Source organism: Erpetoichthys calabaricus, chromosome 12 (assembly GCF_900747795.2).
Source record: "Erpetoichthys calabaricus chromosome 12, fErpCal1.3, whole genome shotgun sequence".
Classification (NCBI taxonomy): Eukaryota; Metazoa; Chordata; class Cladistia; order Polypteriformes; family Polypteridae; genus Erpetoichthys; species Erpetoichthys calabaricus.
Window position 1 is genome coordinate 139,322,593 of NC_041405.2, and position 144,179 is coordinate 139,466,771.

General features: G+C 42.4%; 1 protein-coding gene across 10 annotated transcripts; it reads left to right on the top strand.

Annotated features, from left to right (window-relative positions):
• The first annotated feature begins 2,088 nt into the window (after positions 1-2,088).
• Positions 2,089-120,703, top strand: shc2 (SHC (Src homology 2 domain containing) transforming protein 2). Of its 10 annotated transcripts, none has more exons than XM_051935273.1 (16): positions 2,396-2,563; positions 2,662-3,039; positions 26,052-26,126; positions 38,570-38,818; positions 68,708-68,778; positions 80,710-80,770; positions 81,624-81,743; positions 82,920-82,973; positions 83,058-83,109; positions 84,025-84,151; positions 86,259-86,433; positions 90,658-90,748; positions 99,052-99,201; positions 107,039-107,355; positions 113,377-113,513; positions 119,994-120,703. In XM_051935273.1, exons 3-15 carry the CDS (start codon positions 26,097-26,099, stop codon positions 113,503-113,505), a joined length of 1,626 nt encoding a protein of 541 aa, XP_051791233.1. In that variant the 5' UTR covers positions 2,396-2,563; positions 2,662-3,039; positions 26,052-26,096; the 3' UTR covers positions 113,506-113,513; positions 119,994-120,703. The 10 variants fall into 10 exon arrangements, with proteins under 10 accessions (XP_051791238.1, XP_051791242.1, XP_051791233.1 ...); XM_051935276.1 differs by having other exon boundaries at positions 26,052-26,090; XM_051935278.1 differs by lacking the exons at positions 2,396-2,563; positions 2,662-3,039 and adding an exon at positions 2,089-2,273 and having other exon boundaries at positions 26,052-26,090.
• The last annotated feature ends 23,476 nt before the right edge of the window (positions 120,704-144,179 follow it).

Consider the following 144,179-nt stretch of genomic DNA (forward strand, 5'->3'; position numbering starts at 1 on the left):
AGTCAGTCTCTCATTCTGAGAGAAAGCCAGAAGTGTGTCGGAATTTTCAGCAGGCTCAGGTGCGTCATAAACGTCGTCACAGAGAGGGACATTCCGCTTGTTAGCAATATTGTGCAGGACAATGCAGGCAGTTATTGTGTTACACAGACCTTGTGGTTCCACTTGCAAGTTGTTAAGGCATGCAAATCACTTCTTCAGAACTCCATTTAAATGTTCATCTTGTTCTGCAATGGGCACTGTTGAAGCATGCCTGGTCAGTTGTGTTTGGTGTACGAAAAGGGGTCATCAGCAGCCATGGCAGGAGTGGATATGTGCTCTCTCCTAATATTATGCCTTCTGGTCAGTACATTTGGAACTCTCTGTATAAAATGCTATCCCTCGGGATTCATACATCATGGACAGACCCAGGCCAGTTCACGCCCCAGTGTGTGATCGTGAGGTCCGCATCACCCACAAGTGGTATGTTTATGCCATGTCTCCCATTTCTGTTGATGTACTCCCATACTTTCTCATGGGGTGCTTGTATACTGACACGAATGCAGTCAATAACCGTAGTAGTGTCGGGCCTGTTCCGCAAAAATAACAACTTGCACTTGGTGTGGGAAATCTGGTCATCCCTTCAAAATGAAATAAACTGATTGTGTAGGCTGTCCAATGTGATTAACACAGCTTTCACCACAACACTCAAATATTTGTCCACTCCTATACTGTCACCAACAACTTGGCAGAAGGATGCGGATGCATAAAAGTGTAGAGCAAAGAAGATCTGCTCTTGCATAGACAGACTAGGACTCCTTCGGGTTCTGCATTGAGGTTCTGGCCTGACAACGCCTGCAATGTACTTAACATCATCTTTCCCAAACTGAAACTGGGCATAAAGTTCTTTAGTGGTGTAATGCTCCAGTCGTTTTGTACGGTCCACATACACTCTTTGACTATATTCTCTCCTGCCAAAATGGTAATGGCGATGGACACGCCAACTTCTTTGAGAAAGGCTGAATAAGATGGCTGTGGTGATCGGTTCCATGCCCATTAAACATCAATTAGCTGATGTGTTCCAGCTTGTTTTCTGTTAAATCAATCATGCACATGGCCTATAAACTCTGTTCACTGCACCAAACAGGTGGAGCCATAGACTCAAAAGGGCCTAATTTCACAGTAGTAGAAACAAATGCACTGCTGGAAGGTGTTGGGTGTCATTATGCCTTAACAGTAGGACGTTTTAATTCGAATAAGGGAGGTTCAGCTGACCATGAGGAGGAAAAAAGACATTTGGCTTAAAATTACTAAGAATGTGAAAGTCCACAGGGTCTGGCCAGAAGAGGACCATTGGTCAAATAAAATATAGATGGAAGAAACTGAAGTCCAAAGCATCCATGGACCATGCAGAACAAGCCCTTTAGAAGAGGTGAATACACTGATTTGGTTATTGACATTATTGGAGGGGAAAACTCATGAGCTCTACATGGGATTCATGGTGTTGCAGGGGATGGTTGAAGAGGAAAGCAAGCCAGTTCCTCCTAATGCAGAGGAAACAACCATTCTTGATCTCAGCTCTGTTAGTGTGGAAGAAGGTGGATCTTCACTGGCAGAGAGCTCAAAAAAGAGGCCTGAAGCGTTCTTTGCTAAACAATGAAGATGATGATGCCTTTAGGGCACTTCTTAAATGAGAAACAGAAAGAGCAAAACACACAGATTTGTCTGGAAGAGGAACAAATTACTTTGAGCCAACTACAGCAAACCAAAGCCAAACTTCAGATCCTTCTCCTAAAAGCACACCTTCAAACTTCTGGTTATTCCAATTTTTTTTTTTAATTTTCAGCTGCTGGACATTTAAAAACTGAATTTGAAACACATGGTCAAAATGGCCACAATATATTATAATACATATTTGCTTTTTACTTATTTTTTGTGAGTCGGAAGATGTCTGACTGTTTACAACACATTGAAAACAAGAAGGGTGCTTATATTGTTTTCTGTGCTGTTTGAATGACCCCCATACTGGCTATTCTGCCTGTTTTTGATTACCTAGTAGCCTTCAGTTTGATACGCAGTCCCGTTTAGTGCACTGGTAATAGGGATTTGGTAATCGTGAAAAGTTTTGTATCAGGATCAGAGCGATTCAATCTAGTTTTGCTTTGAAAAACCGGGACAAAAGTAAGATGAATGGGTGACAAATAAAGGGATTTCAAAATCTGGATCATTTTGATCAGGACTAAACCTTTTGAACTACTGGCCCCAGGGTAGGCTGGTTTGGAAGATGGCAGAATGAGGTAACTATTTTTGAAAAGTCTTTACAATAAGCCAGGCATTTTTTTGGTACCGTTACAGCTCCGTCTTCTTAAAATAAGACCCAGCTTCCCGTATGAAGCCACCGACGAAGCTGATAAACATTTCCATAATGCTTGTGTGGAGTAGAAGTAGCTTTACCCTCCAGTCAAACCGTGCCAACGACCTAAACCTGCCCATCCGGGCCCCCTCTGCTTTCACTAGCTTTTAAAAAACGCCACGCTGACAGAGCCGAGCAGGACTGGTGGGACGGGGCGGAGGTGAAGTTGATTAGGTATAGTAGTAGCCTTGTACATTTAACAGCGTTAACTCTGCTCTCTTTTGTCAAGTTTTGAAATCTTCCCCATCCTGTTCTTTTTTTTGTTCCTTCAGCGAGTAATACGGTGCATTTCATCATTGGTGTAAATCTGCACACTGGGCACATGCGGTTGAGAGGCGGAAGGCTTGTCTGCACAGTAAACACAGACCGCAAATAAAAAAGAAAGAAAGAAAAGAAAAAGCATCGACAAGATCTGTTTTTATATAAGAGAGTTTGATGTATGTCAGCGCTCCAAGGCGTATGTACCGTATGTGTGTAAGACTCTTCCGTAGTTTATTTGTGAATCTGAAGCGGCACCCGGCCCGACTGACTCTCGTCTTCCTGCGCACTTCGCGATAAGTCGAACTCACCGAAGGCTCAGGTTCGCTTCGCCCAGGTGTGGGACCCCGGTTTCTATGAGGCACCGTCTAGGACATTAGTCATTCTTAAAGGTACGTGCAGTGTATCCTGTAATGACACGTTGGTATCTTATACTGAAATGTAAGCACTTAATACATTCAGTATTGAAAGTCCAATACCGAAACACGTGCTAAAAGAGTAAAACACACGCTCAGTATTCTAAAAAGCATAAACTGTATGCTTAAATAAATACATTCAATAGTGATATACATACACAGTATGATGAAACACATGTTGTGTTTGCTAAAATGCATAAATTGTATATTTAAACACATACAATCGATAGTGACATACATATACAGTATGGTGAAACACATATACGGTATGCTAAAACACATGCTTAGTATTCTGAAATAAATAAACTATATACTTGAGCATGTACATGCATTAGTGAAAAACATAAATGGTATGGTGAAACATACAGTTTGCAAAAATACATAAACTGTATACTTAAATACATTATTTTCAATAATGAAACACATCCACGATATGTGCTCAGTATTGTAAAATGCATAAACTGTATACTTAAATAAATACATTCAGTAGTGAAATACAAACACAGTATGGTGAAACACATGCCGAGTTTGCTAAAATACATAAACTGTATACTTCAACACATGCAATAGTGAAATACTTACAGAGTATGGTGAAACACATATACGGTATGCTGAAACACATACTCAGTATTCTAAAATACATAAACTATATACTTGAGCATATACATTCAATAGTGAAAAACATACACAGTATGGTGAAACACATATATGGTATTCTGAAACACATGCTTAGTATTCTAAAATACATAAACTATATATTTGAGCATGTACATGCAATAGTGAAAAACATACACTCAGTTTGCTAAAATGCGTAAACTGTATACTTAAACACATACATTCCATAGTGAAATACATACACAATATGTGCTCAGTATTATAAAATGCATAAAATGTATACTTAAATACATTCAGTAGTGAAACACATATACGGTATGCTGAAACACATGTTTAGTATTTTAAAATACATAAACTATATACTTGAGCATGTACGTGCAATAGTGAAAAACATACACGGTAAGGTGAAACATACACTCAGTTTGCTAAAATACATAAACTGTATACTTAAACACATACATTTGATAGTGAAATACATACAGAGTATGGTGAAACACATATACGGTATGCTGAAACACACGTTTAGTATTTTAAAATACATAAACTATATACTTGAACATGTACGTGCAATAGTAAAAAACATACACAGTATGGTGAAACCTACACTCAGTTTGCTAAAATACATAAACTGTAAACTTCAACACATTCTTTTCAATAAGGAAACACATCCACGATACAGTATGTGCACAGTATTCTAAAAAACTGTATACTTAAACACATACATGGATAGCGAAACACATACATTGTCTTCTGAAATGGATACATTCGATATTTAAAACACATACACTGCATTGTGAAACATGCTGTACAGTAAAGTACATACACTCAAATGTAAAACACTGCATACATTATATTCGGAAACACATTCTATAGTGAAATGTATACACTATATTTTGAACTGCATTCTGTACATGCTGTCTACTAATGCACATATTCTGTATTTAAATGCCTACACATTATACTGTCACTCTTTACGAGATTTACTGATTCTGATATTTCGAAATGAGACTTAAGATGTGAATCAACTTTGTTACGGCTGCTGCCTAACACCAGATGATGATTTCCAAAATTGTTGAAAAAGCAGTTCCTCAGTTTATTTTATGTTTGTTGGTTTGTTTTTCTTCTTATTTGGAAATGTACTCTTCACTTTGCTTCGCTGGCTTTAATAGAGGTTATTTATTTATTAAAGTTTCAAATTCTTTTGCGTAAGAGGAAACCATAGTTTACTAAAGCAGTATTTGGCTGTGGAAGTTGGTCTTTTTTGGTGGAAATGTTGTGAAATTGTTGTACACTGTACTGTGAAAGGTGCTTCTGTATATGAAGTAAAGTTTTATCGATTGTTGTATATAAAAGAGCTGTATGGCCCCTAAGTAGCTAAGGGGTCAAACTGTAAGCCACAAACTGGCGAGTTATGTGTCATATTCGTTGTAAGTCACTGAAGTTGCCCGAGCACCAGTCATACAAATACCAAAGGAGTTACACCTTTCTGTATCTGTAAAACTGCTTGGAGTGGTCTTACTTAAGGCAAGGCACTCTGTACAATAATGATTCATTGGCGGGCCCTTCGCAACACTCCAATTGACCTTGGTAAAAAGACCAATAGATTACTTATTAACTGGAGGTGATGGAATGTATTGACCATGAATTATAGCAAGTAGTGCCATCTTACATTGGCAAAAGTCCTGGCTTGTAAACTATAGAGTGAAAGTTCAGGCCTCACTAGTGACCCACTTAAGTCAATGGCACATTATACAAATTTTAGTCGTGAGGGTTGTCAGGACTACATTTCCCGGTCCGGTCACTTCACCATGTCAGTTTAAATGATTGAAAAATAGCATGACATATCTAAATTACAAACTGTGTGCCAACCTTCCAGCACAATTACAATGAGTAATGTTTTCTGACAGAGCTGGCATTGTGCAAAGGGTTCACAGCTACACCGAGTTTTCTTTTTTTTTTCTATTTTCCATTCTGCCATGGCACATAAAACATGAGACATCAGATAGACACGCTTCTCTTCTGATTGTGGGGGCCAAAGCTCCCAGTGATCCTTATTCCTCATCACTGCATTCCATGGTACTTTGGTATCAACATTCATTGGTTGTCAGCTCTTGTGCGCATTTAGCCCACCACTACATTACAAACAAGAAAGGCATTCCCATAATGCCGTACTTTTGAACTGAAAATTCCCCTTTTGTCTCATTCATTGGTCAGGAGTCCTTTGTTCATTTCAGCAGCGCAGTAATCTGTGAATGTGTTTTTACAGAAGTACAGTATGTGTTTAACAACTATTTAGCAAAAAGGCTGCATTTTGCACGTTTTGAGCATAGGACTAGATAACTGACATGTGGATTATGCTACATGAGCAACGTGGGATTTTTTTTTTCTTTTTTCCGTTTGTCGTTGTTTGCTGTTGTCCACCATTGGGTTCTATTATATCATTAACTTTTTTCTTTCCCTTCTGCGTGAAGACATGAGATATAAAATGTTTCTTTTCCATCATTACAAATCACATTGGGTAAGTTACTCCAGGTAGTTTATAGTGGCGGTCGAGAAAACATTTTGTTTTAATAGTTTCATTGAGAAAAGACATCATAAAAGTTTTTTGATAAAATGTGACCTTATGGTGACCAATGCTGGACAACGTCAAATGATGTGAAAAACACCCATGGAAAAAAGAAGTAAAAAAAAAAAAACCACGTTACTAATGTTGCATAATCCACACACCAGTTATGAAGTCTTAGTGAAGAAATGAAGGGGGGGATTTTGCCTAAACATTAAACTATGAACTCCTTGTGTTAACAAAGAATCTTGAACCCCTCTCAAAGCTACCAGGCAAGAAAAATCTTTCAGCTTACTTCTCAGGTGTTTGTAATTTGGTGGTGAGAGCTTACCTGTCACTTCACACAACAGTGAAAAAATCCCTTTTGAAATTGAAGCCATTCTTTGAGGCGCTCATTAGTGAAATTCTCTACAGTTTACATACATGACGGAAATGTCGTTGTTGACAAATCACTAATGCTTTGGAAAGGCGGTTTGGCAATGAAGTGATGCGAACTGCATACAATTACAGAGCAGGCTGAATTTCTACTGAACAATATGTTAAGTTTATTGGAAGCTCAATAAAAGTGCCTAGAATCTCCACACTACAGCTAAGCCTGCAGACATTTTTATTTTTATATCATTTTTCAAAATTTAAAATTTTTGTTTTAATGTTTTTCTGTTATGCTAAGAGGGTATGAGGATGGACCAGGAGTCAAAAACAATGAAAAAGTTGTAACTGGAAGAAAAGAAATCAAAGTACCAAAACCTGAAATGTAATACTAAATTGTAGTCAAAAGCTGAAAGTGAAAAACAGATCAGTGAACCAGAGCAGATAGATAGATAGATAGATAGATAGATAGATAGATAGATAGATAGATAGATAGATAGATACTTTATTAATCCCAAAGGGAAATTCACATATTCAAATTCATAACTTTTATGGACAGAATTTCTAGGCGCAGCCAGGGCGTTGAGGGGGTCCGGTTTGGTGGACTCAGGATTGGGTCACTGCTTTTTGCAGATGATGTTGTCCTGTTTGCTTCATCAGGCCGTGATCTTCAGCTCTCTCTGGATCGGTTCGTAGCTGAGTGTGAAGTGGCTGGAATGGGAATCAGCACCTCCAAATCCGAGACCATGGTCCTCAGCCGGAAAAGGGTGGAGTGCCCTCTCAGGGTTGGGAGCGAGATCCTGCCTCAAGTGGAGGAGTTCAAGTATCCTGGGGTCTTGTTCACGAGTGAGGGAAGAATGGAGCGTGAGATCGACAGGCGGATCGGTGCGGCGTCCGCAGTGATGCGGTCTCTGCATCGGTCTGTCGTGGTGAAAAAGGAGCTGAGCCGTAAGGCGAAGCTCTCAATTTACCAGTCGATCTATGTTCCTACCCTCACTTATGGTCATGAGCTATGGATAGTGACCGAAAGAACGAGATCGCGAATACAAGCGGCTGAAATGAGTTTCCTCCGCAGGGTGTCTGGGCTCTCCCTTAAAGATAGGGTGAGAAGCTCAGTCATCCGGGAGGGGCTCAGAGTAGAGCCGCTGCTCCTCCGCATCGAGAGGAGTCAGATGAGGTGGCTCGGGCATCTGATCAGGATGCCTCCTGGACGCCTCCCTGGTGAGGTGTTCCGGGCACGTCCAACCGGGAGGAGGCCCAGGGGAAGACCCAGGACATGCTGGAGGGACTATGTCTCCCGGCTGACCAGGGAACGCCTCGGGATTCTCCCGGAAGAGCTAGAAGAAGTGGCCGGGGAGAGGGAAGTCTGGGCATCTCTGCTCAAGCTGCTACCCCTGCGACCCGACCTCGGATAAGCGGAAGAGAATCGATGGATGGATGGAAATTCACATACTCCAGCAGCAGCATACTGATACAAAAAACAATATTAAATTAAAGAGTAATAAAAATGCAGGTAAAAACAGACAATAACTTTGAATAATGTTAACGTTTACTCCCACGGGTGGAATTGAAGAGTCGCATAGTTTGGGGGAGGAACGATCTCCTCAGTCTGTCAGTGGAGCAGGACAGTGACAGCAGTCTGTCGCTGAAGCTGCTCCTCTGTCTGGAGATGATACTGTTTAGTGGATGCAGTGGATTCTCCACAATTGATAGGAGCCTGCTGAGCGCCCGTCACTCTGCCACGGATATCAAACTGTCCAGCTCCATGCCTACAATAGAGCCTGCCTTCCTCACCAGTTTGTCCAGGCGTGAGGCGTCCTTCTTCTTAATGCTGCCTCCCCAGCACACCACCGCGTAGAAGGGGGCGCTCGCCACAACCGTCTGCAGCATCTTATTGCAGATGTTGAAGGACGCCAGCCTTCTAAGAAAGTATAGTTGGCTCTGTCCTCTCTTGCACAGAGCATCAGTATTGACAGTCCAGTCCAATTTATCATCCAGCTGCACTCCCAGATAGATAGATAGATAGATAGATAGATAGATAGATAGATAGATAGATAGATAGATAGATAGATAGATAGATAGATAGATAGATAGATAGATAGATAGATAGAAAAGGCACTATATGTGATAGATAGATAGATAGATAGATAGATAGATAGATAGATAGATAGATAGATAGATAGATAGATAGATAGATAGATAGATAGATAGATAGATAGATAGATAGAACTTTATTGGTTCCCAGGGGGAAATTTGGCTTTTTACAGAAGCTCTTTAAATAAATTCATACATAAAGGGGTAGATAAGTAAGTAAGTAAATACATCAGTATACATCCACACTTTGATCTGAACACACACCAGAATGACTATAAAGCAACAAAATTCAAAACAAAAGAAATCTTCTGACTTGGCAGTCCCAGTTCCAGTGACGCATTGAGCAGGCGTGTTGCTGTTGGTTTAAAGGAGCCCCCAGTTGTGTTTCTTTACACGCTTCTGCTGAATGATTCAATGGCTGCAAGTCCACAGTGTTGGTGTGTCAGAGAGAGGATATGCAGCATTATTCATAATGGCACTCAGTTTTGTTTTCATTCTATCCTTTGTCATAACATCCAGGGGGTCCAGAGTGTGTCTCATAACCAAGCTTGCCCTTTTAATTACTGTAGCTTGTTAATTTGTTGGGTCAATCTTGAAGTGATGTTACCAGACAAGTACATCACAGTGTAGAAAATCATACTGACCATCACAGAGTTGTAGAAGATGTGATGGATGTTACTACCCCACTGAAGGAACTGAATCTCCTAAGGAAGAAGAGCCTGCTCTTCCCTTTCTTATATAGTTCCTCTGTGTTCTGAGACCAGTCCAACCTGTCATTAATCTGGACCCCCCAAGTAGTTAGTACTGCTGGCTTTCCCACAGTGCCTTGGTTTCTTCCACATCTCAAAAACATGCATTTTAGATGGACTGGTAACCCTAAGGTATCCTTTATGAGAAGGACCTAGGAGTCATAGTGGAACTGACCCTATCAATTTCCAAACAGTGTTAGCCATTAAGAAGATTAACAGAACGTTCGTTTAAAGAGCATGATGTGTGTCGAGTACGAGTCAAAGGAAGTTATGCTCAAATTTTATAACACGCTAAAGAGACCTCACCTGGAGTGCTATGTACAGTTTTGGTCTTCAGGATACAAAGAAGACATATCAGTGCCAGAGAAGGTCCAGAGGAGCTTAAGAGGAGACATGATTGAAGTATTATACATTATGGAGAGAGCTGGTGCCAGGTTGTTACTTTAAAGTGAGGTCATCATGAACACAGGAAGACAGTTGAAAACTTGTTAAATGTAAATTTTGCACAAATGTTTGAAGTTTTTCTTCACACTATAAGAGCTACAAGAACATAAGAAATTTGATAAACGAGAGGAGACCAATCTCTTAAAGGTTGTCAAGGTTTCTGCTTCCACTCCCTGTCTCTCCCACAACCCTCTACGTAAGGAGGAGCTTCCTGGCTTCAGTCCTATATGCAGTTCCCCTTAATTTCTAAATGAAATTCCCTTAATGTCCATATAGACACACAGAATAAGTTACGATATCAAGTAGTGTGGTGGACAGTAGAACTTTATGGACATTCAAACCTTGACTTGATGTTACTTTGGAGGAACCCGGTGGGTGGAATTGGTAATCTTGTTGGGCCTGTTCTCATCACAAGTTTTTCTAATGTTCTGAATAGCCCGAGGTATGTTGGAGTGTGGATGTGCCCTACAATGAACTTGTACCCCATTCACTGTTGACTCCCCTCTTATATCTGATGTCATCAGGACAGACTGTGGCGTCCAGCATCCCTGCTACTGTGGGTTTAGAAAATGGATGGATGGATAAAGTTATAGCACCTTCCAGAAACTTCTCTAATGGGTGCTTTTGGACAGTTATTAGAGCATTTAGTCAAGTTAATAATTTCCTGTCAATAGCACTGACAGTAGTTGTTTTGTAAGGGGTGGACTGACCTTATTTGCTAGTAAATCATTTAGGAATGTGAAAATTGAGCCCAAAGTGCAATAACGTTGTGTACTGTATCTTGTAAAAAAAAGGATCAGTGGAATGACTGTGGATTTCGCTTGAGGCCAAAATTGAGATGTGATGGTCAGTGTGCCCTGTGAAGCAGATCTTATTTTGCAGTACATTTTTATGGCCTTAGCTGTATTTTTATCCATTTGATGGTATTTTATTACAATATGGGCTGCCTAAGTGTATCAATTAGTGAGCTACTGCCTATCACAAGACCTTAATAAAAGCCTGGTTTGGTCTTAGTAAAGTGCTGATGATTATGGGAGTCTGCAGGGGAAAGTGTAGATGGCAAGGAAGATACTTCCCCTCCTCACCAACAATAACAAAGCAATATATATAACCTGCATATTTATATATACAGTATATATATTTTATTTTGCATTGCTGTTTGAACACTAATAGAATTACTGTGGCAAAACTAATTATTTTGTGTTTTCAGCTTTCCTGCTATTTTGCAAACATTTCAACCTTTGCAGTTATATATCTATATTATGAAAGCCTGTGTTGATTTATTTGGGTGGACTTCACAACTTTGGAAAATGGCCTTATAACTCTTTTCAGACTGATGTGCTGCAACAACTGCTTCTCTAGGATTTCTGCTGATGTATTTTGTCCTTTGCGTCCTTTAGCCAGATTTGTGAAGTTTTTCAGAGTAGGAAAGCAGTCGCACATAAAGATCATTGCCTCAAGTGTGGATGAGCATACATATGTGAATCACAAGCGATAGCACACTATCAACACTCTGGTGGTCATGGTTGCAGACTGTATTGTAGTAGCCAACAAGTTACCATGAGGGGCTGAGTGGGTGACTGGCTGCAAAACGGCCAACAGGTGTACTGAGCTCTGTATTCCATAAACCCTTAGGTAAGACTTTATAAGCCTCGGAAGGTTCAAGAAGGCAGATGAGACTTGTGAATTGTTAAATAAATGTGTCTGTTATCGGAGAGAGAGAGGTTAGGAGGACATGCTAATATAGCACATTGCTGCATCCACCACACAACAAACCAACTCAGGAACCCAGAGTGCAGTCATGCAGTGGGTGACACCTCAGCACCACACTAGTTCAGATGGAGTGGAACAGTGTGAGGTTTTTTTATGGTGGCTGGAGTGCCAATTCTGCCACCAACCCCCCTGGTCTTTCCCTGCAGGTTGGAGTGCCTACTTGCAGGGCTGGATGCAGATTAACGTCATACCCAGGACAGAGCAATTGCAGTTTAAGGGCCTTGCTCAGGGCCCAACAAAGTAGAGTCATTTTTGTCGTTTACGGGATTTGAACTGGCAACCTTCCGATTGCCAGTGCAGATCCCTTGCCTCAGAGCCACTACTCCGCCTAGTTATCAGGCTTAACTCTTATTTTGGTGTGTGTGTCTTGATCTTTCTGTCTTGGTGTACGTCATTAAGTGGCAACAATTAATTATGTGTAGCTTAGCGCAATATTCTACCTCATTATGTTTTTCTTCTTCTTCTCCTACTTTTTTGAATATTACTATTATTATTATTACCTTCTTTGTGGTGAAGTCTTAGGGTTAGTATAAGAAAACTACAAAACACCATCATGATTTCCAAGGAAACTACGAAACACATTTATGAGTGCCATTTTGTGGCTCAGTGTGCGTAAAATCATGACATCATACATTCCCAGATGTGAACTGCTACTCCTCACTGGGATGGGGTGTAGGACGCTTCATCACTACTTCTCATGACCTAGTATGGGGTGGGATAAATTATTAATCTAGTCAGACTTTGAGTGCAATTCCTTGGAGTCACTCGGGGATGCATTGAGAACTGTATAGTGTGTCTGACTTATAACTTAATAATTATAATGTAATGTATAAAATCAATACAAATTAAAGGTCAGATAGATAGATAGATAGATAGATAGATAGATAGATAGATAGATAGATATGAAAGGGACTAAATGATAGATATATACATAGACAGATAGATATGAAAGGCACTATATAATAGATAGATGAAAGGCACTATATAATAGATAGATAGATAGATAGATAGATAGATAGATAGATAGATAGATAGATAGATAGATAGATATGAAAGGCACTATATAATAGATAGATAGATAGATAGATAGATAGATAGATAGATAGATAGATAGATAGATAGATAGATAGATAGATAGATAGATATGAAAGGCACTATATAATGGATAAATAGAAAGGTCATTGGTTACAAAAAAAGTATTTAAGTATGTCATTTAATTACTTATTATAAAATATAATGTGTTACCAACACATTAAGACCAGTGTCCTCCCTTTGGGTTGTTTTTTCTTTTGTATGAAAAACCGCACATTTCACTGGCCAGAATTTTTTACAAAATCCTAAACCCATCCTAAGCCCATTCATGAACCTTTCTAAAACTGACCAGAAACCCAGCCAAATTTGATTTCAAAATATTTATAACAAATAACTAGATTAAATATAAAGTGACATTTTATGTATAAGTTTGTTTTCCTAGATTAACACAGCACACTCTTTTCTGCCACCGTGATTGCTTCTTTTATCACCCCAAGTGCTACTGTGATACTCACTGGCTCCCTGTGGCAATTAAATTGACCCCGTAGCGCATGCAGGATTAAATTTCTACTTATAAGTTTTGTTCAGTTCTTTTCATTTGATTGCCCGCTACGCACAGTCTTTTTGGTGTGTCAGGAATAAGCTTCTGTAGTAACACAGTAAACAGTGTGGAATACTGTGGGCATACAGCTCCCCAAACCTGGACACAGACAGGCACAGAGACACAAGTCCAAGGCAACACACATTTATTTCTCATGGGGCAGCTCATTCCCTGCTCCCCACTACAGAGCACAGTACAAAAGCACTAGCAGTAATGCTCAGTCCCTTCTTCTTTCTTCTTCTTCTACTTCTTCTTCTTCTTTCTCTGCAACCTCCACTCCTGTCCCACCAAGCTTTGTACTCCACCTCCTAACTCTGGCTCCTCGAATGGAGTGAGGCAGCAGCTTCTTTTATTCTACTCCTGGGAGTGCTCCAGGTGGCTCATTAGAATTACCTGGAATCACTCCCAGGTGTGATGGAATTCCATTATAGGGCTCTACAGCAACCCCCGACAAGGCCGGATCAAACTCCAAGTCCTGACATGCCCTGCGGGAATCCGTGGTGCCACAGCCGCCAGGAGGGCTGCCCTCTGACGTCGCAGGGAAGGTATTGCCTTGCTGATGCTCTCTCTCTTGGTCCTTCCATACAATTGGAGTCCCTGCCAGGTAATGGCTGTGGCAGCCCGTCACAACAGAAAACTGTGTTTTTAATGCAATGACTTTTGCTTCAATAAAAGTAGTAATGCAGTAGGTTACTCATTAATTTAAAAAGTAATCTAACTATGTAATATACGTTACGTTTAACCTGCTACTATCAAAACTGTACATTTACATTTATGTTTATTTGCTTGGCAGATGCTTTTGTCCAAAATGATTAGAAAAGCGGTCAACATAATACATAATGCAAATTGTAGCATCACAGTCTTTTACTAAATCCTGCCTTTTAGAAGTGTTAGGTGATCAGTGTCACCCGTAAGCAGTACTGGACAGAGAGTTGTGCCCAGTTGGGTGATTCATATGCATACTGACAAGTTCTTGGGATTGTCTACTATAAGGCTCACCCTTATTCTGATCCCATGTTAACTCTTGTCACAGATATGTTAGCTGTACTGAATGCAGTGTAGATGGTATGGTGTGCGTGTCAAGCCACTAAAATTTCAAATTTAAACCATCCTGCAATGTTGCCAACCACAGAAATGTTATTTTTAAAAGCAGATTTTAGATATATTTGTCCTTTTCTAGCAGTGTTGACAGTCTGTTCACTCTCTGTATCTTGCACAGAAGAGATCTTTCACAAGGTACACACTTGGCACAACTAAACCTTCTGCTAGCTTTTGTGTTGAAAGAGCACCTAGTTGATTAATTTTGAACAGAATTCATGTGATCAGTGATTAAATGCAATGCCGTGGTGTATCTGTTGTGACAACCGCAGTGAGAAAAGGGTCACGTCTAAAAAGTGATTAGTCAGGAGAAATTAACTGGGGCCAATATATGGAAGTATGTGAGATATGGGCATTGTTGCTGGTTTATTCAATTGCTTCCTGTAAAAATTTGCCAGACATTGAAATAATTTAGAAAATCCCATCATCACTAAAAGGCTTACCCTCTAACATTTAATCAAGATGAATTCCATTTTGGTTCAGACTGCCGTTTCCTTTATGTCCTCGAGTGCTTTTCCATCACAAACCTTTCACAGCCGATACTTCCTGTTCTGTACCTCTCCAACAGTTCTTCTCCAGTCCTCAACTTTCAATCCATTTCTCCCTTTTCTTTAGCCACTGCCATGTGTTTGAGATGCCTCCATCTCTGGCTTTATATCCTTTCCTTCTGCCACTCACAAAATAGCCTGAAAATAAGGAGTCTGCTCAAATGAGCCCCAAAGAGAGTGAGGTGTCCATTAGTCTGTCATTTTTGTTTTTATGACTAGAACTCCACTCATGGAACTGGCACTTGGTGCATTCAGAGGTAAGGCAGACTGTGGAAAAACTGCTAAAAATCCACTAGGGAGAATGGCTGAAGACCGGAAGAGAGGTGTGCTCATCCCAGCATACCAAGGAAAGAGTGATCCTTTGGAGTGTGGGTCATACTGAGCGAGTAAGCTTTTGGAGCAGGTGATGACGATTGGTTGAAAGAGTCCTAGTTCATCAGGGGTCGGTCAGATGAAGCTTCTGATTCATGCCTGGGAACGGAACAACCAAGGGTGGTGCCACCATTAAGGCATTCACCTAAGGTGCAAATCATACTGTAAGGGAGGGGGGGCAGCTGCATGAGTTAGCTAACAGTCAGTTGGCACACTAATAAGCTTGGCCCAACAATGGGAACAACAGATGCAGTCTTTGTTTTAAGCAAACACAAATCATCAGGTACAAGGAATAAAGTTGCTTTATGAATTTGTTAATCTGGCGAAGGTTTTTAAAAAGGTGCCATGTGACGTGGTGAGGTGGACATTGAGAAAGGTGTGAAAATGATTAGTATCTGCAGTGATGACAATGTGTGAAGAACTTCTGAAGCTCAGGCTGCACTAGGGATCTGTTCTGAGTCTGTTACTTTTAGAACATAAGAATGTAAGAAATATGACAAATGAAAGGAGACCATTCAGACAATCAAGCCGGTTTGTTCACATAATAGCTAAGATGCCTCAATATCTCATCCAGATTCTTCTTAACGCTTGTCAAGGTTTCTGCTTCAACTCCATGACTGTGTAGTTTGTTCCAGGGCCCCACAACTCTTTGTGTAAAAAAGTGTTTCTTGGTTTCAGTCTTAAGTGCACTTCCCCTTAATTTCCACTGATGTCCTTGAGTACGAGATTCACCCTTAAACTGAAAGAATTTTGCCAGATCTACAGTACTTTATCAATGCCTCTGAGCATTTTAAATACCTGGATTAGGTCCCCACACAATCTCCTCTGTTTGAGACTAAACAGGTTGAATTCTGTGAGTCTGTCGCAGTAGGACGTGTCCTCAAGTCCTGAGATGCACTTATTTGCTCTCCTCTGCACAGCTTCAAGTGCTGCTATATCCTTCTTGTAATGTGCTGACCCGAACTTCACACAACACTCTAGATGTGGTCTCACTTGTGCATCATATAATTTGAGCATAACGTCCCTTGACTTAAATTCAGCAGGTTTTTATGATATAACCTAACATTTTATTTGCCTTTTTAATTATCGATGAAAATGGTGCATCAACATGAACCCCTAAATCCTCTTCAGAGGTTTCTTCCTGTATGACAGAGTCTCCCATCTTGTATTTATCATTGATGTTCCCTTTGCCCACGTGTAGCACTTTTCACTTTTCTATATTAAACTGCATTTTCTAGGTGTTTGGCCAGTTCTGAAACTTGTCCAGGTCTTTTTGGATTCTTTTTGCTGTCTCCTTGGTGTCATCTGTAAATATGACAAGTTTACTAACTTTACCAGAATCAGTGTCATTAATATAAAGCAGAAAAAGTAATGGACCAAGGAAAGACCCCTGAGGGGCTCCACTGATGACCTCACTCCATTCTCCTCTCATCTGTACTCTTTGTCTCCTGCTGGTTAACCAACTTGAGATCCAGTTTTGCGGGTTACCTCTAATGCCTACAGCTTCTAGTTTCAGAATTAATCTTTGGTGTGGGATGATGGTATCAAAGGCTTTTTGAAAGACTAGATAAATTATGTCATACGTTTTTTTTTTTTGTCAACTATTCAGGTTGCTTCTTCTTCATTTTGAGTTGTGAATATGAACTAAAAAAGATAAATTAATAAATATGGAATAAATACAAAAACCTATTAGTATGTTTAGTTTTTCATCACTTGTCAGACTCTCTACCTTTGTTTGTATCGCTTCGTTGTTAAATGATGTTTTTAAAGCAAAAGTGATTGGTCAGCAACAATATGCTGATCTTGTATGATGACCTAGTCAGTCTCTCGATCAGTGCCGCTTTATTTTCAAAAACCGGGAGTGTTCGCCCCTCGACTTTCTTGTATACTCAGATATGGGGATGGATATTTGAGGAGTAAACCGCAAGACAATGATTATATTTTTAAATTATCAACATTAAGGAACCATCAACAACAAATCAAATGAATAATATATTGAGCAGTTATTATAAAAGTAAAGTTGAATAAATCGGACTCTGCAGCCGTATAAATAAAAAAAAAAAATCGAGTATGTGTTCAGGTAAAGTACCACTTCCGGGTGATCGATTTGCCCCAAAAGTTAATACAGATCTACAATTGCGGCGTAACAACCATATGCCGAATTTCATCCATTTATCTAGTTGCGTTTTTGAGTTATCGTATTTACACACAAACAGCCACACACACGCATACACACGCGTGCACACACACAATTCCAAAAAACAGTATTGTTGGACACTGGATAGTCTATAACGTCAAGATTCATCAAAATATCGAGGTCGAATTTTTTCATGATTACTATACTTTCGTATATGAGAAAGTAAAAACGATTTCTCCTGTGTGAAGTGGCAGGTGAATTACTGTCAACAAAAACCAGACACCTGAGAATATAAACTGAAACGTTACTCACTCATGATTTTTCTGTCCATATGGTAAACGTTTTGATGACCAGCACATTCTGATTTCAGCCGTTTGAATTACATCTTGACAAGCACAAGGAAAGGTGGCACGCAAATCGCTTTCTATTTCCCATGCACTTATTTCTTTACGCACCTGCACTCAGCTTGCTCTGTTACCGCAAATGCTATGTGAACAGCCGCCCTCAGTCACCAGCCGCCTTTCACTGGATGAAAATGTGCGGGTGGCTCGTGGTGGATGACTTTCTGTGTTAGACTTAAAACTTACAATGGTTAAAGACTAACGGCAAGAATATTCATTCAAAAACGAAAACTAAAAATATTTGAGTAAATTACTATTTTAGTTCAGTTAGTCTTTCCAGCAACTTTAATAGTTTCGTTTAGTTTTTCATTTCAGTTTTGTTAATTATTTTATTTCAGTTTACGAAAATGTTTTTTTAGTAACAGTTTCAGTTTTGATTTTAGTTTTCGTTAACTATAATAACCTTGGTAAGGAGACCTGGGTTCGCTTCCAGGGTCCTCCCTGCGTGGAGTTTGCATGTTTCCTCGTGTCTGTATGGGTTTCTTACCACAGTCCAAAGACATGCAGGTTAGGTGCATTGGCGATCCTAAATTGTCCCTAGTGTGTGTGCGTGTGTGTGTGTGTGTGTGTGTGTGTGTGTGTGTGTGTGTGTGTGTGTGCTATGCGGTGGGCTGGGGCTTGCCTGGGATTTCTTCCTGTGTTGGCTGGGATTGGCTCCAGCAGACCCCCCGTGACCCTGTGTTAGGATATAGCAGGTTGGATAATGACTGGCTGACATTCCACTTGTTTCTCTCTTTATAAATCCATCCATCCATCTTTATAAATGCCTGGGTGAAATATGTGTTCAATTCATTTTCTATTTCCTTCTCATTTATGTCCCTAAGGTTTCTTAGATTCTTTTTTATTGTCTTTTTACTAGAGGAGTACTGTGTAGATATGTGATGTGATAGAGAAGGTGACCAGCAAAGTGTGTGAAGGATCACCATGAGAGCTCTTTTATGCAGATGATTTCATATGAATGGCAGAAAGTACAGTGGATTTGAAGGACATGATACTGAAATGGAATGCTATTTTGAAAGTGAAATGCCTCAATGGCAAAGTAGGAATGGCCAAGATGATGGCTGGAGGTGAAGGGTAATTGACATGGAAGAGAGTCGTGCATGAAGTGTGGTGGAGGTTTTCTGAGAAACTTCATCCAATGCATAGGCTGTCAGAATTGGGTGGATAAAGGAAGTAGTGGGCTGAAGGGTAGTCTGCATGTGGCAAGTGTGACCTTTGTAGTAAGTGTGTGAGAGGGGAGCAGAATACTGATATAGTAGAGGTAAACTTAGGCATCAGCAATGGAGGTGTACTGGAGAAAACAGAGGAGCTCTACTGCATAGATTGCCATGTTAAGTGCAGAAGGAGGTTTGGGCAAATCAGTGATCGCCCAGGTGAGAAGTGCATTTAAGAAATTCCACAAGATGGCCCCATCCTGACTTCTATAGGAGCCTCTATGGCATTTAAAGAAACATTTATGACAGATCTGTAATGAGTGGTGTCAAGTTTGGATTACGAAGGCCTTGGGCCCTTTGGTGTTGAAGCTCAAAAGGAACCCCTCACCTCACTACCCCTACCAGGCACAATGCACACATTGTGAACATCCATCCATCCATCCATTTTCCAACCCGCTGAATCCAAACACAGGGTCACGGGGGTCTGCTGGAGCCAGTCCCAGCCAACACAGGGCACAAGGCAGGAACCAATCCCGGGCAGGGTGCCAACCCACCGCAGGACACACAGAAACACACCCACACACCACCCACACAAGGGCCAATTTAGAATCGCCAATCCACCTAACCTGCATGTCTTTGGACTGTGGGAGGAAACCGGAGCGCCCGGAGGAAACCCACGCAGACACGGGGAGAACATGCAAACTCCATGCAGGGAGGACCCGGGAAGCAAACACGGGTCTCCTAACTGTGAGGCAGCTGCGCCACCGTGCCGCCCATTGTGAACATCACATGGTGAATAATAAATCAGTTACTGGCATTAAAATAGAAAAAAATCTCCAAAGGTTTATGTTACGTCAGCTTCACCTTCATTTTTTGTTCATTTTTAGAATAAATGTAAAAACGAATTGATGAGTGCAACATCACATCTGTAGGAAACCAGCTTTCTTCTGACAGTGCAGTCATCGAACATCAGTTCAGTATTTTTTAATGGCTTATGCCACTTTGTGACAAAAAGGTGAAATGAAACTGAGCATTTTGGGTTCTCATATTTGCAAATAAAGACCTTACAGAGGAATTCTTTTGTTTGGGGTTCACTTTGTTTGGTACATTGTGTCTCCTGCTGCAGTCTCCTTCTCTTCTATGTTGTTGACTGCCGATAGCTGCTAAAGCTGCTAGAAGCGGAGACATTAGCTGCTTCCTCACTATTTGTATGGTCTGTCTCGTTAGTCTTACTTGTGGTGTTTATGGTTCGTTCAAAACTTCATTTAAGGTTTTCGTTTTTTTTTTTTTTTGGAAATGTCAGTTATATTGGCGATTCTAAATTGGCCCTAGTGTGTGCTTGGTGTGTGGGTGTGTTTGTGTGTGTCCTGCGGTGGGTTGGCACCCTGCCTGGGATTGGTTCCTGCCTTGTGCCCTGTGTTGGCTGGGATTGGCTCCAGTAGACCCCCGTGACCCTGTGTTCGGATTCAGCGGGTTGGAAAATGGATGGATGGATGTCAGTTATAATTCTCAGTGTCTTCTGCTTCTCCCTCTTTAATTATTGTTGTTGCTACACCACTGGGCTTTTGTGTTGAATGGCCATCTGTTTTGTCTTTTCATCTTTTGCAGCACAGTAACATGATTTCATAAAAGTGACCTATGAGACACCTGCTCTGATTGTGCCCTACCCGCACAATTCTTTTTCTTTTAAAAGATTTAATTGAACAGGTTTATAATCGGAGGATCATAATGGTGTAGGGGTTTGTGCTAGACAGTGGGTTGCTTTGAGTTTCTGTCAGTGAAAGCCCAGACCTTTCATATTATTATTTTTTTTTCCTTGTATATATGGTAAGGCCCCTTAATGAGCAGGGCCACAGGGTCTGCACCAAAGTCACCCTGGTGGCAGATCCAGCCATGAGAAGTGCATTTTGGGGGAGTAAGACATGGTGGAAGATAGTGGAATACGAACCATGTGAGTGTGTGGGGTGTCATGGGGTGAGAGAAATGTAAATGCTGTTGTCTGGAGAAGAAATAGACATATGTAGCGAAAGGCGCAGAAGATGATGGGATAAAAAGGCCAACCAGGATGGAGGTGGAGAGGATGAGACTGAAGAAGACATGGTTGGAGGTATCAAAAGAGTCCAAGGACCAAAAGAATTGAGAGGCACCTAGCTAAATCAATTAAGCCTGGGAAATGTCTGTGAAACTGGTGATGATGATTACGACATATCCATCCATCCATTCATCCGTCCATCCATCCATTTTTTAAACTCACTTACCCAGGTCAGGGTCACAGAGCAGCTGGAGCCTATCCCAGCAATCATTGAGCACAAGGCAGCACAATCCCTGGATAGTGCACCAATCCATCACAGGGAAAACACACAAGCAGAATAAATGGCCAATTTAGCATTACTAATCCACCTAACCTGCATGTCTTTGGACTATGAGAGGAAACTGGAGCACCAGAGAAAAACCTTGCGGACACGGGGAGAACTCCACACAGAGAGCACCTGGGAATCAAATTCTAGTCTCATTATTGTGAAGCATCTGTGCTAATACTGCACCACCGTGCCACATATCTACTATTATAGTAAAACACTAAGGTCTGTGTGCCCAGTCAGAGAAATTTGATTGGTCAGTTTGGCTTTGGTGGCGTGACAAAGAGGAAGTGTGAGTGTGAGATGCCAGAGGAGGAGTAAAGGCGCACACTGAGAGACTCGCTTTCAAAGATGGCAAGTATAAAAGCAGACAAGAGGGGAGAAAGGCATCTCATAAATAATGACAGAATCTGACAGAAGCAGTCTTTACGAGAATACGTTCAAGAGAGCACCGGAGAACAGAAGTTCAGACACACATGAATACAAAAGAAAGGAGCCGTAGGTACACGTAGTATGTGTATATATACTGTATATATACAGTGCATCCGGAAAGTATTCACAGCGCATCGCTTTTTCCATTTTTTTAATGTTACAGCATTATTCCAAAATGGATTAAATTAATTTTTTTCCTCAGAATTCTACACACAACACCCCATAATGACAACGTGAAGAAAGTTTACTTGAGATGTTTGAAAATTTATTAAAAATAAAAAAATTGAGAAAGCACATGTACATAAATATTCACAGCCTTTGCCATGAAGCTCAAAACTGAGCTCAGGTGCATCCTGTTTCCCCTGATCATCCTTGAGATGTTTCTGCAGCTTAATTGGAGTCCACCTGTGGTAAATTCAGTTGATTGGACATGATTTGGAAAGGCACACACCTGTCTATATAAGGTCCCACAGTTGACAGTTCATGTCAGAGCACAAAACAAGCATGAAGTCAAAGGAATTGTCTGTAGACCTCCGAGACAGGATTGTCTTGAGGCACAAATCTGGGGAAGGTTACAGAAAAATTTCTGCTGCTTTGAAGGTCCCAATGAGCACAGTGGCCTCCATCATCCGTAAGTGGAAGAAGTTCAAAACCACCAGGACTCTTCCTAGAGCTGGCCGGCCATCTAAACTGAGCGATCGGGGGAGAAGGGCCTTAGTCAGGGAGGTGACCAAGAACCCGATGGTCACTCTTTCAGAGCTCCAGATGTCCTCTGTGGAGAGAGGAGAATCTTCCAGAAGGACAACCATCTCTGCAGCAATCCACCAATCAGGCCTGTATGGTAGAGTGGCCAGACGGAAGCCACTCCTTAGTAAAAGGCACATGGCAGCCCACCTGGAGTTTGCCAAAAGGCACCTGAAGGACTCTCAGACCATGAGAAAGAAAATTCTCTGGTCTGATGAGAAAAAAATTGAACTCTTTGGTGTGAATGCCAGGCGTCATGTTTGGAGGAAACCAGGAACCATCCCTACAGTGAAGCATGGTAGTGGCAGCATCATGCTGTGGGGATGTTTTTCAGCGGCAGGGACTGGGAGACTACTCAGGATAAAGGGAAAGATGACTGCAGCAATGTACAGAGACATCCTGGATGAAAACCTGCTCCAGAGCGCTCTTGACCTCAGACTGGGCGACGGTTCATCTTTCAGCAGGACAACGACCCTAAGCACACAGCCAAGATATCAAAGGAGAGGCTTCAGGACAACTCTGTGAATGTCCTTGAGTGGCCCAGCCAGAGCCCAGACTTGAATCTGATTGAACATCTCTGGAGAGATCTTAAAATGGCTGTGCACTGACACTTCCCATCCAACCTGATGGAGCTTGAGAGGTGCTGCAAAGAGGAATGGGCGAAACTGGCCAAGGATAGGTGTGCCAAGCTTGTGCCATCATATTCAACAAGACTTGAGGCTGGAATTGCTGCCAAAGGTGCATCGACAAAGTATTGAGCAAAGGCTGTGAATACTTATGTACATGGGATTTCTCAGTTTTTTTATTTTTAATAAATTTGCAAAAACCTCAAGTGAACTTTTTTCATGTTGTCATTATGGGGTGTTGTGTGTAGAATTCTGAGGAAAAAAATGAATTTAATCCATTTTGGAATAAGGCTGTAACATAACAAAATGTGGAAAAAGTGATGCGCTGTGAATACTTTCCGGATGCACTGTATATATATATATATATATATATATATATATATATATATATATATATATATATATATATATTGTGAAAGGTGCCTTATAGCGCCCGACCCGGCACAGACTGAGACAGAGGCACGTACTTAAATAAAACACACTTTATTATTTCTTCAGCCGTGGGGCACGCCTTCCCCGTGTCCCACAGGCCCAACACAGTCCCAAATACACTCACAATTACTCTCTCTCTTTTCCCTTTACCACCACTTCTCCTAAGGCTTAGTCCTCCTCCTCCCGACTCTGGCTCTCTCGAGTGGTGGTGGCTGGCCTTTTTTATACCCCACCCGGAAGCATTCCAGGTGCTTGATTACCTGATCCTAATTAAACTTCCGGGTGGGGCTGACGAGTCGACCAGCTGGGCTGCAGATGTCGTGCAGCTCCCCCTAGCGGCCATCCGAGCCCCCAACCAGGCTGTGAGGACTCCATCTCCCATGAAGCCCTGCGCCAGGTTGGGGAATCATCGTCCACCAGGGAGGCTGCCACCAAGCGTCCCGGGGGAGGTATTGAGCTGCCCATGGTGGCTCCCCCGGAACAGATGCAGCAGGGGCGTCCCTGCTGGGCATGGGACCCGGCTGTCCTTCACAATATATATATATATATATATAGTGAAAGATAGCCTGGCAACAGACAGACACGGACTCCAGAAGTCCCAAAAACATGCACTATTTATTAGAACAGTTGCACACACACTATACCACCACAAATCACAAGGCTCAGTTCTGTCCTCTTTTCTCTTCAGCCGCCTCCACTCCTCACTCGCAAGCTCTGTCCTCTTCCAGTGCTGTCCTCCAGGACTCTGGAATAAACCAGGCGCCCCCTGGAGGGACCCCCACTGGGTTGGAATCTAGGGGGGCTGCCCTCTTGCATCCAGGGGGAGGTATTGTCCTTCTGTGTTCCAGGCGTCCCAGTGGGGCAAGATCCTTGGCCGTCTGCCACTATATATATATATTCACATCATTCGTAGTCTGAATCACAATCTGATTGTATGGGTGGTTACCTACCAGGTAACGCTTGTGGTTGGTCAGCAAGTCGGCTAACATTCGCCACGATGCCCTCAGTTGTGAGAAGCAGATCATAGAATGGTTGTGAATGTAATTACCCCGATCTACATGCTGTCAAATAAACGAACCACACGCCGTGGCGCACTGTTAGGGGCTTCGCCTCTAGCGCAGACATCCGAGGTTCGATTCCCGACAGGGAGTGCAGTGAGTGTGTACGCCTGATGAGCCCAGAATTAGGGCGAAACATGTGTCATGTACTCTTTGCATTATTTGACAGTAAACTATTTCAACCATATATATATATATATATATATATATATATATATATATATATAGTAGAAGAAGCCCGGACACAGAGACACACAGAAGTTCAAACACATGCTATTTATTTTTCTCTGCACAACACACACAGTGCACAAACCCTAATAAACTCAGTCCATATCTCTTTCTATCCTTCTCTTTTCTTCTCTTTTGCCACATCCACTCCTCTCCCGCAAGCTCTGTCCTCTGCCATCCGACTCCAGCTGCTCAAGTAGAGTTAGGCGGGCTCCTTTATACTGCACCCAAAAGTGCTCCAGGTGCTTTCCAATCAACTTCTGGTAGCACTTCTGGGTGTGGCGGAAGTGCTACATGTGAAACCAGCTCCACTTCTGGCGGAAGTGCTGCATGCCAAGGCTCCGGTGCTGTTCATGCGACCCCTGTTGGTGGCCACGGGCCCCAGCAGGGTTGAGTTTCTAAAGCTCCAAGCCTGTGGCCCCAGTGCGACCCAGAGGGGCTGTCTTCTTGTGTCCTGTGGGAGGTACTGCTGATGACATGTTCTCTGCCCTGGTCCTCTCCTCACAAGGGTGTCCCAACTGGGCAAGGACTCTGGCTGTCTGTCACAATATATATATAGGAGGAGAAAAGAGGCAGTATAGGGTGAAGTGATAGTGTCCCCACTGAGATGCCCATTTACTAGTGACAAATGCTAATTTGAAAAAAGAAACAAAAGCAAAAAAGATGAAGACACAATTTTCACTGGCCGTTACTGATCATCTTAAATGTGCCTCCTGCGGCAGTCTGGATCTGACAGCTGCGGCCCTTGAAATGAATGTTGAATTATGTGGTTTTTTTTTGGTATCATGGCAACCAAAAGGGGTGGGGCTTGTCTTCAGAGGGCTCCTCCTCCAGTCTAGAGCTAGAAGTAGAAGAGAGGTTAGTAGCTGTGTCTCACCCTCATCTGTCCCCCAGTTTACCTCATGAGCTAAGCCTTCCACACTCTCTTGTAGTGTGTACATGGGCTTGATAATATTTATACAATATATATATATATATATATATATATATATATATATATATATATATATATATATATATATATATATATATATATATAAACTATATGTACTATATATATTAAACATGACAACAGTCTGACAGTGTAGGTTTATGATTTACTGTGTATTGCCTTTGACTTTTCATTGAATCTTGTTTAGTTCTTGTATATTCTCTTCACAGATTGGATGCTGTTGGTCCTCCCTGAATTTTGATTTAAAGGTTAGAATGTTTCACCTCATAGGGAGAAAAATCAAGGTGGTTTAATTCTCTAGAAGGGGCTATGACTGCGCCTGCATGATGCCTGGACTGTTGAAAGTTCAAACCCTCTGGGACATGTGGCTGGACTTTAATCTGTAAATTCTTCTTGCTTGTTCAATCAATAAAATAATCAATAGCCATGTGTCTTCAGTCAATCATACTGCTTTTAATTAATCTGTCGTAATATAACATTCTCAGACTCGATTCAGTCTATTCTTATTTTAAACAGAATGCTAGATATAGTATATAAAATGCATTAGATATATGAAATAGTAGGCTGGTGTCACACATTTGTTGATTCCTGCTTTGTTCCCAGCAGCAGTCTGATAGATGCTGCCCCCACCACCCCCCACCTCACAGGATTTACACAGGTTTGAATATGTTAGGTAATGCCGTGTTATCTTTCATAGTACCCATGTTCAATAATTGTTTCCAAACCAGTAAAATTACTAGTAGGCACTATTGTTGAAGAAGGCATCCTGGGCAGGACTATCTTGCTGCCAGAACTGGATTTAAAGTACAAAATATGTACTGTATACCTAAATCTCTTAATCGTTGCTCTTTTACCTCCAAACAGGACTAGATACGACTCTCCCAAACAGAATACACAGACGGAAAAGAACAATGATGATTTTAGCTGAAATACACACTCTAAAGGATAAATAACTAGATGTGTACCTAGAGCAACTGAGCTGTACTCCTTCTATACTTAACCCTCACCCAAACCCTAAACTTAACCATAACACACCAGCAGCCATAGAAACTCAGACCCCTAAACTTAAAAACAACCCTCCGGAATCAAACCCTAACCCTAAAATTAATATCCAAAACCCTGAGGTTAACCCAAACCCTAAAGCACCAGACACAACTAAACCTAATAAATTTTCAACACAAGTGTTAGAACACTCAGAGGAAGAAGACATTTTTGCCCCCCCCCAACCCCCCATCCCCCACCCCCCCCCGCCCGAGCCCGATCCAAAATAGACTAACCAGACATATAAACAGTTATTCGAAAAACGTAGACTGGTGTTTAGTCCCCAAAAACACACACATTGTAATAGGAAGCTCAAACCTTTTTAGGATCCCAGAATACCAACATAACAGTATTCAAGTAGGCAGTTATCCACGGGAATTCTGAAAAAACTGGCACCAAATATGGAAATGGACTCCAACATTCAGTACTCAGATGCAGCTTCTCTTATTTCAGGTGCTTTCTACTTCAGCAGTGTACCGTTCACTGCTTGATAGCAGGTCTTCCTGAAGCGCCCTCTAGTGTCTGGCAGCACTGTGTTATTTCTTATTCAGTTTTATTCTCTGTATTACTTTTTCACTTTAATTATTGCATTGTGATTTACAGTTTTTTTACAATTGTTTTCAGACTTGTCTCAACACCATGTCCCCTTTTTCAAATGAGCACATGCACCACATCCATAGACTATGTGAACTAAACTGCATATACGTTTGCAGTGCTTTCATACAAAGTGCACTCAATCAGCACTTCTTCCAAAATACCTCTCTTAGTCAATGTATAACCCCAAAAACATTCTGTCCAACTACAGCAAACTTTTTAGACATTTAGATACTCTGTTCAAAACAGTTAACTTTCAGTTCAAAATTTAGATCACTAGAGATGGAAATATGCCGCATTTTAACAGAAATGAAACTCTACGTACAGTTGAGATAGACAAATTATTCAGATCTTAGCAAACATTTCAGTTTTCTAGTTTGCAGTGTTGTTACCATCTATACATAAATGGTCATATTTGCATTGAAATGTGCAAATTCATCTTTGTGGACAAGGCCGGTTTCAGTCTGGCCATAAGACACAGAAGTCAACTGTAGACGTTCCAGGCCAGAGGTGGGCTAACATCACCATGTGTGTGCCAATATCTGGTGGTGGACTACAGCTGCATAAGCCCACCATTGACTGGTACAATACAGCACGCCTTATTGCTTTTCTTCATGAACTGTATGAAAGGCTTTCAGCAGAAGGAGAACAAGAGAGGCAAAGTTTACCAATCTTTGTGATTGTGTGGCACTATGTGGCCTTTCATTATTCTCGCCAGGTCACAGAGTGTCTTACACGCCAGTGCTTCGCAGATGAAAACAGGACCTATGAGTTCTAGAATACCAACAAAGTAATTTATGGTCCTTCTTGACATAATGTAGCTCCAGTCTGGACTGCAGATGGTGCAACACTCCTCACAGACAAGCAACAGACCTTGAATAGTTGAGCAGAACACTTTTGAAAATTGTTGAACTAAATGAACCCAACCTTCAGTCATTTGAGAAGATCCCCAAACTCCACCAGGTCCCAGAACTAAATGAAGGCCCTTAAGAACAAGAAAGCTGCTGGTGAAGACACTATACCTGCTGAAATATATAAATATGGGGCACTTAATCTCCTTGTCAAATTGACTAATTTCTTCACTCTGTGCTGGAAACTTACCGGTTCATGGAAACGTGCTACCATCTTCGCCATCTACAAAACAAAATGGGGACCGATCGGACTGTGGCAACAGCCATGGTATTTCACTGGTGGATTTTGCTGGGAAAACCCTCGGCCATGTCCTGCTCCTCCAGCTACCTTATCACATTGCAGACAGAGTACTTCCGGAGTTGCAAGCTGGCTTTTGTCCTCAACGCTGCACAATTGTCATGTTGTTCGTTATCCGTCAACTCCTAGAGAAGGCTTGGGAACACCAGGGAGACGTCAGCTTTGCCTTCATCGACCTGCAGAAAGCATTTGACACCATTAACCGTGAGATGCTTTGGGAAGTACTCAGTAAGTTTGGATGCCCCCAAAATTCCTCACTATGCTCTGTCTCTTCCATGATCAAATGAGGGCAAAGGTTCTTGTTGGTGGGGAAACATCTGCTCCCTTCAAAACCACTGTTGGTGTCAAGCAAGGCTGTGTCCAGGCTCCAGTGCTTTTCAACATTTATCTTGTCGCCGTCACTCTTTTCTCCGGAAGTACGCTGAACACCAATGATGGAGTGTGGATCTGGTACCAAATGGATGGCAATTTGTTCAACCTCTGAAGATTGTCAGCCCACTCAAAATCCTCCTTGAAGAGCTCCAGTGTGCTGACAATGTTGAAAGCCTTCAGAGGACTGTTGAGTCCTTACACTCAGCCTATTCTTAGATGGGGCAGGAAATCAGTACCTCCAAGACATTGACCATTTAGACTGCCTTCCAGCACACAGATGCTCCAGTGGACATCAAGACTGGCAACAAGACACAATCCTTCCCCTACCTTGGAAGCATAATATCTAGTGATGCCTCTGTGACTAATGGAGATTGGGAATCACCCCCAACTAGCCTACTCCACATTCGACTGCCTAGACAAGCAGGTCTTCTGTAACTGAAATCTCCGCCTGCCAACCAAAGTATGTATATCAACACTCCTTTATGGAAGCGAGTCCTGGACTCCCTACCACAAGCAAATCCGCACACTGGAAGCATTCCACATCCACTGCCTCTAGAAGATCTTGGGAATCACTTGGGAGGACAGGGCTCCACACACTAATATTCTGGAACGCTGCTCATCAGCTAGTATACATGGATGAGTCTCGGCTCTCCGGGATGGTCCTGTATGGTGAACTCTCTGAAGGATCCCTACCTCAAGGTGGACCAAAAAAACACTGGAAGGACTATTTGAAATGTTCTCTCAAGGCCTGGTCCATTCCACGTATGCAGCTTGAGACACTTGCAGTGAGCCACACATTTTGGAGATGGACAATAATATGAAGGAGTTCATCACTTTGAACAACAACAGACACATCAACAAGAAAAGAAGAAAATGACAAGTCATCAACATCGAAACCAACCCACTGTGCTCATCTTGCCCCCGGGTCTGCCTTTCCCAAACTGGCTTGCTCTCTCACCAGCACACACATAGGAGATTGACATGGAAGTGACAGTGATGGGCAAATGGATAGACAGTGTTATCGTCGGATTGACACCCAACCATGACAGTGAGTGACATAGTAGTCATATCAGAAGGAGCAGATGCTGTAGTTATGACAGCAAGAGTCACTTTTGGGTGAAGCATGAAGTGTTTTGGTGGTTGAAGTGTGTTTTACATCAAGGGTTAACTGATGTGCTCCAGAGGCACACTGTCATGATTTGCTATGATTTTGGGTCCTCAAAAGTCGCCATCATTAGGGCAGCTTCCAGCGTTCCTAGGGGCGTGGCCTCTGAGGTCGGGACCCATGCGTAATCGACGCGACAGGATAAAAGGACGGCTATGAGTGCAAATCCTTATCTGATCTGTGGATACCAAATCTCTGAAGTATTCAAAGTTTATCTTTGTGCTCTCTTCCTGTGTATACTTTCAGTTTTGATCCTCTTGTTCTTTCGACTATGATTATTGTCTCTCACATTGGGCTTCGGTTTCATTTCGCTTTATACTGTTTTTGTTTAGTTTTTTATGTGCATCTCCTGTTTTTTGCTGAAAAGTTTATCTGCACCACAACAGGGCTTCCCACTCCCCTGCAACCCTGTGGGTGTCCAAATGAGAGCTCAACAGGAGGGATTCTGCCTCCCGGCATAGTGGGGGACTCATGTTACCACCTTGAGGAAGGGGAAACACACTGCACTGCAGACATTAATGCTGAGGCCTACACTCATTAGTTAGATTTCAAACCGCCTCAGACAAGCAGCACAGCTAATTCTGTTTTAAGAGGATAAAGAAGATAAATGCAAACCTGCCCTGTGCATTTCTAACAGTAGGAACTTCCGACCTTTCACCCTCAGAGCCTCATCTCATTCTGGGTGACCTTTGCAATGATGCAGTAGAAGGTGAGAGGCTTAGGTCTCCCAGATCCCTGAAGGTTCTATAAAGTTCACTCCTTTTGCTTGTGTGCACTGCAGTCTGTGGACTTAAAGCCATCAAACAAGTTCCATAACCTGAATGCTCAAGACCTTTGGGGTGACAGTTTCAACCCCTCAAGCCATCTGTTTCTCAGAATGGTTTTACTAGGACTTCTCAAGTCCAGCTGGGACACGGCATATGCAGAAAGAGGACCGGATCAATGTTAAAGTGGTGAAGGCCAATGACAGAGAAACAGAAGGAGAGAGTGGATCCCGATGCTGCAGCCGTGATTGCATTTTGGAATTGCTAATGCCTCCCCAAGAGACCTGAGAGAAGAGTTGTTTTTTCAGGCTGGCTGTTTGTCTCTTACAGGCCTGCGAGAAAGCATCGCCCATGGCAGTAATTGAATTCGCTTAGAGGTTGCGTCGTTATGGGGGGGTGGGCAGACGATGCACAAAAACACAACAGCACTGATTTCATCTTCCCTCCTTGAATTATTCAGGCTGTTTTCAAAAGCTTTCACAGGCGTTGAAATGTATAATGCAGTTGGGGGCTGAGCAAGTATTCAGGCTGCACCAGCACGTTGTCTCAAATTGTCATTTATGTCAGTCGTTGTTGACATTTTAAAAAAAACAAAAACAAAACATGTCACTGTAACAAAGAAATTAGTGTTATCTTCATACATTCGTTCGTCCAGTGCACTTTGGGTAGTCTGGTGCTTCGGTAAATATGCTGACAGCCCTGGTGGTCTCTGACCTCAACACAACCCACAGTTAAATATCCAGCTGTTACTGGTTGCTCTGTAATGGCACTGGGTCACATCAACACAACGAAGATAGACCAGGAGAGTCCAGTAAAGATGGGCTAGGGAAGTTACAGCTGGATGTTGTGCAGTTAAACATGGTGTGGGATGCTAAAACGTGAGGGGGCACAAACCATTGAAGGGTCATAAAGCCATATTGGAGTTCTCTCCATTGTGGAAAGTTACTCCTGGGTGTCATTGAATGAAAATAGTGATGGGGGTGGGAATTCATATCTTGATGTGGTTCACTAATGTATGGGCAGGAAAGATGACCAAGCATAGGCTGTAAAGAAGAAGGTCACATCTTCATGTTATCTGACAAAAGCTTAGAATGGAGGTATCAGATCTAGTGGCATAGAGATGCTAAAGGGAAACAAATAGGGTTTTTATAGGGGTCTACCCAGAAACAGTTGCATCTAGATGCCATCCAATGAAACTAGTGCTGGGGACACCACATCTTCATTTTTGTCCATTAAAGCAGGTTTTGAGGGATAGAAATGACGTATGATGAAAGGTTAGGTTCAAGGCATTGACCACATTTAACGATGAATGCAAAAAAGTAAAGCAAAAAGGAAAAAATTGTCAGGACTAACGTGGTCTGAGTATATCTTCTACCCATACTATTGTGCTTCAAAGCAGTTCAATAATCCATTAGGGGCACCGTTTATGACAGTTAAGGGGCACGCACTCTGTAATGTCTGCATTATGTACACAGGTTGGACGCCAATTATGTACATGAAGGGACACATGCTCCAGACACCAAGGGGACGCCTCCCATTTCATCGAAGTCAAAATCTAATACTAACTAACCGCTATAGACACTTAGGGGCACTGTGCCCCCTTACCACCTAGGTCTCCAATTAGGCCTCGACCGGCACTGCTTCTGAGGCATGAGTTCTGTCACCATCAGCCACGGGTTCAGAAGTGAATGCTGACTTCCAGTCTGTCTGCTTCTTATACTGGTTGTGGGGCGGAAGTGATGTCAGAGCTCTTCCAGGAATTTGTCCTCTATTCAATGCCTAAAGAAGGAAAGGGTGTCACAAACCATGCCACCCAACCCGCTGTTACCCCAATACCTGCCTAATTAGAGTGTTCAGGATGCTCCCTTGCCATTCATGTCTTACAGTGGGTAGGATGGGTGGCCATGTCTGCACGCTGTCTGTCAAAAGCTTAGACTGGAGAAGTGAAATATCTGACGGCACTGTCCAGTAAATTTTTGTTATAGGGGACACTAACTAAGAAAGCAGGATGCACCTATGTGCATGCCATGAGGTCGCAATTTTTGATTGGGGTGCCATCATGGGATGAGGAAATCAAGTGGAGAAGCAATCCAGTGAAGCTTTGTTGGGAGGTTGTGTGCTGGAGCTTTTGCGCAGGATGGCACGGTTTAACAAAGTGTGAGTAGGGCACTCCATGGAGTGTCATGAGGACATATCTGGGTGCTGTCCAGAAAGCCACGGGCTAAAGAAGTTCATGATGAATGTTGTCCAATGAGGTTTTTGTTGGGACGGTGAAGTGTGGGCAACGTGTACACAGTTGGGAGCTGTCTAGGCAGGTGTAGACAGGAATGGTCATTTCTAGACACCATCCTGTGTAGTTTACATAAGAAATGTTGGACTCAAAACTATTGTGATTATATGTGAACAGGAGAAGGCACATTTTCATGCTGTTGCTTAGAAAATGTAGAAAGGAGAGAAAACAAGGTTGGCAGCATGTGCCGATAGTGCATTGTCGCACCCATCACACAATGAACCACCTGGATTGGGACCCGAGTGCAGCGGGTAACACCTCAGCACTACACTGGAATGGTGTGAAACAAGATGACCAGTAAAGCTGTGCATAACTGGAAATTGCCCTTGTGCAGATGGTGGCCTGTCCTATCAAGGATTAAGTGCAATTTGTCCATCCACAAGAGGCAGAAGAAGTTGCTGTTCCCCTGGGGACAGTTTGATTAGTGGTGAGGGTGGAGCTGATGGGGGGGCTTTATACTAGAAACACATGGAGAACGTGTGGCGACTGTAGCAGTGGTGGTGACAACTGCCTGATGGCAGGCGATTATAAAATGCTGGCTCATCAATTCTTTTGAGGCACCAATTACACAAAGTGCATGGCTGGGGGTGGTGGAGTGGGGGGTTGCTGAACACTCACATCCACACCCTGTCCAGTCGGAGTGTCACGTTAGGTTAGGACAGGAAAGGAGGAGATGGAGAACTGAGCTGAGAGAACCTTCACCCCGAGACTATAACCAACCAATTAATCAGTCTTTATTTTATACAGTACTGTAGCACCACCACAAGGGTTATTGTATACCGTTTAGCCCCCAGCACTGACCTTTCATCTTTTGAGCATTACTGACTTTGCCCTTTTACCCTGCCATGTGTCTTGGCTTTGACCTTTCATCCCATCTTTTTTCCTCTCTGGTTCTGCTCCTTTACCTTCTTGTCCGCAGCCCCCGTCTTAACAGATCCACCATGCCATGCGTCTCTGACTTTCCTTTCTCACTTTGGCATGAGCCCTTGGCATATTCTGCTGTGCCCATATGATTTTACTCTTTTCAACTGTGTCGTGCTGACCTGGCTCTCCACAATCAGACTTTGGTGTCCTCCAGGTTCTAATCTTGCCACCCTGCTGTGCCCCACTACTCTATTCATTTCACCCATCCATGACCCTATGTCTGGTTTTAGCATCTTTCCCCTTTGCTGGCCCTTTGCTTTATTCTTTTCGTCCCAGTATTATCACCTACTTGTGCCCTTTCTGTCTTTTGTGCTCTTCTTTTTCTTAAACTCTTACTCTGTTGTATATCTGCATCCCTGCCACTTCCTTAGGTTGGCCCACTAGCACTGCTGCCTAGCCCTGTCATACTCCACTGTCCTTACTCTTTTCTGGCTTTGCTTCTTCTGGCTTTATTTTCTGACCATTCACTCTTGGCTTGGCCCTATCCATAATAAAAATGCCCCTTGCTTTTTGCCTTTACCATCGTATTATTTGCTCTTTCCAATTTCCTTTGTTTTTCCCATCTTTTCTCTTTCATGCTAAATGGAAACAGATAGGATTTGAATAAGCATCAATCCAGAAACAAATGGGATAAAGAAGTTTCTTCTGGCTGTAAAGAAGATGGTCACGTCTTCATGTTATCTGACAAAAGCTTAGAATGGAGGTATTAGATCTAGCAATATAGAGATGCCAAAGGGAAACAAGTAGAGTTTTATAGTCTACCCAGAAACAGTTGCTTCTGGATGCCATTTGATGAAACTAGCACTGGGGACATCTCACCTGCATTTTTGTCCGTTAACGCATACAAACAACATAAGATGAAGCTGATGATGCTGCTAATATCCGCTGTTTGTGCCACTGGACTTTTTAGTGTCACCGTATTTTTCATCCCCGTGTCTGCCACACCACCAGGCCATGTCCCACGGGCTTTGTTGTATCATAGGCTCCTAGTTTTGGTTTTCACCTTGCCGTGCTTCCCTGGCTTTACACTTTCACTCAGTTGTTCAGTCTTAAGTCTGCCATATTCCCCCGGTTTTACAGTCTGCTCCAGGTCAGCTGTTTCACTCTGTCATGTCCCCTTTGCTTTATCAGGCGTTACCTGTTCACTGTGTCAGCTTTACCACTTCATTCTTTTGTTCATCTCTGGCTTTTCAATTCCTCCCCTTTGATGTGCGTTTCACTCTTTTGTACATCTCCGGTTTAACCCTTGGCTTTAGACTGTGGTACTCTTGTTCTTTGACCCTGCCACAGGACCCCCCGACCTCCCAGCTTTTCCCTTTCACCCTCTTGTTGGCCCCAGTGTTACTCCTTTCTCCTCTCCTCGTTCTGCTCCTTTCACCTTTTTGAACAGTACATCCCTGATCCTGCCCGTATCATCCAGCCATTCCCAATGGGCTCCTTTCTTTCCCTCTGCCGTGGTCCCCTGGCTTTATCCTTTTAACTTTGCTTTGTCTTTCCAGCTATGAACTTTCACCATCTTGTGTGTTGCTAGCTGAGCGCATTCACCCTACTTGACAGCCCCAGTTCTGTTTTTGGCTTTACACTTTTACCCAATTACGACAACATGGCTCTGCCCCATCACCATGCTGTGTGCTCCTTCCTCCTGCAATGCCCCTCTTGCCCACCTTTGCCTGTTCATCCTAAAATGGTTTCCTTTACTCTACCCTTTCATCACCTTGGCTGGCTTTATTCTTTCACTTTGCTTCTTCTTGTTAGGCCAGTCTTTTTCACCATCTTGTTCCCAGTTGTGGCCAAGTTGCCCAATTCCCGAGTTGTGCTATTTCCTTTTGTAATGACCCCTCGCCCCCCTTTAGCTATACCCTCTTGCACATCTTTGACTGTTTTACTATGCAGTGAATCCCCCTGCTTTAATGTTTCACCATTTTCTGTGTTGCTAGCTGAGCTCCTTCACCCTACCTTACCATTCTGGTTCTGCTTTTGGCTTTACAGTTTCACACAGTTTTGCCATCTTGGCTTTGCCCCTTCACATTGTCATACGCTGCCCAGCTGTGCTCTTTCCTTCTACAATATCCACCATTAACCTTACCATCTTGCATATCTTTGGCTCTGCCCGTTCACTACCCTTTCACCATCTCGTGTGTTGCAAGCTGACCACATTCACCCTACCTTGCACCCCCATTTCTGCTTCTGGCTTTTTGATTTAATCCACCCAGTTATACCAACTTGGTTCTGCCTGGTGCTCTTTCCTTCTGCAATGCCCCCCTTTCGCACATCTTTCACTCTGCCTGTTCACCCTACAATGATTCCCACTGCTTTACCCTTTCACCATCTTGGTGGCTCCTGACTTTATTCTTTCACTTTGCTTCTCCTTGTTACCCCAGCCTGTTCACCATTTTATTCTCAGGCAGCACAACTACCCAGTTTTATTTTTTCCTTCTGCAATGCTCCCTTTTAGCTTTACCTTTTTGCACATCTTGGACTCTGTCCATTCACCTACAAGGATTCCGTCTGCTTGACCCTTTCACCATCTTGTGTATTGCTAACTGAGCTCCTTCACCCTACCTTGCAGTCCTGTTTCTGTTTTTGGCTTTGTGCTTTCACCCAGTTGTGCCATCATAGCTCTGCCCCATAACCCTGATATGCACCACCCAGCTGTGCTCTTTCCTACAATGTCCTCCATTAACGTTACCCTCTTGCCCATCTTTGACTTGGCCCTTTCACCACACAGCGACTCCCTCTGCTTTACCCTTCCTTTATCCTGGTTGCCCCAGCTTTAGCCTTTCACTTTGCTTCCCCTTACTAGCCCACCATATGCCTCTCCTGGCTTTTCTACTTCTTCCTGCCATGACCCCCTTTGCCATCATTTTTCTCATTCCTGGCGGTGCCCTTGCCGTTACATTTTCATTTTCTTGTGTAGCCTGTCATGAGTCCCCCTGGACACACTCTTCTCTTCTACTTTGTCACCCTCTTGTGTATGTTTGTCTCTGCCCTTTTACCATTTAAGCCCCCCTTGAACCTGTCTGGCTCCAGCCTACCACCCTGTAGCTGAATGCATTCTCTCAGCCTTGCAGCCCTGGTTTTGTGTTCCACTGGCTTTTATTTTCTTCAACAATAAGCTAATTGTATTCCATTTTTCTTTGAGCAGAGTGCCAAGCCCACCCCACTCACCAGCACATTTTCAGGTAAGAAGCCTGTGCTCGATAAGACTTCTTGACCAATTTATGCTTTAACGTAACATAATATTATCAGACTCCCTTAATCCATTCCGGGGTTGCAACAGGGCTGAAGCCTATCCCAAAAGCATTGGACACATGGCAGGACACTGGAGCTAAACACTGCACCACCATGTCACCTCATCATCATGACGATGGTGAGCTCGCGTTCAATGATTTGTTTTTTTTTTACCTCTTAACTTCAGACAGGTTAAGTGACTCACTACACGTCACCTAGTGGTCAGCGATGGGGCAGCCTTGTAGTTTCAACTCCAATGTTGTCATCTCCACTAAGCCACACTGTTTCTCTGTACTTGTTTAACTGGCTGATGCTTCAATGAATATAGGAGTTTCATATTTTAAATTGATGCCCAGCAGGCCTAGCAATAACAGCCTCTGTTCCTTTAAATTCAAAGGCGTGGACCTGCTGTCCTTGTCACTGAGGAAGAGAAGCTATTTAATAATGAATAAGCACCAGAGCCTGGGATTCACTCAGTCCTGGCAGCCACATGCAAAGGCCCAATAAAGGCTGTGGGGTGGGGAGCTGAATTAGAATGACATCATTGGCTCAGTGAAGGGGGGTGGGGGCGGGTCTGAGCAGCTAGCCGCACATACACGATACACACACACGCGCGCACACACACACACACACACACATACACATAAGCACAGTGAGGGAGAGCAGAGCCCAGGAGGAGACTCACGCCATCGGGCAATGCTGCTGAAGCCCAAATATGACCGCTTCCGCAATGACTCGGTGACCTCGTCAGATGACCTCTTGCAGAGCCTCGCAATGAGTGGGAAAGTGGCAGGCACCCCAGTCACCTCCTCGGTCACCCCGCAGACCCCTTCGCTCATCCCGCTTGACCGTCAGGACCGCCGCCCTGGCCCTCCAGCTTTGGCCGACTCCCCGTGCGCTGACCAGGACGTGGCCACCACTTTCTGCATGCTTATTCCCAAGATGCCTCAATGGAAGTTTGCTAACCCATCTACTTTTCTCGGCAGGGGATCTGGCAATAAGGAACTCGGGAACAAAGTAGGAGCAGGCAGCCCAGGGGCAGGAACCCCATCTGGCAGCGTCGCCAACCCGGTTGCTAGTTTAGCAGCTGTCCTGAACTCCTGTGACCCTGTCTGTGTTACCCCTTGCTCCTTGCAGGCCATGAACAGACTTCGCAGCGGTGGCAGCAGCAACAGCAACATGGGTACGGCTGGTGGAGAAGCACCAGCGCCTGCCTCGGGGAGTGCAGGCAATACCCCAACAGTGGGACGGTGGGCCAGAGTGGATGGCATGAGAATTGGGGGCGAGGACTTCACCCATAGAGGCAGCTTCATCAACAAGCCCTCTCAGGGATGGCTACACCCCGACAAGAAGATCCTGGGATCGGGAGCTCACTACATTGTCAGGGTAAGCCAGTCTTGCTCCATTTCTCTATCTGTTTGTTTTGTCAGAGCCAGGTCCCCTGTTCTGCTGGGGGATGCCAGGGGATGGAGAGGTAAAGCTAAACAAAGCCCTTTTGAATTTGTGTTCTCCTACTGCTGAACGAATGATTCTGTGAGTTACGCTGAGCTTAACCTTGTGTAGATAGATAGATAGATAGATAGATAGATAGATAGATAGATAGATAGATAGATAGATAGATAGATAGATAGATAGATAGATAGATAGATAAGAAAGGCACTATATGATAGATAGATAGACATTGAGGCATTATAAAGGCGTATTGGCTCAGGTATTAAGGAGCCCCAGTTCATTAGGAAAGACTAAAACACTTGCTGCTTTACCCCTCTTACCCACCCAGCAGAACTTGGTGTCCTGGTAGTGGTGCCATGGGCATTGATTCTTCTTTGAGAGCCAAATCTTTCCAAGCTGGTGAGTGGCAACTTTGTTTTTTTACTAAGATGCCTGTATCAGCTTTTATTTTTATAGCACTCTGCACAGCAAACTATACTCACAGCCCCAGAGTCTTTGGCTCAAATGCAGTACTGGGCACTGTTGACAATGTGCAGGTCCACTATGCTTGTTTGGGGTTTTCTTCTGGCACTTTGAGATCCCAAAGACATGCAGTTCAGGTGATATGACAATTATGAGGGAGTGAGTGCCCTAATGTGGACTATACCCCATCCAGAGTTGTCTCCCAGCTTGTGCGTGAAATTGCCAGGACTGGCACTGAACTGGATAATCAGTTTAGAAAATGGATGGGTGAATAGTTAGAAAATATTCAATGACTCTCAGCTGCCAAGTTTGCTAACTGCCTTTGTTAGGAAGCCGTTTTATCAAATTGGGTAGCAGGAGGGATCAGAGTTCCAGCAAGGGTGCAGCCAAGATTTCATCTCTTCTTGATGAAAGCACTGCATGCGGTCAACAATAAAAGAAGGCACTCCCTCCTTTAGAACACTGTGTGGTCTAGTGGTAGTGTTTTAAACAGATGGAGGCTGCGGTGATTTCAAGCTCCCCTGACCAGCCAGCTTGTCTTTCTGCATCTGGGTGATACAGCTTATGGTTAACGGTGGCAGGCCTGCCCATCTCAGCGCACTCTCTCATTAGACGCCAGCGTACTTGCCTGTCTTGGAATGGTGTCTCCTGGGGACTCAGCTTCAACCATCTGCCAGGATCAGTTCTTGTTTAGGAGTCGTGTAAAAAGTCAGATCCAGGCCCAGTTAGAGCAGCGCTGATGACGACTGAAATTTGAGCTCGTCAGGCTTTGTGTAATCATGATGTAACATTGTCAGATCCACATAATAAAATTCAACAGCGCTGTCAGCCGAAGCCTATTGGACACAAGGCAGAAATCAACCCTGGATGGGGAGTCAATCTGTCATAGAGCAAACTTGCACAGATTCCAAACTTGAGCCTCCTACTAACCTGACAGAAACGGGGAGAATGTGCAGACTCCACACAGACAGAGACGCAAGCACTGGATTTGAACTGAGGCAGCGGCACCATTTTGAAAGAAGTCTTTAATTAGAACATTAGAACATCAGAAAAATTTTGACAAGAACAGGCCATTTAGCCTAACAACCTCATTTATTCTATTCACCTAACTCCTCCAAAATGAGTTGCGTTTTGAAAATCACTAAAGTCCTATTGTCTACCACACTACTTGGTCTCTTATACCACATGTCTATGGTTCATTTGTTAAAATTTGTGCAAAATTTACCCTTAACAAGTTTCCAACTGTGTCCCAGTGTTTTTGATGAACTCATTTTAAAATAATAGTCTCAATCTATTTGACTAATTCCCTTCATAATTTTAAACACTTCAGTCATATCTCCTGTTAATCATCTTTTGCTTAAACTGTAAAGGCTCAGCTCTTTTCATCTTTCCTCATAACTCAAAGTTCTCAGTCCTGGAGTCAGCCTTGTTGCTCTTCTCTTGACTTTTTCTATCACTGCTATGTATTTTTTTGTAGGCCAGAGTCCAGAACTGCATACAGTACTTCAGTAGAGCAATACAGAGCTCAGCCAACTGTGACTTGTACACCACACATCAAGGCGCTATATAACCTGACATTCTGTTAGCCTTCTTAATGGCTTCTGAACACCGTCTGGCAGTTGAGTCCACTATGACTCCTAAATCCTTCTCATAATGTGTACTCTTGATTTTTAGACCTCCCATTGTGTATTCAAACTTCACATTTTTATTTCTTATGTGTAGTACTTTACATTTACTGACATTAAATTTCCTCCTCCACAAATCTGTCCAAGTCCCTCTGTGATAATTCAATGGATTCGAAGTTATCTGCCAGTCCACTTAGCTTGGTATCATCTGCAAACTTAACCAGTTTGTTATTTATATCCATCCATCCATCCATTTTCCAACCCGCTGAATCCGAACACAGGGTCACGGGGGTCTGCTGGAGCCAATCCCAGCCAACACAGGGCACAAGGCAGGGAACCAATCCTGGGCAGGGTGCCAACCCACCGCAGTTGTTATTTATATCCATCCATCCATCCATTTTCCAACCCGCTGAATCCGAACACAGGGTCACGGGGGTCCGCTGGAGCCAATCCCAGCCAACACAGGGCACAAGGCAGGAAACAATCCTGGGCAGGGTGCCAACCCACCGCAGGAGTTGTTATTTATATTCCTATCCAAATCATTTATGTATGTTAATTCTGTTAGGCCTAATTATTTTTTCTTCCTTTTGTCCCAGGGCTGAATATTTTTCCAAAAAATTCAGTTTTCTAAAAAGCACACAAAGCAATGGTTTCACACATAAATCAACATAAAATACTTATGTTGTCACTCTGTTTTGTGTTCCAGGAGCCCCTACAGTATTCATATTCACATTATATACGTGTTTGTCGCATCACTCATAAGCTGAAAGGCACTTTCTGGTAAAAGACAGCTTGAAGTAGTTGAGTGGCTGCTAATCCGTAGTGTCCACCAGCAGGCCGCGTCATTTGGTGAAGTCCAGTTGCCAGCTTGTCTCCCCCAGATCGATGTCTGTGTAGCTCTCCCAGGGTGAACGTTTTCATTGGCATGTCAGCTGCACGAGCGTGTCCAGCACTACGATCAGCTGATGCAGGCTTTCATTTTTGATCTCTAGATCACTTGTATCAAAATTGGAGTTGGATAAGTCAGAGTCCGATTCAGCAATAATACACAAAAAATAAATAAAGAAATAAATAATATGCACAGAGTATTTTGCTTTGTGCATTTGCTTTGCTCTCTCACCCGATGTCGATGCCATTCTAGACGTTGCTTACTCTGCGCTACTCACGCACACGCAGAGTTTCAACATCATGTCAATGAGTCTAACAGTCCTCCTAGCAAAGAGGGTCCACCTATAATGTAATGGTGAGTTTTATCAGCATTTAGAGCTTTCTTTCACCCTCTGCCCCTGATATCCATCCTCAACTCCTTGTGTCCACAAAAGTAGACATCCGTTCTAAAAGATTTAAAGATAGCAGTGGCCCCTGAGGGACACTACTCTTAACATGAAGAAATGCTGATAAGGCTCCTCACAACATAACCTTAGTTATAGCATCCTAGATTTATTGTTGGAGCAAATTAAACAAGTTGTGTGGGGTCATGCTGCCCCTTAGCATGGATTGATTATTTTTCTCCATAATAAAACTGTCATTGTAAATAATAATTGTATGGCAGTCTGCAGTGCTTTCTGCAAAATTAGACCTTTGAAAGGGCAAGGGTGGTCAAGCCTAAAGGAGAACACATTAAGCATATTAAGGCAATCCTGTATTCCTTCATTTTCCTAACCTTCTTATCCTAACAGGTTGTAGGAAGATGCGCCCAATCCAGGCAGCATCTGGGTTTGCAAGACAGAATCCAATCTGATACGACTTACTCACACACACAGCCACTGATCCAATTGAATCAGGCAGTCAGGGCCAGTCGACTAAACACACACGTCTTTGACATGTAGGAGGAAATCACTCTACCTAAAAATACAAAATAAATAAATCGCAGGGATACTGGGACAATGTGTAGGTACAGACTGTGCTAACCAGTGTGCCACTGTGCTGCTCTCAATAGTAATCATAACATGACATTCCCAATACCAATTTATCCAATTGAGGGGTCACTTTTGGTCTATCCCAGGACAAAGACATGAAGCAGGAGACCCATAAAGTTGATTTACAAACACCAGTTAACCTAACCCACCCATTTCTGTGGATGTGGGAGGAAGTCTAAAGTACCTAAGGGGAAATACGGGCAGACACAGGGAGAACGAACAAAGTCCACATAGATAACAACAAGGCACAGGATTTGAACCCAGGACAGTGAAGCTGAGAGGCAAAAGGGCTAAACATTGCACTTCCCAGTAGAAGTCAAGCGTTTTCCAAACCTGCTTATTGCAATACAGTCTCACAGAGGGCTGGGAGGTGTCCCAGCAACAACACCCAGTGGGAGACAGGCCATGCAGGATATACTCACTCATGTCATGCCAGATCAGGGTCACCAATCAGCCGAACACAGATGTTTTTTGTGGTGAGTACTGTTAGGGAAAAATTCTTGATCCCGGGTTCACAGTGTAGACAGAATACAAACATTCTCAGGATTTCAGTAAGTAAATAAGAAATTAATTTAACAAAGACGCCTGAAGAGCATACCATGCAAGGTGTTAGTCTTACTCTTGCATCACAGACTGCAATCAGACAAAGCTTTATAGATATGGATATACAAGAGCATCTTTAGCATATAGATGATATGATCCAAATCTTTAGGCAAGCACATGTTCTTTAAAAGTATAGTAGGACGATGTAAACATGAATAATGGGACTCAAGGTCAGGTGCGGCTTCCTAGCGGAGCGTCTGCATACTTTAAAGCAGAGAGACAAAAGTCAGTATGAAGCGTCTTTGTTGTAATGGCGATCTTAAGGCATCCTTTCAAGGGGAAGTTCAACAGAGCTGCATCACTTAGGAAAATATTTGCTTATTTAAAATATACTTAAACATTGACGTATTATCCAAGGTGACTTATAACATTTATGATACAATTGGTTACATTTCTATGGGTTTTCCAGTTGGAGCACAGGCAGTTGAATTGACTTGTTCAGGGTCACACAGCATCAGCAGCAGGATCTGAACGCACAGCCTCAGGGTTTGAAGTCCAAAGCCTTAACCACTACACCACACTGCCTGCCATACCACATTCCCATTGAGATTAAGACGCTAAGATGCAAAAAGGGTTATTAAAAAGATTTTATTCAAACGTCTTCCCTTCGAACAAGTAAAGCAACCTTACACTTAATATTCATAGAAAGTACTATCTTCCTCAATATAAAAAGTCATACTACTAAGAGATATCTAAACATCATCTTCATCATTCTGATTGGATGAGAGTTCACTTGGAATAACCGCCACCTGTTCTCAGCAGCTGCACCTAGTGGCACCCATGGCACTCCACAGGGCTACCCAACAGGACTACAGCTCCCAGGTTGCCCTGCAGGTATGTGCACAGGTGCTCCATTAAAGAGAGGCTGCCACCTAGCGCACTGGGGGAGAATACAGCCCTGATAAGTGGTCTGGCTCTGTACTTCAATTATATTGGCCTTCCAGCTAGGCAAGGGTCCACCCATTTATATTCATGAAGCCAGTCGATCCTTGCCTTCTATTACACCACATAATAAATTTCTCTATTCTACCTTTTTTTTTCATCTTCTTCCCCCCGGCAGCACGGTGGCACAGTGGTAGCGCTGCTGCCTCGCACTAAGGAGACCTGGGCTCGCTTCCCGGGTCCTCCCTGCATGGAGTTTGCATGTTCTCCCCGTGTCTAGGTGGGTCCAAAGACATGCTGGTTAGGTGCATTGGCGATTCTAAATTGGCCCTAGTGTGTGCTTGGTGTGTGTGTGACATGCAGTGGGTTGGCGCCCTGCCCCGGATTTGTTCCTGCATCGCGCCCTGTAGTTAGGATATAGTGGGTTGGATAATGGATGGATGGATGGATTCTTCCGCAACCCCGAGTCACTAGGAATCTGCACAGGAACAAACCCTGGACTTGATGCCAGTCCATGGCAGGACACATTCATGCTCACTGCAGCACTCACCTGGTAATTCAGGGAAGGAGACATTAGAACATTAGAACATCATGATGAGAACAGGCCATTCAGCTCAATGAGCTCATCCATCCTATTCACTTTGATTACCCCAAAATAACTTTAGGTTGAGATTTGAAGGTCTCTGAAGTCCTACTCTCCACCACAGTACTCATGTTTTATGTGTCTATCGATGTTTGTGTGAAGAACAACTTTCTAACATTCTTGTAAAATCTTCCCTTAATAAATTTCCAACTGTTCCCCCGTGTTCTTGTTGAACTTATTTTAAAGTAAGAGCCTCGATCCTCTGTACTAATTCCCTTCAGAATTTTAAATACTTAGATCATGTCACCTCTTAATCTTCATTTGCTTATAAACAAGAGTAACTGCAGAAAAACACGGGCACTCTGGAAAGTGTGTAGCTGTCATACTCTGGGCATTGAACCTCTATCTCTGAATTGAGGAATAACATTTATTTTAAATCAGTAACTCCGGGTTTAATTCTCATCCTTATGAATCATGCATCCCTCCATCAAACCCAGAAAATTTAATTTGTGGTCAAGGGAGGATCTGGAATTAATTCTTATTACACCATATTATGTTAAAATACGGAAGGCAGCTCCTGATGTTCTTCCACGTGTGGAATCTTTTCATTAGACACAAAGCACAAAGAAGGGAGAAACACAGGGAAAGCATAAAGTATCAAAATCTATGGAAGACAAAAAAACTCTGAAGACCCTTTGGGTTTAGATACACTATATGGGTTGTCTGTTGGTTTGTTTGTGGAGGCTTCCCCTTGTCCTTACCCAGCCCAGGAATTCCCTCTCATCCCGGGCCTTTCTGTCTTGCAAGCTTGTCAGCCTTCACCCTCAACTCCATTTCCAGCTCCAAAGTCATTGGGAAGCTTGTAAGAGATGCCTTTAAATTGCACACTGGTTTTAATGTTAAGGTTGAGGTGGGTCTTTTAAGTTTAGGAGCCACCAAATCACAGTACCCCCTGGTAAGATCTGCACTGCACCCCTAGAATCTGCCAACCTTAAAAATAGCAGCTGAACTTCTTGTCTTCTGTTAAAAAGGTAACACCTGCTCTGCTGCTTTCACCACCTGTGCATTGGCTCCTAACAGCCATGATGATGTTCTTTTACTAAGGTTCATCAGGACTAGCAGACAGAAAGCTAAATGAAATTAGATGAGCTTGTTTATGAGACCTTAACGAGCAGATACTGTATGCTATTAGAGTTTTGGGGTCAAATCCTGGACTGCACTTTAACTTTAAATGTTTCCTGTGTATCACCCTCTTGCTAGCTCCTCAGGACCACTCTGATTGCTCAAGTGACCACCTAGGGTTTCCATTGCCTGCTGGTGGGCACTCTTTCTTCATGCTGAGGTACAGAGAAATGTACTCTGACATCCCGTTCTGACTCTATTCTCTATCGCTCTGCATGAGCCTTGGCAAACCTCTTCCCTGTCTTGAGCCATCATGAGCCATCTTGGTATAGTCTCTGGTCCTGGCAAACCCTCCATCCTTTTCTTAGCTTTTAAAATGTATATCCTTGTAATTCAGTGATTTGTCTTTAAATTGTGTGATAGGTTGCCACACTGCCTGGGGCTGGCTTTTACCTTACACAGAGTTCTGCTGATATTCTAAACTGGATTAAGCAGGTTATTATAAAGCATTAAATTATAATCTGTGAAAGCTGTTGCTCCATCCATCCTTCCTCTTTAGCACTTTTGCTGAGAATTGTTAATGTAGTATTGGTATTAGTTTTTCATTCATTTTCCAGTCTCATTTAATCCAATACTGGGTAATGTCAGAGCTGGCACCTGTCCTGGCAGTACTGACTACAAAGCAGGAATCAAGCCTAGTTCAGGATATTAGCCCACCATGACATACAATGGTCACTCATACCAGGCCAATTCAGAGTCAACTTAACCTGCAAGTATTTGGATGTAAACAGGAAGATTTTAGAGACAGGGAGATCATTCAACCTCCACACAGACAGTGCCCAGCCTGGACTTTGACACCACAGCTTTGTAGCTGTAAGGCAACAGCATATCCCTTTTCACCATTTCCTATGAAATCCTTTTAAGTGATCTCAGCTCATCTTATTGTAATCACATTTTTTGTCTGCTTGCTCTGAAGAGCCCCTGGAACCTACAAGAAAAGCCATATTTTGGCTGCTTATAGCTACGTTCTTATTCTTTTAGGACATTAGAACAATTTTAACAAGAACAGGGCAACAAAACTCACCAATTGTATTCATTTAATTTCCCCAAACTGAAATCAAGCTGAGATTTGAAGGTCCCTAAAGTACTTCTTTCCACCACACTGCTTGGTAATGTATTCCCTATAAAGGTGGAGTGACGGCCTTGAGGCTAAGGATCTGTGCTGGCAATCGGAAGGTTGCCGGTTTGAATACTGTAAATGCCAGAAGTGATTCCACTCTGTTGGGCCCTTGAGCAAGGCCCTTAACCTGCAGTTGCTCTGTCCATTCGAGTTAGTGTGGTGCTGAGGTGTCGTCTCTTGTCTGGCTGCACTCGAGTCCTAATTTGGGATCCTGAAGTTGCGAGGTGGAGCTGTCTTGGGTTGGACTTGTTGTTCCAACACATTCCACAGATGCTTGATTGGATTGAGATTCTGGGGAATTTGGGAGAAAGGGCAACACTTTGAACTCCTCATTGTGTTCCTCAAACCACTCCAGCACAATCTGTGCAGTGTGGCAGGGAGTAACATCCCGCTGAAAGATGTTGCTTCCATTGGGGAACTGCGAAGGGGTGTATCTGGTCTGCAATGATGTTTAGGTAGGTAGTACACAGCAAATTCATGGCTACCTAAATGTTCAGACAAAGGGTTTCCTAGCAGACCATTCCCCAAAGAATCACACATCCTCCACTGGCTTATCTTCTTCTTAGAGTAACAACGCCGTATTTCTAATTGTTTTAAACAGAATATACAGTATGACATTAAACTAATACATTGGCAGTAGAGAAATCTGCATCATTCTTAATTAAAATGGCACAACCTGTACTGTTTCTGTATTTAACACAATGTCAACCATTTGATGTCATCTCGTTCCCCAAGTAAACAATGCACATTGACCCGTTCATACACGTGGTGTACCACAAACAGGATTGATTGGACCAGGTGACCTTCTTCCATTGATCAATGGTCCAGTTCCAACACTTGTGTGCCATTTGTAGGTACTTTTGGCATTGGAGTGGGTTAGCATGGGCACTCTGACTGGCCTGCAGCTACACATTACCCTATGCAGCAGGGTTTGATGCACTGTTTGTCGGCACACATTATTCATGTAACCATCACTGAACCTCACTGGTGAATGGCAACAAAGTACAGTTACTTCATTTCTGTTCTTAAGTACATTTTTTCATGTATCTGTACTTTACATGAGTAGATTTAGCTGTGGATACGTTTGACTTTCAAGTCAAATATCTCAACTTTCTACTCCATTACATTTCTGCGTGGTGTTGCATTACATTTTCCAGTCTCATTGCTGTTTTAGGTAAATCGGATGACGATCGAGATAGTGGGGGGCAATTAACAAATGATTTGTTCTTTTTGAACAACTCTCTTGGTGAATCGTGGGAATCGATTCCCCATCAGGAATGAATCGTAGGGAGTAGACAGTAGGGAGTGCCGAAATGCATGTGTGACACTGTCAACCTCTTTCGTGTAGATGTTTAAAGTGCATGTGAAATCATCGCCCATCTGATTCATGATTCTTACTAGTTAGAGTGAAATCTCTTTCAGCGAAAGAAAACTCCGTCATTGGTCATTCTGTCGTTCATTTTACAAATACAATATAAGAACAACACTGTAAGTGTAATTGTTTTAAAAAGAATATATAAACATGACATTAAAGTAATACATTGGCAGTAGTATAATCTGCGTCATTATTAATTAAAATAGCACAACCTGTACTATTTTTGTTTAACACAATATCCGTTAAGTAGACACATGCTATATTATACTTTTACATCGTGAATACCTTCGACAGGTACTTCTAATATTTTAAGTATATTTTCAAGCTAGTACTTACTTTTACTTGAGTAGAAAGGTCAATGGGGTACTTCCACTTTTGCTAGAGTACATTTTTGCTTGTTTATTTGTACTTTTATTTAATTAAGTAAACTTTGAGTACTTCCTCCACCACTGCTAAAATTATCTGTGAATTGTGCCCCAGTAGCCCTTTTGTTGCTTCCTGCTATGCAGGATAGCCTTCATTGATGAATTTTAGCCGCCTAACACCCTGTTGGTAGTTTGTTATTTCTCCTTTCTTGGACCTTTGTCGGTAGGTACTCAACACAGCTGACTGTGAGCACCCATCAAGCTGGCCATTTTGGAAATGTCTGACCCAGTCATCTGGCCATAATGATTTGGCCCCTCCTCAAAGTCATGTATGTCTTTACATCTGGCCATGTCTTCTGACGACTATGAGTACTTAATGTCAGCTTACGGTCTGACATATCCCTGACCTAGACATGCACTGCTGTTATGGGATAGTCAGTGGCATTCACTTCATATGAGAGCATAACAAGGTTTTGGTTCATCAGTGTACAAACTGGTTCTTGTCGAACTAAGTACCATAATCTTTAATATCTTGATAAATCAGTACCCATTACATTGTGATGTTTTATTTATTTATTTTTTTGCATTCTTTGGGAAACAAACTGCCTCACATTCTCTTGGAGACAGACAGCAAGAAATGCCTAGGTGTCTTTTTTAAAACATTCTTGCCCACATTTGACAGAAGCCTGCTGCTGTCCAGTTGTGATTTTAGCTCAGCTTCGTGCACATTACATTTTTTTAACATCCAGTGACTTCTATGCCTGCTTTCCATCAGCCCCCCCACCCTCCCCAATCTGCTGTTGATCTGTCTCATGGGACAGACTGGCACATCGTCCAGCTCGCTTCATTGAGGTTTCACAAGGTCTTCCGCCGTTCACTCCCACTCAGATGTCTGCACTCATGCACTCACACAAGCTGCATTCATTCCTTGACTCAATAAAATTATATTACAATAATTTGTGTCGCATGACCTGCAGGATGAAGGCATCATCCGAGCAAGATGTGCAGTCAGAGCTCATTAAGGCCGGCAGAGACACCCCTGGAGGGAGGAAATTCCTCAATCCCTAGATACAGTCTGGCATCTTTCAGGCTTTGGTGGGCAGAATGTCCAGAAATTGAAAAACATCGGCGCTAGTGATGTGTCCCAAACCGACAGGCCCTCTACACGCACCCCCAAGAACCACCCCACCATATAACATCTGTCTGGATGGCCGCCCCAAGGCCTTGTGCTCACTGGGAAAGTCCATAGCAGAAGATGTAGTTACCCTCTTTGAAATAAGAATGCCTTGAACCCATGGCTCAGCCATCAGGTGGATAAGAGGGGTCTTGTTCAGAAAGCAGACGCCACTTGAGACGGCCTTCCCCTCACCCAAACACTAACCTTAAGGTCAATAAAATAGGTCCCTGATGTTAAATCACTATTTTAGGGCTAAGATGATAACAGAAATGTGAAACCTACTTATATACCTAATCTTAAGTATTGTGAAACAACCAAGTGGCGTCTGCTTTCTGAACAAGAGCCAAGAGCTTAATGTAGACTCATATTTTTAATGTTTAAATATGTAAACCTTTTCTCAATATAATTGAGATGCGAAAAGCATTTTGCCGTACCGTCCAGCAGCCTCTGTGATACCCCAAGGAGCTAATTAGTGGGTTGTGGCGCTGCAATCATTATACACCGAAAGTCATTAATTAGTCAGGCGTTTAATGCTACATTCCAGCGAGGTCAGTCTGTGCCTCGCTAGGTTGCCTAATGGTCCAATTTACCTAACCTGGATGAGCAAAGCCCCCCTAATTAGTGGACCGTGAAGTCACCCTGAGCTGTCATTCATTCTGGCTGGCAGGTAGAGGGATCAGCCACATGTTACAAATCCCAGAGAAGATGAAATCCTGGTTTGGTTACCTGTAATGGCTCATCAAGAGCCTGGAATATGAATGGTATGAAATCAGTTTGTTAATAGTGTCCATAAGAAGTAGATTGATTAATTGATTGCCCATTCTTCATGTAAGATGTATGTATAGCATAAGGGAAAAATATGGTATGGCAAAACGTGAACTGCTGGCAGGGAAATTCAAGAGCAACATGTTTCAAAGACACAAATTGTAGAGAATTATTTCATTTCATGTCGGCACAGTGCATAGAATTAGAATCAGAATCAGAATTCACTTTATAGGCGAGGTATACTTGTGTGTACAAGGAATTTGTCTTGATAGTATTGGTACAACATACAAAGAAAACACTGAGTACAAAATATAATCATATCTATTATATAAAAAAATCTTTCAATACGACAAGACTTTTTAGGAGACGAGACGAGACGAGACTTTTTGGAAAAGATTTTTTCAAGTCCCGCGAGACGAGAATATTGCCATAATATTTTTAAAATGCTCGCCTTCCTAGCAACCATTTTCAAACAAGACCACGGTCCTCTCACCTCTCATTCGTGTGAATGCTTTTGTCAGACACAGTTCCCGCGCTCTCAGCTTTTATAAATTTTAATGTTTTCCTCACTTTAAGTTCCCAATTAAAGAAGACTGTGGAGATATGAAACACTCCAAATCGTTTCGAAGAGTTGGGGAAATGCCCCGTATAATGTCTGTGGACAAGGTCAAAGAAAAACGTTTTAAACAAAGGGTTCAAAACAAACATTTGACACCCACTACAGAAATGTGGGGATTATTTATACAAACAAAATGGGGACAGGAAATTGAAACAAAGGAAGTGACGTCTTCGAAGGGAACAAAGGAAGTGACGTCATCAAAACGGGAACGGGAAAGGAAGTGTAGCCAAGGCCATTTTGGGTGCTGGAACAGGTAAGAGCAGTTTATTTTTCTTCCTTCCGGCTGAGAAAAAAGAGACAGAAGTGTTAGTACAGTTCAACAACCCCTTATCGCGTGATGTTTGCCTTACCTTTGGGCTTGTTGGCTGCCTCTGAATTGCACGTGTGTGACAAGACGTATTATGTCTAAATCTTATTGAAGAATTTCATCACAAAGGGTTATCAACAGAAAAAATGAGTATACGGGCAATCCTAGCACCTAGAAACGATGAAGTCAAACGAATTAATGCCAAAAGTGTCGATCAGCAACATGGTATAATGGTTAAATGCGTATCAATATCTATTCTTAAACAGTTGGTGGTGATCATGCGGAAGATGAAAACAACAACTTACAATATCACGAAGAATATCTACAACCATTAACACCGTCCGGTCTTCCTCCACACGAATTACTGTAGAAAGAAGGATGTATCCAAGAAAGGTAATGTAGAACATCTTCAGGGGATAACATTAGACAACAAAGGAGATCTTGATATGCCATTTATATTAAAACGTTAACAGTTTCCTGTTAGAATAGCTTTTGCAAAGACAATTAATAAATCTCAGAGGCAAACGTTTGAAAAAGTCATTTTATTTAATAGAGAAAAGAAACAAAATCCAATCATGGACAGTTATATGTTGCGTGGATGCAAATGTAGCACTTCACATGAAAATTAAAATCTGTTTAAATTGTACATCTACATCCCCATACACGAGTGGCAGATCCGCGAAGTGGCTAGCGTGTAGAGCCTGCCTGGGGGTTTGTGAGCGAAGCGAGAAGGGGGCAAAGCCCCCTAGTATATATAAAGATAAAATATGATGCACCATACAAGGACAATACAAAAAACAAAGAGATAAAGTAGGGTTAAAATGTTAACTGCATGAAGGCTTGTGTTGGAGGGAAGTCTTCGGAATGGATGATGTTCTGGGTGAGTCGGTTTCAGCAATGATCTTTGCGGCCTGATTTATTACCCTGGATTTGAATGTGTGGTAAGTTACAGCCTGTGATCTCTTCACAAGTTCTGATGATGTGCTTCAGATTAGCCTTGGCCTAAACAGAGGCAGCACCAAATCAGACAGTTCCAGATGAGGTCAGATTGAACTTGATGATGGCCGTGTAGAACTGGACCAGAATTGCTTGAGGTGGATTGAAGATAGTTATCCTGTCCCTCAGATACTGCCGACTGGCGTTCAGTGCCAGAGTGGACGGTCAGACACTTCTGTTCTTGCCATGTCTGCATGGATTCTTTTCTTTACTCCAACTTTCCTCGACAGATTCGATTCACTGGTGACTCAAAATTCACCCTTTATGAGTGAGCATATGGCTTCATCAAGTAGTGCAATGGACTGGCAACCCATTTAGGGTTTGATCCTGCCTTGTGGTCAATTCTGTCTGAATAGGAAATGCAACACCCTTGTTACACTTTACTGGATGAATGGGTTCAAAAATAAATTAATGTAATGGAAAAAAAAATCAGGGTGAGCAAATTAAAGGTTGGCTGGTAGGATGAATGGAAAAATTGGGTTCACAAAATGAATAGTAGTCCATAGTATGAAGTTCATGAGATATAATGGATGTTTCTTCCAGTCTTTCTGTCCATATATATCTTGCCGACTATGCCAACCTATGTAATATCATCATATATTGTCTTTGACATACTGTCTGTTGTCTTGGCATTTACTTATATAAAGTTTGTTATCTTGGTGGAAAGAGAATTGTCCTCAAATTAATACCCACAAAACCAAGGACGTCCGCCACATCAAAGAGCCCTTATGTCTGGTCACTAGTCAAGGAGAGGATGTAGAGGTGGTCTACTCCTACAATACTTGGGGGTCCAGATTAATGACAGGTTGGACTGGTCTCAGAACACAGGAACTATATGAGAAAGGGCTGAGCAGGCTCTACTTCCATAGGAGAGACTGCATTTCTTTAAAGTGAGAAGTGGCATCTTCCACAACTAAATGATGGCCAGTGCGATTTTCTATACTGTGGTGTGCTGGGCTGGTAACATCACTTCAAGAGAGGCCCACCGAATCAACAAGCTAATTACAAGGGCAGGCTAATTTATGGGATGTACTCTGGACCCCCTGGCCATTATGACTAATGCTGCACATCCTGTCTCTCTGACACACTAACACTGAGGACTTTCAGCCAACAAATTATTAAGTAGCAGTGTATAAAGAAATGCTACAAAGGCTCCTTTATACCAACAGCAACACTTCTTTGTAATGCCTCACTGGGACTGTGACAGCCAAGTCAGAAGTTTTCTTTCTTTTGAATTTTCTTGTTTTATACTTATTCCAGTGTGTGTTCAGACCAAAGTGTGTTTGTATATTTATTTACCTATTTATGTATGTATTTATTTAAAGAGCTTTTGTTAAAAGCTGACTTCCCCCTGAGGACAAATAAAGTATTGTCAAAACAAAGGAGAAAAAGCCACAGAAAGGTTTGGGGTAGCCACCCTGTATATTGTAGTTGGTCGCTGGCAAGGCAACTGAGTTCAATACGGAACTGATGTACATGTGACAAAATGGCGGTTTTAAAGACTGGCAGAGGAAATGAGGGAATTGGGGCTGAAACCACAAGTGATGTTATCGGGCCCGGACCCGGAAATGATGTCATCAGAGCCATACGGTATTTCCTATAACTGGTCTGCAGGAGAAAAAGAGAAAGGGTTAATGCACTCTGCCTTCCTCCTGGTCTGGCATGGAATCATCTTCATTTAAACCCTTTAGCTGCCTCCCATGCGCACGTGTGTGACAATATCTATCTATCCTAAGTAAAAATTAGATTGTTAGACGGTGAGTGTGGCCACCACAAAAATGTACAGCGTGATCGCGGGCGAGTAAATCGATAGATGAAGAAGTCCAGCAGTGCTTAGGTTTGACCGGATGGCTGTGATTAACTGATGTTGTTTTAGATGCTGAGATAGTAAAGCTGTGCTGAACCCACAAATTAGGAGCAAGCCGGCTGATCTCATACTTACTGTGATTAACATTTTATGTTTATTTTTCTAGAATTTTACTTATCTCTCTATTATAAAAGAAATCTTGGAAGGAGACACTTTAACGTCCCGCGAGACAAGGCAGTGAGACAAAAGCACAGCTACTGTACAGGCTTTTAAATGATCGACATGCAGTGCGACAAGCAGAACACACAGCTCGGCAGCAGCAGCAGCAAGACAGCAGTTGATCCAACCGCATCTCCTTAGCGTGCGTTCGGCCCCCACCCTTCACAATGTGAGCGGCAGAGATGTGAAGTGGCTGGCGCGCAGCACACCCCAGAAGGGGGAGGAGGGTGGGCAAGCTAAGTGAGCGGGGGGCACAGCCCCCTAGTGCTTAAAAAAATAATCTTTATTCTGAGATTTTCTTACCCACGTCTGTTTTGGTTTTGAGACTTTATTTCATAGTTGTTAAAGGAATATTCCACCCCAAAGTAATATATTTAAAAAAATATTAACCCCATGTTGTTTGTAGTGGTGGCCAAGAAAAATATTAGTCTCATGTTTTTGTGAAGAAATTAAATATTGAATGTTCAAGCAGCGCTGCTGCCTCGCAGTTGGGAGACCTGGGGACCTGGGCTCGCTTCCCGGGTCCTCCCTGCGTGGAGTTTGCATGTTCTCCCCGTGTCTGCGTGGGTTTCCTCTGGGTGCTCCGGTTTCTTCCCACAGTCCAAAGACATGCAGGTTAGGTGGATTGGCGATTCTAAATTGACCCTAGTGTGTGCTTGGTGTGTGGGTGTGTTTGTGTGTTTCCTGCGGTGGGCTGGCACCCTGCCCGGGATTGGTTCCTGCCTTGTGCCCTGTGTTGGCTGGGATTGGCTCCAGCAGACCCCCGTGACCCTGTGTTCGGATTCAGCAGGTTGGATAATGGATGGATGGATGTTCAAGCTCAACAGAGTCAATAGGTGGCCAACACCGGACAGTGCCAAATAATGTAAGAAACGTCCATGGAAAAAGCAAAAAAACTCTCACGTGGCACATAATCCACAGGTCTGCTATCCATTTGTATGGTCAAAATGTGCAAAGTGTGTGCAGTTTTTGCTTAAATATTATTACCAGTCACTTCCTGAAACCCCGTAGGGAATGTAAACAGGGAAGACGTTATTTCCACAATGCTGTGTGTCGCAGCCTTTTTAGACACCAATTGTCTAAACTATTGCTAACATATTGCTGACTTGGATTTTTGATTTGGCTTGTCGATCATGTCCTTTGAAATCCTGGTTTTGACCTTTTTATACCCCTTATCCATCTCCTGGTTCTGACTAGAGTTCTTTGTCAGTTCTCTTGACAGAACATCTAAATGTTAGATGGGTTGTCATCATTATTTAATACTAGCTATGTGTGGTTTTCGGGACAAAAAACGACCCGAATACTCCCTAGTTTTACTTTGTTTGTGAACTTAACTCTTAAGAATTACCCAGTGCAGAGGACAAGGACCCATCTGTGCTTGCTGCCCCAGTGGCTTTCATAAGAAGACACTGGTGATATCATATCTTAACCATATCGCTGACATTTGAGTCCTACTAATTTTTGTCTAATGAAAACACCTCCAGGCAGACAATGTTTTTAGTGAAAACTTCAAGCCTTGCCCTCCATTGCATTGTTGAGCCACGGCGTTTGCTTCGTTTCAGCATTGTGTCTCTTCGTCTGTGTCATTAGCACAACGTTGTTATTGCACGGCAGTGTTTTCTGCAGACACGTCTTTCGGAGTGAGAAGTGAGGAACATGCAAGTGCCGAAAAAATGTAAAAGTTCATGCATGCGCCATCTAGTGGTGCGCCATCTAGTGGCTGTGGTTGAGCGTGAACAGAGCGGACTGCTCCATACACAAAACAGATGTTTTGTTTATATATGTCTAATAGTTTATTAGCATGGATCTTGGAACAGGGATATGAGGATTGTGAACGCTAGGGTTCGCTGTTGCCCCTTTAACCCCAACAGACAGATGCTCAGGACACAAGGTAAAAGCAACAAGAAGTATTTCAATATTTTTCTTCTTAATAATCATGCCCAAAGCACCTCCATCACTAATACACAATCAATAAACACAATAATACAATAATCTTCACTTCCACACCTCCCAGCAAGCTCTGTCCTACTCCTCCTGACTCCGGCTTGCCTGCTGGGTCTTCAGCAGTCCTTTATATGGTCCTTGACCCAGAAGTGCTTCTGTTTTTCCTTCTACGTGACTTGCCAGCACTTCCGGGTCAGATGGAGAACTCAAATTCTTTAGTCAGCCCGGAAGTACTTTGGGGCTCCTGTCCATGTGATCCATTAGTACTTCCGGGCTATAGGGAATGTATGACTGTCCCGGTCCTTCAACAGCTCCCCCTGGTGACACCCATGGCACCCAACTGGGCTGTGAAACTGAACTCCAAGTCTAGCGAGCTGCCATCTAGCGTCTTGTGGGAGGCAGTGTCCAAAAGTTGCTGCCTTCCCCCTTCTTTTCTTTCTCGGGGGGTCTCGGCCGGGTTGAGCTTCTGGCTGTCCATCATTAGAATGAGCAGACTTGAGAATATTAATTGTTGTCCATTCATTTTTTTAAACCATTAATTTGTTTTTCATATTCAAACTCACTCAGTTCACAGACCGAGAAGGTATTTACCAGTCTGCTTGGCTGAATTGACAGACTGATGTCCACCTTCTGATCAAACACTTCAAACATGTACAATGATATGCCAAAGACAGTATCTGTGCCCAGAGCCAGGGGTTTATTTCACTAAAAATTGATGTACAGAACAAAAGAGAAATACCGATAGATGGATTTTTTTTACTCTAAACCTGGAATGGAATGGTGGTTCTCTGGCTAGGGAACTGTGCCAACAATTGGAAGGTTGGGGGTACAAATCCCATAAATGCCAGAAGTGATTCCTTGAGCAAGGCCTTTAGCCTGCCATTGCTCCGTCCTGGGTATGACGTTAACCTGCAAGCAGGTCCTCCAACTTGCAGAGAGAACTTGGGGTGTTGGTGGCAGGATTGTCACTCCAGCCACCATAAAAAACCTGACACTGTCCCAGTGTGGTGATGAGGTGTTACCTATTGCACAACTGCACTCAGCTCCTAATTGAGGATCCTGAGATGGTGTGGTGGGTGCAGAAACGTGCATTATCAGTGAATGCTCCCAACCTCCTCTTCCTCCTCTAAACCTGGTGGCAACAGACTGTCAATGCAAACAACTCTGCTAAGTGACCGGAGCCATTCAGTGGTCAAATGTCTTGTTGGTTCAAGTGCTCCTTCTGGAAGTCTTTACTTTGTGGAAGGTGTGGAGTTGGCTATGGTTGTGAATGCTGCTGGTACGTTGTGCATTTTCATTATGATTATGTAATTTAAGATGGCTGCACCCATCACCTGATATCCAAGCTTTGGATCTTTTATCTCTCACACTCAGCATTAGAGAAAGCCAAAACCCATCCACTGAGATTTTAGCGTTAGGACTCTTGGTCCTGTTGTTTTGCTTATTTTGTTTATATGATTTGTCTTCTTTATGCTTTCCCAGCATTTTCACCCTCCACCTGTCTCCTGACATTGATTGTAGCTTTATTCTAAATGATATTTCCATCCCCAGTCTAATACATGAAACGATGTCTAATATTCTGATGACATGCTTTATATAAATGTTCTTGTTATAATAATGTTGTCCACATTGTCTACACCCGTGATTCCCAACTGCCAGTCCTCGGACTGGGACTGCTCTGTAGAATATTTTTGCTGGTATATGAAAATCAGTGAATTCCTAGAGCATCTCTTTTAGCCAAGCTAAAGACTTTTCAGATTACATTATGAATGAACAATTACATCATGTTGTGTCTGGACACTTGAAACTCCATTCCCCCGCTCACCCCACTCTCCTAAGTCTAATCGTTTTCAATCTGGCCCCTTAAAGGTCCAAGGGGGACCAAACCAAAGGCAGGCCTCTGATCTGATGTTAGTAGATCTGGATGCTTGAAAGGCAGAGGGAAAAACCACTCTCTGATCTAATGTCAATCTAATGTTAGTAAATCTGAATCCTCGAAACTGAAAGGAAGATCTGCGTCTCTGATCTAACGTTACTAAATGTAGATGCTCGAAACTCCTTTGGGGGACAACTCCACCTGACCCCCCCACCGCCACACTCTGATCTAATGTTACTAAATGTGGATGTTCAAAAGTCCTTTGGGGACAAACCCGCACTCCAATCTAATGTTAGTAAATCTCCACTCTATTAAGACGTCATGCTTCAAAACAAAGTACCAGCACTTCAGGCCCTGGATGCAAAAATTATGACGCAGAGTAAATAAGTTTACAGTCGACCCTTGATATATGACCGGCCGGACATGCGAACAACTTGATTTACGACCAAAATTTTTGTTTTGATTTATGACCAACATCTTGCGTTACGACCTGAATGCGGTCACGTGTATCCGCTTGCGCGATTGTAAACAAAATGCCGAGAGCGTTTGTAAGCGTCAGTCGGAGCCCAGATACATGTGTCTGTGGGCGTAATTTTGGTCAGTGCAGTGATTTATATAATTTTTTCCAGTAATTGCTAAGGAAGGAAGAGAAGGTAACGAAGGTAAAGAAATTGATCACAATCGAAATGAAGAAGGAAATTGTGCGGAAATATGAGAGTGGTGTTCGTGTGACCGATCTCGCTAATATGTACAGCATGTTGAAATCCACCATCTCGACAATTTTACAAAGAAAAGATTTGTATAAGGAGGCTCCTTCCAAACAATAACCACCTTCAATTTCATTCTCCTCCTTCTCCCTTCCTGCAGCCCAAAGATGTCAAATTAAATGGTGAGTACAGTATGAAATTGTTGTTTCTGGTAGGCTAGGCACTTTTTATAACTTTTTGGTTAGTACATTAGAAAAATTATTGGTGTTTTGGTAAATTATGCACATTATACAATCCTTTTTTATTATGAAAAGGTTAAGTAAGTGTTGCTGTGGGAGGTTCGGAATGCATTATGGGTATTTCCATTATTTCTTATGGGAAAAATAGTCTTGACTTACAACCAACTTGAGTTACAACCAGCCCTCGTGAACGAATTGAGTTTGTAAGTCAAGGGTCCACTGTATTTTTTCCACCTTCCCGGTCTGCAAAGATTTTGTCTGTCTGATGCTGATCCACATGTCAAAAAGGTGAAAACCACTGAGCTACACCAGCAAGTCAAATGATTATCAGCACACATGGTAGAGTCGGACTCTGAAGATTCTTCCATGTCTTGATGATTGTCAGGATCCTTGGTGAGTTTAAATGCCACAGAGTGCTTTTTGGGGAATTTTTCCACATTTTCTGTTTTTGAAAATTCATTTTATTTCTTGTTTGTGGTCTTTAGTTGTTGCTGCCTTGGTGACGCCATACTGTATTTCTCATCCATGGATGCTTTCCTGCTGTAGTACTTTGTGTCAACAGGTGGCCTATTTTGGAGCCAAAGGCTTCACATGAAAATGAACAAAAAGCATAAAAGAGAAAGGCTGTTGTTTACAATTTCAGGTTCCCGACTAATCACTCAAGAATACAATTTTTGTTTTAGCCTTTAAACAAAAGTTCACTTAATTCTTGATGCTCATTTCTCCCAGGCTATATTTAATGTTTGCTATAAATTCTACCCTTCCAGAGACAAATAACTAGTGATCCTAGTTCCTTATTCCTTATTCACATAAAGATGCCTTTGATGGTCACAGTATAATAGATGCCACCTGTGTCACCTCTCTGAGTGTTGTGACATCTGTCACAGAGAAGCACAAAACCTCAAAAAGAACCACACAAGAGGCCAAACCTGTCATGAATTCTGGTCAAGGCCTGCCAGCTAGGCCTCACCCTTAGGCTGCCTCACCCCAAACTCAAAAGGCAGGCTTTCTGGCCTGCACAGACTCAAAATGGGACTAAGGCTTTAAAAGTAGAAAATATTCACAGATATCAAAAGAAAAAAGTGTACAGGCTTCTGGACGAATGGAAATAAAAAAACTTCTTCACAATGCATTGCGGGATTCAAATAGATTGAACAAAACTCAAAGCAGATCAAAATGGCAAAAATTGGTTTTGCCAAAGAGGCAAAATCTAAATCAACAAATCTGAATAAATCACAGAAACTGTAACAGTACTTTATAGGCAGAGCAGGAACATTATGTTTAAGCCAGGGTTCCTCCCTTAGCTTATGTTTCAGTTTCTTCTTTATGTCTTTTTTGCTCGTCAAACGTTACTCCTTAACAATCTGTAGATGATAATGTCTGTTGATCAAACGTGCATCGCTAGCTAAGCGGAGGCAAGGTACACTGCAACACGTTGCGAGAGGTAGACTGACTCGAACGGAGGCTGACGCGTTAGTAAGAAGGGCCCCGCCCCTCCCCCCTGCCCTCATTTATTTCCGATTCGTGCAAATAAATCGGTACCACAAGCGAACTCTGATACTTAGTACAATGAGAGAAGTCGCAAAATCAACTGGAATATTCAAGCAAATTATAGAAAAAAACCCCAATCTAAATCTGTTAAGTAGTTCTCTTGTGAAAGGCAGATAGACAGACAGACAGACAGACGTTGGATTTTATATATACTAGGGGGCTAACTTTGCACGCCAACCCCTTTCCCCCCTGCCTGCGCTTTATGCCGTTGTGAAGAGGGGGGCTGAACGCACCCCAAGGAGATGCGTCCGCTCCCCCAAAACAATGCTTAAACGGTGATACAATGGGATACAAATTAATTTTTTTTTAAACTCCTCTTTACTTGATCAGCTGTTGGCTTGCTGCTGCTGTTTTGCTCTGTGATCTGAACTTTGCTCGCATACCAATCTCCCACTGACCGTACCCCCCCCCCCCAAATGTGGCTCGGTCGCTCCTCTGAAACCCCTCTTAAATGGTGAAACATTGGTAAATAAGTAACCGTTATTTTTTTAGCTCCTCTTTGCTCAATCAGCTACTGGTTTGCTGCTGCTTGCGTGCCATGTGATCGGTATTTCGTGGTGCTTCAAATATGCAAAAGCCTGTACAGCACCTGTCCTTTTGTCCTCAAACACTATGCGATCTCTTTTCGCTTTTTCGTTATTTCACCAAGTCATATTTTCCTTTTGTTTACACTAATGTGATATTTTCACTCCTTTTTTTGAGACTTTTTCTATTTCTATTATATTTAACCTGCTCTGCATGTATATCACGGGACTTACTTACAAAGGTTGCAATTATGACGTGACATGCCTGTCTTGCGGGATGTGAAAGTGTCTCTCTTCAGAAGATCTCTCTTCCAAAGTGTCTCACTGTCTCTCTTCTAAAGATCACGTCTCATCCCAATATACACTATATATAGCGAAAAAATAGGTGCTTCTTACATAAGTTGTTGCTATGGTTACTGATGGGAAGTGTGCAGGTGAGCATCATCAATTGTTGACCATGCAAATGTAAATAAGGTCGCCACTGGGCACTCCTGGGTTATGTGAGATTGAATACAGACTACTTTCGTGTGTAGTGTGCTTTATGATCTTCTTGACTTGGTTTTCACAAGTAACACATGAACTGCATCCATACTACTACATTTTTGTTTAATAATGTAGACATTAATTTCCATTTTCACCCTTTCACCCTCACTATCCTGGCATTTTTAAAAAAAAAGGAAGACTCTTGAAAACACTCTCCAGAGTCATATACCTGTGTGTTTTGTCTTGGTAGAGAAATATATTGCTCTACTTTCCCCTTTTGTATTATTAATATGTAGCCTTTGTCAGAATGCCTCAAATCCCACAGACTTATCACTGTTTATAAGGTATTATAATATATAGGGTGGTCCAGATCTAACTATGCAACTTTTAATGCAATGCAATGCAATAATTGCATAGTTAGATCTGGACCACCATGTATAACATCTCCCCACGTTCCCTTCTACATCTATAACCTCAGGCAATTAGGTGCAGTAAAAGACAAGCAGGAGTTAAGTTACAATTTAAACAATGTAATATTGATAATATCAATAAATAATAAAAATATGCAAAGTACATTTGAATATTGGCAACCATACAACCTGATAAATGCTGATGTGTAGTTTCAGGCGGCACACAGACTTGTTAGTTACTTAAAATGTCTCTAGTTAAGGCATCATTTGTGGTCAGCTTTCTTCAGAACAGGCCGCATGCCTGTCTCAATATGGCTGCCAAGCGGTGCTCTTCATTGTGTTGTCCTTACCAGTTCATGCATCAGTTTGGTAAGAGAGAGAGTGTGAGGTAAGCAAGCAAATTTTTAGATTTTCTGTCCAACCCCTAGAGCCAATAGGACATCATGGTACTTAAAGGCTTCTGATAGAAGCCAATTCCAAACAGCCATACTTCAGACCAATGGAGGAATAGAACACCTTCACACCTGCCCCCAAAACCAGGTGTTAAGGTAAAGCTTGGCAGTTAGGCAGCATGGCTTTCCTGCGGAGGTTGACTGAGAGACTTTAGCAGAGAAACACTTGCCAAACTGGTTTGAGGCACTTCCCCCAAACCCTGCTGTAAAATTCAAAGAGACCCATTTCTAAAGGGGGGGGGGAGGGGGGTAAACATGAATGCTTCTCACTAATGTAACACTAATATTAAATTGCTTTGCCTAAGTTACAAATAAAGACATATAAAATATTTATCAACTTATATGCAAAATTTCACATCACAACACTGTGAAAACAATGGCTCGGATTGCAATCTGTAATGTTGAAAACGTAGACTTGCCGAGTCTAATCGCACTCTAATTGGTTTGCGCTTATTATGTGGTCCTTCTCTGATTGGATCTTGCGCAGAATAAAGTCTCATTCTGTGATTGGTCCCCCATATTCCAACACAGCTGACTCCATGCTTTCCATGGGACTTATTGTGTTGCTTACCAGTTGCATCTAAACTGTTTTTTGTACACTTTAAACACTGCCTACATGTGCAAAAGGCAAATCATTTACTGGTTGCTTCAGTTTTGAGATAAATCTCATGGCCAGGAGTGTTACCATTCCTTTAATGCTTATTGCTTTTGGGTATGACTTGGATGTAGCTGTGCTTGGTGGGACAGTTTTGCAAAGGGAGTCACGCTTCTTCAAGCATGATAAGAAACTTTTAGAATGTCTGGGCCATCTATACTCAGTCTCAGTGAAAAACAACATCTTTATATCAAAGGACATAAAGCAGAAATGAGGTCGCCTGTGGACGTAGTCATAAAAGTTGCTTGTTTCCACAATTGCGCACGTGCCCAATGCAGGCAAACATCTACATCATTTGTGGTTTTGGTCTTTTCAGTGTGGGCGGAGATACTTTGGTAAATGATTTGAAACCACTAGTGTGGATGGAGATCATTTTCATTTAAAAAGAAAACATAGTGTAGACACCTGCGGTGGGTTGGCACCCTGCCCGAGATTGGTTCCTGCCTTGTGCCCTGTGTTGGCTGGGATTGGCTCCAGCAGACCCCCGTGACCCTGTGTTCGGATTCAGCGGGTTGGAAAATGGATGGATGGATAGTGTAGACACTGTGGTGGGCTGGCACCCTGCCTAGGATTTGTTCCTGCCTTGCACCCTGTGTTGGCTGGTATTGGCTCCAGCAGACCCCCATGACCCTGTACTTCGGATACAGCGGGTTGGAAAATGACTGAATGACTGACATAGTGTAGACATAGCCTTAGTCTCTCTACTACAATTTTTGGTTTCCATTGAGGAAAGATAGGATTGACTTTTTGGTTATGAGCTCTGCTCGATTTCTAACTATGCTTTATTTTCTCCATTCTTATTAAAATAAATCTTTGTGGGTTTTCAACACAATAAAATCATAATATTACATTAATTCACAGACAAAACAAAAGCAATTACTAACATAATTTGAAAAATAATATCTGAAAACTAATAAAAAGAAAATGCAGCAAACATCCTTGACCCCAGCTGAAATATAACTGTGAGTTATGTCTGAACTTGAAAACTCTGCACAGTCAGTGGTCTGAAATGTCACCTGCTACATTGTGATGGGTGTTATGTGGGGGTAAAAGACGACACAGAGACTGCCATGTGCTCCACTGGGCCTCCCAAGTCCTCTCCATAACTCTAATCCCCTGAATCATCCCACTGTCACAGTATATCTGTATGGCCACCATGTGTCACCTGCTATACTTTGGGTTGAACAGCTGTTGGTCGCGAGTATAAAAGCCATGCATATTTAATAATCCACACGCCCAACATGGTGAAGTTTCCATTCAGCTTGTTCTTCACCTTCTGGATGTGACGCTTTTCTTGGTAGGCAGATACATTTCCATAATGTAACAGGATGCCTGCTGCACAGCTACGCCTGAAGGCTGGAGAAACTGGTGCAAAGCAAAGGCTTTTATGACGCCTAATTCTTCATTTGCCTGTTTTATGTACCAGGCTTATCCACTAACAGGTGCATGATAATCCAGTACCACAGGGCACAAGACAGGTACAGGCCCTGGATGGGATGCCAGGTCAGTTAATCACCAGCCCCACTGTAACCACCAGAGCAGCAGTATGCACAGCTAGTCAGCAGCTCAGGACTCGTTGTGCTGGACTAAAGCAGTGGGTCTTCAGTCCAAAGAGGCATCTCATGTCATTATAATTCGAGACAAGTCTTTGGCTTTTATTTTTATCACTTAAAAAACAGCCCTTTATAGTATTGTTGTCACTTAGCAAGAATTATTGCCATTTGAGGGTGTCCCTGGGTGTCTGTTTGGTGCCCTTAGAGTGGCTATTTTAGATTTTTTTCGCTGCCACATGTGTGGATCCTTGTTGTGTCACTTTTCAGGGATGCTTTGACTTCTGTATTTGTTGGCATAATTTTGTCTCCTTTATCATTTAGGCAATTTATCTAGGCATCTCCCTTGGCATTAATGACACTTGGAGGCATCCTAAGTAGGAGAATAGTTAGGACATACGCCTATAAATCACAGTTTTGTGATTGTAGGGTACTAGGGTGAGCCTATTCTTCTCTTTTCATTCTTTATTATGTAGAACTGAGAAAAATGACCCAAACTATAGCCCTTGTATGTTAATTCTTATCAGCCTGCCCACTGTCAGGGCTGACTGCTATTGTACTTCAATACGTCTCCTTTTCTTTTACATCTGTAACCCCAGGGAATTAGGGTACTACGAGGTGAGACACAAAAATAACCGCACTGGGCTTGGGGCTTTCCTGGAAAACCATCAGGAGGTCGGCCGAACGTGAATCATAGAACTATGTCGCTTCTCAAACCGCCAAACCGGCTAGGTATATCCTGTGAATAGCCCAGTCAGTATTTGCACAACAATCGCTACACGAGTTGCTGTGATAATGTTGGGTGAAAAAATCGAACAGCAAATCAACATCAAATTGCTCGCGAATTTTCTCTTTTTCTGTAAAGCAGTTTTTGACTGACAAAAACATTCCTGTCCTCGATCATCCTCCCTATTCACCCAATTTAGCTCTCTGTGATTTTTAGCTGTTCCCGAAAATCAAAAGTGACCTGAAGGGAACCCTAACCCTAACCTTCATTTTTCTTCAATGGATGAAGTGAAGACAAAAATGGCAAGCCTGTTGAAGAGCTTCAAGCAAGAAGACTTCCAGCTCTGTTTCAGTCAATGGAAGATTCGTCTGGAGCGGTGTAGGGATCAGGACGGGGAGTATATCGAAGGTGACAATGTTTACAATGCTGTAAATCATCAAGAAATATATATTTTTTTTACCAATCCAGTTATTTTTGTGTCTCACCTCATATAATAGGCATATGGTAATATTATTCATACATAGATGAACTAAAGGTTTTCAGTTGTGCCCAAAATATAAGCAGAGCAATATAATAATACCACTATATAAATTGCATAATAAGCAGTTCATCTTGCTTGCTTAGATTATGAGGTGTCTTAATATGTTGATTGGTCTCTGAACTGGCATGGTCTCTTCTCCAGAATGGCCTCTACGATTTTAATAGAAGAAACCTGGCATGGCCTCCCAATGGACAGAATGGCAGAGACACAGCATGGCCTATTATCCTTGAACTTAAGTAATCCAGTGGTCCTTGACACACCGGTTGGACCAGTGGGGGTGTTGTCCAGCGATTCAGTTATTCAGTCCAACCTCAGGCAGGATTCAGAATCAGCAGCGTCCTGGAGTGTTGATTCATGCCATGTAGGGTGTCTCTTTGGTACCTGTGGCTCTGAGCAAAATTACTTGGCATTTTTCACTCAGAAGGGGGCTTTGACATTTAATCCCCGCACTCAAGAGACCTGTCAACATTTCGAGTTCTGTACTCAATCTCTGGCCCTTCATTTGGTTCCTTTGGCATATATTTGTGTCGTTCAGTAGGGCAACTTTATCCCTGTCCGTCAACCCACTAACTCACTGTGTGACCGTAAGGGAGTAACTTAACCCCCATACTGTTTGTAGAACAAATACAGTAATCCCTCCTCCATCGCGGGGGTTGTGTTCCAGAGCCACCCGCGAAATAAGAAAATCCGCGAAGTAGAAACCATATGTTTATATGGTTATTTTTATATTGTCATGCTTGGGCCACAGATTTGCGCAGAAACACAGGAGGTTGTAGAGAGACAGGAACGTTATTCAAACACTGCAAACAAACATTTGTCTCTTTTTCAAAAGTTTAAACAGTGCTCCATGACAAGACAGAGATGACAGTTCTGTCTCACAATTAAAAGAATGCAAACATATCTTCCTCTTCAAAGGAGTGCGCGTCAGGAGCAGATCATGTCAGAGAGATAGAGAAAAGCAAACAAATCAATAGGGCTGTTTGGCTTTTAAGTATGCGAAGCACCGCGGCACAAAGCTGTTGAAGGCGGCAGCTCACACCCCCTCCGTCAGGAGCAGAGAGAGAGAGACAGAGAAAAACAAACAACCGAAAATCAATACGTGCCCTTCGAGCTTTTAAGTATGCGAAGCACCGTGCAGCATGTCGCTTCACGAAGCAGCTGCACAGAAGGTAGCAACGTGAAGATAATCTTTCAGCATTTTTAGACGAGCGTCCCTATCGTCTAGGTGTGCGAACAGCCCCCCTGCTCAATCCCCCTACGTCAGGATCAGAGAAAGTCAGCGCAAGAGAGAGAGAGAGAGAGAAAAGTAAGTTGGGTAGCTTCTCAGCCATCTGCCAATAGCGTCCCTTGTATGAAATCAACTGGGCAAACCAACTGAGGAAGCATGTACAAGAAATTAAAAGACCCATTGTCCACAGAAATCCGCGAACCAGCAAAAAATCCGCGATATATATTTGAATATGCTTACATATAAAATCTGCGATAGAGTGAAGCCGCGAAAGGCGAAGCGCGATACAGCGAGGGATTACTGAATGTACAAAATTACAGTGCATCCTGATTTTAAGGCAGCTTCAGCAAATGTGTTTCCCAATTACAGACTATTTTTATCACTGAGGAGTGGACGCTTAGCATTCATGCCCAACTGGAAGATGCCATGGTGTCTGTTGAAAGGCCCCTAGTGGAACCCATGCACTTTAATCCTGTCACTGAAGAATAACTTGACAACTATTTCTTGTCACTGATGGCCCTTGTTTGTGGTTCACAAATTGATGTCTTTGTCATTTCTGTTATTTCATGGTACTTGTTGGTGTTTGTTCTTCTGTTAAGAGGATCCTTATATTGTATCCCTTGGAAATGATTTGAGTCACATAAGCCTGCCTTTTTATCATGTTCTGGCAGGTTGTTGCACAAACCATATGTTTTTCTGTTCATTTTAAAAGAATCTCTTTAATAAAGATAATTTAGTACGGTTTTCAGAATAATGGAAAAACTCCTCCACGGATTAGCTGCAGCCTTTGCACTTTCTCTTTTTGACCACTGTTTTTGGGGGTGACCGCTATCACATGGCTTATTGGGCCTTCTAGCTCAGGTACGTTATGCACGGCTGCTGCTACTGCATCTCAAATTGACCAGATTCTTATCTATGCTCTGTCCACAGTACATGGGATGCATCGAGGTCCTCAGGTCCATGAGATCACTGGATTTCAGCACAAGGACACAAGTGACAAGGTAAGCCAAGGAGGTTTCAGCTTCACTGCTAGTCGTCTAGACCACCTGGTCATTGCTCTTGAGGTGGGTTAACTCTACTGGACAGCTCGGCTTGTGAATTTTGCAGAAGAGGTGAATAGTTGGCGATGCCTTTGTGATAACCAACTCGTTGGCCATGCTATAAATGCCTTTCATACGATCAGAGTCTGTGGGTGGGTGCGTGAACACCTCAAAGGGAAAAAGTGAAGGAAAAAGTTTACAATATTCTGATAAATGTGCTGAAAAAGGGGAACACAATTGTGCTTAGTGGGACGGTAGCCTCGCTACTCTGCTCTTACACACATGACTAGAGTGCGGCTCAGACCTGTGTGAATAACTGTGGGTTTCTTATATACTGTACTCATTCCTAGTGGATCCCTGTTGTGAATTACACATTCCAGAGTTCTCTGAAGTTACAAAAGCACTTTCAGTAATGCCCACTAGGGCGGTAAAACACCATCAAAAATCCCCAGAAAGATGCAAAAAGGGCCTAGAAGGATTATTATACAATAAAAAGGAGCCTTTGTTAAGGTCTTCTTACATAATAATAAATAAGTAATAGATGATTTTTGCAGTACCTAAACTGAGGTGTTGCTGACTTCAAATTCCAGTGAATGCAGGTGGGGACCATTTACATTTTAGTTTATATCAATCAAAGGAACCCTGTTTTCCAGTTCTTCTTGGCACGTTACATCTTGTAGATTTATTCTGGTTGCCCTGCCAGTCCATACAGATTGCTGAGCATCTTAGTATTTGAGACCATTTTTTGGAGGTATTCAGTGAATTACACAAGTTTCTGATATAATATAAGCCTATGGTGACCAACACTGGAGAACAGAAAACAATGTCAAAACTTTGATAATAAAAATCTCATGTTACTCGTGTCACATAATCCACATGTCAGATCATCCAGTTGTATGCTCATAACATCCCAAAACACATATTTTTACTAAAATATTGTTAAACTAGCTGTGTTAGCCATGTAAGACAGGTTGAAATCTAATTAAACAAGGTAGACCTTAGCGTTAACATTTGCAGTGAACCATCTATTGGAATGTATTGTGTAATGCATGTAGTAATAAAATATATTGCATTTGTCATTCCAGCAAATAGTACATCACAAACATTTGTAGTAATAAAATGCATTGCATTATCTTTCCAACAGATGGCGCACGTCAAACATTTGCAGCAGTAAAATGCATTACTATAAGTATTTGTGATGTGCCATCTTTAGGAAAGAAAAATGCAATGCTTATGTCTCCGTTGTATGCTATTCGATATTGTAAAAGCAGTGTTAATGTTTGTGAAGCGCCATCTGTTGGAGTGACAAATGCAGTGAATTTTATTTCTACAAATTTTTGTGATGCACCATCTGTTGGAATGACAGTTACATAGTGATTGGAGAGACGCACAGGTACACTGATTAAAAAGGATAAGTCATTTTCAGAAAAAGCTCCCGTGAACAAAAATGCAACATGCTTCTATGAGCAATTGAATTGAAGACACTTCTCCTGTTGTTATAGTTATATTCATAGCTACAACTAAAATACCTCAGAATAATTTAGTAGCTGTCTATAAAACTGCACGGGCAAATTGGCCTTCTGCTTGTTGAAGCATCTCAGATATGCACAAGTCTGAGGGATGTTCTCTTCTTGATGATGTCTTCGCTCGCTTTCTTTAACTTGTCCTTAGTTGCTCACATGAATTAGTGAACTTAGCACTGTAGATGTCATGTGAAACGCAGTGTTAGCCAAAGAATAAGTTGCTATTGGGTGGGACGTGTGACCAGTGAATGGGGGGGTCTTCAATTTAAATGCTCAGACATATGTAAGTGCATTGCATTTTAATTCTCAAGAGTGTTTTCTAGAAGTGACTTATTTAACAATATTTTAATTAAATCCCAGATGGTCACAGTAACTGCAAATTTTTTTATTTCAACTAGTTAATTAGAAGCCAATTTATGTCATGAGGTCGCTGGAAAGGGGTGTGCGGCACTCCTGATATCTCTGCAAAAGGACGAGCGTCCAAGTCTTTAGAGTCCTGGTGCTTCCTGTATTGCTGTATGGTTGCGAGACATGGACGCTATCCAGTGACCTGAGACAAAGACTGGACTCCTTTGGTACTGTTTCTCTCCTTGGGTACCGCTGGTTTGACTTTGTATTGTTCATGGAATCCCGAATGAGGCACATCACCTGCATTGTGAGTGAGCATCAGTTACAGCACTATGGCCATGTAGCACGATTCACCGAGGGATCCTCATTGTTGTAGATGGACCAGGCCGACGAGACGCCCATATAACACCTGGCTGCAGCAGATAGAGGGTCATTTCCGGTGGGAGGGACTGGACCGCATGTTTGCCTGGGGGGTTGCCAACCAGGATCCCGAGCTGTTTCATTATGTGGTGGGTGAGGCAATGTGCTGTGCTATTGCACGCTCCCCAACCTGACCTGACCTCGTGTCAAACGTTTAAGGATGATGGATTGAGGCTAACCACCCCAGGCCACAAGGTGGCGCTCTTCTGCACAGTTTGATGTCAGAGACAAAGACACTTTAAATGTTTAGAAGGCAGCTATTAAAAACTTGTGGATGGACCATCGATCAGCATCAGCCTGAGTAGTGTTATCGGCTTGGTGTGGGAGTGTGTGTGTGTGTGTTGTGACTGCGCTGTAGCAATTTCCATTAAAGCCATCAAGGAGCTTAGAGGAGGGCAGTCAGGCCAATTAGAGCTTGAATTCTGGGAAGCTTTCAGACTGGAGTCTCTCTCAAGAATTGGTTTTCAAAGAGATTGCCTGTGCTGTCTTCAGTAGGCACTAATTGGAAATGGGTCAGAATAGGGTGCTGGGGGATGCATGGATGACTTTCTGGTTCCAATAAGGCTGGAGGTAACAATGGGTGCATTGCTGCTTTAGATGCCCTGTCTAGGGTATGACTTTGAGGGTCTGACAGAATGAAGGGTGGCATAGCCAGTCAGCAAGTCTTGAATAATTCCCACAATAATATTCATCTGTCTGTGAGGCCCTTCCTGTGCTCTTTGGAAATGGTGTGATGGATTAGCCTACCACTGCTACAAGTTACCCTCAGATCTTCAGACAACCCCCCTGCTCCTCAGTGTGTCCCTTTGTGACATGCTGGTCAGCCAGATAGAGTGAGGCTGGTAAACAGCACTGCCACCTTTAACCCACATTCCTATCTAAAGGTCCTTTGTCCTCAATTGCTGACTGACTTGCTGTTACACTTTTCAGTTAATGGTAGAACTTCCTCCTGTGTTCAGTCCAGTACAGATCAATCTCCCCTGAAGCTCCAGTGTCCCTTTTTTCATGTTCTTCACCTACCTGGGAACACTTTCAAGTGGGCCATGGTGACAGTGCAGGCTTTGACTCTTCTCAGCTTGTGTTGGCATGCTGGTCATTGCTGCTGTGGGTGCCATTAGGTGCTTTCTCACCACAGGAACTTGTTTCAGGAACCAGGGACTCTTCAGAAACTCTGGAACTATTGCCGCATTCCCACCGCAGGAATACGGGCCATTTGTAGTTCCTGGTACTTTTTTTAGGTCCTACTCCAGGGTGTGCACTTTTCATTCAACCAGGAACTATTGTGGGTCGGGCTCGTGCGATGAATTATGCTGATTGGTTGACCACAAGCACTGGCGCCATCTTACAAACTTTTAGTAGTTTGGACTTTGGAGAGTTTTAGGTGAAAGTGGAGCACCACATCAAAGCAATCATCTCCCGTGTGAACTCGTGATCACTTCAGAGCAATAAGGTGGGGAGGGTCCCCTGTGAGCTCACAATCACACTGCACATCTCTCTTCTTTCCGTGTCACATATTTTGCCTGAAGGTTATAGTTCCTGTTATGCGGTGTGAACACATGTGGAAGAAACTGTTGCCCTGAGACCCCTTTGAGTCAAAAATCAGACAAGAGGAAGCCTATTCATGTGTCAAGAAGGACAGCCCTGTCATAAGAAACCATTAAGGGAACGGTCCCACAGCAAAGTCAGAGTCCCAGATTTATAGACAATTGAGTTTACATGACAGTGCTGAATTAATGCTTACACAACATCTGACATTTACTGATAGTTTATACACCTAAATCAAAGTCTCATTCCGCTATATTCTTGTCCTTCTCAATTATTCTTAAGTTCGGCTCTTATCCTTTTATGAAATTTCTGTGTACATGGCAACTGTCATTTTTCATCACCACCTAGAACATTCTATCTCTTTGCTGTTCACACAACCTTCATCTGGGGTCCTAACATGCTTGCTTAAACAACCGCCCATTGCATCAGCCTCTTCATGCTACTTCTATGGTAAATGCTATACTTTAATGTGGAAAGCATTCCAAAACACTTCATACGCAATAACTATATCAGCCCTAAATAACTACATTACCCCTTGATTGTCTTTATTTTCTTTCATACACAACACATACTGCGGTGGGCTGGCGCCCTGCCCGGGGTTTATTTCCTGCCTTGAGCCCTGTGTTAGCTGGGATTGGCTCCAGCAGACCCCTGTGACCCTGTAGTTAGGATATAGCAGGTTGGATAATGGATGGATGGATGGATGGATGGACACAACACATAAAAGTGGCCATAGACTACAGGTGGGCCAGACCCACATCATACAGGAACTCAACGGGGAAACACCTCTAGTTAAAAACTTGCTTCGGTCATTTACATCTATTTTGTTTGGCACAATAGTAGCTTTTGTGAAGAGTGGCATCACAAGTCCAGTGGGCCACAGCTAAAGTGCAGCATGAGCTGTACAGTGTCCAAGAAGCAACAGCTCTACTCTAAAGTCCTTGTGTACTGCAATGCTTCTCACCCTATCATGGAGAATGCACCCAGCAACCCTGAGCAGGAACCTCATTTCAGCAGCTTGTACTTGAGATCTCGATCTTTCAGTCGATAAGCAGAGCTCAGGACCATAGGTCAGGTCAGGTTGGGGAGCATGCATTGGTACAGTATGTTGCCACACCTACCACATGACAAAACAGTTCAGGATCCTGATTGGCAACCCCCCAGTTGGACATGCGGTCCAGTCCCACCCTCTGGAAATGACCCTCTATCTGTTGCAACCAGGTGTTACGTGGGCATCCCCTTGGCCTGGTCCAGCCACTCAGGTCATCAACAATGAGGATCCTGTGAGACGGACCACCCATGGGGAATTGCGCCACGTGGCCATAATTGACACTCCCTCACAACGCTGGTAAAGTGCCTCATTCGGGACTCCATGAGCAACACAGAGTGAAACCAGTGGTTCCCAAGAATTCCCTGAAGAGACACAGTACCAAAGGAGTCCAGTCTTCGTCTCGGGTCACTGGATAGCATCCATGTCTCGTTACCATATAGCAAGACAGGACCACAGGGGACTGTTAAATGGACAGCTTTATCCACAGACTGAGATCTTGCTTCAGCACTATAGTCCGGTGTAAAGTCTGCAATACTGGTGCTGCTGAACCAATATGTTGGCCGATGAGAGGAGCCAGCCACTCAAGGTAGCATTAGGCATGTAGTTAGAATGTCCCTTGAGTGTATACCACTATGTATGAGGCACAGCCAATTTGGAGAAAATCCATGGGCAGCTGGAGAGATTATATAAGGAGTTCCTCTGAGTTATTAGGGGGATCTGGATAAGGATGAGTGGGCCTGAACAGTTTAGCTTGGAATGATGTCACTGTGACCTTCTTTAGAATAAGTGACAGTGAAAGGAACATGATCTTTTATTCAGCAGCCATACCGTATGCACTTCAAGGAAGGTCATCCACCTGAAGTTAAGCATGTTCAGGCCCGGCCAGTACTTAGATGGGAGACTCCTTAAGAAAAAGCTTGGGTTGCTGAGGCCAGCAGGGGGCGCCTACCCTGTGGTCTGAATGAGGATCCCAATGTCCTAGTGCAGTAACAGGGACACTGTGCTGTAAACATGATGCTATCCTTCTGATGACACATAAAGCTGAGGTCCTGACTCTCTGTGATCATTAAAGATCCCTGGGAATCCTTTGTAAAGAGCAGGGTGCATCCCGATGTGCTGGCTAAATTGTCCACCTCAGCCTAGTCATTCTGTCCCCCTAATAATCCCCTGTCTCTAATTGGCTATCTTTCTCACCACTTTACCACCTAACAGCTCATGTGTGCTGAGTGTACTGGTGCAAAAATGGCTGCCGTCACATCATCCAGGTGGACGCTACACATTAGTAGTGGTTGAAGTGGCTTCTCACTCACTGAAGTGCTTTGAGTAGCTTGAAAAGTGCTATATAAATGTATTGAATTATTATTATTATTTTAAGTTTGTCTTTTGGAGTATTAATGTCTAATATATCACATGGTCTGTAATTGGAGGTAAGGGGCACATCAGATGAACTGATTTGTGTTTTCTATCAAATGAAATGGAGTTGTACAGAGAGGCTAGCAATGTGTTCATGCTGGTCAGACCTGAAATTTACAATGTCACTGTCCTCTGTAGACCTGACCATACAATCACAACAGTCAACAACGTGCACTCGAATCTGCAGTCAGGTTTATAGTTGAACATCAAAGAAGCTACAGGTGTTGTGCGCAGTCTACCATAAAAATATCAAAAATAAATACGGTGTCTATAAAAAATATTCACCCCCTTAGAAATTTTCACATTTTTTGTCATGTGACATTGAATCACAGTGGATTGAATTTGAATTTTCTGACATTGATCAACAGAGAAAGACCCTTAAATGTCAAAATGAAAATGAGATCTCTGCAAAGTGGTCTAAAGTAATTCCAATTATAATATGAATTATCATAAGTATTCACCGTCATTACAATGACAGCCCTAAATCCTCATGGGTGCAGCTAATTGGCTTTAGAAGTCCCTTCAATAACTCAGTGGAGGTCACCTGTCTGGGGTTTCATTGATTGCAGTATAAATATCCCTGTATGTGGAAGAACCAACTTCTGTTGAGTCAGTATGGTGGACTAACCTACACAATGAAGAATACCACAAGTCAGTCCATGAAAAGGGGATTGAAAAGCACAAGTCAGGGGACGGAGACAAGAAAATATCCAAATCACGGAATATCCAGTTGAATCCATCATCAAGAAATGGGAAGAGTGTGGCACAGATGGAAATCTGCAAGAGCAAGACGTTCACAAAAACCGAGTGATCTTGCAAAAAGAAGAGGAATCAGGGAGGCCACCAAGAGGACTGTGAGAAGTCTAAAGGAGTTACAAGCTACAGCGGTTCAGAGTGAAGAGACTGTAGACAATAACTGTTGTCTGAGGGCTTCACAAGTCACAGGTTCACGTGCAAAGAGAATAAAAAGCACCGTACATCTCAGCTAAAGGTTACTTTTTTGGTCGTCAGACTAAACACCACGTCACATTACAACATTCTCAAAAACACACCACCCTGACTGTGAAGCATGGCAATAGCAGCATCATGCTGCTCTGCAGGAGGCCCAGGGAGGCTCGTAAGAGTAAAATGAATGGAGCAAAATACGATGAAATCCTGGAAGAAAACCTGATGGAGTTTGCTAGGAACTTGGAAGAAGATTTGTTTTCAGCAACACAACGACCTGAAGCATCAATCTAAAACTACACCAGAATGGCTTCAAAACAACATTGTGAATGTCTTGGAGTGGCTGAGTCAGAGTCCACATCTCAGTCCAAGTTGGATTTTGTGGCTGGACTTGTCAAAGGCTGTTCACTCAAAATCGATGTGACACCTGACAGAGTTTGAACAATTTTGGAAAGAAGAATGGAGAAAAATGGCAGTGTGGAGATGTGCAAAGTTGATAGAGAAAGAGAGAGACCTGAGCACAGACTCAAGGCTATCAGGGCTAACAAACGTGTATCAACTAAATGCTGACTTGATGAGGGTCAGTACTTAAGCGGATGTAGTATTTTGTGTTTTATATTTGTAATTAATTTAGATCACTTTCACATTAAAGGGTCTTTTTTTATGGATCTGTCAAAAAAAAACAACTAACTCCAGTGTGATTCAGTTTTATACAACAATAAAATGTAAAAACTTCCAACGTAGTGAAAACTTTTAAAGGCACCTGTAACCTGTAGGTGGCACCACTGAGCCCCAAAGCACAAAACACAACATCCTCATCATGTGTCCTGTGTTTGAATAATAATTTACTTTAGCAAATACCAAATAATAGCAAATAGCAAATAATTCACACAGGTTATTCTCAAGCACACGCACAATTCCTTCTGCTTCCTCTCCTTCCACCCATCACGATTCCATCCATCGATTTTCCAACCCGCTGAATCTGAACAAAGGGTCACGGGGGTCTGCTGGAGCCAATCCCAGCTAACACAGGGCACAAGGCAGGAACCAATCTCGGGTAGGGTGCCAACCCACCGCAGGACACACACATACACACCAAGCACACACTAGGGCCAATTTAGAATCATCAATCCACCTAACCTGCATGTGTTTGGACGGTGGAAGGAAACCGTAGCGCCTGGAGGAAACCCATGCAGACACGGGGGAGAACATGCAAACTCCACGCAGGGAGGACCCGGGAAGTGAACCCAGATCTCCTAACTGCAAGGCAGCAGCGCTACCACTGCGACATCGTGCCACCCCCATCCCGATTCTGACTGCCCAAATGGATGTGACGTGACTCCTTTTATACAAGACCTTAGAGTACATCCAGTGCCCAGGCGTAGCCCAAAGGAAGCACCCCAAAGTAGAGAGAGCTTCTTTTGGCAGCACTCTCTGGTGGCACCCAGGAACCCCGATGGAGTTTCTCTTTGAGACTACAGGACCTATGGTACCCAGCAGGTGTCCAAATTGGGAGCTGACCCGAAGATAAACTGTTCCAGTCCATTACCTGCACTGCAACTGCCCTGACTGGGGTAGCATTCATTAGCCATTCCAGCCAGGTTGCTTCTTCCATTGCACTGTCCATCCATTATGGCCTCCTGGCTGGGTAAGGCAGCACACTCCAACCCAGCTGGCGATGCCAGTCCTTCCGTGTCACCACTCACACACCATATCACTTTCTCAGATCCGCTTATTCCAGTTCAGTAGAATTGGACACAAGGCAGGAAGCAGTCCTGGACAGGGGCATCAGCTCTCCTGACTGGTGTTACTACTTAAAAAGACAACTCTATCCTTGCTCTTCAAGCTTAGAACCATTAGCTAACCCCCCCACCCTCTGACCGGCCTTTTTTTATTGTTAAACTATAACACGCTACGCTACTTGACTGAACATCCATCTGTTCATTGATTTTCCAAACCAACATGTCCTAAGTGGGATTGCAGGGAAGCTGAAGCCTGTCCCTCAAGCATTGGTCACCGGATGAAACATATAAAAGCAAATGTAACAACTTTCAAGACATGTAGATGAAGCAGAAACCTTCACAACCTTTAAGACGTATCTGGGTGAGATATGTTGGGACATCTTGGCTATCAGCTAAACAAATGAGCCCGATGGACTGAATGGTCTCCTCTCGTTGGTCACATTTCTTGTGTATGTTCGCAGAGATTCTGTGAGCAGCAGATTCAACCTCCAGTCCTCTGTCTGGACACACAGACTAACCTGTCCCATGATACCCTAACCTTAAATTTCATCCTGATTGCATTGCACCTTCCTCACGGTGACTGTAGCATGGAGTTGGAATGCAGCGAGCCTGAAGGCAAGAAGCTAACAAAAATGGATTTGTATACCAGGGGTTTGTTTTTGAGCGGAATGCCAAACCTCCGTTTCACTGCAGTCTACTCATCTTCTAGTCTGCTTTAAAAATGAAGGAGGAAGAGGAGGACAGGACAGGAGACGTTGACATTATAAGATATGAACCAGTCACCTGAAAACCCAGAAACAGGATGAGGAGCGGGAAGATATGATGAAGACTTAGAGTGAGTGAAAGTGAAGACTGAGTGAAAGAGGGACAAAGGGAGAAACAAAGAAAAGGGAGGGCGGCGATGTGGAGAGGAGTCAGTGATCGATGAGTAATGTGAGCTGTGCCAGGGAGATAAGTGCAGGCAAATGTATTATTGATGACACTGCTGAAAATCATAGAGGCTGAGGTGGGAGTGTGTGTGTGTGTGTGTGTGTGCGCGTTAGGGGGGCTGGGTACTGAGGTGTAAAGATGGATGAGTGCAGGAGTCAATCTGAAAGTATAAGGAAACAGCCAGAAAAATAAAGAATCATAGCCCTGGGGTTGCAGTGTAGCTGATGCTGAAAGATGCTGGTGTTGTGGGAGGAGGGGGGTCTCCCGGGGGGGGGGGGGAAGTCTCCCACTCTCCCACACTACAATTTCTTCAGCTCCCCCCATCACCTCCACTGGCTTATAGAAGAAAATTGAGGAAGCTAACACAAATAACTGATAAATTCATTCCCTTTATTACTCAAAAAGATGAACCATGCCCCCAACTGCTTCGGTTTAAAGATGGCAGAGGGTGGGGGTCAGGGATATCTTCTTTTAAGTTGGAGATGACGCTTTGAAAATCCAAAAATTGAAGAGTGGGGCAGCAGTAGGCTGGAATGCAGGACGATGATGACTATGGGCTTTTCTCGATTCAAGAGGAGGGCCTGTAACCTTTCATTTTCAGTTGCTCTGATGAGCTTTTAGGTGGCTGTCAAGGTCCACTTATGACTGAAGCTGCTTTGGGCACTTTAGGTGGACAGAACTTTATTTATCCCCAGGGGGAAATTTGGCTTTTTACACAAGCTCTTTAAAGTAATAAACAAATAAATGTACACAACATTATAGTCTGAACACACACCAGAATGACTAAAAAGAAAGAAAACTTCTGACTTTGCAATTCAAGTCACAGTAAGCTTACAAGTTGTTGCAGTTGGTATAAAGGACCCCCGTAATGTTTCTTGACACACTGGTGCTGAATGATTTGTTGGTTGAATGTCCTCAGTGTTGGTGGGATGTGCAGCGTTGTTCATGATGAGACACTCAGCTTTGTTTTCATTCTCTCCCCAGAGGGTCTTGAGTGTGTCTTATAACTGAACTTGCCCTTGATGGTTTGGTGGGCCTCCCTTGAAGTCATGTGACCAGCCCAGCACACCACACTGGCCATCACAGAGTTGTAGAAGATGTGAACGATGTCACCACACACATTAAAGGAATGCAGTCTCCTACAAGAAAAGAGACTGCTGTGACCTTTCTTATACAGTTCTTCTGTATTCCTGGACCAGTCCAACCTGTCATTGATGTGGACCCCAAAGTCCTGGCATAAGGGATGCCCCCATATGGTGCAACAGTGGTTGATTGGAAGGCACTGTAGAATTCAGGGTGATGTGGCTTATAGGCAGTGCCACACTCTAGGTGCCATGACAGGACCAAAGCTTCAGCATGTAAAGTGGGTTTCATCAGCATGCTCACAACAGAATTGCACATACCAGCAGGACAAGTGGCCAGCGGTGCTGAAGATGGCATAAGGATTGGCAGTACATGCTCAGGGGGCTAATGTCATAATTGCCACACATGGATTTCAGCCCTGTCAATTTACTGCCGACTTTTGGACAGCACAGATATTCTTCATTCATTTCTTATGAGCTTTCTGAAACCAGACAAGGGGATGGCATCTTGGAAGAAGCGAGGTGGCAGCACCAGTTATTAATTATTCACTTATTTATTTTCAGCAGGGCCAAATGGATCAAGTTTTTCTAAAAAAAAAAATAAATAAAAACTGGAGAGAAATTAAAGATGTGGGACAGAGTTACCTCTTTGATAAGTAATCCATAGGTCTCCAGGATTGGGGTGGGAGAGGAGATCTTTGTTTTTTAGGAGGTTTTAAAGTTGACCCTGGCATACCTCCAGTCCAAGAGGTCATGTCAATGTTAAAGTCCTTATTTAATTTCAAAGTATTAGTGAAAGTGAGGGCAGTAGGTGGGTGGTGGGATGGGACTCAGTTGTCCTCGTGTGTTCGCCTGAGGGGAGTTTGATTTCTTGTTTATTTGTTTCCATGCAGAGAGGCCATTAATAGGCTGTATGAAGCTGTGCCAGGGGTGAAGGGCGCATGGAAGAAAAAGGTACGTTGCTGCCTTGGGGGAGTGGAGGGGACTTTAATAACCCTTTCTTCATAAAAGTATACATCAAGATTTTGTGATCTACAATTTGATTGGTCGCGATGTACCCAGTAGGGGAAGAGGCCTTTAGAGGGTCGACATATTTGAAAATCTAACTGAACAACATTGACATGTTTGGTTTTATGTTTGCCTCCTGCCTCCCTCCAACTCTGAACAGCATCAGTGCCCTCACTTTCTGCCATATCATAATGTCATTAAGTCGTAAATCAGGACAGCACTGATATATTAGGTGCAATGTCCCCACCACAATTAGGACCCTTATTGTTCACTTATACATAAACCAGTTAGATGTACTGTATATGTCATTATGTGCTTATGTATGAAGTCCTAAAAGTGAACTCCCACACGAGTGGCATCAGGACTACATGGATTCTTACCCCAGTTTTTAGGCTGTTTATGCAGTTTATGCTCAACTGAAAGGGTCAGCACAGTAAAGATGGGACAACACTTATTGCATAAATGGTAAATGGTGTGGTTGTGGATTCACCGACTACTGGTATTGTTTGGTGGCCTCTGATCAGAGATCAGCCAGATGGCATGAAGATCTGATGAGTGCAGACGAGTCTGGGTAAATTGTCATTGGGCTGGCTTGTGGGAGGATGTCACCCTAGCAGATATTTGTTTGTGTAATATCAGGTATAACAAACCCAGAAATGATATTAGAAAAAACCAAAGCATGTGATTTGTCATGAAATATTGGGGTAGCCGCATTGGATGAAGAGGAGCATTTTTCCAATTCACATCAATTCTGCTAACATTTACTGTATCTACCTACCTTGTTGTTTGCCAACACCAGGCTGCCAACAAAACCCTTCAGTCCATCATGGGCAGAAGTAATCTTCGCTTTGCTGGGATGAGCATTGTGGTGAACATTTCCGTGGAGGGAGTTAGGCTCATGATGCCAACAACGCGACAGGTAAGACACTTGATGTGCTCATGGGGCAGTTTTCAGTTATTACTGATTTAGGTCAGGGTTTGGCAATTCCGGTCCTGGAGGACCACTGTGGCTACAGGTTTTCATTCTAACCCTTTTCTTAATGAGTGTCCAGTTTTTGCTGCTAATTAACTTCTTTTGAACTAATTTGAACTGACTTGCTCTTGATGACTCAGACCCCTTAATTGTTTCTTTTTCTTCAATTAGCAGTCAAACAATAATGAGATACAAAATGAGCCAAAACAACTGGTGTCCATCACACAATATCTGAAAATAAACAATGATGAAGGTCTCAGGAATGTTGATCTTCTCAGGTCCCCAAAACATTTTAACAGTGCTGCTCTTAGAAAAGAGAAAATCCACAATTTCAGAAATGTCTGCTAATGCACCACGAGAGCAGCAACAAGCCACAGAATTAAAGAACGGGATTAATTAACGACAAGAACTGGCACCTCATTAAGCAGCTGGTTGGAGTGAAATTGATTGGAGTTTGAGGCCCGGACTTAGTTGGTCTTCTGTTGGCTTATTCACTTCACATTTCATTTTTGTTTGGGTGCCATTTAAGGAAAGAAATGAAGACATTCAGGGGAACAAATCTTAAAAAAGCAATTCAATTAAAATTAATTCACAAGAAGTTAATTAACAGCACAAACAGGGCACTCATTAGAAAAAAGGGTTAAAATGGAAACCTGCAGCCACAGTGGTCCCCCAGGAGCGGAGTTGGTGTCCCCTGATTTAGATAGTACCCGTTTTTATAAACCCCCTGATACCTAAGGCGGAGTGGTGGCTCTGAGGCTAGGGATCTGCACTGGCAATCGGAAGGTTGCCGGTTCGAATCCTGTAAAAGCCAATAGGAACTCTGCTCTGTTGGGCCCTTAACCTGCAATTGCTGAGCGCTTTGAGTAGTGAGAAAAGCGCTATATAAATGCAAAGAATTATTATTATTACTGCTACACCTTTGTTTCTTTGTCAAATTGTCTTAAGTTTTTTGGATTCTTTTTTACTGTATGAACACCCATCCGTGAGTGGACTGTCGGTACTACCAGCAAGGCCAGCACTAGAGGTCATGGCAGAGCTGGAATTAGTCACCTACTCCGTTCTCCTTGGTCACCAGGACTCTGACATTCGCTGTGTCTTATTTTCTCCCTCTTGCTCCAGATTATTGCCAACCATCCCATGCAGTCCATCTCGTTTGCTTCTGGAGGTGACACGGTAAGACTGAGGAGCAGAAACTCAGTGTTGCACTCTTACTTTAATGTGTCTCACTTCTGACGTATTTTACTTTGTCTCCTGCAGGACACACCTGACTATGTGGCGTATGTGGCTAAGGACCCAGTCAATGAAAGAGGTGAGTTATCTGTTATGCTGAAATTATTACTGCCATCTTGTTTGGCCATCCCAGAAAACTTGGTTACTTTTGTTAAAGTGAAACGTTTCCTTAGAATTTGTGGTTGTTGCTCAATGTTGGAGCTGCTAAATGTGAAAAGTTCTGGCTTTTCAAAGATTTAACAAAGATGGTCTGTACCCAAGGAAAACCATTTCTAAATACTCCAAATGTGGTCATTACACAAATACTGAATATCTCACAGTCTCCTAATATAAGCATGAAACATTCAAGTGAGACCATCATCAAATGGACAGATATTCTAGAATTCAATTAATAAATCCATTTACCAAGTGCTGGTTGTCACAAAACCCTTATTCATGTTGATTACTTCTAAACCATGCATGTGATCTTTTCTCAATAGCTAGCTTTCTCAGGATTTCCAAATGTCACCATTTGCCAACTGAGAGGCATCCCAGTATTCTCAAATAAATCCACCACAAGTGTTGGCAGACCCATAGACTGATTACACAAGTGTCGCCTACCCCAAAGCTCTCAATTTCCATAATTGCTGACCATCTCCAGGGCTCTCCCCCCAATTAAATGGATATCCCAGAACTGCCTCATAAATTCACTGCCCTGATGCTGTTTGTCCCACAGACCTTAACTGTGGTGATTCAAGTGCTGCCGACTCTTAAGCACTCACTGCTGGTTTTCTCCAGCTCTGTTTATAGCTTAGTTTTGGTGCTAATACTTTGAGATGTAACCATTAATTGAGTGTTGAATTCTTTAATTTCCTCCTATAGCAGCCACCAAATTTCTGGCTATTGACTCAAAGTCCCTACATCAATTGCTGACTGCTGTAGAGCTCCGCCATGCAGGTGGCTGTGCTGGACCTCGTGACTAAAGCAGCCAACTAATCTTGCACCTTCCTTTTAGCCTGCCACATTCTGGAATGCTATGACGGACTGGCCCAGAGCATCATAAGCACAATCGGACAAGCCTTTGAGCTGCAGTTCAAGCAGTACATGCATAGTCCACCCAAAGTCATCAATTTCCTTGACCGGTGAGTCTTTCACTGCTTATCTTCTGGCCTACTTGATTTTCTTTACTGTTTGCTTATGCTAGAACTGATCGGCACTTGGATAAGGAGGACATCAGCATGCCACTTCCACTGCTGGGCTGGCACCAGAGCCATGACTAAATAATTTCCAACATGATTTTGATATCGGGTCTCCCAACAGCAGAGTGGAAGTGGTATCCCCCTCTCCATTCACAAATATAGGATTAATTTTTGTAATACTGCGGTGGGTTGGCACCCTGCCCAGGATTGTTTCCTGCCTTGTGCCCTGTGTTTGGCAGGGATTGGCTCCAGCAGACCCCCGTGACCCTGTTTTCGGATTCAGCGGGTTGGAAAATGGATGGATGGATGGATTTTTGTAATAATTAACATGGTTTATACATATGTTTTGGTTTATTTGGTGTTTTCTTGAAGTTTATTGATTATTTTGTTCAGATTTTGCTTACATGACACATTTGGATGTCATTTCCAATCATCTCATCAGTTTTAAATATGGTGGCGGTTTTGTTGTGTATTATTCCTCAGTGGAGTTTCGTTTTGAACTTCTAACAACTTAGTGATAGTTCATTTTGATTCCAAGTAGACCCCAGTGTCAGTGTTGGTTCATTTTCGGTTTTGAGTTTCTTTTCCTCTTCCACTTCTGATTCTCATTTTGCCCATTCACCGTATATACTCGTGTATAAGTCGGGTCTTGAAACCCGAAAAATCGATCATAAAATCAGACCCCGACTTATACGCCCGTTCAAAAATACGACTTTTTTTTTCTTACATCATCTTGCCTCCTCCAATCTTGCACCAGTTTCTCAGACACATCGAATTTTGTTGCAGCAGCGCAGTTACCAATTTCTTTAGCCACTTCAACATCTTTTAATTGAAAACCAGCTTCATATTTTCTTCCGATCGAGCGCTCCATCGTAGATAAGGGATTCTCTTATAATAAGGGTGTATGAGGGTGCGAGACACATGGAACAGTGCAAACGTTGCTTCGGAATAGTTCAGGTATCACTAGGGTTGCCAGATTAGAAAATTAGAAATACAGGACACTCTTAAAATCTCTCTCTCTATATTACAATATATATAAATTTATACATGCCCCCTACACACCCAGACCAATATATTATATAAAGGTAGAGACATAAGTTAAAAACATAAACCAAGGATTTTAATGGGTTATGAGGAAAACAAAAGTAAAGTCATTTGAAAATTATGTAATACAAGCTAAAAAATAATTCTGTAAAAGTGAAATCATTTGAAAATATTTATTTAATACAGACAACAGAGAATATTATTATTATTTAATATGGGCAGTTACAAAAAAAGTGGGCCGTGGCCAGTAGTAACAACACACTTTGTCGACAGTCACTGTATGTGGCAATGCTGACTCAGAACTGCACAGCAGTGCGGCTGGAGAGCAAAATGCTAAGAGTGTCGCTGTGCTCAGCCAACCAGAGCAACTGAGCAAGGCAGCAAACAGGCAGCAAACACTCATTTCCTCGTGACATTTGGGTTATTTTCATCAAGGGAATCTGAGAAAAGAAAGTAAAATTACTTATAAAGTTACAACTAAGTACCGTAAGAAGGTAGTAAAAATATATTTTTATTGCGAAATTTGAAAATGAACAAAATATGGGACATTTGGGTGTCCCTGAAAGGACAGTATGGGACAGGGGACAAAATGATCAAATATGGGACTTGTCCCGTATGTAAGGGACGTCTGGCAACCCTAGGTATTACCATGTGGTCACGCAGGCACAATACATAGAAAAAAAAAGGCAGTGTGCTCCGATACTCTCTCATGTGGGCGTTAGCATATCATAATCTCTTGGACCAATAGCGTTTTCCACATTCGACTTCTACGACCGACATTATAAAATACTGGAAATTATACGGTAAAATCAAGCCCCGACTTATCTGTGGGATAACTTATACGCGAGTATATACGGTAATTTTTTTAGCCAGCCTATTTGTTTGACTTACTTGTTCTGACTTTGTTTGACCCTCACTATGATTCTTGCACTTGTGTTAGCTTCTCCTGGTCATTGTTCCTTCTCATAATAATCCTGTGTTTCACAACACTTTTCTCCTGAATTAGGGGCATTACCACAGAAGAGTCAGCCTGGGGGGACGATGAAGACTCTTCTGAACATGACTACTATAACAGCATCCCTGGAAAGGAACCTCCGGTGGGGGGTCTGGTGGATTCGAGACTCAGGCAACCAGGCCACCATCTTAACCATATGCTCAACCATGCCAGTAAGACTCCCCAGGTAAAGGTCACTATAAGGGACTGCAAAAGTGCAGTGCTTAAACTCTGCCATAGTGGGTGCTATAATGCTAATGGACCACAGATAGTTTTGAAGAGAGGAGGGTTTAAGAGGCCTGTTGGCTGAGATCTCCAGGACCCTGACTGTGTCTGACTTTCTCTTTTTCTCTCTTACAAATTTCATTTCTTCTGTTGTCAACTGTTCAGAGTTCAACAATTAATTAATCAAGAAAATATTGTTGGTTTCTAATTATGTTAATGAGTTTCTGGTTTGTTTTTGTGCATGTTTTAACTTTATATGTGCTAATTCTGTACTTAGTAATGAGTATTGTCTATACCTGCATTTTCCTGAGAATCTGACATAGTGCTCTGCATCTGCTCTCAGTGAAGGGAACTATCCAAGAACAAATTGTATTATATTGTATTTTCAAAAAATGACAGGCCTCTTAACCACATGTACAACCAAGCCAGTAAGACTACCCAGGTTAAAGACGCTTTAAGGGGTGCCAAACAAACAAGGCCAAGGGAGAAGCCCTCGGAGCTTAGAGGCCAGGAGGCTACTTCCAAGTCCTTGTCCTTACTCAAAGCCTACAGCAGGGCCCTAGGGGAACCTGGGTGATGAGGGTCAGTGACTCCGTGGCCAGCGGCAAGCCTGGATGAGGAGGGCCATACAACTCTGTGGCCAGGACCAAACCACATCAGGGAGCCTGGATGACAAGGGCTGGTGACTCCGCAGCCAGACCCATACTGCAGCTCAAAGCCCACAAGGCCAAAGAAGAGGCTGGAGAAAGACAGCAAACAAGCCAATAACTCTAAGGACCCTATCCACTATTTGTACTCAGATATGGCCCACATAATAATGGAATAAGGCCAAGAAAGAAGCCCTTCGGAGCTGAAAGGCAAAGAAACTACTTCCCACTCCTTAACCTTACTCAAAGCCTACAGGGCTCTAGGACAACCTGGATAACGAGGGTCAGTGACTCTGTAGTCAGGTCCACACCCCAGCGAGAAACCTGGATGATGAGGTCCACATAACTCCATGGCCAGGACCAAATCCTATTGGGGAGCCTGGATGACGAGGGCTGGTGACTCCGCAGCCAGACCCATACTGCAGCTCAAAGCCCACAAGGCCAAAGAAGAGGCTGGAGAAAGAGCAAACAAGCCAATAACTCTAAGGACCCAATCCAGCGTCTGTAACCAGATATGGCCTATACAAACACCTGCTGAGGTAAGGGGCGACTGCTCCAAGTTTGGAAGAACAGTGTCTGCTCCCTTCTTAAGGAATCTCCTGTGCATTCTGGAGTGACTTTGGGAACTGAGTTTTATCTCACTGACCCATCCCTAAGGAGAATGCCTAAACTTAACTCTGAGCTAATAACCTAATCCTAACATCTATTCAAATGTTGATAATATCATGAGCTTTAAGGTTGTTTTAGAAGGTCAATGCTCTAACCCTAAACCTAACCATAACCTAATTTTAAATTTGAGTTGATGTGTAATCTTAACATCTCAGATGTTCACTTGGAAGAGAAACCTGTTTTTAGATTTAGTCAACAAAAAAAAGAACAGATACAAGATAAGCAGGTGGAGTGACAACAAATGGACCTACGTGATGACACAACAGAAATACAGTTAGACCAACAAGGAAGTAGAAGGGAGGTAGTAAAAAGAAAATAAACCTACTAGACATAAAAACAAAACTTGCCAGAAAAATAAACATTGGGAACTAACCATACCCTTAACCCTAAAGAACTCCTTAAAGGAATACTTCTCCCGAAAATGTTTCCGCCTCTCCCCATCATTCATTGGTAAAGAGTCCTGTCTTCAATTCAAAACTTCAATCCCATGTCAACGCATTTCCTGTTTATGATGTGCGCTGATTTCTCCGAAAGTATCTAGTTAACGATATTTTAACAAGAAGACATGCTTGTGTTTTGCATGTTTTCTGCAAATGAAAACTTGAGATTCATAATTATTCCCGGCAATTACTACAGTAACATATTATAAAAATGTACTTTTTGCTAAGAGTTTTCCTTTATTAGTGCATAATTGTGAACAGCCTTGATGGTGACCCAGTCGGATTATTGCACTAATGAGGTAAATGGACTTCTCTAGACTATGTCGCCATTAGCATTATAGCACCTTCTACTGGCAGTGTTTAACTACAGCAGCTTTACGGCCCCCTTAAAGAAATACTCTTAGCAAAAAGTACATTTCTTTAATATGTTACTGTAGTAATGGGGTGGAGTGGTGGCTCTGAGGCTGGTAATCAGAAGGTTGCCGGTTCGAATCCCATAAATGTCAAAAGTGACTCTACTTCATTGGGCCCTTGAACAGGCCCTTAACCTGCAGTTGCTCCTGGGTATGACGTTAATCTGCATCCAGCCCTGCATGTAGGCCTGAAAACCTGGGGGTTGGTGGCAGAATTGGCACTCCGGCCACCATACAAAACAACCTCATGCTGTTCCATTCCATCTGAAGTAGTGTGGTGCTGAGGTGTCACGCGTCGCATGGCTGCGCTCAGGTCCTAATCTGGGATCCTGAGGTGCTTTGTCAAGTGGTGGGTGCTGCAGTGCGCTGTCTCAGTGCGTCCTCCTGACCTCCTCCTTTTTAAAACCCTTTATACATAAAGCCTAACTTCTACTTCTTACTATTTATTGTTTCTCCCTACTGGTCAATATAGTTTATTTTAGTTAGTTCTTGTAATTCCTGTGTGTGTTTAGAGAGGTTGTTGTTCATTATGTTATTTCTAATACACCAACCAGTGACAAGATTCAAACCACCGACAGGTGAAGTTAATCACATCGATTATCACATTACAATGGTGCCAGCCAATGAATGGGATATATTAAGCCACAAGTGAACAGTCAGTTGTTGAATGTGACATGTTGGAAGCAGGAAATATGGACAAGCATACAGATCTGAACAACTCTGACAAGGGCCAAATTGTGATGGCTAGATGAGTGGTTCAGAGCACCTCCAAAACAACGGGTGTTCCCAGCGTGCATTGGTTAATACCTACAAAAAGTGGTCCAAAGAAGAACAGCTGGCGAAACAGCGACATGCCTGAGGCTTATTAATGCATGTAGGGAGTGAAGGCTAGTCCGTCTCAGAAGACCTACGGTAGCAGTGCAAATATTAATGCTGGCCATGAGAGAAAGGTGTCAGAACAGGCACCGCATCGCAGGTTGCTGCATATGGGGCTGTGTAGCCACAGACTGGTCAGAGTGCCCATGATAACGCCCGTCCACCATTAAAAGTGTCTATAATGAGCATGTGAGCATCAGAACTGGTCCATGGAGCAATGGAAGAAAGTGACCTGGCTTGATGAATCATGTTTTCATCAAGATTACGTGTGTGTTGGTTACCTGGGGGGAGAGATGGCAGCAGGATGCAGTATGGGAAGAGGACAACCCAGTGGTGATGCTCTGGGCAATATTCTGCTGGGAGATCATGGGTCCCGGTATTCATGTAGACGTTCCTACCTAAAGCTTGTTGCGGACCATGTACACCCCATTTCCTAATGGGAGTGACCTTTCTTTTGCCACACTGCAAAAAGTGTTCAGGGATGGTTTGAGGAACATGACAAAGAGTTCAAGGTGTTGACTTGGCCTTCAGATTACCCAGATCTAAATCCGATCGTGCATCTGTGGCATGTGCTGGAAAAATCTCGCAACTTACAAGATGTAAAGAATCTACTGTTAACGTCTTTCTACAAATAATGTCAATTTATTTATATAGCACATTTAAAACAAAATAGGAACGCTGAGGCCAAAGTGCTTTACCGTAATAGAATAAAAGAAAAACAAACAAATACCACAGAACACCTTCAAAGGTCTTGTGGAGTTCATACTTTGATAGGCCAGAGCTGCACTAGCAGCATGAGGGGGGGGGGGGGCAACACAATAATAGGCAGGTGGTTTTAGTGTTGTGGCTAAATTTCCCTTTAAGAGATATAAGATACTATCTGTCTATTATATAGTGCCGTTCACATCTACCTATCTATCATATTTATTATTTCAACTATAAGACAGCTGTAGTGGGCTGCGCCCGGCCCGGGTTTTGTTCCTGCCTTGCACCCTGTGCTGGCTGAGATTGGCTCCAGCAGACCCCCTTGACCCTTTGTTAGGATATAGCGGGTTGGACAATGACTGACTGACTGACTATAAGACAGTGAATCATTTTCTGGATAAGCAATAGAAGTGACATAATTTGTTCTCAATTTCAGTTTGTCTCACTTTCTAATAAAGAGATGACCCAAACTCTGGACCAACCATGTTATGATGCCAGAAGGGAGCCTGACCACCCCAGAGGCACAGGTAAGGGTCTACTCTGAGGGGGGTTGTGAGGGTGGGTATTAGAAGCTCTGACATTAAGACTAAACTGAAACGGCTGCTATTTCAAAATATACCATAACTAGAAGACACACTTTCCTCCAGTTCTTCCAAAGTCAGAGGTCTAGTTCTAGTTCACGAGCGCCAGCAGGTTGCCACGTTGAATGTGCTTCATGCAATGCGGATGTCGGAGCTGTCATTCTTCTTCTCTGATTTATGTAATCGGTTTCTGCAATTTGTTTCATGCTCAGCTGGTGGCACTCTCTTCTTTTTCACTTTGCCATGTCACCTTCTGAATCAGTTTGCCGAGGCCTTTCACTGGAGTAAAGACACGGACATTGATAACTTCATTGCAGTTACCAGTAGCCAATTTTTTATTTTACTTCACCAGTGTGAGTAACATCATAAGCTTTTGATTAAGACCAAGATCAAGGTTGTAACCCCTGTGTTTAATCAGTAATCACATAACATGTATAACATATGGCTGTGCGCAACATACACAGTCATATAGATAGACAGATAGAATGGAAAGGCACTATATAATAGATAGATACAATTGAAAGGACCTATATAAAAGATAGATAGAATTGAATGGCACAAAATAATAGATTTGAAAAACACTATATCATAGATAGATAGAATTGAAAGGTACTAAATAATAGATTTGAAGGGCACTATATAATAGATAGAATTGAAAGGCACTATATAATAGATACATAGAATTGAAAGGCACTATATAATAGAATTGAAAGGCAATAAATAATAGATTTGAAAGGCACTATATAATAGAAAGAATTGAAAGGCACTAAATAATAGATAGATAGATAGATAGATAGATAGATAGATAGATAGATAGATAGATAGATAGATAGATAGATAGATAGATAGATAGAATTGAAAGGCACTAAATAATAGATTTGAAAGGCACTATATAATAGATAGAATTGAAAGGCACTATATAATAGATAGACAGAATTGAAAGGCACTATATAATAGAAAGAATTGAAAGGCACTAAATAATAGATTTGAAAGGCACTATATAATAGATAGAATTGAAAGGACCTATATAAAAGATAGATAGAATTAAAAAGCACTAAATAATAGATTTGAAAGGCACTATATAATAGATAGATAGAATTGAAAGGCACTATATAATAGATAGAAGTGAAAGGCACTAGAAAGGCACTATATAATAGATAGAATTGAAAATCACTAAATAATAGATTTGAAAGGCACTATATAATAGATAGAATTGAAAGGCACTAGAAAGGCACTATATAATAGACAGAATTGAAAGGCACTATATAATAGAAACAATTGAAAGGCACTAAATAATAGATTTGAAAGGCACTGTATAATAGATAGATAGAATTGAAAGGCACTAAATAATAGATTTGAAAGGCACTATATAATGGAATTGAAAGGCAATATATAATAGATAGAATTGAAAGGCACTATACAATAATAATTCATTACATTTATATAGCGCTTTTCTCAGTACTCAAATAACATAAATAGAATTGAAAGGCACTAAATAATAGATTTGAAAGGCACTATAAAACAGATAAATAGAATTGAAAGGCACTATATAATAGATAGATAGATAGATAGATAGATAGATAGATAGATAGATAGATAGATAGATAGATAGATAGATAGATAGATAGATAGAATTGAAAAGCACTATATAATAGATGTTTTAAGAAAAAACACACAGTTGCTGAGACCAATGTCTATGTCATTATTGTGAAAACATGTTCACTGCAGCCACTAGAGGGCGATATTGTATAAGTAACTGCACTGTGTCTTGTCAGCTCACAATTAAAAGACATTCAAATGAAGCCACCCACTTGTGCTGTTACAGAAATCTCCTTGATCATGAGTAGAGTTAATCAAACAAGGCTTAGGGCATTTGAGCATCAAGTACATTTAACCCCATTCACCTGCCTGTTTAGGGTCTGCTTCTAACACCTTGAAATAGCACTGCATTTTTTCAAGTTATTATTAAATTCCTCCCACGGATCAAAGTTGCTGTTGGGTTGATTAGTAGCTCTGTGCTGCCCCAATGTGACTGACTGTGCGTGAGTGCATGAAGGTGTCTGGCCATCAGGTCTTTATGCTTGTATCCTGCCTGGTACTTATTGCTTTTGTGATGTTGTCCAGCTCCCTGCATCCTTGTCTAGGAGAAAGTAGATGCCATGATGGATAGGTAGTCTTTGTTATCCATATTTGATGCAACACCAATGCATTTGCCCCTAAAGTAATGGTTCTTTCTGCATGAGGAGTGGCAAACAGACTGGGTGACATGTTAGTCAAAGTGATTCTAAGCCATCAACAAACTGTCAAAACAATGCAAGAGTGTTTGGGTCTCAAATAGGAATATCCCAGTTTATTGCAGAAAGTCACTTAAAAGTCAATTAAGCTGATATGACTATCCAGTAATGTGCTGACCTCTGGATCTCAAAAGACACTGAGGATTGTTGAGTAAGTTGATTTACAGAGGTCACTTTGACATCACACTCCCTCTTCCAGGTTAGTGATCATCTAGTTCAGGTTTCTCACTTCTAGTCATGGCTGCACCTCCCTTCTTGTATTTCCATAAGACCCATCTTTATAACCCCTGGAAGAATTATCAAAGTTTTACTTCATTTTAACTCTGCTTATTCTGGTCAGACTAGGCTATCCTATCTTCAGTAACATCTGCAGTGGTAGTGCTGCTGCTTTGCAGTAAGGAGATTGTGGGTTAGCTTCCCGGGTTCTCCCTGTGTGGAGAGCGCTTTGAGTAGTGAGAAAAGTGCTATATAAATGTAAATAATTATTATTATTATTATTATTTTCCAGCTCCTGCTGGGGAATCCCCACTTTCTCCCATGCAACTTGAGAGATTTGATCCCTTCCGCATGACTTGGCTTTTCCTCTGGCTCTCTTAACTTAATCTCTGTGATGGGGTCAGAAACTCAGCAATATGGGAAACTTCCAAGTAGAACCTGTGTTGGAACAAACCTGTTGAAGTTGGTTGGATGTCCTCTGGGTTCCTCCCTTGGACCAGAGGTGGGCTCCTTGTGGTAGCCAGTGGCACCAGATGAATTCCCAATTGTTGGTTGATACAAGTGGGTATTTGTCGTGACTAGAGTCATCCTGCAGCCAGATTGTTTTCTGTGACACATCCAGCCAAGTCTTGAGGAGCTGCTCCTGCTTTACAGAGGATGTAGAAGGTGTCACAAAATGTCCCACTTTTGCTCTGTCAGAGAAACATTGGCCAGTGAAAGCTGCCATGTGTAGTCAGGCTTTGCTCTCTTAGAATGTACTGATTGTTGACAAAGTCGTATGATTGTTGGCAACATCTCCCAAATGGATTGTGATACTGTCAGCTGTTAGTAACATGTAACGGAGATGGCCAGCTATTTTAGGTGATGGCAGTCTACACCCTGACAAACGGCGCTCTTGCAAAGAATATTATCCAAATTGTCATCATGTGTAAATCCAGTTGTCATCTGTCCTTCGAGAGTAGTGAAGTGAACTGCTAAAGATGACCTGATGCCAGTCCAAGGTGGACAAGGCTGCTTGAACACAATAAGCAATCAATGGAGGATGCCATAATGGACACAGATCAAGTTTATTGTCATGTGCACTCTGCATGATGTGATTTTTATGTCCACAGCCTAGTGACACTAGTGCAATACAAACAACAGATGGTGAGCAGAGTGTCACGTCTGTGACTTGTCACTACCCAGTGACCTACATCTCTTTATGTCGCATCATATGCTGAACATCTCACAAGGCCTTCTCTGCTTCCTGCTAATGAACGTGAGAAGCTTCCAGCTTCAGCTATCACATCCATGAGAAGTCAGGCCCTGCCTTTCTTTTTTTTTAGTTTGTAACATTTTTAATGAAGCTGTATCTGATAAATTTACCATCATTCCATCATCGGAGTAGGAGTTCCTAAGTTCAGTCTTGGGATGCCATTGTGGCTGCGGGTTTTCACTCCAAACAGTTCCATAAATGAATGGTTTCAATCTTACTTCTAATTGTTTAATTTGTTTTTTTTATCCTCTATTCTTTTTTTTTGCTTTCAGAGACATGTGCCAGTATATTTACATTTAAACAAATGCACATCGGGCGGCACAGTGGCGCAGTGGGTCACACTGCTGCCTCGCATTAAGGAGACCTGGGTTCGCTTCCAAAGTCCTCCCTATGTGGAGTTCACCCCGTGTCTGCGTGGGTTTCCTCCCACAGTCCAAAGACATGCAGGTTAGATGCATTAATGATCCTAAATTGTCCCTAGTGTGTGCTTGGAGTGTGGGTGTGCCCTGTGGTTGGCTGGCACCCTGCCCGGGGTTTGTTCCTGCCTTGCACCCTGTGCTGGCTGTGATGGGCTCCAGCAGACCCCTGTGACCCTGTAGTTAGGATATAGCGGGTTGTATAATCTTTAAGTGTTCACGTTCTTTTATCCAAATACTTAATTCATCCTTTCCTGTGGAGCTTGCTTTCTTGTAAATTAGACGATTAGTGATGATCAGCAGAGACACGGGTGCAAATGACCCTGAATAATAAAGGGATGTGGCTACTCCAGTAGAAAATTCACATAAAAAGAGCAAAATCTTAACAATAATTAATGTCACACACGCACACCTTGCTTGCTGTGTTCCTCTAACAGTTTAGCAAATACATTTTGTATTTTCTGGATTAATAATAATAGTAATACATTTTATTTATATAGCGCCTTTGCCATGCTCAAGGTGCTTATAAGCTGGGAAGTCAAAAACTGGGCAATAACAGCTTGTTTAATAAAGGCAGGGGACCAGTTAAAAGCAGAAGGTGGTTGGGATGAACCACAGGCTTCACTTAGTTAAGAGTTTTATTACTGATTAGCACACAAATGGATGTGACCTTCGAGTATGGGCTCCGTGTTAACATTCAGGGTCATTTGCACCCGTGTGTGTAGTGCTTGTCAATCACTAATGGTTAGTATTTGGATACAATTTTAAAATCAAAATACACAGGGATAAGGTGAATTGAAATAAAAATGGTATAAGAAAGTGTCTGAAACATTGACAAAGAAAAGACATTTCTGGGTTTCTTCTGAATGTAAATGTTCACACTTAGAGCGCGCTGCTGAATGTGGACTAAAAAAAGGCCAGCTAAACCATTAGACTGGTGAGAAAGAAGAGCTGACCCGCTGATTGTAAAGCTGGTTGGAATGAAAGCCTGTGGGCACAGTGGTCCACCAGGACTGACTGTCCTCACCATGTGACCTTATACTCTGTCATCTTTTTTATGGAAATTACCAATTGTGTAACATTCTAGTGGTGCTTGTGAGCCAAATGAACATGACATTGGCAAACCCACCATAAATAAAACACCAGGACATGTCACCTGCAGAAATTCCCCCACTAATGGGGTGCACTGAACAGGGGGATGGAACAGAGAGATGAGAAATCAAGCGGAGAGCTTTGAGAATTGTCTGCAACTCAACATCAGCAAAGCCAATGAACATCTGATTGAATTTCACTGCAATGTCCGGTCACTGTTCAGGGAGTGAATATGGAGGTGGTCCACTCTTAGGCCAGGTTTATACTTCATGTACTTCACGTGACATACACTGGCATCATTTTAGAGTCACCAAATCCCCAAAACTTCATGTCTTTGGAAGAAAACTGGAGCTCATTGTGGAAACCCACCTGGGAAACATGCAAACTGCAGGCAGGGAACACCAGAGACGCGACTCCCTGTGAGACAGCAGTGCTACCGCTCTGCCACCATGCCACCCCTACATGTGTAATTATTAACAGTGTTCATTATTTAAATAAAGTTAACAATTTATCTGTAAAATGTGACATACATACTTTAATGCATTTCATCATGAAAGTGATATCAAGTATAAATCTAAGGATTCTAAATGTGCAGAGAGCTGGAATATCAGAAATGTAACGTGTTCTGTGTGGCGATTGCTGCTTGGCGCTGCTGTCAGTTCAGAAGGAAGCCCCAGAAGCAGGTAGCGATTAACAACTGGGTCGGTTTTAAGATGACGTTTATGACGGTCAACTTCAATGATAAACTATGAGATTACAGTGGATATCTCGAGTTTAAAGCTGAAATTTCCACTTTAATCACAAAATAGACCTTTTCACCATGTCCTTCATTTTTTTTCTCTGTGTCTCAAATACACCACCGTACATTCTGATGCTGTTGTGATGGTGCGAAACAAAAAAAAAAAGACGGCACAGAAGATGATATGTGAGACGTTTAATGTATCGTGTCATTCCGATGGAGAATATGCGACGCTTGAATATAAAAGCGCCACGAATGCATTTGTATGTCAGCATTTTGCTTCACCACAACGAATCATTCAAACATTGCAGCAGGCACATCGATCCTGTAGGATCCACAAAGTGACTTTCTGTCACATGTTGATAGTTGACAGAGACTCTGACGTCACATTCCGACTTGATCACACTGTGCAAACAACTTTTTGCTGGTACTGCAACTCGCGCACGCGTCACATTAATTTCTGAGGACCTGCTCAGAGGATGCGTCAAATGAATGCTGGGAATGCGTGGCAGCCATGATGCGTGTGCATATGCGCTCTTAGCGTGAAGTATAAATGGGCCCTTGGGGGTCCACATCCATGGCAGGCTGGACTGGTTTAGTGACACAGAGGAGCTACAGTATATAAGAAAGAGCAGGCAGTCGCTTGACTGTGTTCCATTAGATTTAGATTAGATTATGCTTTAAAGATCTGTTAATTGTTAATTGCCTTGTTATTATTGTTTATATCAAATGTTAGTAATTATTACCTATTAATGTTTATTGATTTCCCACATGCTCTAATTAAAGGGTGTGGGGGGATTGAAGTCCCATTTGGTGAAAATATCACATGGTGCAGATGATCCCTTCAGTGGAACGTGGGGGCCGTGGGGGGTTTTACAGTGTGAGCATATCAGTTGCTGAAATTACTTTTTATTTTTCTTTGTGTTTGCAACCCAGCAACGGCCATTTGAAAAACAACGTCCTGCGATGCAAAAGTGGGTTAGCGACCCAATGGTTGAGAAACACGGCTTTACAAGTTCTAAAACTTTGTGATGGCCAGTCTGTGGTGGGCTGGGTCGGCAACATCACTTGAAAAGAGAAACAACAAATAAAGCAGCTAATTTAGATGGCAGCTCAGTTATGGGACACACTCTGGACCCCCTGTTGGCAGTAGTGAAAAAGAGAGACTAAAGACAAACCTGAGTGCCATTATGAACAGTGCTGCACATCATCTCTCTAAAACTGAAACACAATGGGGGCTTCTTTATACCAACAGTAATACGCCTTTATAGTGCCTCACTGCAACTGCTTGGTTATCTTTATCCAAGTCAAAGGTTTTTCTATTTTTTGTGTACACTACTGGGGGGATTGTGGTTTGTTTATTATATTTATTTATATTACATCTTGCCTGAAGAAGGGGCCTGAGTTGCCTCGAAAGCTTGCATATTGTAATCTTTTTAGTTAGCCAATAAAAGGTGTCATTTTGCTTGGCTTTTCTCTACATTCATAATGGCTAACACGGTACAACACCCTAGTACTATAAAATTTCTGGAAGCTTCTTTAACTAAGATTGCACCCACAAGATCAGGGGCAAGTAAAGAACCAACACAGAAAGGCACTAATTCATGACAGGACCCACTCACTCTAGAGGCCGATTCAGAATCACCACTTAATCCAAAACACTCATCTTTGGTATGTGGGAGGAAAATGGAGAACCCAGAGAAACCCCACTCAGATACAAAGAGAAAATACAGACAACCCACAAACAGCGACAAGACATGGGACTCAGGCCGTGGACAATGGAACTAGGAGGTGGCCACTCGAACCTGTGCAACACTGCATCACCTCCCCTAAGAAGCAGGCCAATAAGATAGTAATGCTCACATCTGGCTCTGCTCAGCTCCCATGCTGCCTTACATACTAACTGGATAACAGTGTGTGTTTAAACTGGGGACATTGGTGGGATGACAGCACTTGTCTGGTCCTGAACTTGGTCTCCTGTGTGACGTGACCCATTGTTCCCCTCCACTTGCTAATGGAAGTCACTTCCCTGAATGGTGACTCTCTCCACACACATACTGTTCTCTAACAAAGGTTCCATTTTGCTCTACCTCTTGTCATAAGGAAGCAGGTCTAAATCATTTTTGCATGGATACAAAGTTAAAGAAGATTGATTATTGGGGGGGGGGGGGGGGGGAGTAAGATGCGATAACCCTATAGCTACAAGATTTAAAAACTCTCATCCGATCTGCTTGTAGGATTAACAAGCGATGGCTACCTTCGGGCTGATGGCCGGCCACCTGGAAGCTGCGACTATGAAGAGCACTTGTATGTCAACACGCAGAACCTGGACAGTGAAATGGCTGAGGGGGCACGCGACAGCCCCACAAAGGACCTCTTTGATATGAGTAAGTAATGGAGAAACTGGACTCTCTAGTCATCGCATGGCCTTTTCTAGTGTTCTGAAGTGCCAGGGAAGCTCCGGAGTGGTAGGCAAAGGGGGTCACTTACAGAGAAGGGGCAGTGAACAAGGTCCTTATAATAAAAATAAGATAGTAGGACAAGGATCAGGAGCAGGGCCGTCTTAATGCATGGGCACACTGGGCATTTGCCATGAGCATAGAGGCCCACCTTTTTTCTGATGCCCATGTATGTTTCTGTTTTGGTATCAAAACAGGGGTCCCAGTGCTCTACTTTGCCCGGGGGCCTATGATGCTGTTAAGATGACCCTGATCAGGAGGATGCATAGGTTTAAGGCGTCATTATTGTCACATGTTCAAAGTAGAGTGACGTTCTTATTTGCATGTGCTAAATAACATTCGACACGACACCACACTCCGATGCAATGATTAGTCAGTATAACAAACTTACCCCGAATCTTCTGTCTTCCTTTCCTGAAAATGTTTAGAACATATAGTGCCTTAAGGAAGTATTCAGACCCCTTCACTTTCTGCACACTTAATTGTGTTGGAGGTTTAAGTTTAAATGGATGCATTTTCTATTTTTGTCCATCAATTCACACTCAGTAACCCTTAATGACGAAGTGAAAAACCTGTACTGTATTCAGAAAGGACTGCAAATGTATTAAAGTTTAAAAAGTGAAATCTCTCATTCATGTCGGTATTCAGACCCTTAATTCAGTACTTTGTGCAGGGTGATTCTAATGGACGGGACCCTGAGTTATGATGTATTACTGTCTTAATGATGAAGCAATCCAAATGAAATAAAGATCACAGTATTCCTGAATAAATCTACAAACGAGTGAGGCATGGCGCTCTTCTGTCGAGACTGGGGCGTCGGACTCCTGTCCCGGATGGCCGCAGTGGCTGCAGGTTTTCATTCTAACCATCTTCTTCATTAGTGACCTGTTTTTGCTGATAATTAACTTCTTTTGCCTTTGTGTTAATTAACTTGACTCGGACCCCTTAGTTGTTTCTTTTTCCTTAATTAGCAGCCAAACAATAAGGAGACACAACACAAAGTGCCATATGAGCAGCTCACCACATTGTCTGAAAATAAAGAAAGGTGAAGGTCTCAGTAAGGTTGATCTCTCAGGTCACCAAAACATTTTGACATTGGTGTTCTTAGAAACAGTTTTGGAAATGTCTGCTGTGGCAGAATGAGAGCAGCAACAAGCCATGGAATCAAATAACGGGTTTAGATAGATAGATAGATAGATAGATAGATAGATAGATAGATAGATAGATAGATAGATAGATAGATAGATAGATAGATAGATAGATAGATAGATAGATAGATACTTTATTAATCCCAAGGGGAAATTCACAAGAGACCTGCATAGAGACTCCTATACATGAATGATTCCCGCTTCTGAGCTTCTCAGCTAATTTAAATCACCTGAGGGATGGCTCAGGAGTGGTGACATCATGGGGGGCACACCTCCAGGGGTTCCACCCACAATGAGCATGGAACATAACTACAGGGACAGCACACATCATTTAAAATCAAATATTAAATCAACAAAAATAACGTATAATACTGTACCTCTAAATTAACAAAAATAAAAACAACATAGAAAATATACATATGCTCAAAAAGATCCATAACCGCTGGGGCTACTGCTCTTTAAAATATACAGTATATAAATGATTTTCATAAGAATTTATACAACAAGCTGTTCAAGTTTGTTGCTGATGCTAAAATTTAAGGGGTGGCAGATAATGGAGACTCAGCTGAATCATTAGATAGATAGATAGATAGATAGATAGATAGATAGATAGATAGATAGATAGATAGATAGATAGATATTTTATTAATCCCAAGGGGAAATTCACATTTTAATTTAATTAATTTCAAGTTTAATTAACAGCAAGAATCGGCTTCTCATTAAGAGATTGGTTGGAGTTTGAAATCGCAGTTTAGCTGGTCATCTGTTAGCTCATTTCATGTCTCATTTCTGTTTGGCTGTCATTTAATGAAAAGAAGAATCAATTCAGAGGACTGAATCCTTAAAAACAGGGCTATTAAAATGAAGGGTAAAGGAGTTAATTAGCAGTGAAAACCAATCCCTGATTAAGAAAAGAGTGAGAATGACAACCTGCAGCCACTGCGGCCACACGTGCTGTAGGGTGAAATAAAACAACAGTCTTGGCTGAACAAAGCACTAGGGTCACGTCAGAAATTGAATCCTTTTTTGGCAATCGGCTCATTTCAAAGGGGCTATGGCCACCTCTTTCCCCAGACCTGTCACCTCCAGATTTCTTCCTTTGGGGAGTGCGGAAAGGAAAAGTGTACCAGAAACAAGCCTCGTACACTGGAACAATTACAGCGAAACGCTGAACAGGAAATTGCTGCCATCACCCCGAAAAATGTTTGCGGATACCTTTGCCAATATGGAGTGCCATGCTGATCTGTGTTTGCAAGAAGAAGGCGACCGTTTCCGACACTGAATGTGATTGGATCACTTACACATCTCTCAAGGTATGCACTGCATTTGTTTAGTTTCTGTCGCTTCATTATTACGTGAGTAACACATCATAACTCGGCACCTCGCCTATTAGAATCTCTCTTTAAACGAAACCACTTAGACAGCAATTATACCTTTGAGTCTTCTCGGGTTTAAGTCTCTACAAGCTTTGTACACTTGTGTTTGGGCAGTTTATCCCATTCTTCTTGGCAGATCCTCTCAAGCTGTCTTAGAGTAAAAGTGAAGCACTTGTAAACTGCCAACTTCATGTCCCTCCACAGATGTTCTATGGGGTTCAAGTCTGGGCTTTAACTGGGCCACCCAAGGACACTCAGAGACTCCTACTGAAGCCACTTCAAAAGTTGTTCTGGCTGTATTCTTTGTGTCATTGCTGTGTTGAAAAGTGAACCGTCACCTCAGTCTGAGGTCACTGCACTCTGGAGGAGGTTCTCTTCAAGGCCCTCTCTGTGTTTGGCGGCATTCATCCTTCCCTGAATTCTGTCCACGAACACACACAGCACAGTGCTCTGCCATTAGTCTAGCTGAAGCCAAGGTCAAATGAAATGGACACTTCACTGCAAGATGACACCATTGTTAAATGGTGTGCTGTCATGAGATTTCCATGGCGCGAGGAGTAAATCCTGCTGAAATTCATAATCATAATAATTCATATATAATCTTAACAAGTTGGGGGCACTTGTAGGGCGCTCATGTGACTGCAACTTATGTAGATTGACATCCCTAAGTGACTCAGTCTGACCGGTCTGCGACTTGCCCCAACTAAATCAAACAGGTCTGATTTTATCTTAAGATGTAGACGTGGGCCTTTGCATGTGTGTGCTGGCAACCATTGAGCACTCAGTGCACAGAATGCAGTCACGAGGAACACTGGTGCAAACAGAAGAGAGGCCAGTGTGTCTGATGTCTCGCATTTGTTATACCACGACAGAATGGAGTGAGTTGTGTGCATGGCATAACATTCAGGTGTGCTGGAGGGCTGTGCAGACACTGTGTAGAACCTTCTCAATTTGGAGGCCAATGGCTATCTCACTAGGGTTATGTCCGCTTTCTGCAGGACCGGATAGTTTTGCTCTGTGGTGTCCTGCTTATTATAATTAACTGCGTCCACTTAGTCTTTAACATAAGAAATAAAGATCAGAGAAATGGCACATACCTGCATCCTTTCAGGTGCACATAAAGGGGTGGGCAAAAGGCTGAAAGCAGGACTGGACAGGATGCTAGACCACCACAGGTACCACTCTCACACACATAAAAACAGACACACCACATTCACACACTGACAGTTTGCAGATAGATAGATAGATAGATAGATAGATAGATAGATAGATAGATAGATAGATAGATAGATAGATAGATAGGAAAGGCACTATAGATAGATAGATAGATAGATAGATAGATAGATAGATAGATAGATAGATAGATAGATAGGAAAGGCACTATATAATAGATAGATAGATAGGAAAGGCACTCTATGATAGATAGATAGGAAAGGCACTCTATGATAGATAGATAGATAGATAGATAGATAGATAGATAGATAGATAGATAGATAGATAGATAGATAGATAGATAGATAGATAGATAGATAGGAAAGGCACTATATAATAGATAGATAGGAAAGGCACTCTATGATAGATAGATAGATAGATAGATAGATAGATAGATAGATAGATAGATAGATAGATAGATAGATAGATAGATAGGAAAGGCACTCTATGATAGATAGATAGATAGATAGATAGATAGATAGATAGATAGATAGATAGATAGATAGATAGATAGATAGATAGATAGGAAAGGCACTATATAATAGATAGATAGATAGATAGATAGATAGATAGATAGATAGATAGATAGATAGATAGATAGATAGATAGATAGATAGATAGATAGATAGGAAAGGCACTATATAATAGATAGATAGGAAAGGCACTATATAATAGATAGATAGGAAAGGCACTCTATGATAGATAGATAGATAGATAGATAGATAGATAGATAGATAGATAGATAGATAGATAGGAAAGGCACTCTATGATAGATAGATAGATAGATAGATAGATAGATAGATAGATAGATAGATAGATAGGAAAGGCACTATATAATAGATAGATAGATAGATAGGAAAGGCACTATATGGGACTACTGTATATTGCCATTCAGTTTTGTAAATATTGGGGAATAACAGAAGTGAAAGCACACTTTATTACAGCGACTGACCATTATGCATATCAGGTGCATGTGGCGCTCTGACAGAATATTATAGGATGACCAGATTTTCAAAGTCCCAAACTTGGACACCTGTGCAGCCTGCATGCCCACAACATAAAGAAAGCCTCATTTGTTTAATGCATCTCATCATCGAGGCACGAAAAAAACAACAACATCAAAACACTTTCACAGGTAAACAATTATGATTGCACACAGCGCTTGAAGTGGAAAGAAAAGTAACTGACATTACACTGTCTGTTTTTGTGTTCTTCTTGGTCCTCCTCACAAAGTCGTTCAAATTTAACACAAGGTATAAATCAAGCAGGGTTCCCCCTTGGAGTTTTGTTCGCACCATTGTAAATGTATTGAGGTGACGTCTGCATCACTAAAAACAAAAAAAAAATAGTCATTTAAAACTGGGACATTTTGATATTTTTAAGTTATTGTGAGGATGCATCTCCCTTTACAACTGTTTAGTTTTATTTGTGTCGTCACCATCTTTCTGCGGGACCGGATGATTTCCCTCTGTGATTTCCAACATAATTTAATTGTGTCCACTTAGCATTAGAAATAAAAATCACAGAAATGGCACGTACTTGCATCCTTTCAGGTGCACATAAAGGGGTGTAGGAAAATGTCAGCGGCAAAGGGATGATGCGCACGTCTCTCCTCGAAGTCGAAGGACTTTTTGGGGAGCTGTATCGGCCGCCACCTGTTGGTTTCTTTTGGGGTTGTTTGCTTGCAGTCACTGATTTGAAAGCAGCAAAACAGGAAAGTGTGGTAAAGTTGTAAAAAAAATGACACTTTTTTGAGACTTTGTTGATGACTGTGGAGGTGCGTTTAATCGGGCGTAGAATCAGGAGTTGTCGTGAGCGCGTACCAGCTCCATCTTGTGAGCTTGTGAGCGCACGTGTGGTTAGCACATTTGATTGAAGGGGTGTGGCAGGTGATGACGGGAGGAGCTTATGAAAGCTTGTCAATGGAGGAGAAAAACCTGAGAGAATAGTTGTTCGTCCAGGGTTGCTTGTGGACGTAAGTTGGTTTTTTGCTAGACGAGATGGACTTTTGTTGTAACAGAAAGCTTAGCGACTCTCTGAGCTTTAGTGAGAGGGAAGGCAAAACAAAACTAAAGGTTGAATTAAAAGAAAGCTCGTTTCTTTAGGACATTTTAACAATTATATATTGTTTTCACATTTTTTGGAAAGTACTCTTTTCGAACTGTTTTATCTATTTATTACACAATTAATTGTACCTTATCGCACCTTTTTTCAAATTGCATCTCTTACATCTTTATCAAGGACCTGGGATCTGCCAGATTTACTTTTTAAGGACTCAAGGGTCTGACAGTTATTTATCAGGATAACCGGTCACCCTATAGTGTCAGTAATTATTATATTATAATCATTATAATCTGAAGATAACAGAGGTGTGAGGTTGCTTCAGTATTAAATTTATACTAATTAAATGTGTATTTACTTTCTGCAGAGCGGATTACACGCTACTTTATTCATATACTGTATATAGATAACATTCTGTTTTCCTTGCTTACATTTTATACTTGTATGGTTAGGTAGAAAATTTTACTTATCTGTTACGAGTTAAAGCATTGAGAGGACTGATATGCTGATGCACGTGTTCTCTTCTGCTTGCACTCAGCCGCACGAGCTCAGCCAGTGACTGTCTGTTGGTGTTTCACTGACTTGTACTGGGGGTCTGTTTGCTATCACCAGCAGCCATCGGAGGAGAAAACCAACAAAATCTACAAGTTGGTGCCACTGCTGTCAAGATAAAATGAGCTAATTCGGAGCTGAGGTCTCACAGAATGTTTATTCGTTTTAAGACAGACAAGTCCTCAAATTTGCCAATGCTTTTCAATGGGAGATTTTGAAATTATAAAACTACAGTGTGATCTGTTTGAAATAACTTGATGAAACCTGAACTCTCTTGACAATCTTCTTTCAAGACTAAGCATGCCACGTTTCAACAAAACTGGCTGAGCTGCTTCGTGCAGACAGATGGACAGACAGACGTGGTCCATCACAGTAGATGCTTTGTTCATTACATGCAAACTCACCTAAAAATGGATAAAACAGGGCCCAGACTGTGGCTGAACTCACTCTATCTGGAAAGCCTTCATTCTGCACTGGTGCTGTCAGGCAGCTCGTGAGTTGGTTTTCAGTGTGTGTGGAACTGTGCTGGAAATTCTTCATGGAGCCGAGTGATTTGTCTTCCAATGTGATTCCTATTAAAGTAATCCGACATCCTCAAAGCAACAAGTTCAGCAACTGCAGTCGTCAAGTTTGACGTCCCCTCAAACTAGATGCTGAGTAACGTGCCAACGGCTTCACTGAAAATTGAAAAAAGCAACTCATCAACCTTAATGTGGCACAACACCTGTGAAAACCTCTTTAGTCTCCTTTTATGACACACAAGAGGGACAGTGGTCTTATGCCCAGCAGCTAGATATAATAAATACAATGGAAGCAATTATTTCAGGGCCACAGAAATAATGACTCCTTTTTAGCTGGTGGGTCCTTGCCACACAGGGTCATGGAGCGGCTACCTGGGGTTTTAAGGTGAGCTAAACCTTGAAATAACGGGCTGATAGAGAAAGATCTAGGAGGACAGCTCTGATCCCACAAGTAATTAGAGGGTTCTACCTAGAAGTGACCCCTGGATTGGGTTTAAAATGCCCTTCAAGTCAATGTACCAGTGAGTCTGAAGTAAGGAGGTGCAATACGGAAATGGGGTTTACTGGCAGAAGGAAGAAAAGCAAGAAGACTGAAGAAAAACATATGGGGTGCGAGAGATGGAAAGAGAGACACATAGCAATTAATAGAGAAGACCCAGAGGAGCATCTACCTTGTTGTTTGAGACTCGTTTTGTATATCTGTATTATCTATCACATTAGTTGTGCACTTTATGGGTTTTTGAGGGTTACTATGCAGACCTAAGGGCATCACCTATCTTAAACACGCATGTTTCATTCTTACAGTGATGACACACACTATACAAAACAACAGAGTACAAATTGTATTTGATGCAGACCATTGCGTTAATTTTAACGTTTTTTTCTACTCCATCAGGACCGTTTGAAGATGCCCTGAAGCTCCATGAGTCAGGGATGGTACTAGGAGTTGGCGGGGAGTGTGTTTGCCCACCCATTGAGGATCAGTGGCCCAGTCCACCTAGACGGAGAGCCCCAATTGCCCCCACTGAAGACCAGCTTCGCCACGAGCCATGGTATCATGGGAGAATGAGTCGACGCGATGCGGAGAAACTTCTAGTGATGGATGGAGACTTCCTTGTGAGAGACAGTGCCACCAATCCAGGGCAGTATGTGTTGACTGGGATGCACAGTGGACTGCCCAAACACCTCCTGCTTGTTGATCCGGAAGGAGTGGTGAGGACTTTGTCTTATTTGTGTCATCTTAGTTAATATAGCCTCATTTTCAACAGTGTGAACAACAAAACATAGAAGACGCCTGCACCAAATAGCACAATGGTGGCAATGTGTGGATGATCAGAGTTATGTGGCAGGCTCTTTCAATTCAGTTTCTATTTGTTTAGGAGTCCTCACTAAGTACAGACTCAGTGTGTGCCCAAATCCATAACTACAGTGTATAAAGAACTAATGGCTAAACCAACATTTACACACATGAACATCCAAGTTATTGTAATGTGACCGGAAAGCAGATTAGCAAATGTGGGAAAAAGGTTTGGACACCAGCAAGATCGCCCCCATTTAAATATAAAAATAAATATGCCTCCTAATAGCCTCATCTTTATCAGTATAGTTGGCTACGGATTTGGAGCCCTGTCCTCCTCTCAAGCAGGTCAAATACTGACGTCACGTTCCTTGGGTGGTGCCTTGTTATATCGTTGGTGCTGGAAAGGGGTGGGGTCTTCTCTGATCCTTGTGGGTGGGGCCAGGTGTCGCCCTTGGGTGGCCTTTCAGTATTATGAAGGAAGAAAAGATATTGTTAGTGTCAGTGCCCCTTCTCATCCCGAGATGGAACTGATTGCTTCCCTCGAGCCAGGAAGGTGGTCGCCAGGCATATATGCATGGAACTGTAAGTGTTAAACAAAATAACAATATGAAGTCCATTAACAATGTAATTATGATATGGCCAACTGACAACAGAGTAAATGAAAGCAAAAACAAACCTCTGGGGGGTCCATGGTCTGTTAAATTAACAAAGCAACGGTCAAAGTGAGACAAAGTTAAAGTTCTGATGACCAAGGCCAACTGAAAGGCTGAAACTTGCAAACAATCTGTAAATTGAGAAATCGGTTTAGCAGACCACCACGTATCACTTTCAAAACTTTGGAGGTTCTTCATCCATCTAAGTAAACAAAATTGTAATTTTAAAATCGTAATTTTTTCAGCTTTGATTGCACGCAAAGGATGTCATTTTAACCCTCGCATTGGATCTGTTAATTTATTTGTTTCGAAATCATGCAAAAAAAGACTGACAGAAAATTAGGTTGCCATTGGACCACCTTGAAATATAGACTCTATGGTGTTTCAAAAAATGTTATCAAAGTTCATGACATTTTGTACACATATTACTTCAAATCTAGATTTCAAGGCCTTTCAAAAGATCCATCAAGAAACAGGCTTGTAATGGGGTTGGGCAAAATGAAAATGGTGTTATCAAGGCAAAGCGGTTCAGACGATGATAATGAAGTTGGCATAGTGTTAAGGTTTGGCCGTACTTGCAGTGAAGGCTACATGCTACGTCAGTGATTCAATGGAATCGACAGGGGTGGGAGGTGAGTGTAGTGTGGTGGGGTATCAACACAAAAATCATTGTGCTTATATTATTACTCGTGCAACTTAAAATACGGGCTTCAAGGAGTTTTAAGAATTTCATTGAGGAGTCGGAGCGTGAGCACCAACACCACAAAAACAGCACATACCTCCAAAACAGCTTAGTGGATGCTCATGAAAGTTTACTACATGTAGCCCAACTTAACAAACAGAGTTTATGGAGTTTCAGAAGTTTCATCATGGTTCAACAGAGGGGGCAACAGAAAACTGATAGTTTCTCCCACCTTTCATGCCTTATCAATGATTGAATTATTCATCAAGCCATCCAGTTTATTAATAACCAGGAAATACAAAGTAGTAGTCTTCATGGCTCCAACCTAGCTAGGAGTTACCACAATTATGGAATCCAATCAAACATAAAAAGAACAAATTCACGACTCATGAGAACAGACAGACTGACAGAGACACAGTGTGGACAACAGATGAGACAGCCAGTAATGGCAGAAGGGTCAAAATTTAAAAATGATGTCAATATTTATTTTACTACAATTATACATTTACAAAATCATATAAATTACATTTTCTCTCATCAAGCAAAACCCAGGATGACAAAGCAAAACTATGGTTTTAGTCATTTTTGCTAATTTGATAATAATACAAAACTGATTTTTTGCTAATTTTAACACAAGGATTCAGACCCTTTACTCAGTACTTAGTTGAACCCCCTTTAGCGGTGATTTCAACCTGGGTATGAGGTGACAACACCTGGATTTGGGGATTTTTGGCTATTCTTCTCTGCAGATCCTTTCAAACTCTGCCAGGTTGGAAGGAGGCCATCAGAGGACAGCTGTTTTCAGGTCTCTCCAAGGATGTTCAATTGGGTTCAAGTCCAGGCTCTGGCCAGGCCACTCAAGGACATTCCCTGAGTTGTTCCTAAGCCACTGCTGTGTTGTCGTTGCTTTGGGCTAATGGTCATTGTCCTGTTGGACGGTGAACCTGCAGCCCAGTCTTGTCATGGTTCTACATGTTCATGTCCTGTATTTTCTATTTAAACTCCTTTTTATGTCATCTTTGTTTACATTCAAGCATTTTTCATATGTCTATCAGGCTTTTTTCTGTTCCATTTATTGTATTTCATTATGTAATTTAGTTTCTATGCATTATTACGTGTTCACCTATGTTTCTTGTGCTTTGTGGGTGGTTCCCCAAGAGGCGGGGCCACCTGTCCATCTCAATGTGGAACTGCCCACAGTTATATAAAAGCTGAGGGGACCCACAGGTCAAATGCGTCTCATTTTGACTTACACACTTGGTGTGGTGAATTCTCTTGTGTTTCCTGTGATTTATGATTTATTCCTTATTGAATTTTTAATGTCTGCTTTGTTTTTCAATCGCAATTATTGGATTCTGTTTTTTGGATTTTGTTTGCAATGGGATTGTCTTTGTGCATATCCATTTGTGTCTCTTTGTGCTCTTTAAGGATTTACGTTGTTTCAGTGTGGCAGAAATAAACCTTTATTTTTTTTGATTTTTTATAAAGATTCTTAGTCTGCCCTTAATTATACAGCCAGAGGTTTACGGTCACCCTCTCCCAATAAGGGCATTTGCTTATGTATTTTGTGGCCACTTTCTCATTTTGAGGGCCAGGTGAGACTTGGGAACTGACCGGATTAAGTGTGCCTCTGCTGGGTGCATCAGTGAAAATACTGGCCTGCTGCCCGCCAGTGTGGAGGCCCCTGTGAAGATTGTGGTGGAGAACTTCTGCATCATAACAAGTCTGAGGTCCAGTCCACTCTGGAGCAGGTTTTCACTAAGGATATCTCTGTAGTTTGCTCCATTCAGCTTTCTCTCAACACTGTCTAGTCTCCCAGTTCCTGCTGCTGAGAAGCACCCCTGTAGCTTGATGATGCCACCTTTAGGTGCCTTTTTGCAAACTCCAAGTGGGCATTCATGTATCATCTGGTCACTCTGCCATAAAGCCCTGATTAGTGGTGTGTTACAATTGTTGTTGTCCTTCTTGAAGTTTCCCCCATCTCTAAATAGGTTTTATGAAGCTCAGGGTCGTTTATAAATTTTTGCAAACTTAATTAAAATAAAACCCCTTTTACAATGGCCTTTCTCTTCTAATTGCTTAAATTTACTGGGTGTGCAGCACTAGAAGGAGTCATGGTAGTTCCAAATGTTTTCCATTTAAGAATTATGGACGCCACTGTGCTCTTGATAACTCTCAATACTGCAATATTTTGTATGTGGCCTTCTCTAGATCTGTGACTCAACACAATCCTATCTCTTAAGTTCTGCAACCAATTCTTTCGACCTCATGGTTTGGCTTTGGCTCAGCTCTGGGACCTTCTGTAGACGGGTGGGTGGCATTCCTAATCAGGTGCAACCAATTGAAATGACCACAGGTGGACCCCGAATAAGGTGTAGAAACATCTCAGCGATAATGATTAATAATAATAATAATAATAATCATATATGACTCAGGCGCCGCTGCGAGTAGCAGCCTTTCCAGCAGCTCCGTGGGGATTAATAAAGTATCTATCTATCTATCTATCTATCTATCTATCTATCTATCTATCTATCTATCTATCTATCTATCTATCTGTCTGTCTGTCTGTCTGTCTGTCTGTCTGTCTGTCTGTCTGTCTGTCTGTCTATCTATCTATCTATCTATCTATCTATCTATCTATCTATCTATCTATCATCAATAGAATGTGATGCACCTGAGCCAGTGTTACAGTAAAGGGTCTCAAAACTTGAGTCATTGGAATATTACAGATTTTTATTTTTAAAAAACTTGAAAAAACAAATCCCATAATCAATCCTGTTTTCACTTTGTCATACTGAGGTATTGAGTGTTGTTTGAGGAGGTGAAAAATGAATTTAATCAATTTTTGCACAAGGCTGCTATATTGCAAAATGTGTGAAAATTGAAGGGGTCTGAATACTTTCTGAATGTGCTGAATATTTCTCTCACAATGATTTTGTTTTCTCAATCTAAATAACATCCATCCACCCATCCATTTTCCATCCCGCTGAATCCGAACACAGGGTCACGGGGGTCAGCTGGAGCCAATCCCAGCCAACACAGGGCACAAGGCAGGAACCAATCCTGGGCAGGGTGCCAACCCACCGCAGGACACACACAAACACACCCACACACCAAACACACACTAGGGCCAATTTAGAATTGCCAATCCACCTAACCTGCATGTCTTTGGAAGGAAACCAGAGCGCCCGGAGGAAACCCACGCAGACACGGGGAGAACATGCAAACTCCACGCAGGGAGGACCCAGGAAGCGAACCCAGGCCTCCTAACTGCGAGGCAGCAGCGCTACCACTGCGTCACCGTGCCGCCCGTAAATAACATTCACATAGAAAATAATATGTGTTAAATAAGACAACTGTCATGAGGGTAAGGGCAAGGTGGCTCCTGTGGCATGCTATCTATGAAGTCTCAAGGTCCTATATTTATGATGTTATCAGCGTGCAAAGTCCACCAGTAAAATGTAGAGAAAAGAATGTTGTCAACAATTAAAAATTATTAAATTAATGAAAAAAATATGCTCAGATGGCATCAGGTCTTGCTGCAAAATGAAAAGGAAGCACAGATGTAAAGAAGAGACCAACCATTTATGGCAGGCAGGTGCAGCGGTCAGTAACCAAATATGATGTCTGAGACGTATAGGATCAGGAGTTGAAAGTACAGAGATGTAAGAAATGTGGCAATCAGGCACTAAAAAACATTTCAAAGAGTCATCAGCTGAGCCCAGAGATCTTATAAATACCCAAAACTCTTGCAGTTAAGTCAAAGGGAAGTTGATTGTGGAAGGTGGGGACATACAGTACCATGTGTGCTTCAGAACAGGGCATCCACCAGATGCTAAGCATGTTTAGGCCCGGCTAGTACTTGGATGTGAGACCAAACGGGAAAAGCTTGGGTTGCTGCTGGAAGTGGTGTTGGTGAGACCAGCAGGGGGAGCGTACTTTGGTGATCTGAATGTGGATCCTAATGTCTCAATGCAGTGATGGGGACACTGTACTGTAAACATGCTGCCATCCTTCTGATGAGACTAAAAATCGAGATCCTGACTCTCTCTGGTCATTATGATCCCTGGGTATCCTTCGTAAATCATAAGGTGCATCCCTATGCCCAGGCTAAATTGCCCACTGCGGCCTAGTCATTATGGCCCCCAATCATCCCCTGTCTCTAATTGGCTAACTGTCTCTCACCACTTCACCACATAATAGCTAATGTGTGGTGAGTGTACTGGTGCAAAAATGGCCGCCATCACGTCATCCAGGTGGATATTACACATTAGTAGTGGCTGAAATGGCTCCCAACTCACTAAAAAGCTTTGAGAAGTGAAAAAATGCTATGTAAATGTAAAGAATTGTTATCATTATTATTATTATTATTATTAAAGACCTTCAGGATAATGGAGCTGTAATAAAGACTACAATCAATGGAGTGACAACAACAATGAGCTGTTTTCATGTTAACACGCTTTACGTTGTAAATAATTTCTAAGTATTTTAAAGAAATAAGTTTTGGAGATGCCTATTATTTTTCTGCATACTGTAGGCTTTGTTGTACAATCAGAATTCCACACAGCAACTCAGAAGCTTTGTTCTCTTCATTACAGGTGCGTACCAAAGATGTTATGTTTGACAGCATCAACCACTTGATCAACTATCACCTCCAAAACGAATTGCCCATTGTGGCAGCCGAGAGTGAGCTGCACTTAAAGCAAGTGGTTCGCAGGAAACAATGACTACTTCAGTGAGTACCTAAGCCTTGCAGGATTTGTACTGAATATACTGTTTATTTAAAGTACACTTAAAATCCGGGAAAGCTTTAGCTGGGGCCAGTGGTTCATGAGAACATCAACTACACATAGAATGGCACGGGTTAGAAGGATCAAATCTACTGAGCCTGTCATTAAATAACTCCTAGAGTCACGAGCAGCAGAAACTGAATTCACTCAGAGAGATGAGGCACAGGAGCTGTGAATGCTATTTATAGAAAGATTGAGATTTAGTTACTGTGAGAATGGAGACAGTTACTACAAGGATGGAGACCAGGATAGAGGTCAGTTGATATGAAGATGGTGATCGGAGGAAACGTTGGGTGCTGCAAAGATGAAAACAGGATCCCCTCTTATTCAGTGGGCTGTAAGACATATACACTCTCACCCTGGACACTGAGAGGTGGGTGTTAGTAGATATGTAGATGCAAAGATTGAGGAAGTGGTTGAAGACTGGAGTGGAGAGTAGAGAGTAGTTTTTGTGATGAGCTGCAAGTGTCTAGTTCACTTTGGACATTGATGATGACTAGGATGGAGATCATGGAGAATGTTAGTCTTCTTTAAATATAGAAATCACAGTAACGATTAATCAGGAAAGAGAAGTGAATACAGGGCTAGTCTCTTGTGAGGATGGAGATCATGGTGAAATCTATAGAAATTATGATAGACACTGTGGGAATGATGACAGTGGACAAGGTTAAGTCAATGTAAGGATGAGGTCCAAGATGCAGTTTAATTGCTTTTAGGGTGGTGATTACGATGGACGGTGGTCTCTGTGAGGACGGGAATCACATGATGTTTAGTTGCCATGAAAATGGAGTTCACAGAAGAATAATCACTCTGAGAATTTAGATCAGGGTGAAGGGTAGTTGGTTTCAGAACTGATATCAATGTAAATGTTGGCATGTTAGCTGCTACAATGACATCAATCATTTAGGAGGTTCATGACTACTAGGATGGAGATATTCACGGGGGTTAGTCTCTTTGAGAGCAATAATCATGACCCATGTTAGCCTTTGGAAATCAGGGTGGAGTTTAGTTGGCATTAGGATGGAGCTCAGGGCAGACTTTAATCACTAGTAGAATCAGGAGCAGGGTGGAGTTAAGATGCAGTTAGGATGGAGATCATGTCGGAGGCAAGCCTCCTGTTAGAATTAGAAGAATGTTAGTCACTGTAACAACGAAAATTGGGGTGAATTTAGTTGCTACAGGGATGGAGATCATGGTGGAGAATAATCAGTGCATGAATGGAAAGCAGGTTGAAATTTAGTTGCTGTAAGGCAGAAGATCGTTTTAGATATTGGTGATGGATATGATATAAATTAAGTAGCAGAAAGTATGTTAATCACCTTGGAATCTGGTGACTACAAGGACGGAGGTGGTGGTGAAGGTTAGTCTCTTGTGAGAAAGGACACCATGGTGAAGATCAGTCGTGATGGAGATGGGGCTTTATTCTGTGAGGACTGAGATCAAGGTGGATATTAATGGCTTTGTCGATGCTTATATTTACATTTGCTTATTTGGCTGACACCCTTATCCAAGGCAACTTACAACATTTATGCTACAATTGGTTACATCTCTTTTGGTTTTCTAGTTGGAGCACAGGCAAGTCAAGTGATTTGCTTATGGTCACACAATTTCAGTAGTGTGGTTTGAACCCACAAGCTCAGGGTTGCTGCACAGTCACTGACTGAAATTACAATGTATTTTATTTAGTGAGAGTAATGAGACGTCAAGCAAAATGACTCCTTTTATATGCTAACTAAAAAGATTACAAAATGCAGACTTTCGAGGTAACTCAGGCCCCTTCTTCAGGCAAGATGTAATACAGAAACTGGAATTCCCTGTGTTTATATACACACTAGGACAAGTAACAACATTGGAAAACCTTTAAGTGAGACATCTTAGATGTAAAAAATTAATAGACCTCTCCAAGCTAATTTTTTATACCTAAGATGTCTCACTTAAAGGTTTTCCAATGCTGTTTCTTGTCCTGCTGTCTATGTAAACACATCGAATTCCAGTCTCTGTATTACATCTTGCCTGAAGAAGGGGCCTGAGTTACCTCGAAAGTCTGCATTTTGTAATCTTTTTAGTTAGCCTATAAAAGGTGTCATTTTGCTTGACTTCTCATTACTGTCACTAAATAAAATACATTGTAATTTCAGTCAGTGACTGTGCAGCAAGCCTGAGCTTGTGGGTTCAAACCACACTACTGAAAATGTGTGACCATATAAAGTCATTACATCCAATAATAGCTAACACGGTAGTACAACACCCTAGTACATTTAGTGAGAGTGAAACTGATTTGGAGGCAAATTAGTATAAAGATAAAAACAGGGTAATTGTGAAAATGGCACTTATGGGTAATATGTATGTACTGTAATTTTGTTGAGTAGAGGTCTGTGGTATACCAGTACCAGGAAGACAGAAAAGTACGGAGAAACCTAAATTGTAAAATGGTATGGTATCAGCATTTTGAGATTTTACATTCCAGAAGTAGATGACAGTTTAACTCTAAATCTCCCCAACATTGATGCTCCCCTTTTTTCTTGGTGCGATCAGAAGTTCACGGGGGACCATCCTGCATTGCTCTGATGCAATAGGAACTTCACAGCTATCTAGAGGGGGAGTGGTGCGTAGTGAGTGTAGTGTGGTACGATGGCCCAGCCCATCAGGGAATATGAGCGATTCCAGGGAGCCTGGAGTAAGGCAGGGGGGTTTTCAAGTTATTGGTTATTTACTTCTGAACCGTTTTGGTTCTGGTACTGAGGTTCGAATGCTGATATAGATACCGAAGTCAAAATTTGTGTACCGATTCAACACTTGTGCAGACTGTGGGTGAAAGATATTTTATTTACTGATGGTGATAAAGACAGGGATTATGAGGATTGAGGTCAGAGTGAAGGTTTAAACCCAAGCAGAGTCTAGTTGACCAGAGGATGGATATTGTGGTGAAAGCTAATCACAGTGAGAAGAGGATGTTAGTTGCTTTGACGATGAAGACAATGGTGAAGGCTGGTGACTGCAAACATAGTAAGCAGTGTAGCAGTTAGCCATTTTGATGACTATGGCCAGCATGGTAATTACTCATAGGCTAACGTCTATGATGATGTAGATTATAGTGAAGCTTAGTCACTGCAGGAGTGTACAGTACACTATATATAGGTGCATCTCAATAAATTAGACAGTATCTGCTACTCTACTCTGATCTGCTTCTTGTAAATGACTCACCATTTCTTCACTTCTTCATAAATCTCATATCTTCATAGCAAGTAACTTCTATCAAACTCACCATGCTTTGTGGTCTCCATACTAACCTCAACCCTCACCGAAGTCTACACCCATTCTTATATCCATCCATCCATTATTCAACCCGCTATATCCTAACTACAGGGTCACGGGGGTCTGTCTGAGCCAATCTCAGCCAACACATGGCGCAAGGCAGGAAACAAACCCCGGGCAGGGTGCCAGCTCACTGTAGCCCATTCTTATATCCATCCAATAAGTGAGTAACTTCCTCCATGATGTAAATGCTCAGAGCTTCCAGCCTCCAATCTGATCTCCTTTATCACAGCCACCTACATCTCTTTTGTTGTGCATCCTCACATCAGCTACCTCCTCCATGATCTCCATCTTCATAGTTACTAGCCTCCACGACAATTTCCATCCTTACACTGATGCCAGTCCCTTCAGGAGCTGTCACCCTCTCTTACAAGTGCATCTCAATAAATTACAATATCATCGAAAAGTTAATTTATTTCAGTAATTCAATTCAAAAACTGAAACTCATATATTATATAGATTCACAATACACAGAGTGATATACTTCAAGTGTTTATTTCTTTTCATTTTGCTGATTATGGCCTACAGGTAATGAAAACTTAAAATTCAGTATCTCAGAAAATTAGAATATTACATAAGACCAAGAAAAAAAAAATTTTAATACAAAAATGTTGTCCTACTGAAAAGTCTGCCCATGTACGCACTCATTACTTGGACGGGGCTTCTTTTGCATGAATGACTGCATCAATGCAGCGTGGCATGGAGGCGATCAGCCTGTGGCACCGCTGAGGTGTTGTGAAAGCCCAGGATGCTTTGATGGCGGCCTTCAGCTCATCTGCATTATTGGCTCTGGTGTCTTTCATCTTCCTCTTGACAATACCCTTTAGATTCTCTGTGGGGTTTAGGTCAGGCGAGTTTGCTGGCCAGTCAAGCACAGTGATACCATGATCATTAAACCAGCTATTGGTACTTTTGTCAGGGTGGGCAGGTGTCAAGTCCAGCTGGAAAATGAAATCAGCATCTCCATAAAGCTTGTCAGCAGAGGGAAGCATGAAGTACTCTCAAATTTCCTGGTAGATGGCTGCGCTGACTGTGGACTTGATAAATAAAACACAGTGGACCAACACCAGCAGAGGACATGGCTCACCAAATCGTCACTGACTGTGGAAACATCACACTGGACCTCGAGCAACTTGGATTCTGTGTCTCTCCACTCTTCCTCCAGACTCTGGGTCCCCGATTTCCAAATGAAATGCAAAATTGACTTTCATCTGAAAAGAGGACTTTGGACCACTGAGCAACAGTCCAGTCCATCTTCTTCTTAGCCCAGGTAAGACTTGTCTGATGTTGTCTCTGGTTCAGGAGTGGCTTGACATAAGGAATGCTGTGACAGTTGTAGCCCATGTTCCAGATACTTTTGCTTCACATTACTTCACAATCCTCTCAAAGCTGCGCTTGTCTCTGTTGCTTGTGCCTCTTTTTTTGCTGTCACATTTTTTCCTTCCACTCAACTTTCCATTAATCTGTTTGGATACAGCACTCTGTGAACAGCCAGCTTCTTTAGCAATGACCTTTTGTGGCTTCCCCTCTTTGTCAAGGACTGTCTTCTGGACAACTGTCAAGTCAGCAGTCTGATTGTGTGGCCTACTGAACCAGACTGAGAGACCATTTCAAGGCCCAGGACCCCTTTGCAGGTGTTTTGGGTGCATTAGCCAAGTGGAGTGGGACACCAGGAGTCTACAATAGTGAACTTTTTCACAATATTCTAATTTTCTGAGATACTGAATTTAGCTATAAGTCATAATCAGCAAAATGGAAAGAAATAAACGGTGGGAATATATCACTCTGTGTGTAATGAGTTTATATAATATGCAAGTTTCACTTTTTGAATTGAATTACTGAAATAAAATTAACTTTTCGATGATATTCTAATTTATTGCGATGCACCAGTAAGAGTGGGTGACAGCTGCCGAAGCGACTGGCATCAATGTAAGGATGGAAATCATCATGGAGGCTAGTAGGTATGAAGATGGAGATCATGGAGGAGGTAGCTGATGTGAGGAAGTACAACAAAAGCGATGTAGGTGGCTGTGATAAAGGAGATCAGATTGGAGGCTGGAAGCTCTGGGCATTTACATCATGGAGGAGGTTATTCATTTAGTGGATGGATATTTATAAGAATGGGTGTAGATGTCGTTGAGGGTTGAGATTTGTATGGAGACCACCAAGCATGGTGAGTTTGATGGAAGTTACTTGCTATGAAGATAGGAGATTTATGAAGAAGTGAAGAAATGGCAAGTCATCCATCTTACTAACCGAAGGTTGTAAACTGGATATGGACGCAGGGCGCTGGGCACATCGAGGCGCACGCGCACTACCGCCCGCCACAGAGCAAAAAAAGAAACGAGAGGATTTGAAGGTTGTATTACAGTACGGAAACCCCAGAGGTCCACACTGCACACTAACGCCCTGCAATGCAGGGTGCTGGGCGCTGGGCGCAGGGCTCACCGGATGTACGGAATCCCCACAGGTCCATGCTGTGACAACGCGCGCGCCTACAACGCGCTTGCAAAAGGAGTCACGGCTCAAACCAAAGAAAACACAGAAACGAGACTATGACCTGTGAACTACACCTGGGGTAAAGCGTGCACGCCAGGTTGTACAGCCGCCTGGACGCGACCGCCCACACCACCGCATATACCTTCCATGATATGTCTTCACGCAGCGGCTTCCCACCAAGGTGCATATTGCGCTGTGGTGCTCGCCCCACAGTCAGACGCAGCGGCTTCCCAGAGTCAGTAGGTGGCACGCAAACAACACAACCTGTTCAAGCAGTCGGTGTCAGCAAAGGCAACAGACTCACGTCTCCACAAAACGAAACCGCTTTAGTACAGATATGCTTATTGGATTAAATGACATTTCCCCAGACGCACCCGCCCTCCATGATATGTCATCCATCCACATATCGGACAGAACAGAAACTGATTGCCATTCTAGGATTTCCGATTCGCTGGCGAATTGCGGGGTTACTTGTTTACACGAAGCAGATCAGAGTAGAGTAGCAGATACTGTCGCTGTTGTAATAACTGAGATGAGAATGAAGTGCACAAATGTAAAGAGCTTCGCCTGTCCGCTAACTCCTTTTCATTTTGATTCTTCCTTGGCGACAGGTTCCAGAGTGGTCCCAGCTGTTTCCTTGAAAGGAGGTAAAGTATGAAGTACATCTGGTTGCCTTAAATAAAGAAAAACAAGAGTGACTCAGGCTGGCCTCTGAGCAGAAGTACTGGAAGTCTGTGACTTCTTTGGAATGAGGACCCACATCTGTATTTTTGATGCCAGCTGCCTAATGGACTACACAGGAAGCGTAGGTAGCATACTATACCGTGAAAGACAATCCTGAGCTTTAATAAGAGACTTCAGTGTGAAGCGCCAAAGCGTGGCTGGCATCACAGAGAAGAGCGCAGCACACTAATTCACCAAATCTGTGGACGCCGTTGACAGATTAGAAAGAAAATGAATGATCCCTGTTCTCTAGTATGCGGCTGTGGCGGGAGCAGTCATTAAGGACCACAATGGAGGATGAAGATACAGAGCAGAACTGCTGGACATTTCATTCTCTTGCACTCTTATTGTTCTCAGTTGCTATTTCCAATCCTACTATGGGTGGGCACCAAAGATACAAACAGAAATGACGGCAGATGCGCACACGACATAGACAGAAACGTGACCATCTGCTGTGTGAAATGTCATTTAAGGAATTGTGAAATGATGCGATTTCAGGAAATGCCTTAATGTCTGTTCAGTGGAATGAATGCCTGACTGCCCTTTTTTATCTATCCTGGAAATGAGTTACTCATCGTAAGAATAAAAGTAAAAGTTACCGGGATTGTTACGCAGATCCTTATACAAATGGTAAGCAAAGGCCAAACAAATGTGATTTTTTCCCCACGATTTGAGATTTAAACCTTCAGTGACGGTGGCTGCACAGAGGGTAACTGAAAGGTCATGCACACCTAATTTATCAACAAATAGATTATATATAAGCATTCATTTTCTGAATCCACTCCAGCGTATTTCAGGAATGCAGGATGGCAGAGCCGATCTCAGCAGCATTAGCTGTAAGGCAGGCATAAATTGTGAAAGAGACACTGGCTTAAGGCTGATTTATACTTCTGCGTCGAGCCTGCGTCACAGCCCATGTAGCCTACGGTGCGGATATGGTGAAGGTGGACACACACCTCCTCCAAAGTGGAGAAGGATCTAGCTGCAGTCAGGACAGTTTTAGGCCTCCGACAGATCCAAGCACTTCAGACACTATGAAGACCGGAATGTCTTTGTATTTATCTGAGAAACACGACAACATTTATTCTAACCTCTTGTATAGCCGTACAATGAAATAATTTACTAATCGGATTCAGTAGACACTCTTAATGATGTGTTGCTTTCAATAAAATTCATTCATTTTTTTTTTTCAGTCAAAAAAAGGTTACGTTGACTTCTGAAAACATGATTGATATATATACAGTGCATCCAGAAAGTATTCACAGCGAATTGTAGTTTCTTTGAAATTAAACTTGTCGTAGCTCTGTCATAGCACCTATGTCCATATATTCGACCTCTTTTCACTGTTCTGTTATTTCATCAAGTAATAATTTTCATTTCTTAGCGCTAATGGAACCTTTACTATCAGTTTTTTGAGACTTTCGAATTTTAGTACTTTCATAATCTCTAACCTGCTCTACATGTGTATCGTGCCATTTTTGAACTTCTTTACAACGTTCTACTCTGTCTTCTACTCTGTCTTTTCTTCTTCTACTGTTTGTGTTTTATTTCCGTTTTATATATATATATATATATATATATATATATATATATATATATATATATATATATATATATATATATATATATATATATATACAGTGCATCTGGAAAGTATTCACAGCGCCTCACTTTTTCCACATTTTGTTATGTTACAGCCTTATTCCAAAATGGATTAAATTCATTTTTTTCCTCAGAATTCTACACACAACACCCCATAATGACAACGTGAAAAAAGTTTACTTGAGATTTTTGCAAATTTATTAAAAATAAAAAAAACTGAGAAATCCCATGTACATAAGTATTCACAGCCTTTGCTCAATACTTTATTGATGCACCTTTGGCACCAATTACAGCCTCAAGTCTTTTTGAATATGATGCCACAAGCTTGGCACACCTATCCTTGGCCAGTTTCGCCCATTCTTCTTTGCAGCACCTCTCAAGCTCCATCAGGTTGGATGGGAAGCGTCGGTGCACAGCCATTTTAAGATCTCTCCAGAGATGTTCAATCGGATTCAAGTCTGGGCTCTGGCTGGGCCACTCAAGGACATTCACAGAGTTGTCCTGAAGCCACTCCTTTGATATCCTGGCTGTGTGCTTAGGGTCGTTGTCCTGTTGAAAGATGAACCGTCGCCCTAGTCTGAGGTCAAGAGCGCTCTGGAGCAGGTTTTCATCCAGGATGTCTCTGTACATTGCTGTAGTCATCTTTCCCTTTATCCTGACTAGTCTCCCAGTCCCTGCCACTGAAAAACATCCCCACAGCATGATGCTGCCACCACCATGCTTCACTGTAGGGATGGTATTGGCCTGGTGATGAGCAGTGCCTGGTTTCCTCCAAACGTGATGCCTGGCATTCACACCAAAGAGTTCAATCTTTGTCTCATCAGACCAGAGAATTTTCTTTCTCATGGTCCGAGAGTCCCTCACGTGCCTTTTGGCAAACTCCAGGTGGGCTGCCATGTGTCTTTTACTAAGGAGTGGCTTCTGTCTGGCCACTCTACCATACAGGCCTGATTGGAGGATTGCTGCAGAGATGGTTGTCCTTCTGGAAGGTTCTCCTCTCTCCACAGAGGACCTCTGGAGCTCTGACAGAGTGACCGTCGGGTTCTTGGTCACCTCCCTGACTAAGGCCCTTCTCCTCCAATCGTTCAGTTTAGATGGCCGGCCAGCTCTAGGAAGAGTCCTGGTGGTTTCGAACTTCTTCCACTATGGATGATGGAGGCCACTGTGCTCATTGGGACCTTCAAAGCAGCAGAAATTTTTCTGTAACCTTCCCCAGATTTGTGCCTCGAGACAATCCTGTCTCAGAGGTCTACAGACAATTCCTTTGACTTCATGCTTGGTTTGTGCTCTGACATGAACTGTCAACTGTGGGACATTATATAGACAGGTGTGTGCCTTTCCAAATCATGTCCAATCAAGTGAATTTACCACAGGTGGACTCCAATTAAGCTGCAGCAACATCTCAAGGATGATCAGGAGAAACAGGATACACCTGAGCTCAATTTTGAGCTTCATGGCAAAGGCTATGAATACTTGTGTACATGTACTTTCTCAGTTTTTTTATTTTTAATAAATTTGCAAAAATCTCAAGTAAACTTTTTTCACGTTGTCATTATGGGGTGTTGTGTGCAAAATTCTGAGGAAAAAAAATGAATTTAATCCATTTTGGAATAAGGCTGTAACATAACAAAATGTGGAAAAAGTGAGGCGCTGTGAATACTTTCCAGATGCACTGTATATATATATATATATATATATATATATATATATATATATATATAAAACAGAAATAAAACACAAACAGTAGAAGAAGAAAAGACAGAGTAGAAGACAGAGTAGAACGTTGTAAAGAAGTTCAAAAATGGCACGATACACATGTAGAGCAGGTTAGAGATTATGAAAGTACTAAAATTCGAAAGTCTCAAAAAACTGATAGTAAAGGTTCCATTAGCGCTAAGAAATGAAAATTATTACTTGATGAAATAACAGAACAGTGAAAAGAGGTCGAATATATGGACATAGGTGCTATGACAGAGCTACGACAAGTTTAATTTCAAAGAAACTACAATTCGGTTAGGTTTATATTTATGATCATGGAGTAACGATGCAACATAGAATCAAAAGAGTTAAACGATCGGACGTATTAGAAATTCTAAAGCCATTAATGGATACAAATCCATACGTCCAAAAGTATCGCATTTTACACTAAATTTATCTGAAAAACACGTACAAAGAAGTTTTTTGGATTTCTATATGAATCTGAAAGATCACGCTCGCATATATAATAAACCAACATGTGACGAATTGTCAATGATAATAGTTTTGAAAGACGGAGATCTCAAAGATAGAGTTGATGTTTGTGTTTATCCAAAAGCACAGCACGATTTGTTACAAGCGGCAGATCCAGGAAATGACTAGCACGTAGGGCTCACATGGGGGTTGGAGAGCGAAGCGAGCAGGGGGCAGAGCCCCCTAGTATATATATAAAACCAGTAACAAAAGACATGTCCATTCTGTGGCTTTGCTTTGGATGCTGAACTGAGAAACCTCGTTAGTTTAGAAGTTTAATAAATACTGAATACATAGGCCTCAAAACTACTGAGTCCACTGGTTTGAGAGCAGGAACTAAAAGGAATTGAAATCAACATGAGAGGCGTCTAATATAGACATCAATACACCAGTAAAACATGGGAGTGGCTCCTGGGAAGTAGGCAGGGGTAAAGCAGATGCTGCTGACAGGGGTGTCATCTTATAGGCCTCAGATTGTCTCAGGCTTGTAAATCTGTCCGAGGCTTTAGAGTGTCTCGCCTGCAGCTAGACTGTTGCAAAAATGTGAGTACACATTGCATTGATGCAGACCCTTTGTAGTACCCTATGACTCTGATTGGCCAGTTTGGTAACTATGTATTTCCTAAAGGCACTTCCGTTCATTTTTTGCTGTTCAGAGGTAAATATGGAACAGATCACGAAAAGACTTGCAGAAAAAGTTTGAAAATATACGTTTGTATGATAGCTTATCACAATGCTACAAAGACAATCGTGTGGCGGCCAATACATGGCATGAAATCCATCCATCCATCCATTTTCCAACCCGCTGAATCCGAACACAGGGTCATGGGGGTCTGCTGGAGCCAATCCCAGCTAACACAGGGCACAAGGCAGGAACAAACCCCCGGCAGGGTGCCAACCCACCGCGGGGCACATACAAACACACCCACACACCAAGCACACACTAGGGACAATTTAGAATCGCCAATCCACCTAACCTGTATGTCTTTGGACTGTGGGAGGAAACCCACACAGACACGGGGAGAACATGTGAACTCCACGCAGGGAGGACCCGGGAAGCGAACCCGGGTCTCCTAACTGCGAGGCAGCAGCGCTACCACTGCGATTGGTCAAAATCGGTTTGGTATTTGGTGAATGTATGAAAAACTGGAAAAATGTGAGGGACAAATAGCATTCAGGCATGCGCCCGCAGTGCGGTGCGATACAGAAGTACAAATCAGTATTTATTACAGTTCAGAGCACGGATATAAGGGGGACTTGGCATAGCCATTTACTTCAGCACATGCAAGTCAAAGGAGGTCAGGCTGAACACACTAGTGAAGTTCCACCTCAAGTGCCGTAAACAGTTTTGGTCTCCACACTACAAAAAAGACATAGTAACACTAGAGGTAGTGCAGAAAAGAGGACTGCGCCGAATTCAGGACTTCAAGGGATGAGATATGAGGAAAGATTGAAGAAGTTGAATCTTTTCAACTTAATCAAAAGAAGATTAAGGGGAGACATGATTGAAGTGTTCAAATTACGAAAAGGAATTAGTCCTGTGGATTGAGACTGTGACTTTAAAATGAGTTCATCAAGAACACGGGGACACAGTTGGAAACTTGTTAAGGGTAAATTTCACACAAACATTAGGAAGGTTTTCTTCACACAGAGAATCATAGACACATGGAAGAAGCTACCAAGTAGTGTGGTAGACAGTAGAACTTTAGGGATCTTCAAAACTTGACTTAGCATTATTTCAGAGGAATTAAGTGGATGGGATTGATGAGCAATGATGGGATGAGTGGCCTGTTCTTGTCAAAAGTGTGTCTTTGGGACTTGAGTGTAAATTGGACTAACTCACATGGACTAAGGAATAACTTTCAAATTTTAAAGGCACAGTGATGTCCACGAATCTAACCTTTGTGCCAAGCAATATATAGCATCACTCATCCATACATCTTCTGAATTTGCCTCATCGATTCCACGGTTTCAGGGAGTATCCTAGCAGGAACAGGTACAAGGCCATCTCCAGCCATAGATGCAAAGAGCCACAGACACATGGAATAAATGGCCAAATTGTGTGGGGCAGTGGGACTTCAGGCACCTTTAAATCCTGACTTGATGTTATTTTGGATAATACAGTTGAATAGGATGGACGAGCTTGCTGGGCTGAATAGCCTGTTCTCGTCACAATAGAACCATAGACACATGGAATAAGCGACCAAGTAGTGTGGTAGACAGCAGGACTTAAGGGACCTTCAAAACTCGACTTGATGTTATTTTAGAAGAATTAAGTGGATAGGACTGGCGAGCTTTGTTGGGCTGAATGGCCTGTTCTCGTCTTGATTGTTCTAAGGACATGAAAAAGGGAATTCAAATTCTTTGGTTTATCCAACTGAGGGATGCTGAATCACAGAACCGTAGTCGTGTTATATCTTGTAATGTAATAAGCACGGCAATCACAGCCACATAACGCGCCTCTTGTGTTGTGCAAACAAAGAACGGGACAAATGGAAGTCAAATTAAACTTTTCCAAAATAATTTAAAACAGACACTTCTATATAAAAAAAAAATGTCCATGCTAAAAAAATAAAAAAACAAAATAACGCAAAATACACAAATATAACAATGCCTCCTACAAATACCTTAAAGCACTCTCGACAATACCTACAATTTTTCTGTAACTTTTGTGGAAAACCAGTTCAAGTTTGGCTGATGCTGCTGAAATTCTCAGCAGTGAGAGTCAAGGTTGGAGTATCCAGCAGAACACAAGTTTGCACAGAGCTGTAAACGAGAAGATTAAAGTACAAGAACACGTCTCCGAAGAATGAAGCATCAGTCGATGAAGGGATGAAAACAGAGACCCTTGAAGGCTGCTGCTGTTTACAATCTTCAGGAATACAATTATTAGTTTTTACTGGTGATATAGTGCTAATAGTGGATACTCTGGAAAAACTATAAGAAACTGAATATCTGGAATACAGAGCTGCAACAGAATCAAATGAATGTAAATACTATCAAAAGTACAGTGATATTAATAAATAAGAAGGGAGTAATGTGAGAATGAAGAATAAGAGTTTTTGGGAACGTCTATTAAGAAGTATCCTCAAATTTGAAGGTGAATCAAACAGTAAAGGCAATTTGTAACCATAAAAATATAATTGTAACAGAAGCTGACACAATACAACACGTTCACAATGCCCTATGGGTAGTTTGAACACGCACAGTGCAGCTGTCTGCCATTAACCTAGTTGAAGTCAAGGTCAAACAAACATGCAGGACTGCACCACTGTTCAACAACACGCCACAGTGAGATCTTTTCGAGCAGAGGGAGTGAAACCTGCTGAAATTCACCAAAGGATGTTGGCTCAGCTCAGCAGGCCTCAACATAAAGTTTATGAAGGGTTAGAAAGGTTTAAAGTGGGAAGAACAAGTGTAGCTGACGCAGGTCGACCATCCACATCGACATGGCGAATCGAGGGATTACGTTGTCCACTGTTGCTGCACATTTGGATATGAGCTGTAGATCTGCACAGTCCGTTGTGCATGATGACACTGGACACCATAACGGTTGTGTAAGACGGTGTGTGTGGAATCCGGGGAGCTCCAACTGCCCCAACCCCGACACAGACAGGCAGAGACACGAGTTCAGCACAGCACACGTTTATTTACAAAAGGGGAAACGCGTCTCCCTCGCTCCCCACAACCAAGCACCAAGTATACAATCCCTTCTTCTTCCACTATTCCCTCTTTGTCGTTCCGCCTCAACGCCTCCTGGCAAGCTTCGTCCCTCTTCCTCCCAACTCTGTGTTCCTGCTGGCTTGTTAATCAGACCTGGAATCTCTCCCAGCCCAAAGTAGGGCTCTGCAGCTCCCCCTGGCGCCCACCACGGAATCCAACAGGGCTGTGCCAAATGCCAACTCCCAGCATGCCCTACGGGAATCCATGGTGCCACAGCCGCCTAGGAGGGCTGCCCTCTATTGTCCTGGGGGAAGTAGTGCCCTGCAGATACTCTTTAACATCCCCCTAGGGTCCTTCCATCCAGCTGGCATCCCGATCGGACAACGGCTTACTGATCTGCACAAGCCAACATCCTTTGGTGAAGTTCAGCAGGTTTCACTCCTTCTGTCCAAACTAATCTCACTGTGGCGTGTTGTTCAATAACGGTGCAATCCTGCAGCAGAGCGTCCATTGTTCATTTGACCCTGACTTCAACTTGACTAACAGCAGAGCATTGTGCATTTTTTAATCACCCATAAACGTGTATTGTTGTGAAATTTTGCCTTAATATTGTTACTTTAAAGCACCCCACGTGTTCAGCCTCATCTGCATGTGGACAGCTGCTTTAAGCAAAGAGTCTTACTAGCTCAGCATAACTGGAGAAAACGGTCAAGCTACAGCTGCGCCAATCAGCAAAGCAGGTGCCCGCTCACCACACAGCTTTTATTATTGGAGGCGTCCCTCCTCAGCTGCTCACTCCTGCGGGAATATAGCAGTCACCTACACCTGTACCTTGAATATATTATCATAAAGATTCCCGAGTTCGTGATTTTGCTTCACCTACGCTACAGTTACTGTTAACTACTACGTACTGTTTATGTGAGTGCTGGGCATCTGCTTTATAGCGCCACACATCTACAGCCTTACCTGCACATGCCTCAAGCAAAGAGACTCACTAGCTGCGCTCAAGCAGGCCAAACGGTTAAGCTACACCTGTGCCCCTGACCGCCCTGCTTTGTGTTGAAGACGTCTCTCCTCAGCTGCTAACCCGGTGGGAATATGACAGGCCCTCAGCCCCGGTGCTCTTATCACTGTAGCTGGACCCAATCAAACAGTATAACATTAATATTGCTATAGAGCGACATTAATAAAACCAATGGTAGCAAAAGTAGGACATATATTTGAAAAGTGATTTTAAAGGTTAAGAAATGTATTTGAAAAAGAGTCTCATTGAAGTTACTTCTGCAGAAAATGAAGATGATGGAAGAGGAGTCTTCTCAAATCTGGGTGCAGAGCTGCTGCAGGTTGGAGTTCGGTCTGCAGAGGTCCTGCCAGTGTCTTTGGGTTCTTCTCCTTCTCAGCTCTCCTTGCTTTTCTCTTCCCTGCTCTTCCTTCCTTCCTTCCTTCCTTCCTTCCTTCCTTACTTCCCTGCCCAGCATGCACCCAAACTTAAAGGCCTCGCTTCATGTCCTTGAATTAACAAGGATTACAAAAATAATCAATCAGTGGTTGCCTTTCTCAGGCTGTTTGTCCATTCCGCTCATAGGGGTTTAACATATTAACAATCCCTTTAAGATTCTAGTCAGTAAAAATATTGAATTTAAAATCAATTTATAGAGGTTGTTTTAAAAATATACACAGAGTGTGTTTAATGTGGGATTTAAGAGTCCAAGAAGATGCCGTTCGAATGAAGTCATAAGGTGTGAGTTTTCTAATGGTGGGCTGTTTACTTGGGTGTCCCTACTGCTGGCAGGTTAATCAGCGTCAGCTCACCTTTTGCGTTCTTTTTTTTAGTCCATTTTCTTATTTTATATATTGACTAGCTGTCCCCCGCGCCTCCACCCGGGTAGTAGTGAAACAGGACAGTGAGGAGGGCCATGCCCGGCTCCCTACTCCTGACGTCACGCTTCCCCCTACCCTCGGCCTGCTGCGTGTCTCTCGGATTTACACAAATATATCGCTCCTGCTAGCGAACATTGATTCTTAGTATGATGAGAGAAGTCGCAAAATCAACCAGAATGTTCAAGCAAATTATAGAAAAAAACCTGATCTAAACCCGTTAAGTAAGTTCTCTCGTGAAAAGCGGACAGACAGACAGATGTTGGATTTGATATATATAGAGATTGAAGGACACTACAGAACACTAAAACGGCTTAACACACCATCTCTAATGTGTTGTATTGTGTCAGCTTGTGCATTTCCTCTTGGGATTAATAATCTATCTATCTATCTATCTATCTATCTATCTATCTATCTATCTATCTATCTATCTATCTATCTATCTATCTATCTATCTATCTATCTATCTATCTATCTATCTATTATATAGTACCTTTCACATCTATCTATCTATCTATCTATCTATCTATCTATCTATCTATCTATCTATCTATCTATCTATCTATCTATCTATCTATCTATCGATTGATTATATAGTGCCTTTCATATCTATCTATCTATCTATCTATCTATCTATCTATCTATCTATCTATCTATCTATCTATCTATCTATCTATCTATCTATAGTGTATTTCAAATCTATCTATCTATCTATCTATCTATCTATCTATCTATCTATCTATCTATCTATCTATCTATCTATCTATCTATCTATCTATCTATAGTGTATTTCAAATCTATCTATCTATCTATCTATCTATCTATCTATCTATCTATCTATCTATCTATCTATCTATCTATCTATCTATCTATCTATCTAGCTTTTATCCGCGGCGGTTAGCTCGTAATTTACAAATTGCCATTACATTTTATTTTGCCAGCATGCATCAAGAAATATTCAAGTGATAAATCCTGCTGGAAGGAAAGGTAAAATTGAAAAATGTATAAGTCAGTGTACAAATCTGTGCTGGAGCTTACAGTAGAACTGGACTATGACAGTATGAGCAGAGTAAAATAATTCAGGCAGCAGAAATGAAATATTTAAGAAGAAGAAGAAGAAGAAAAACAAAGTCGGACAGCATTAGGAACACAAAGGTGTCTTGTCTTGGTACAGTAATATTTTGCTCTACTTTCCCCCTTTGTATTATTAATAAGTAGCCTTTGTCAGAATGCCTCATATCTCCCAGACTTACCACTGTTTATAAAGTATTGTACCATATAACTTCTCCCCACCTTCCCTTTTACATCTATAACCTCAGGCAATTAGGTGTAGTAAAAGACAAGCAGGAGTTAAGTTACAATTTAAATAATGTATTATTGGTAATATTCATAAATAATAACAATCTGCAAAGTACATTTGAATACTGGCAACCATACAACCTGATAAATGGTGATGTGTAGTTTCAGGCGGCACACAGACTTGTTAGTTACTTAAAATGTCTCAAGTTAAGGCATCATTTGTGGTCAGCGTTCTTCAGAACAGGCCGCATGCCTGTCTCAATATGGCTGCCAAGCGGTGCTCTTCATTGTGTTGTCCTTTTCAGTTCCTGCATCATTGATAAGTGAGAGAGTGTGAGGGAGTGAGCAAATTTATAGATGGTCTGTCCAACCCCTAGAGCCAATAGGACGCCATGGTACTTAAAGGCTTCTGATAGAAGCCAATTCCAAACAGCCACACTTCAGACCAATGGGGGAATAGAACACCTTCACACCTGCCACCCCCCAAAACCATTTGTTGAGCTAAAGTTTGCCAGTTAGGCAGCCTGACTTTCCTATGGGGGTTGACTGAGAGACTTCAGAGAAACATTAGCCAAACTTGTTTAAGGCCCTTCCCCCCAACTCTGTCGTAAAATTCAAAGAGACCCATTCCTGAAAGAGGTGTGTGTGGGGGGTTGTAAACATGAATGCTTCTCACTAATGTAACACTAATATTACTTTGCTTTGCCTAAGTTTCAAATAAAGACATATAAAATATTTATCAACTTACATGCAAAATCTCACATCACAACAAAAGGTAAGGGAAGAATTAAGCCAAGAACCCCTCTGAGAAGGAAAATATTGATTTGTTATATTTTATATAGCACGTTTCTCACTATTCAAAGCACTTCAGTGAGAGACAAACCAATTAAACCACCTGGATGATGCAACGGCGGCCATATTTTGACGCCAGCATGTTCACCTCACATTAGCTGTTAGGTGGTGAAGTGATGACAGAGAGATAACCAGTCATAGAGAGGGGATGATTAGGGTGCAGAATGACTAGGCTGTGTTGGGTACTTTAGCCAGGACATCACACCCAGGATACACCCTACTCTTTATGAAGAATGCTTAGGAATCTTTATGACCATAGAGAGTCAGGACCTGAGTTTTACATCTCATCCAAAGGATGCCGCCATTTTTACAGCACAGGGTTCCTGTCATTATACTGGGATCCACATTCAGACCACAGGGTGAGCGCCCCCTACTGGTCTCACCAACACCTCTTCCAGCAGCAACTCAAGCTTTTTCGTAGATGGTCTCCCATCCAAGTACTGGCTGTCCTGAACTTGCTTAGTTTCAGGTGGATGACCTCTCCTGAAGAGCAGGTGGTATGGCTGCTAGAGGAGTAACAACTAAGATGATGTTGGTCATGTGTTGACAATAACAGCATATCTAGACGACTCGCTGGAAGTGAGAATAGGAGGTGGTAGTAAGAGAGGAAGACCAAGGGAGATGTGATAAGAAAACAGAGAAAACTCTTTGTGAGAAGGCGTAAAACAACACAGAAAGTGAAGAAGATGGTGAAATAGAAGGTGGAAAGGACAAGTGGACCAACAAGGCCTCAGTAAAGACACCAGGACAGATACAACATTGGAAAACCTTTAAGTGAGACATCTTAGATGTAAAAAATTAACAGACCTCTCCAGGCTAAGATTTACATCTGTATCTGTCCTGTGTGGAGGATGGCTGGGGATCCTGTCCATCTGGAATGCCTGGAAGGACAATACTTCCCTGCGACCACGAGAGGGCAGCCGCCCTGGTGTGCATTGGGGCCACGGGATCAGAACTTAGAAGCTCAACCCGGTTGGGGCCGGTGGTCACCGCCAGGGGGCGCCTGAAGAATTATGGAGCCTAGGACTGCTGCACAACCGGAAGATCATTGCAAAGCACCTGGAGCACATCCAGGGTGTTTTAAAAGAGGCCGCCTCACTCCATTAGGGGAGCTGGAGTTGGGAGGAAGAAGACAGAGCTTGTGAGAGGAGGAGTGAGGGCGACAGAGAAGAAGAAGAGGAAAGAGAAAGAAAGGGACTGAGCAAAGCAACAAATGATATGAACAAACTATACGAACAAATACTGAGTCAGCATCGACAAAAACACCTTTAGCACTCCCTCTCTAAGCTGGAGGAACCGTATCAGCGTCTTTGATTTGAGGCCTGTGGCTCCTAGTTTTAGTTAGTTTTATTTATTTATATAGCACAGTAGAACAATTACAATAGACAGGGTATCAAACCAACTCAGCCCCCAGGATATAACATCTTGCCTGAAGAAGGGGCCTGAGTTGCCTCCAAAACCTTTCATATTGTAATCTTTCTAGTTAGCCAATAAAAGGTGTCATTGTGCTCAACTTCTCACTACATCCATAATGGCTAACACGGTACAACACCCTGGATTAATTAAGTATCTATCTATCTATCTATCTATCTATCTATCTATCTATCTATCTATCTATCTATCTATCTATCTATCTATCTATCTATCTATCTATCTATCTATCTATCTATCTATCTATCTATCTATCTATCTATCTATCTATCTATCTATCTATCTATCTATCTATCTCATTAAATTGGAAAACTGATAAAATATTTGTGAAGCGAGTACAGATATAACAGTGCCTGCCCCCCTCCTTATTGAAATGAGCGCAATTACAATTGTGATGGGGTCCCCTTGGTGAAATGAATGTGTTTAGAAATGGGAGTAAATATTGCACAGTGCTGTTGATCCCACCGGTGGAAAGTGGGGGGGTATTACACCGTGTGCAAGTCAGTAGCCGAAAATGACTTCGTTTGTTTTTATTTTTGCTACCCAGCAACCCAAAAATGGGTTTGTGACCCCAGTGATTGAGAAACACTGATGAAGGGTCTGGGATGACAGAAAAGTCCACTGTTTCCACAGATAGGACGGAGAAATGGTGGTGTGTGTGTGTGGGGGGGTTCACTTTGTTTTTGATTAATAAATCCAGGAATCATAAATAATATTTATCACTAGTCTACATGTAACCTTCATTATGAATTAAGTCTTTTTTGCCTAAGCGGCTGCTTACCTCGCTGATATGTTAAGTCTGTCCTAAATAAGCCATGTCCAGGGCTGTTACTGTCAGCTAAGATTTTACCTGCACGCCTGGCAGCCCTGGTAGAATGTAAGCCCTGGAGCGATGACAACTGGCAGCCAAGCACCTTTTCTGCGATACGATCTGCCTTACCTTTGACTGTGACGGCAGCAGCATGCCAGACGGTGGTGGAGGAAGTAAATAAATACCAACTGAGGTGGACTGGCAGATAATTGAGAATCCGTTGAATCATCACAGAGGGAATTGGACAGCGGACAGGCTTGGGCAGATTTGTGGCAGAGCAAATTTAATGTCTGCAAATGTAAAGAATTACACAAAGGAAGTACAAATGTTAGGTTTGAATACACAATGGGGGGGTCTGCACTTTGAAAGTACATGTTATGAGAAGGGTGTACCCGCCACTATCAGGGACCTTCATCAACCCATCTGTTTTTAAAACATAACATGACATTCTCAGACTTGTTTACTTCAAGTTAGGGTTTGTTTGGACCCATCCTGGCAGCATCAGGCACAAGGCGGTGCCAGTCTATGACAGTGACAGGGCCCACCTAATCACCCAGAGTTTTAGAAGCCAACGTAAAATTTTGTGGACATGCTCAATCCATTTTATGGTCTACTTGGGCTTGAATTTATCCTGGCAGCACTGGGCAGAAGGCTACAAGGAACTCTGGTTAGGATGCCAGACTATCACATGGCACACCTTATCCACCCATGTTTTCGGACACAATCTAACATTCTCAGATGTTCTTAATCCAATTTAGGGCCTACTTGTGTTAGAGCCCAACTTGGCAGAACTTGGCATGACTAATTCTTGTTGGGATGCCAGTTCATCACAGGGCACATCTTTATCCATCAATTCGCATGAACATAACACAGCAGCACACTCTCAGACCTTCTTCATCCAATTCAGGGTCCGTGTGGTCTGCAGCTTATCCCAGCAGGATCAGAGACAAGGCAAGAACCAACCCTGAACCAGATGCCAGTCCATCACAGCGCTCATTCACTTTCTATAACTACCTATTAAATATGGAGTGCTGAGGATCCATGGGGCTTATCCAGGCAGTGCTGGGCACAAAGCAGGAACTAACTTTAGATGAGATGGAGTGTTCTGACTCGAAAAGATCAGGGGATGAGACGAAGAAAAGAAACCGAGGCAAGGCTGTGGCTAAAATCTCTAACCGATTAGACATCAAGATCAAAACATGAAGCAGACGTGAAAACAAAAGAACAGCCGGAAACCAGAAAAGAGCGTCACACACCAGCACTGTTAATGTCCTACTCTCAGTCACTAAAGGGATGCCTGTTCCAACCATTAAGTGGTCACTCCGCTGGAGTGATCATCACAGAAACCAGGATGCTAAGGGCACAAAAATGGCACTGTGGCAGAATGACAAAAAAAATGATAACTTTACCCAGCATTTCTTCTATGGGCAAATTAATATCAGAAATCCATTCTTTGCATAGAAAAACCTAAAATGAATGCATAAAAGGTCAAATAAGAAATTGCACATAAAATTAAAGTCAATTCCTGATTGTAACGGTCAGCATGTCAGCCCACTGCAGGGCCCATTGAGTCTCACACACACACACACACACAGAGTAACTTGTACAGTAGCCACCTACCAGCCTCACCTTCATGTCACTGGGAAGCTCGAGCACTCAGAGGACAGCCACACGTGTGCCAAGGGAACCGACGATTCCATACACAGGATCAGGACTGGGACTTGAACTGGGGACTCTGGAGCTGTGTGGCACCACCTGTACCATCTGTGCCCTCCTTCTTTCCATCGTCGCTCTCTCTGCTGTCTAAGATGAGGTTGAATTCAGTGCTGCCCCCGGAGCAGATGGTGATGTGTGGCACTTTTGAAATCCATGCACATTTCACTTGGGCGCCCAGATACAATCCCATCATTGTTCAGATTGTCCTACTATGAAAAAAAATGGCAAAGCTGCTAAAGCACCATATTTAATGCGGCCCAAACAAGCCCAGCACGGAGCGAGCTTCATTAACCCGGCTAATGAATGGACAGCTTTGGCTACGGCCTGCCCTGCTGACCTGCTTTATCAGCCCTGGCATTCAATGGTTGGCCAGCTGTCCCAAGGAGAGAACAGATCTTGTCAGCCTTTGAGACAACAGAAGCAATTGTTGGGGACAGTGAGCAACTCTCCCTTGAGGTGGGGTGTGGGTGGGGGGGTATGTGGGGGTGGGCCGCATTTCAAGCTGTAAAGACAGTTTCAAGTGTGGAAGACGAGTCCAACTGAAGCACGCTGTAGTCAAAACATCTGATGATGGCTTCACGCCTGATGTTTGACCCAGCCAGCTTTCTGATTCGGCAGCAAGTCAGGAATCATTCCTGAATGGTGCATCAGTCTGATGGGGATGCTGTCATTGATCGAAATTGGAAGGCTTTTACTACAAAAGACGCAATCAGGGGGAGCAAATTGGACGATCACAAAAAAAAATGATTTTTTCAGTATCTGCTTTTCAAGGCCTTATGCTAATTTAGTTACAGTTCTCCTTTATGCGTGCTCTTGTTCTTTTTGGATGCACACTTTCTGTAAACAAAGAGAAAAGACCGGAATGTTAACTGTATGCTGCGCTTATTCCAAACTAGCTGTCCCCCACGGCTCCGTCCATGTAGAAGTGAAACAGGACAGCGAGGAGGGTCCCGCCTGGCTCCCCACTCCTGACGTCATGCTTCCCTCTCCCTTCAGCCCACAGCCGCTGTCTCGGATTAGCGCGAAAATCTCGCTCCTGCAAGCGAACTATGATTCTTAGCACAATGAGAGAAGTCGCAACCGAGTTGTTCAAGCAAATTCTAGAAAAAAGCCCAATCTAAATCCGTTAATTAGTTCTCTTGTTCGCTAGCTAAGCGGATGTAAGATACAACCCGAAGCAGACGCGTGAATGAGGAGGGCCCCGCCCCGTGTGTCTCAGATTCGTGTAAATAAATCGGTACCGCAAGTGATCTATGATAATTAGTGCAACGAGAGAAGTCGCATCCGGAATGTTCAAGCAAATTCTAGAAAAAATCACGATCTAAATCCGTTAAGTAGTTCTCTCATTCGCTAGCTACAGCCCCGATGCTGGTGCGTGAGTGAGAAAGGCCCTGCCCCGCAGCTTCTCTCTCAGATTCGCGCAAATAAATCAGTACTGCAAGCGAACTATGATACCAGAAGTCGCAAAATCAACCGGAATGTTCAAGCAAATTATAGAAAAAAAACCTGATCTAAATCTGTTAAGTAAGTTCTCTCGTGAAGAGCGGACAGACAGACAGACAGACAGTCAGGCGTTGGATTTGATATATATAGAGTTTGAAGGACACTTCAGAACACTAAAATGGCTTAACACACCATCTCTAATGTGTTGTATCGTGTCAGCTTCTATCCGTTGCAGTTAGCTCGTAATTTTCAAATTGCCATTAGTTTTTATTTTGCCTGCATGCATCAAGAAATATTCAAGTGATAAATCCTGCTGGAAGGAAAGGTAAAATTGAAAAATGTATAAGTCAGTATGGGTGGCATGGTGGCGCAGTGGTGGCGCTGCTGCCTCGCAGTTAGGAGACCTGGGTTCGCTTTCCGGGTCCTCCCTGCGTGAAGTTCCTCCTACAGTCCAAAGACATGCAGGTTAGGTTGATTCTAACTTGGCCCTAGTGTGTGTGTCCTGTGGTGGGTTGCTGCCCTGCCCAGGATTGGTTCCTGCCTTGCACCCTGTGTTGGCTGGGATTGGCTCCAGCAGACTCCCGTGACCCTGTGTTCGGATTCAGCAGGTTGGAAAATGGATGGATGAATGGGTAAGTCAGAATACAAATCTGTGCCAAAGTTACCAAAGTTCTGCAGTTTTAGTTTGCTTCATGGGATTCAGCAATAGCTTGACGCGTTGAAATGATTCCACAGACAAAATATCTTCGTTTGTAAAAGCTTTAGTAAAAATTCAAAATAAAACAGTTCACACAAAAATACAAAAAAATTGATATAGCCAAGAAAAAAAAAAGTTCTTGTTTAAGAAAACTTCAGTTTAAAGTTTATATATCTTGTTTCATTCTTTAAGTTTGCTTATACAGCTGAACCATTTCTAAACGGTCAGAAAAGTGTACGCATATCCCATTTACAAACTGCAAACTGAGTCTCTCAGTCCATGCTAGCCGTGAGACAAATTCCAAACACAAACCGACTCAATGAACGCACTGCACTTCAGACATAGCAAGAAAGTTCTACCTCATATTAGCTTACGGGGTAAAAGACGATTGTAATATAGGAGTCGAGCAAACTCGGCATCAATTTAACTTTAAGCATTAACTTTCTAAGATTGGCTCTTACTTTAACCTTTACATTAAAGAAAGAGGAGTAATAAAGCGAGAATTAGGAATGGGAGGAGTCGTCCTGTGCAATTAGACATGCGGCAAGAAACGGTAAGACCTTTTTATTTTGTCCTTTAATTAAAATGGACACTTGGTGGTCTCCCAGATGGGCTTAAAGTGCAGAAGGACAAACAAACTGTAATTGCCTTTACCTAACTATTAGCAGGTAGCTCAACCCGAAGAATCCCACCGCACCACTTTTAAGTCAGTGGGTAACTGATGTCCTATACCTGGGTGGCCAACTCCGATCCTGGAGAGTCACAGTGGCTACTGATTTCATTCTAACTATTTTCTTAATTTGTGACTAGTTTTTGCAACTAATTAACTTCATTTAATGTATTTGTTATTTAAAACTTAGACCCTATAAATCAGGGCTGAGCAACGCCAGTCCTGGGGACCCCCTGTGGCTGCAGGTTTTTGTTCCAACCAGCTTGCTAATCAGTGACAACACCTGATAGCACTGATCTCATTTAATTAGCTGGGATTTTTTTCTCTTATTCTACATTAAGAAAGCACAGCAGCACGATTTTTACATTTATAAGACATTTAGAAATATTTCAGCTTTTGCTAAAGACTTAAATGCTTAACTCACTCATTATATTTTGCCCTTTCTCTGTGCAGTTTGCTCCCTTCATTGTTTCGTAATAATGACAATTAAAAACAAGCAGAACAGACACCCAGGCAAGCAACACTGAATCATCAAAGGCAGCAACTACTTTAGCGTTAGACCCACTAATTGGAAAATAATGAATTAAACAATTAGAACACCTGGGAAAATAGAATGAACATCAAGATGAAAATATTGTTATAAAGAAAAAAAAACACATCATTGCCATATAACTGCTTGGTACATTTTAATATATTTTTTATAACAAACTAGTTTTCTAATTTCTATATTGTTCCCAAAGCACAGGCCTTGGGAAATGACACATCACTTAATTAGCCCAAGAGTCCAATTAAAAACAGAAGCTGTTGAAACAAAAACCTGCAGCCTTAGGGGGGTCCCCAGGACCGAGTTTGGGAAGCACTGGATTGTGGGGTCGCCTTTATCCCCTGTCAGTTAAGATGAGGCAGACCTTTCTTAGCTCTGTCTGTGATACGGTGTGTTAATTACGCCAGTGTGCGTTTTGGAATTGGCTCATTTCCAGTTTGTTAAGTGGGATGACATACAGTTTTCTGACCGTTTAGAAATGGTTCAACTGTATGAGCAAGCTTAAAGAATGAAATAAGATACAGTATATACAGTGGGGCAAAAAAGTACTGTATTTAGTCAGCCACCAATTGTGCAAGTTCTCCCACTTAAAAAGATGAGAGAGGCCTGTAATTTTCATCATAGGTCTACCTCAACTATGAGAGACAAAATGAGAAAAAAAAATCCAGAAAATCACATTGTCTGATTTTTGAAGAATTTATTTGCAAATTATGGTGGAAAAAAAGTATTTGGTCAATAACAAAAGCTCATCTCAATACTTTGTTATATACCCTTTGTTGGCAATGACAAAGGTCAAACGTTTTTTGTAAGTCTTCACACGGTTTTCACACACTGTTGCTGGTATTTTGGCCCATTCCTCCATGCAGATCTCCTCTAGAGCAGTGATGTTTTGGGGCTGTCGCTGGGCAACACGGACTTTCAACTCCCTCCAAAGATTTTCTATGGGGTTGAGATCTGGAGACTGGCTAGGCCACTCCAGGACCTTGAAATGCTTCTTACAAAGCCACTCCTTCGTTACCCGGGCGGTGTGTTTGGGATCATTGTCATGCTGAAAGACCCAGCCACGTTTCATCTTCAATGCCCTTGCTGATGGAAGGAGGTTTTCACTCAAAATCTGACGATACATGGCCCCATTCATTCTTTCCTTTACACGGATCAGTCGTCCTGGTCCCTTTGCAGAAAAACAGACCCAAAGCATGATGTTTCCACCCCCATGCTTTACAGTAGGTATGGTGTTCTTTGGATGCAACTCAGCATTCTTTCTCCTCCAAACACGACGAGTAGAGTTTTTTCATCTGACCATATGCCATTCTCCCAATCCTCTTCTGGATCATCCAAATGCTCTCTAGCAAACTTCAGACGGGCCTACACATGTACTGGCTTAAGCAGGGGGACACATCTGGCACTGCAGGATTTGAGTCCCTGGCGTCGTAGTGTGTTACTGATGGTAGCCTTTGTTACTTTGGTCCCAGCTCTCTGCAGGTCATTCACTAGGTCCCCCCTGTGTGGTTCTGGGATTTTTGCTCACCGTTCTTGTGATCATTTTGACCCCACGGGGTGAGATCTTGCGTAGAGCCCCAGATCGAGGGAGATTATCAGTGGTCTTGTATGTCTTCCATTTTCTAATAATTGCTCCCACAGTTGATTTCTTCACACCAAGCTGCTTACCTATTGCAGATTCAGTCTTCCCAGCCTGGTGCAGGTCTACAATTTTGTTTCTGGTGTCCTTTGACAGCTCTTTGGTCTTGGCCATAGTGGAGTTTGGAGTGTGACTGTTTGAGGTTGTGGACAGGTGTCTTTTATATTGATAACGAGTTCAAACAGGTGCCATTAATACAGGTAACGAGTGGAGGACAGAGGACCTCTTACAGAAGTTACAGGTCTGTGAGAGCCAGAAATCTTGCTTGTTTGTAGGTGACCAAATACTTATTTTCCACCATAATTTGCAAATAAATTCTTTAAAAATCAGACAATGTGATTTTCTGGATTTTTTTTCTCATTTTGTCTCTTAGTTGAGGTATACCTATGATGAAAATTACAGGCCTCTCTCATCTTTTTAAGTGGGAGAACTTGCACAATTGGTAGCTGACTAAATACTTTTTTGCCCCACTGTATACAGTTACTGTTAAACAGAACTTTTCTTAAACAAGAACTCTGCTTTACCTTGCTACATAATTTTTTTCTCTATTTTTGTGTGAACTGTTTAACCTTGAATTTTTACTAAAGCTTTTAAAAATTAAGATACAGTAAACCCTCGTTTATCACGGTTAATCCGTTCCAGACTCTACCGTGATAAATGAAGTAGGATTCTTTATTTATAAATCGAATATTTTCGCAGTTACAGCATAGAAAACCTGTTTACGGCCTTCTAAATAAGTATTTTTAACATTATTAGAGTCCTCTAGACATGAAATAACACCCTTTAGTCAAAAGTTTAAACTGTGCTCCATGACAAGGCAGAGATGACAGTTCCGTCTCACAATTAAAAGAATGCAAACATATCTTCCTCTTCAAAGGAGTGCGCATCAGGGGCAGAGAATGTCAGAGAGAGAAAGAAAAGCAAACAATCAAAAATCAATATGTGCTGTTCGGGCTTTCAAGTATGCGAAGCACCGCGTGGGAAGCATATCGTATATCATTGAGGAGTTTTATTTAATACGTAATACATGCTCTGGTTGGGTAGCTTCTCAGCCATCTGCCAATAGCGTCCCTTGTATGAAATCAACTGGGCAAACCAACTGAGGAAGCATCCATCCATCCATTTTCCAACCCGCTGAATCCGAACACAGGGTCACGGGGGTCTGCTGGAGCCAATCCCAGCCAACACAGGGCACAAGGCAGGAAACAATCCCGGGCAGGGTGCCAACCCACCGCAGGACACACACAAACACACCCACACACCAAGCACACACTAGGGCCAATTTAGAATCGCCAATCCACCTAACCTGCATGTCTTTGGACTGTGGGAGGAAACCGGAGCGCCCGGAGGAAACCCACACAGACACGGGGAGAACATGCAAACTCCACGCAGGGAGGACCCGGGAATCGAACCCAGGTCCCCAGATCTCCCAACTGCGAGGCAGCAGCGCTACCCACTGCACCACCGTGCCGCCCACTGAGGAAGCATGTACCAGAAATTAAAAGACCCATTGTCCGCAGAAATCTGCGAACCAGCAAAAAATCCGTGATATATATTTAGATATGCTTACATTTAAAATCCGCGATGGAGTGAAGCCGCGAAAGTCGAAGCGCGATATGGCGAGGGATTACTGTATTTTGTCTGTGGAATCATTTCAATGCGTCAAGCTATTGCCAAAATCTCATGAAGTAAACTAAAACTGCAGACCTTTGGTAATTTTGGGTAAACGCAGCTCCAGTTTGGACGCTGAGCGAGTTTGTGTTTAATGCAGTGGCTCACATGTTCAATAAGAAAGAAGAAAATAATTGCCCTACTTTTAGACTTAAAATGTGTCCTTCATACATGTAAACTTGTTAGGCGCGTTAGCTTTGTATCTTCTCGATAAACACCAGTGACGGTGCAGGTCAGCTCCACCTTCCCTGATTGCTACCACAAGCCTTTTGAACCCGGAACCGGGAATAATGTACCACCGAGGGTGAGCTGGGCAAATGAGGACACACACAGTCCGCAGGGGGCTTCGTGCAAAGTGCCTTTATTTACAAGGAAAACTTATTGTGCAAAAGTGCAGTGCTCCAGTAATTAGTCAATAAAGAAATAAATAATCCTAAAATCGTGTGCATGTGAAGGTTAAAATGTCCAAAGTTCAAATTCAAGCATTTTATTGTCATTGTGGAACAGAATGAAATTACTTTTATGACAACCCCAAAGGTGGATTTAAAGAATAGAATAGAAATAACTATTTAAAAGCAGAAGTTAAAAAAAGGAGAAAATGGAATAGCCATACAAAATATGTCAAATATTTTCAAATATGTCCTATACAGTGTTAAGTGACCAAATAACTAGAGCAAATTATTATTGCCCAATGTATGGCAGCATAAATTGTTATTGCACCTATTAATGAATAGTATATGGCATATTATATATTGGGGTGGCACGGTGGCGCAGTGGTAGTGCTGCTGCCTCCCAGTTAGGAGACCTGAGGTTCACTTCCCGGGTCCTCCCTGCATGTTCTCCTCGTGTCTGCGTGGGTTTCCTCCCACAGTCCAAAGACATGCAGGTTTGGTGCATTGGCATTTCTAAATTATCCCTAGTGTGTGCTTGGTGTGTGTGTGTGCCCTGTGGTGGGCTGGTGCCCTGCCCGGGGTTTGTTTCCTGCCTTGTGCCCTGTGTTGGCTGGGATTGGCTCCAGCAGACCCCCGTGACCCTGTAGTTAGGATATAGCGGGTTGGATAATGGATGGATGGATGGATATTATATACAGTATTGTATTATATTAGTATATTGCACGTTACCAATACAGCTTCTTGCACATATTCAATTAAAAATTAATAAAACTCAAGATTAAAATCCCAGGCAGAATCTGTCTTCATTTTAAAAAGCAATCCTGAGCCACAGTGCCTCACTTCTAAACGCTTACCTCAGTTGGGATCTCTGCAGCCAGAGGAGGCGTCCACCATCAGGCATCGTCAACCGTAACACAGCTCAGGTCACCGCTGCCAGTCCCTTGGTAATTAATTGGTGGGGGTACCACGCCAAGCCTTGCTCCTCCGACTCCTGCCACTGCCACTCCTCGGCCTTATGTGGGAGCCCACCTGGAGCGGTCAGTCAATCCTGCTTCCCAAATCACTCAGCAGGAGGACCAACAATGAGGACCCTGTGAGTTGGACCATCCTCGGGGAATCACGCCACATGCCATGACTGACGCTCCCTCACAATGCAGGTAATGTGCCTCATTTGGGACTCCGTGAGCAACACAAAGTCAAACCAGCAGTACCCAAGGATTCTCCAAAGAGACACAAGGAGTCCAGTCTTCATCTCAGGTCACTGGATAGCGTCCATGTCTCAGAAACATAAAGCAAGACAGGAAGCACCAGGACTCTAAAGACTTGGACCTTCGTAATTTTGATATCTGGAGCGCCACACACCCCTTTATAGTGACCTCATGAACCCCCCCATGCTCTCCCAATCTGTCTACTGACTTCACAGGAAGAGTCACCAGAGACATGAATGCCACTGCCAAGGTAAGTAAACCTCTTGACGCGGTCGACACTCTCTCCGCAGACAGACACACTGCTGATGGCTGTGACCAAGAGGTCATTA

Bases quoted from the DNA above. Each gene is read 5' to 3' on its own strand.
- shc2 (XM_028816394.2), top strand. From the start codon at position 38,129: ATGCTGCTGAAGCCCAAATATGACCGCTTCCGCAATGACTCGGTGACC. The intron at 38,819-68,707 runs GTAAGCCAGTCT...CTCTGTCCACAG, and splicing joins GAGCTCACTACATTGTCAGG to TACATGGGATGCATCGAGGT. The intron at 82,974-83,057 runs GTAAGACTGAGG...TGTCTCCTGCAG, and splicing joins TTGCTTCTGGAGGTGACACG to GACACACCTGACTATGTGGC.